Genomic DNA, 144,179 nt, shown 5'->3' with positions numbered 1-144,179 from the left:
ATGTTTTGTTCTAAAGCGATCATTAACTTATCGCTAGTTGCTATTCTCTCTAATGACTGAGTGTCAATTATGCGTGCCCTATTGAAAAATCCACCAGACCGGTTTGGTGTGTCCTAGTGTTTTCTGACGTAAACATCAGACCGGCCTGGTGTGTTCTGGTGCGCACATCAGACCAGCCTAACGTGTTCTGTTGTCCCCACCAGAACACGTTAGGCTGGTTTGGTGTGCCCATCACATCATCCTATTGTGGTCTGATGTGCACATCAAAACACACCAGGCTGGTCTGATGTGCACAACACAGCACACCAGAATGGCTTGATGTGCACACTACGCCACACCAGACGGATCTAATGTCCACACCAAGGCACACTAAACTGGCCTGACATGCACACCAGGGTGCCTCTGGTGAGCACACATTACAGATATATGTATGGTGTTGAATGAAAACATGTTTTCTTGTAAAATTATATAAGATGTACAGAGCTCAAACACCACATTTGATTTTATAAGGTGCTTAATTGAAGGGGCAATGCAACGATTCACTTCAAATAATATGTACTTTGCATAAGCATGTTGGCACAGTGTAACAAACGTTTACCTATATGCAATAGCCTGATGGAAAGAATACAGGTTTGCCTCGTCAATAATCGTCAGCAGCTTGTCATCAACGAAAACTTGAAAATATTTCAGTCGGCATTTGACATCATCAGAGGCCGTAAACATGGGTTTCGCAGGCTCCAGAAAACACCGGTCTTCTTTTCCTCAGTCAAAAACTTGCGTCGGTGACTTTTGCTTCTTCCTTGACGTTGACAGAAGTGGACAGGCGGGCGTTCTGCCTTCAGTTCCGTTATCGCTTGGAAGTTCTGTTGTTAGGCCCTTCGTTGGCAAGTTCTCCTCGTCACTGTCACTCACTTCACTATCACTAGGTCCCGCATCAGACACTGTTCCACTTTCTGGAATCAAAACCACACAGGGACGATCGCGACAGAGTGTCTGGTAGAAAGATCCCGACGGAATTTCCTTCAGGCAGCAGTAGAATACGAAGCCTAAAAGAAAAGAGCACCACGTCAACTTCTACCAGAAAACAGGGATGTACTAAACCACGCCAAACAGGAAGCTTTCTCCCGACAATTAAAGCCGATTCCTCGTGCACAGGTATGTAAAATTCAGAGTGAACGCCCGCCCCTAAAGGAAACTACTGAAACACTGCCAAATCTAAGCACGGAACGGAACACCACAGATATCACAGAGCTACTATGCGACTCCTCTCTTAAGACAGTTTCACATGCAGCGACTGTGCGAAAAAAAAAAAAAAAAAATCGGTGCGACACTTGACGCAGCGAGTGCGATCGCAATGTTTGGTTTCACATGCTCCAACAACCGCGCGCGATTTCTGTCGGAGCGGCTGGCGCTTCAGACACGGACGCGACGCGTTTCACTTTGTCTAAAATACAACAAAAACGTCTTAATAAGCATACATGTTTTAGGAATGCAATGTGTAACCAGAAATTTATAATAACGAAGCATTAAATCAGAAGCTTTTATGTGCCTACATTAATTTTCGCGGATGAAAGCTGGCTAATGAACGGCTGATTGACGAGAAAGCCATCGCAACGGCTCTGCGGCAAAATACCAACTTGGTGGAAACCAGTTGCAGAGCCGCTGCGACAGTGCGACTGCGATTTTAATCGCACATATACTAGAAATCGCACCGATTTCGGGCGAGAATCAGAGCATGTGAAAGAGCCTTCGCATATCTATTATGTACTTTTTTTTCCCCCAACCTTCATACGTTTCAGGGTAAAATACGTCAGCGCTATGGAATCCAGAACTTGTAAAAATTCAAAATTAGCATATTTCAGAGCAAAGTACTGCTTACCTTTGTAACAGCAGGTCGAAGTGCGTAGCACGGCGTGGACGATACGCATCTTGGGCGCCGCCATGCACATCGCACTTCGCAGCCGACGGAGCGACGGAGTATCTGGAAACCCCTCGCGGCGAAAAGTCGAGACCGCGAAACCGAAACCAGAAAATGTATTTCCTAAGATACGTTAAACATTTTGCATGAGTATTGCTTTGGGTCCCAAAAACACAATTTTTATATTGAATGTGTCCTAAAAATACACAAACATTTTTTAAAGTACCTAAAAGGGTTCATAAAAATAAAAACGAAAGGAAAACTTAAGTGTTGCTAGAAGTGCTAGGAATCGTCGGCGGCGTCTGTGCACACTGGGCAATTTGCCCCGCCAGCGAGCTGCTGAGCGCGAAGGAAAAAACGGTCGTGGGAGAAAAGGTAAGTATTAAGGATATTTCTTTGTTTCTTTTTGTGCTTGCGGCATTACCATGTGGGGATTTCGCATTATTAGGTCTGCTGAGACACTTGTAGCTTTATTTTCAGTGAACGATTCGAGCCTGAATGTATAGCTTTACAGAAGAAACATTTCCGGGCGGCTATCAGTTCGAAAGTCTTTGTTACCCAGCATTGCTAGCCGGCAAGCATATTCTAGAGTTGTCATTTGGACAACAGTTTGAGTTGTCTTCACCACTTGTGGGGTCTCTCTGTAATAATCGCCGCGCGATCGTCATGTGCTTCGCTCGTCTCCCAGGGAGTGACACAATACAACGAGAAGATTGCGAATCGGTTTACTATACTTCCCAGTTGTCCGTCTTCGAGAGCCGGCACTGCGGCCCGCCGAGCCGGGTTGTCGCCCGTCATTCAGAGCTCGCAGTCGCTGTCCGTGTCCAGGCCTGCGGATCGTCCTCCCCACGCCAGCGCTGCGTAGGCAAGCTGTTCCGGGCTATCAGAGCCAGAGTCTCGCTGCGGAACCACTCCGGGATCGTCATGGCCTAGGTCGGTGTGGCCAGGGCTCGCCGTTTCCGCCGGTCCTGATCTGAACCTCGCTGGCGGAACGCTCCAGGAGTCGCCATGAGCCAGACCAGCCAGAACGGCTCCATCGTTCCTGCGCGGCCCCAGCCTGGTGCGGCACGCTCTTCCTGTTTCCTCGCGCTCGCCCCCGGCTAGAAAATGTGAGTAATTAGAAACATACTCTGCGTGCTAGAGAACAGTATGCACGTTACACTGGCTGTACCGTGATATGCAAGCCTGGTGTGAAAAGGTGACAGGCAACAAGGTGCACATTTGAGAAGGATATTTACGCTTCACTTGAGCTTTTTCTAAAGAAAAACTTACGCATCCTGTTTTCTGCATGCTGTCACATTTGTTACCAGATTCAGCGTTAAATTTTGTTGCCGAAACAAACAAAGCTTTATGTGCTGCGAAAATTTACTATTTGAGAACTCGCAGGTTTGGAAGGTTTTGGTTACGACCACGCGTGTGCCGAACGGCTATGCGCACATACAACTACGACTGCCGGGACGGGCCTTTCGCTTCTTGAAGGCCTGATCGCCTGATTCTGGACGTCGCAGCGAAGCGACAATCGGCCCAATTGTTCCTATTGTATTTCCCTATGTGGTGTCTATAGTCTGTTGCAACCTAAGAACGAAGGGCGAGGGTAAGGCGGGCCGGGGAGGAGGAAGCAGGTGGAATGCTAAAGAGAGAAGGAGGTTTTCCCCTCTCTTCTCCAGCGTTCCGTCTGCTTCCTCCTCCCCGACCCGTCTTACCCTCGCCCTTCGTTCTTAGGTTGCGACGGACTATAGTGACTCGTAGAACAACTTGTATAAAATTGTTATTTTGCTGAGTAGTCTGCAAAACAAGTTCGTCAGACCACTTTCCAAGCCTGCACATCTATTTTCGTTCACTTCAACAGCAACAATTACTGTAGAATTTACTTACCTGATGCATCACACTGCAGTGATCCACTTCTGTTGCCGTGTCACTTCCGAAGATCTCGAGGGGAAGCGGTATAGTTTGACGCTTGAGTCGCCTTCGTGACTGTGACAGTCTTTCACGCAGCAGTAGCGACATTTATTTTTTGGGGGAACCCTATCGAACCCCAGCGGGTTCCTGTGGCATCTCACTTACTCCTATAGGAGTAGGCAAGATGCTACAGAAACCCGCTGGGTTCATGGAGACGTGAAGCCGGGAGTTACTTTTAAGAAGAACGGTTCCCAAAAAGGCTGACGCCGATCCAAAATGCCACATTCACACTTGGTTTCTAAATGCACCCGCCTGCAGTCCTTGCGATCCGGGCTGTCCTGGCCTACCCAGTCTTTTATTTTGCAGCCGCTAGATGGCGCAATACGTAGTGACAAATTGCATTGCCGGTTAATATTTGGGTCACTTGAAGTGAGGGGAGAGGGTGGAGTGGAATGGGGGGAGAAATTTGTATTATCGAGATTCTGCTGAGTCGTTGCCCAAGACGCCTCCGACTGTACGTTGCACAAATCTTAATTTGTTTTTCATCTGTATAAAAGCAGATATTAATTTACTGACAGGATGACAGTGCTGGTGGGCCCAAATCTAATTATGTATTTGCAATCTGGACTGCTGATAATGTAGTTGCAGGTAGTGAAAATCTCAATTTAGTGGAGCAAGTCAATTGATTGTTCAGGAGAGGCTCTGCCCAGTACTGTTATTCACATGCTTCAGGCCCTTCTACCGTTAAGAAAATAGTGTTTCACCTTCTTTGCACACAGGAGCAGAGGGATCAAAAGTCGCTTTTTTAGGGGCAGGACAACACTGTCATACTACTATAGCCAGACTTTTAACTCAACAAAGGTTGATGACAGAACAGGAAGACATCATTTCATGACTTCTTTATGCAGCGTAGCACGATACAGTCATTGCTTACCTGACAGGCGAGTAGTTGTAATAATGAGAGTTGGTAAGGTTGCCAGTATCTTACATTAATAAATACTATCTTAAATGCGTGATTTCAAAAGGTAGTGTTCATTTATTTAGTGCATAAAGCAGCCTGGCTGTGGCAACATCATAAGCAACAATACCACCTTAATGGTAGTGACCACAGCCCTTGTGTCACCTTACTAAAAGTACCGCAAGAAAGAGCTGACGTTACCTCTACAGGTTTGCATCGTCATAAATCAAGTTAAAGCGATTTGCTAATGGTCTGAAAATCCTAAAACAAGTGAAAATGATTTACTGGTGGAGTGAAATTACGAAACATTTTGAGGGCATGCATTGCTGAAATCTCACCTTATTAGCAACTGTAGCATACATTTTGTTTGGAAATATGCATGCTTCCTGCTATTACTACAACAAAGAAATGGGGTTCAATGTTTTGACTAACATAGGGCTATGGGCTAGATTGACGTTGTGAAGGAGTATTGTGCTTTATTTATACTGCATTGCACGTCATTTTGAATATGTTGTGCGGCTATCTTTTTCTTTATTACAGCTACAGTATGTCCTAGCGTATAAACAAATCAAGATTTTGGTGTTAACTCGTCGCTCTAACCTTTAATTTGCTATCCTAGGTGCTGCAGTGGCTGCTCCACTTGGTGAGGCCGTGGCCTCCTCTTGGCCACCTCTCTTTGCTGTCCAAGATGGTGAGGTACGTATCTGGGCCTACAAGACATTTTGTCTATTGTTTTCACTTCATTGACTTGTTCAGGACAACAGACTAATGGCAGAAAAAACAAGGACACAAACAGGCAGGCACACAAAAAGGCAAACACAGGTACTGACTTAAAGGTGCACTAAAGATGTTTCTCAGATTGTCTGTTCTTGGTGATAACTCATTCGACAGTCTCTAAGCATCCTAAATATCCAAAAAAATTATGCTCGTTCCATTCCTATTTTCCTTCTAAAAATAAAAATAAAAGAACATACTTGAGTCTTGCCGTAGGACGAGCAGGTGAACTATCTTTGAAAAAGTGTACATGCAGATGACAGTGACATCAGTGCTATCTGATAGTTGTGTCCCACAAATTACAGTTTAGCAGTGCCAATAATACCTATCTAGAGGTTAGCTGATACATCAACCGTGGCAATATTTGATTTACTTTATGTCCTTCCTTCATTGTTAACTTTTTCCCATCTCACTGAGGTATATCATAAAGAGCAGGGGAGACAATGGCCAAACCTGTCTGAGATATCTTTTTATTGCTGCTGGTCTTGTAGTTTCGGCTTCCCATGTTATAATCACCCCTATTCTCCGTATAAACCCATTCTAGAAACTTAACCGTGGTTCCCTCTAGCCCATATCCCTTCAATTGGTTCCAGAGTTTTTCCTGATTCACATTGCCATATGCCCCTTTGATGTTTAAAAATGCTACCCATAATGGCCTTTGACTTGTCATTGCTATCTCTATGCACTGAGTGATTATGCATACATTTTCATCCAGTCGTCTACCTTTCCTGAAACCATTTAAGCTCCCCCAGAATCTGTTTTCTCTTTGCCCATTCTTCCATTCTTCTTTTTACAATTTGCATAGCTAATCTGTATATTTCTGAAGTTACTGTGATTGGTCGGTATGATTTGACACTGTCTTTTTCTCCCTTGCCCTTATATAATAATCTCATCCTGCTCAATTTCCAGTCCACTGGGTACCTCCCTCCCATAAGTATCTGGTCAATCACCTGCCTTAGTTTCAATTTGCTTGTTTTGCCTAGAACTTTTATCAATCTCATTGGTATGCCGTCTGGACCTGTTTCAGTGGCAGCCAGAACCTTTCCTTCTACTTTTTTCCCATTCCTCTGTGGTCCTTTCCTCTTCCTCACTATGATCCTCCGCGTGTGTTGTGTAGACGCTACCATTCCCTACGACCTGATTTGATTCTAACTCCGAAAATACTGCTTCGATTGTATGTCTAATGTATTCTCCTGCCTCATCCCCTTCTACCTTTGTCCCTTCCTGTGTTGTTAGTGCCTGCTGGTACGCCTCGGTCATTTCCCCCTGTGCACTGATGTGTTCCCAGAATCTTTTTGCCGCATTCCTATCCTTTTGGCTTATCTCATTCATCCACTGGACCCCTGCTCTCCCAATTCTGGCCTGTATTAATGCTAATGTCTCCTGCTTTCTTTCCTGAAATTCCTCCCATTTTGTCGCTACTTCGGCTAGTGTGGCCCCCTTTTTCTTTGCCCATCTGTGTTCTTTAGATGCCGCTTGGCGTCTCGATATTGCTGCCTTAACCTCTTTATCCCACCACCTTTTGGGCTTGCGTTTTAGTTTTCTTCATCCTTGTTTGATTCAATATTTCTCAAACTCTCTTTTGAAAACACTTAGTCTTCATATGTCCATTCTCTTTCCGGTCGCTTGGATACAATGTTCTCGATCTGCTTAGACGCCTCTTGTAACTGTTTAACATTTAAGTTATTCCCACCCTCTTGTTTTTGATTTTGCATTTCTGGTTTTATTGTGCCAAATCTGATTTTGATTCTCTTATGATCGCTCCCCAGACCTTAGACCTACATACCTCCTAATCTGTTGTATATTTTACGCGACATTAAACAGTAGTCAATAGTCGAGTGCGAGTTCTTTCTTTCCCGTGCTATTTTTCCATCACATTTCACCTGCGCGTTAACCCATTAACATTAACCCATTAACCTTTGCAGAACGCCTCTAACATCCTCCCTGTTGTATCTGTATGTCCATCAAAGTCTTCCAAATATGCATTCACGTCCCCCAAGATAAATATTTCCTTGCTAATGCCAATTTCCCTAACGTCTCCTGATATACATGTCAAGTGTTCTGCATTTTCCTCACCTGCATCACCGCCTGTTTTTAGATAAACAAAACCCAGGGTTGTGTCCAAACGCCCAATATTGCCTTACCCACATGTGTTCCCTGCAGCCCTCCCGTTCCCTTTCCCATTTCTGAACCTTAACTAACACCCCTAATCCCCCTCCCTTGTGTTCCCCATTGGCCCGGTTGCATCCCATCCAATGATATCCCGGTATGTATGGTGGTTCTTCCATACCCTTCAGATATGTTTCTGCTAATCCATACACTGCAAAGTTGTCGCTTTCTAATCGCTCCTCAATCTCCTCCCACTTTATTCTGTTCCTGCCCTCCTGCATGTTTATGAACGCTGTTTCTTTTTCCTAGTCCTGCAAGGCTTCCTCTCACCCTCCCAAACCCTCCCCCCTGTATCTACATTTTGGCCCTCATTTACACCGGCGCCCTCAGGGCTCCGGGGCTCCGCAAAAAATGTATGATGTGGCATCCAATCCTATCGCCTACCGTGCTCCCAGTGGTTCCACTGTAGTGGATGCCCATTGTAAAAGGGTTGGAGCGAGCTTCGTGCACCGCCCTGTTTACTCTCATTACTCCATACTCAAATCGTCGGCTCAACCCCCTTATCACCCGGTTAGTTTCCACCACCCTCTTCTCTATCTGCAAAGACTGTCCCCAGACCTCTGGGACGGTGCATATTTGCACATGCACAGTCTCAGAGACGTCCCTCAGCTTACGTAACCCCAACTCTGTCTGCCTGGCGAGGTTCTGGCTCCTTCCCTTTAACACATCATTTAGTCCTGCGTGTACAAACACTAGGTTCTCTCCTTCCCTGTTTTTCCACACCTCCACCTTCGCTTTGGCCATAGCATCTACCATTCACTTTCCTGACTGAGCCATACGGTTACCCTCCCATCCCCTTTCACCCTGTCCAGCAGCCCCTCCTTAACCCTTGTTATGTTTGAGTCTTTTACCACCAGCACCCTCTTCACCCCCTCCAGCTCTCTGTGCTTTTTGTGCCTCAAATTCTGCTGCCTTTCTCAAGCCCTGCTGTACTGCAGTACTATACAGCTGTGCAGGCTCCTTTCCTACAGAGTCAATCACCTCGTCACTATTTAACTGGCCCCCTTTGTCTGCCCCCCCCCCCCCCCTCGCCGTCTTCTCTGCCACCTCACCCTTTTTCTTATTAACTACTCCTGTCAGTTGCTGCACCATCTCCTCATACTTCTTCTTATGCTCTTCCAACTCCGCCTTCCACTCTTCCCCTAAGCTCCCCTACCTGTCGCTCAACCTCGGCTCTCTGTTCCTGTTATCGTCTGAGCTCTCCCGCCACGCTCCCTACCTTACTTTCCCATTCCCTGGTCATCTCCTCCACATCCGCTTCGGCCCTCTTATTCATATCTCCGACCTGCGCCTCGAGCTGAACCCGCTTCTCCCGCTCTACCCGTATCTCCCACTTCGACTCCTGAACCGTATCCGCCCATTCCCTTCCTATTCTCCCAAAACCAAGGTCTACCTTCTCGCAACTCCGACAGGTAAAGTTGCTCTCTTCGGCTTCTGTTACAGTTTTGAGCTCCAACTCCATCATGCAGCACCAACCGCCACACTCTTCAGATTCTACATCGGGTCCCCCTTTTACATTAGCCCGCGCATTTTTCTTCCTTCGCATATTCACCATTGCCTACGGACACACAGCGCGACCCCACGAAAAATATCGCACCAAAACCAAAAAAGCCTGGGTAACGTCTCTGTCCACAAAACCAACTAGCCCGCCAAAAGTTTCAAACGTACAGGTGGTTTGGTCTTGTGACCCTACGTAAAAAGCCTGCTGTAACCCAACTATGCTATCGCTACTTTAAAAACTGCTTTCTGCTACCTCATAAAACCACCAGAGTTAGAGCAAAAATGCTTTACAGCAGGGTGGTAAACCTGGAGGATCAACCCCAATGGGGTGTGCCCGCGCAACACCACCAATGAAGCAGATCCAACAAGCAAGCCTATCCTATCGCTACTTTAAAAAGTGCTTTCTAGTACCCATAAACACACGCGCAACTAAACTAAATACACCAAATATTGCTTAGCTTCGCAGGAGCTCTGGAAAACACGTCCTCCTTGTCAGCTGATAAGCAGCTGACTGGTGAGACATATTGATGCCTATTTCGGAACACAGAAAGGGAAGGTAGTGAGCTTTGGTAATAGCACACTCATTCGTGTTTTCTTTTTCATGTCTTGTCATAAAGTGGAGCCAAAGGTTTTTTTTTTTTTTTTCACAATGCTCGGCTGCCCGAGGTTGCAAATATTTGTACAAAACATGGGAGTGCACAGCAGTATACTTCCTTCATACTTGGCAATGTCGAATTTAAAAATTGTCAAATGGTTCATTAAAGTCAAGCTTTCATTAAACAATTTTTTTATATCATTATTAGTATTTGATGTGTACAGCAATAATGGACCTCCTTTCTTAATGCATATTCCAAAGCTGAAATTACTTCTCTTAAAGGGGCGCTCGGGAGCTTTCTAAGACGGCCTATTTATAGCCGTAACACATTCTTTGTGCTCTAAGCATTCCAAATATTTAAGTTTAAATCATGTGCAGCTTAGTTCACTAATAAAAATGTGATAAAAGATAGTGAATCTCAGACATACAAATGGCGGCACTGAACCCGGCCGAATGTAGGTGAGGAACGAACGGGGCTCATCAGACAATCACAAGCGATAGCTTCACGTCCGGACAAGCAGCCAACCAGCCCTGCTCGTCTGCACAAGAGGCCCTCGCTTGCAATTGACTGACAAGTGTCTTTCGCCGTTCCACCCTATTCGCCTTGGTTCGGTTCAACCGCATTCGCTATCTTTGATCACATTTTTTCATAAAGAAATAGGCCACACATGATTGTACGTTTTGGACTTGTGGAATGTTAGAGCACATAGGTTGAGTTAGGAACATAAATAGGCCATCCTGGAATACTAGAGAGTGCCCCTTTAATTTATTTAATTTTTTTTATATATATATACAGTTCAGCATTTCAGTGAAACAAAGCAGGAACATGATTGCAGACGAAAGTGGAGAGTCCATTTGTGTTGCCTGTATTTCTCCACTTTTTGTGCATTTTCTTGACAGTGTTACTCACTGCAGATTCATCTTGGACCGGGCATCAAAATGCGAGAGGCAGCATTTACACACGCTGTGGAAAAGGCTGCCACTCCTGGCCGCTCTCTCAGAATGGTCAGCCAATCACTGTGGGAGCCTGCGGAGCTCTTGGACAAGGGTGTGTCAGGGCAAGCCTGCAGGCGTCTCCTCTAGGAGGGTGTGGTGGGAAAACAGCCCCTACCACACCAGGTGGGTATTTCTTATCAACCTGGAAGGGCACAGCACCTGTTGTGGCTGCTGTGCTTAGCTCTAAACAAAAAAAAAAACAAAAAACAAATTTGGTTATGGGAATATTTATACAGCGTGTAGTTTTGGTCTGCCATTAAAGTTGCGACGAGTCATACGCTGTAGATGAGCAGCGTGTGACTCGTCGCAACTTTAATGGCAGACATAATGTTTGTATAGTGTGAGTTATGATTTACTATGATTTGAGATTTTTATGAACCTATTGTTGATTTTGCCTTGTGCAGCACACATGTACATTGAGAGGCACTAAGAGGTCAGACAAGGTGAATGTGGACAGAGAAGGAGAAATGCCACTTGGGGTGCAGTGCTTTCTTTGCTCACTGGGAGCGAGGCCACGATGTTCGATCTGCAGTCAAACCTGATATTATCGAACCCGGTTAATTTAAGGGCACATGGTGAGGTAAAAATGAAAAAAAAAAAAATCGATTTGTTTTTTTTCGCAATTTGAAAAGTTTAGCTCTTTCTGCACATTTTCCATTGTCCCAGTGTTTTTGGAAAGCTATATTTCGGGCTGAAAATCACTTCCGAAAGCAAGTAGCAGGTGACTACGCCTCCTTTTGGGATACACTCCCTGTTCATCGATGAATTCTCCAACAAAAAAAAATCAACACAAGACCTAACAGTAACAGATAATCTAAAAAAATTATTTTGAAACTATTGCATAGCTTTTTTTCAACCAAGACAATCACGAGACGCTGTGCACGTTTTTCCCAGGTGTGTAACGTATGTACATTCAAGTGTTTGTGTTTTCGTAACGACAAAATGGCGCCATTGAATGCTGTTCTTTTATTCAATGGTGGCAGCATTGCACAAGCCAATGTTTTGAAGTTTTGTGGATGGAACCCTGTTTGGAAAGCCATCAAGTGGCTGAGGGAAGTTGACATCACTCTAATATACATTACGGACCAAGCGACATGGCAGGTCACAAAAGAGGCCCGGCAAGCAATGCGATAAGCCTAAAGGCGAAGATATGACTTTAGCAATGCCTTTCAAGCTGGCGGCTATTGAAAAAATGACTGTAAGGCTGTTGGTGCCAATAGAAATTCGTTATTCACCAGTTTTTTTACTTTAAACTCAATTATCTCAAAACAGTGTTTTTTGGTACATAGGTACCATTTTTTGGGATACGGTCCATTCGTCACATGCAAACTCGTCACAGGACGATTGGTCACAGAAAGAGTCGTCACACAGGACCATTCGTCATAGGATGACTCGTCACGCGGCCGACCGGTCGCACAACAGTTCGTCCCCCCAAAAATGTATTGTTCAGTTTGGTTCGGGCGGACAAAGTGGCTAACCTCATATTTTAGTATGTCTTAGGCTTCTGAAAGGCGAAGAATTTGTAACAAACGTTTCAGCTTCTGGTTCGGTCCCAAACATTGAATGTTGGTTCGGCATGACAAAGTGGGTCACCTCTTATCTTAACATGTCTTTCGCTTCTCAAAGTCAAAGAATTTATAACAGACGTTTTAGCTACTGGGTCCGTCCCGAACGGTGAATGCGAAGGTCATATAAGAGCGACTATTTTTGAACTGAGACTACATTCAAAATAATGGAGGTGATCGCAACAGAGAGAGGTAGAGCCATGATGCTGCACGAGGGGTACTCGTACACATTCAGCAGAAAGAATTCCGATATTTATTGGTTTTGTCAAATAGGTGTATGCAAGGCAAAACTACTGATTTGGCTGCCAGTCGGATTATTACTCGTTCAAGCCAGCAACTGAGATCAACCTGCTGAAGACCCGTAATATTAAGAGAGGAAAAGCTGATGAGTATTTGAGATTAGTTTTTCTAACCATTGGTTTACGTGACAGTAGAAAATCGTGAAACTCTTCATCAGGGAACGTGGGCAGACTCGATCGATGTGACCAGTTGGCCGCATGACGAGTCATCCTGTGACGAATGTTCCTATGTGACGAATCGTCCTGTGACGAGTGCGCATGTGATGAATCGTCCTCATCCCCCATTTTTTCCTTAACCTGACATTATAGAGGGTTGATTTTTTATTCCTACCACATACATGGATGTTCAAAAATACTGAACTAAAATTAAAAATGTGCACCTAGCAGTTCTTGAGTTATAAAGTTTTTAATAGATGAAAAAAAACTAAAATTTCAGTACTAAAATAAAAAAATTATTTAAAAAAACTTATTTTAGATTGGTTCAAATAATTCTAGTTCAGTGGATAAAACACAATGTTTCGAACAAAATGATATATGCATGACAGAAATACTCCTAATAGTCACTCAACATGGCCTCAAATGCATGGGGAGTATAGGACTTACCTTGTGCCCTTAAACTATTTGTAAATGGACCGGTAGCTGCAATACAAATGCATAGCGAAAAATGCAATTACATCGAACGAAAATTGCAGCGTCTCCCCATGGACCGATCTGCCAAGAGCGCTGTTTAGCTCTGCAAGCTGGCTTTCCCCTGCTTGAGAATCATCCTTGGGGGAGAGCCAGCTTGCAGAGAAAGCTGGCTTTTTTTCTTTTGAACAGCCGTGTCGGCCGCCCAGGAGTAAAAAAAAGTCTTGTGGGGGGAGAGGGTGAGCCGGTAAACGAAGAAGCGGCCACTATATAACTGCAGTCGGCGTCCCTCATGATGTACAGATGCCCCTTCGAGCGTGGACAACTTTTCAAAATGTGGCGTGCTTGTTCGTTGTCAAATTCATTAAAACGTCTATAGAGAATTGCCCGCTATATCAAAGGGGTAGACGGTTTTTTGAGAGTTTGATATAGTCAGGTTTGACTGTATTATGTTGCCCACAGGTAGGCGAAATCAGATAGAACGTGGGAGGCCGGGCCGAGTGATAAATTGACTGATTATCAGGCTCGACACGACATAACCTCTTGTTCACTGTTGTAGTTGTGATTTTATTATTTTAAGGTTTTTTTTATGAATAACTGCTCGTGTATTTCTTTTTATGCACTGCAGGTTTTATCACGCAATACCGACTTGCCGAAGCCATCATCTTAGCCATCCAGATGTGCTGGCAAAAGTGGCATGGAAGAAAAGAGCCATGGACAGCCCAGTCTGCATGAGAATGTTTGCGAGTGGTGCATGTTGGGAAAAAAATAAAATAGTAAGTTCCATTCTCTTTGTAGTTTTGTTTCATGGCAGAATGAACACCTAAACCTGCAAAAAATTAGCAGTCTTTTTGCACAATTTGCTAGCTGTTGTCATCAGCAGTCCTTTCTGCATCTAAATTATATCGTGCATGCATGACCAGGTCACCCCAGAAGATACTAGGTCGGCCGGATCACATCAGAACACGCCAAGACACTAGAACACGTCAAGACACTAGAACACGTCAGGATACTAGAACACGTCAGCACACTAGAACACACCAGGGCACCAGAACACGCCAAGACCCGTGTCTGAATTTCCGCTCTGATGTAAACGTCAGAAACACACCAGACCCGGGCTGGTGGATTTTTCAATAGGGTGTTTTCGCATACTACATACATCCACCGGCACGGTTAAATAAACTAAAATTACGCCGGATTCAATGGAACACGACGGAATGGTGACCAGTGCATGCGTGCCCCTAAGTACGACAAATCTAGATTAATATTCCTATTGAGGTTCAAAAATTGTTAAACGAACGCTTACTGAACAAAGAAATAAAACAGAGCTAGCTGGAACCCAAGTACTGCTTTATTAATTCTACGTAAAAACATCTAGACGACAATCGCTCTAGGCCCTGTTTTATTTCTAACTTTTTTTTTCCACCCAGGAAATTTCTATCAGCTACTTCAGTGGTTCTGAAACATCGATGTTTCGCGTACCCCTTGTGGATCGACGGAGGGAAACAGTAAAGTATTAAGTCTAATAATGATTTAATAAATGGATATAACTTAGGGCTAGTGTGAAGTAGACGTCTCTTATTGGCAGACACACTAGGAAACTCGGCCGAAAACTGAAACATTTTTTCTCGATCTGAGAAAATATAACTTTTATTTCTAGGCTTTCCTAATGAGTCGGGGCTTTGCGGACTCCTAGAATGCCTTCGCGGACCGCAAAGTGTCCGCGGTTTCAATTTGAGAACCATTGAGCTCCTTTCTAAAACGTAGAAGTGCATGTTGACAAAGTCATGCTTAAGAATGCTTATCTTGAGGTAGGAGACATTTCCAGTGGTTAAAATGCATATTTATGACCGGCAGAGGAAGTCCTCATACTATAAAATATCTACTAAATGCCTCACGGAGGGAAGCGGGGGGAAGGGGGGGGGGGGGGGGGGGGAGGGTGCAGTGAAAGGGTTCTTAACCCTTTCACTGCATTTTTTTAAAGTTTACAGTGACACAACGATTGTAGAATTCACTAAATGGAAAGTAGAGTCACGCTAACAACCTTGATAGTGCCTTTGCTAGCATTGCTGATATTAAATTTATTTTGGAATAGCTGTGCCATAGAGACTCCTTAAAGCGTGTTATTTTAACTTGGATATTGATCTTGAAATTTCTCATTTTCACTAGTCCTACTGCAGTCGACTTTCTCATTCCTAGATAATTCCATAACAATTGCCCTCGTACCTCATGGTACACAATATTCTGTTAACATTCTTAACACAAAATGCGCATCCAAACTTTGTTAGCTCTTCAATTTAAAAAAAAAAAAAAAATATTTGTTACCTAAATTTAGAATTTTCGCCTATACTGATAATTAATTAATTCCTGCAACTTGCAAATGGGAAGGCTGTCGCCGTGAGAACACGCGCCGAGTTAGGAAGAAACGCTAGAACAGCTGAAAGAAGGCCAAGGTCTTGTGGTGCGTTATAGGTCTTTCGTTATACGGTGAAACCGGAATTCGCCATTAAGCTTCCGGAAAACGAGCGCAATTACAAGGTGATTAAGCGCGTCGCCTGTGTTACCTCTTTATGAGCAATGCAGCTCTTCCCGTTAAGAGCAGTTGGTACAATTGTGAGAAAACATATAGAAAGGTGACTAGAAATTTGTGAAGGCTTGTTGCTGAGACAGAATGAAATAATTAAAACAATTAAACATCTAATAAATCTTTCGCCGCGACCAAAAATGGTAGCAAGGTGGTATTCCATTAACTAACCATTGATCAGTGTTGCTTGACCAGTGGATGGTGCAGTTAAGTAGTTGAGGCTTTACTTTATTAATAATAGGACATTTTAAACTTAATAATGCGACAATGTGGATATTTGAATTGGGGCTAAGCGCCATGGAACCCAACGTTTAAAGCCCGGACATATTTTTTTCTAAGAATCTTAATGATCACGCCTTTGTCGCAGAAAAGAAAATTGACAGCTGCTCCAAAACTAACATTAAAACAGATTTATGGCAATAAAATAAATAATTGATTGTTTCCACGTCACACCATTCAGCCTAAATTCGTTACCGCAGGTGTAACGTGGTAATTTACGGTGTTCTTTTTATAATAAATTGAATACAATTAGTTACAAAACTCAAACACACAAAAGTCTTAAAATTGGTTGATTTAACACCTTATTAAAGTTACAAAATTATAGGTTTAAAATAAATAAAAATTTCTTCCTGCTTTTTTTTTTTTTTATTATGTACGAAAAATGGGAACCCCATATATTTCTTCCACGCCCATGCTCGTTTTATACATAGAGAAAACATAATTCTTCTCGCTCTACATGTATTTGAGGTTTTAAATTTCACGATGTTAAATTTTCAAACTTAACATCGTTATCATTTTTACGATGTTAAAATATAAAATATAGATACCATTCCTAACTGTGGGTACTGCTTAACGAAAACGTCACAGTTTATTTGGTGTTAATTTTTTTTTAATCTGCATTAACCTCTCGTATTTATTGGAAAATAGGTTGACCTCTTTATTAGCAATGCTGGTGCGAGTATTACTCTGCAACACTCCAGAAGAGGCAATCATTTCAGTTCACGGAAGATGCCCGGAGTATGACGACCCACCGATAACGTCGGAACGGAAATATAAAATCTGTGTGGATAGTTTTTTGTTTCTTTTATTTTTAATTCAAACTGCCTCCGCTACGAGACTCGTCTGCTTCATTCGTAATCCTTAATGATTGGTCTCCGTCTGCTTCACGGGAAATTGGACACACAAGCGTGTTCATAAAAAGGCCGACTTCTTTCCCATAAATAAAGCAGATAAAAAAAATCACGTTTCAGCCATTTGACAACGATGATTGTCTGAACGACTATAATAACACATCAGAGCGCTCTCTACGTCTGTCCTCCCGCTGATAACCTCGGAGAGCGGTGACGTAGATGTCAGTGGTGGGAGTCTGTCATCTAAATGTGGCAATAAACAGTGCATTTCACATTCCTGAGTCTTTCATCGCAGAATTAAGTTTTAGGCCTCAAATACACTTCTCGTGAAGTTATTCGTCAACTTCCTCCGAGGGTTCAACGGACTGTCTCTCAGAGTTATCGGGGAGAAAGCAGACGGATAGCCATGTTTTCAAGTGGATGGCAGCATCTCTCATTTGGCTTCCGACCGCTTAAAGTTTTCCTCTAGCCAATTTCGCACTCTAAAATAAAAGCCTACGAGATCACATTCCTGTGAAATACAGACACAGCCAATCAGAGCGAAAAAATGATGGAGGCTAGAAAACAACGCAGCCCATAATACGAATTGGTCTGTGAATACGGTGTACGAGGTGACAATAAACAAGTGAAATGTCATGCTCGCTGTCTCAGTATACATATTATTTTTCTATCTAAACGTATTCTGAGTTTAATGACTGGCTGGGATCCTTCAATTGCCTACCGCGATTGGCTGCCTCCTTCCACGGCAGAGACGTGAACTCACATAGTATTTCTAGAGAGTGCCTGAGGCGCCACACCGCTGTTATTTTACTTTAACATACATAGAGCCTCTAATATAGAAAATTCAAGGTGTTTATCGCTATTTGTTATGTGATCAAGCTCTCAAAGGTACATTAAGACACAACCACCTATGTGTATCCGTTCAAACTTACTACCTGACTTCTAGTGAACTGTTTTGTCAAAATATGTGGTCTAGTAAGATTAGTGTATGTCTTTGTTGTTACGAAGCGAATATCTTAATTTTGTACGTTCTTTCACGCATGCCTAGAATTTTAGGTCCACGACTAAAGTGCATATGTGACCCGTTCAGGCAATTCACTTTTGTAAGGAACCCCAAACCTGAGTATGTCTTCCTAATTGGCCATCATTGCTCATCGATACTACATCCCGTTCGGTGTGTACCCCTGTCATATCTCCTTTCTTCGTTCCAGAATGTCGTGTTCATCAACCTTATTATTTACCAAGTAGATTGTACTATTTTCAGTTTATGGCAATACACAGGGATTCACGCATATTGTTTACGCCGTTCATTATACAGTCAGGGGCTTGAAAAGACTCCAACGGTGAACAATAAAACGAACGCTCATTACTTAAAATATACAGAACTATAGTCACCACTTAAGAGACGCAGGATTCGAATTATTATGTTCCCACTTTTTGTCTCGCGCTTTGTTCCTTGGAACTCTTTTTGACAAAAGCCACAATCTAACTGGTGGCTGAGCGACGATAAGATGTGTGACTCTCCTCACCCAGCGTTGTCTAAAGTTCTCAGCCACTGTACGGCGGGCAAGTGTTGCAACATTGGTGCATCGCGATGCGGCGAGGAGCAGGCCAAACAAAGACCAACATAAAGAACGCGCAGGAAACACGTGTTGACGAGGAAGCCAAGTGCCCGCCGTCATTGGTTGAGGCCAGGCGAAAACAGAAACACGTGTGTGCGTGTAAGTGAGGAACAAAAAAAACACGAGGTGCGCAAGGATCAGGTCAAGCACGTTGTGTATAAGCATCTTGGTGAATTTGAACGTATCACTCGAGGAAATTTTCAGAAAACATCCGGGAGCTGCATAAGCCACGCTAGTATAAATTGTTTAAAAAGTGCTACAGTTAAGGAAGTTTCTAAATTACAAATGCGCAAACGACAAGGACATAACAAAGAATGAACAGGATAAGCGCTCACTAACAACTGATTGTTTATTGCATGATAAGAGAAAGACGAAAATGAGAGGAGAAATACAAAATTAAATGCCAATTGTATTCGCACGTAAAATGTTTAAAAATTATTTGATAAAAAACTAACAAAATTAAATTGAAGAAAGTTACGGATAGAAAATTTTTCTTTTCGATCCGTCTCCTTTTTTAATTTAATTCACTCTTTGTTCTGTCCTTGTCCTTGGCGCCTTTGTAATTAATATGTTTAAGCAACTAGCCCAAGAGTTAATTTTAATTAAGGAGGTAGTGTGTACAAGAAAAAGCCACGAGTGTCAAAATATCGGGTGTTTCAGCGATGGCTTTCAATTATAACAACAACAAAAAACAAAAAAAAACACAGAGGAAATAGGATGGCTGAGGAAATAAAAAAAAAATGAAAGACGTTTACAACGCCCTGTAATCCCGAATTAGAGCGCAACTCTTGAAAAGGAGGAGGGGAAGGTACGGGGAGGAGGCTATGCCTCTCCTCCTCTCCTGTACACCTCAAATTTAGCGGAACAAATTCCCCTGCTAAATTTAGCGGAAACGTTTCCCCGCTACATTGAGCGGAAAAACTTTCCCGCCAAATTTAGCGAAATATTTTCCCCACTAAATTTAGCGGGGAAATTTTTTCCGCTAGATTTGGCGGGGAAAATTTTCTGCTAAATTTGGCGGGGAAATTTTTTCCGCTAGATTTGGCGGGGAAAATTTTCTGCTAAATTTGGCGGGGAAATTTTTTGGCTAAATTTAGCGGGAAAATTTACTCATAATGCACCGCACCGTTACGCGGACGGCGACGCCGCTCAAGCCGGAAAAAGGCGCCTAAGAGCAGCGCTCTAAAAAAAAAAAACTGTTTTTCGGAAACAGACTGCCAGCAAGGGCGGACGCCAAAGAATGCAACAAACATACTAATCAGATAAGTGATAAAGTACATTTCGCTAATTATATCTTAATTACTGAAAATAAGCATATATGTTTTAAATGAGTTTGCTAGGCATCATTGAAAACCATTATATAAACTCATTTTAGGCAATTTTAAAGCAGGGGCAGCATTTTACGGCGTTCCGAGAAAGCGTTATATTTTGACGCGATTTTAGGTTTCGATTTCCTATCCGAACGCATCTTCGCGGAAGTGACACTGCTCCCCGGTGGCCGAGTCGCGAAGCCACCTCCTAGCCTCCGTCGTAGGATGGAGGGAAATATGGCGCACGTGTGTTGCACTTGCGCATCTCGGCGGCCATTGAAGAGCACGACTGCTGGCGCAAAGAATGAAGGCCCGTTCACACACTAGCCACCAACCGAGTACGACCGAGAGAGACCAGACCTGTTTTTACGCCTCTTGCGACGTCTTAGGACCGGATGCACTGCTGCGGAGCTGTCCCTAAGACCTCGCAAGAGGCTTAAAGACCGGTCTTCTCTCTCCCCGTTATACTCGGTTGCAACTGTATACAGACGGCGCTTTAAAAACCGAAACCTAGAAAACTGTCAAAATTAAGCGTTTCTTCAAAACGCTGTAAAACGCCCCCCCCCCCCCTCCTCCCCTCCCCGACTATACCTTTTTAATGTTAGTTGATGTAGTCGTTTTCAATTACGCTTAAGATTTTTCCCGTTGGAACCATGCATGTTTATTTTCGCTACATAAAAAGGCTCATTGGTTAACTATAATTAATAAATTCGCGAATCAGTATGTTTTTTTTTTGTTTTTTTTTCGCGATTCCGCCGTGGCTGGCAGCTTGTTTCAGCAAAGACTTATTCCCGCTACTCAACCACACTGTTTTTAGAAGTTTATTAAAGGGGAACGCCGCCGATTTTTCGATAGCCTTCGATTTGGTAGAAAATTAGCAGACCGCGTCAGTAACCCTTCCTCAAGTGACAGCCAAAATATTTTATAAATATACAACTTTTGCGTGAAGTTATTGAATTTTCAAGTTACGCCGGCCGCAAGGGTTCCAAGAGGCGACATTCTATTGGCAACAATGAAAACTCCCTACTTTTTCCCCACCCGTGTACGCCGCGTCTCCGGCGGGCAGGCGGACGAGCGACCCGGCGTAGCCGCCAAGCGGCTTTCCGGGGGCCAGCGATCGAGATTATTTTTTAACGACTTCAAGGTTGAAAGTTATTTTGCAATGGGTAGCAATTTGTTCCCCGCGGTAGGAACAGTGCTGGGGAAACGATTCGTTTTTACCCTTGCTTTCTTGAGGGAAAAATATTGCGCTCCCCGGCAGGCAACGGAGGCAAGCCACGCCAGGGCGCTTTTGCGCGAGCTGTGTGCCGAGATATATAGTGTCATATGAAACATTCTCACTTATTCTCGGAAATCTTTAGAGCCGCGCGCTGGGAGTTGAGTATCCTTCAGCAGTTGGAACAACCTCAAGAGCCGCCTGTGATCACTACAACGTGGGCCCAAAGACGAGCTCTAATAATATCGATAAAAATAGTGCACATCGTAGCACTATAGTCGACATTATCGCAGTAACATTTGTTGTTCACAACTGCTTCAGTGTTTTTTGTTTATTTTTCATAAATGCTGCATCCGTTTTCGACATCTAACCTAGCTCTGGCTACTCTCGGAGTTCCATTTACCGACCGATATGTTGAAGACGGGAAATAAAACATCTAAACTAAGTTCAAGTATGAGTTTAGACATGACTTTTGACACATTGCTATTCGTGTCTGGTATTACTGAGGTTTAAAGACCAGGTGTGGAGCTCCATTAATAGTCGATAGAGCTGTTGCCTCTTCGGCAAATGGTTGGCGCGCAATATTCTCCCCAAGAAAAGGCCGGAAAAACTGTTTATTATATTGAGGACAAAAGTGATATGGGGTTGAAAAGATTTTAAAACCATAAAAATATTAATGTCGTTGAAGGGAGGCTTGTACCTTTAAAGCTGTGAAACCTTAAAAACCAAAATTTAATTTTAAAAATCTTATATGAATTTATTTTATTTCCCTGTGCACTCGAAATGAGCGTGTGAGCGCGTCGCATTCTACTCGGAGAGTAAAAAAAAAAAAAGAAATATGGGTGCCAATTTTTTGGGGGGTAACTTTTGTTAACTTATTTTTAATTAAAACTTTTATAATGCATTTTTGTGCTTTACGCACTACTGTTTCTTCGCGCAAACATTTTATATTTAAAGATGAATACTGTATTTGTCTATTTTATACGCCTTTCATTGCACCTTGATGTTTGGCTTGGAGATTACGGAGTTCTTTTAATATTCATTTTAAAACAATCTCGGTGGACAGTAACCTGCCATCTGGCGTACACGAAGGGCGTTCATTCCACTCTATGCATTTCATTGTTTACGAGAATCATAGTCTACATGTGTTGGGTCACATCCTAGCACGCTCATGTTCGTCGCTTTGAAAGGCGAGCAACGTACGCGCCTCACGCACGTACGCTGAGAATGGCACCGAACAGAGAAGCGCTTTTCGGGTATGGTCTATAGATATTTTGCTAAATTACTTAAGTACCGTGGAGCATATGCACGCTACAAGAGCAGTTACACGTGCTGGCGTCTGCAACAGTAATTTTCTGAACAAAATCTAAAACAAGGGGCACGTTTCATAAAGCAAGACGAGCGCGTGGGGCACCTGTACCAACATTCCGAGCATTCTCTGTGGTGCTCGGGTAATTTGTAAAAAACGTATCACGTGACTCTTTGACCAATCTTCGCCAGCGTAACTGCCAGCTTCTGATAAAAGGAGAACGAATTTGCTAGCGATTTTACGAAACATGCGAGCCGCGACTTGAGCGCACTAAGTTGCAAAAACGTTTTTTTTCAAAATCTCAGTTGCTTTTGTCTATTTCCTGTTTTTGCTTTCTATTAGCATGTAGCTCAAGCTTATACTTTGTGCAACGAGAGATTATTATCAACTTCAGATAGCTCGAACGCCACTGTTTTCTCGCTGTTTGACGTATCGGAGAAAGACGTGCGCGAGCCTACCGGATTGCCGGCCGCGCGCCTCGCTGCCCGCCGGTGACATCACGTTTGAATGGCGGGGAAAACTGAGAAAAAAAAATAGTTTGAACGATGCATTGGTTTTTCGGCAGCGGACAAAGTAGGAATTTGTTAAATAACTAGAGTGAATCTGGAGAAATCAGATAGCATTTTGGAATCAGGAAGCCATACGTTTCAGGTGATGCCTGTGCCCCTTACAAAAAATTTAACCAATTTCTACAGAATTTCTAGACATAATTATGGCTAGAGAGCATAGATTTGCTAAAGAGAATGTATCCACTTTTTTAACCATTCTCTACAGATTATTGGCCGCTGCTTCCTACAGGTTTTGTGCAGACTTCAGTGTACAGATAATGTGGCGACTCTGTACAGCAAACATACAGACATCCTAGCAACACTCCTGTCCCATTTCTAGCGCCAATAAGAGAGTTTCTAACGAATTCCTGTAGTCAAGTGATAAACACAGGTGTCTGTTTGACCTGGCACGTGACCGCACGTTTGAACGTGCAATTCGAATGGGCAAATTATGCGCTAGCCCTAAATGGGCATCGTGTGGTTGGTTGGTCGGTTGGTTATCTTAAACTTATTTAAGACGTTCCGAAACTCATAAACCTATTTATAACATGGAGGAAACACGTAGAACAAATGTGCTCGCGTAGGTGCTTGCAAATGGACAGGAAACAGACACAATAGATTGTTTTCAATTCTCTTTGAAGTTTATTACCTTTCCTGTAGACAAGTACAAATGTGCCAGCGATCTGTGAAATGTTAGAGGCATTCTAAGCTTTTATACAACTGAGAAGATTGCAAAGCAATCAAGAATCGATGTAATTATATACTATAAAGGTAGACTTTCGTGGAAATTATTCTCCGGTCTTCCGCGAGAATAGACACTGCAAAATTTTAATAGATAATCTGGAGAACAGTATGCGTAGAAGAACGGTCAATGGTTGCCAAGAAGTAGGTTGCAGTGCACTTACCATAATAATAGCGGACTTGAAAGATGTAATCCGTGATATTTGTCGACACGGTCAAGGCAGGACAACCACACAAACACAAACGAGAAGGAACGGCTCCTTGGAAGTTTCAACACGATGCGGCGCACAAGCTGTCATTTGCCGAACCCAACCAAACCGCAAGAATTCCTGACTTCTTTGAAGAATCGCTTGTTGCCGATATGCGCGAAGGACTTTTCGAACGCTGATAGCTTTGCTGCACATCCAATACGTTGTCGAGAAACATCCAAATAAGACCGCAGGGTTATGCGACAGATCGAAGCAGGTAGGACGAGCGAATTTCGAACTGCAACTGACAACAAGCAGACAAAGAAAAAAGCGGCCGGCCAGGCGCGCCCTTCCAAATCTTGAAGCTTATCAGCGTGTAGCGCGCGCGCTGCTGCGGGTCACGTGACAGAGGTGACAAGAGAGGAGGGAGTGCGCGGTGGAGGGCCAAGACACCGGGACAATGGGGACAGCACCGAACCCTCTCCCCAGGCATTCCAGTGAGACGTGTTTTTGTAGCCTCGAAAAGCATACGCGCGCGCATTTTAGCGCGCTTGAACGCTGGAAATGGCGGCGGGGCGGCCAGAAGCTCGGCTTGCGCCCGAGCGAAGGAAGTACTCAGCGCGAGCTCGCAGTTTGAGTGCTGCAACGGCGGGCGTGCTCTCGCAATGTTCGATGTTGTTGCAGCCGCGGGTTCGCGCGCTACCTTCGCTGCGTCTTGAATTAAAGTGAAACGGAGTCTAGAAGTACATTCTTTCACGTGGTCACGTCTTCTGTAAACGTCGCGCGTTTACGTAAAAAAAAAGAAAGAAAAGTGTTAGTTTTAGTTGCATTATAAGTGAGCATGAGCCCAAATAAAATATAAATATAATTACTTGCATTACGCAGACGATCTGAAATCGATTAACCGGCGCTCCTAGCCTTCCGGAAACATTGGCTGCCACGGCTGAAACAGGCGTGCCCATGCCGGGGATCTGTACCTTCAATATCAAACGGGCTCCGCAGAGCCGTTTGATTAAACCGGTACACTTTGCCGGTCACCGGTCACCCGTCTGTGCAACATGGTCACCGGTTTGAACAAACGTGCGACAACTTTGCCCAAACGAGTCGCCCATTCGCCCAGACGAGCGACCCGTTTGCCAAAGGAGTGACCTGGGGTGCTATTCTCTTCGCAAACGGGAACCTTTCGAGTTGTGACGTATCGAGAAAGATGGGGCGGAGCCTCAAACTAGAATGATTCTTGTTTGAGGCTCCGCCCCAACGTTCGGGTTCACGCACGCGATCAGCTAGAATCTGACGATGCCCTACGTCGCGGTGACGTGTCCACCCAGTTGGGGCGAAGAAATCCCTGCATTTCCCCCTGTTCTTTTTGTTATCTTCTTCCTTTCTTCCAGGACTTAGAACGAGCGAATAACGGAGAAAAGGCTACCTTCCGGAAAATGGAAGGAAACAGAGAAAAATAATATTATCCATTTATAAAATACGAAAGATTATTTCAATAATTATGACGTAAAGTAAATTTAGCTAAGATATCTCAGCTTGTTTTCTCGAAGTCTTTCGCTACGGTCTTTGAAAACAAACATGGCGAAAACCGCGGTAACGACCTTGTGGTGTTTGTGTCTCGCTTGCGTCGTTGCTTTCCCTGCTTCTGCACGATACGGATGGCATTACGAGAAAAAAAAATATTACGTGAAGGTGCGCTGCGACACCGATCATCCTTTGTGAAGCCGCCGTGAACATAAACTGCTAATGAAATTTCTTGTTTGCCAGTGAAGGAGACTTCAAATGGATACAGAGCTGACGACGACTCTGTGGTAGTATATGGCAAGTCATGAGAACGACGCAGAGTGCAACGGTTGTGAGCATTGTGTGGATGATGCAGGAAAGTTTCTTCGGGCAGTTTTAATAATGCTTTGCTCCTTTGCTCACTGCAGTGATTATGCCGGTATAGTCTCCATAAGCCATGCCCTTCTCTTTCGGCGCTGAAGAAATGCACGCGACGGCATAATCTCGGGCAGTCTTTTTTACTTATTTTTATTTGCAGAAAAGCTCGTGCAAAAAAAAAAGAACGGCTTTTACGTTTTTACACGTCCCTACATAGGTACCGCTTTCCCATTGGCTTCATTGCGCGTGACGATTCAATGCCATTTGCCATGGAAACGTTCGTGAAACTAGAAAGCCTATGTTTGCCGCTAACAGTCATTTTTCGAGTTCGGGTTGTGACGACAAAATGACGTAAGAACAAGAATGCACTGGACTATTTTCATTGTTTTAACTCGACAACCGCACCCTTGGCGAGTTAAACTCGAAAGAACATGGCCGTGATGCTCGTCGGGTCGACCGCGGCTGGGGTTTGACATGCGATCGGTCACTTGATCAACGCGCACACGAATACTTTCGTGCTGTTGGATGAGCCCATTCGGCGGCAGGACCGGGTCGAAGAGCACAGTGAGCTGGCGTTTAACGTCTCCGATGTAACGCTTGGCGAGATGCAAGACTTGGCTTCTATTTGTGCCGGTGTTATGAAGCTTGAAAGTGGTGGTGTTGTTGTGGCTCGTACGGTAGCGTTGCTGAGATTATGAAGATGGTAATAGACCTTTATTCAGCGTTGCCGTGCATTAAGATTCAAAACCTCACCTTGACACAAAGCGAACCACGTTTCCGTGAGCACGGAGGCAGCAGCCAAAGGTCTGAGAAAGAATTTTGCCGCCGCCACGACCGCCAGCGATCGCCCCAACGGCAAGAAAACAAACGACAAGCTCATTGAGGTTTGTGTAGTGCTGACTACTGATTCATCGGACGACAAAGGTGAATGATGTAAAACGCAACGTAAGTTTGCCAGCGTTTTGCAAAACGAATTCGTTTCGTTGAAAATTTAATTTGTGGAATTCGTTAACGCCTTGAAAGTTTGACGGGGACTGCATTGTGAACGCAGGCTTCACACAAGTGTTTTCTACAGTGTGTGCTTTGGCTGCATGCATATAAAGACGAAAACACTGCCTATATGGTGCATAAAATAAAATAAATTTCGTTTATCTTGGTAATGTTGACTATATATTGAGTGCTGTTGATAGTAGTGGCGTAGCCAGGAACTTGTAAGGGGGTGAGGGTGGAGCGGGGTTGAGGTGGCTGGGATGTTTATGACTTGGGGTGCGGGGGGGATGGTGTCGGAATTTGTGTGTATATTCTAGGGCCCGCCGGATTTGGGGGGGGAAGGAGCGAAGCCCCATAACCCCCCCCCCCTCGCCCCCCCCCTCTCCCTCTGGCTTTGCCACATAAGGGGAGCATCCTACATTCACAGGCTGCTATAAGCATGTGCATAGCCACTGAGCTCGTACCACAATGGCAAGATAGTTGCTGACATTCTTCACGTTAAGTAGCAGTTCTTTCTTTAGTACATATGCTCGCTTTTCCTTCACACATCTACACTGCCTCCGCTTGTCGTTTATGCTTGATGGTGATAAGCCAACAGTGCGTATTTGCTCTGCATCACAGGCAAATTTCAAAAATCCAGCTCACACTACTCTTTAATTTCAATGAGTTACTGACACTTTTAAAACGACAATCTATTTAATTGCTATAATAACCTTTACATTTAACACACGCGTGTTGAATGTAGGACAATTCTATTTTTATTGTTTTTCTTGGTCACAAAGATGACAACCATCCATAAGACACTGGCTAAATTTCTCGTCTACAGGGGGTAACAATGTTACCATACTCTGTCAGACTAAACTGCTGCTGTCTAGACAAGTAACGATTCATTTTAGGACAGGCCTGTTCGTAGTTTATTGCAGGGCATCGAAAAGTGTTCTTATGACTTTCCGATGACTGACTTGCAATTCCAGCAGCTTGGCGTGAAAAGGTAAACTATCTAATTGATACAACAAAATGCCATGAGCAACCCATCCAGATTTTATTGCGTGATTGACAGTAGCTGCAGACCACAACAAATTGTCAACTAAAGACATAGGTACTAAGCGTGCACTAACTTCAAAGCGGTAGAAACCCTGAAGTTTAAACGTCAACTTACCACCATGTTGTTAATGGCAAAATGGTGTTTGCGGCAAAGTGTTGGAGTCCTTCAGAATGGTGACGGTCTCCTTCAGACCGATGATGACGGTGACGAAGGTTTAGTTAGAGTCTAAGTTTAGTCAACGCACCCGACGACGTCGGTGTGCTTGTCATGGTGGCGACGAAAGCCTTCTTTCGCACATGCCTCTGCTGCCTCGGTCCGGGGTTTTGTCGACCCAACCATCTCTTCCCAGCCGGTTGACAGCGATACTCACGACGGCCGTCACGGCTCTGATCACCATCCACTGGGCATTAGCTATGTGATCATCGGGGGCAACCGCGCCCTTGTAGTTCCCCGTTGCGAAAAATCTCAGTGCGATTCAATTAGTAGCTGCTGCTCGACGGTCATCATCTCTCATCGTCGCCGTCTCTGGTTGTCACACTGCGATCACACGGTGCTTTTCGACAAGCGGTATTGTCGTCAGAAACAGTCGTCGTGCATCGCGAAGGCAACCGGGTGCTCGCGGAAAACCCGTCATTGTACGCGTTGGTCGAGCCATCGTTGAGCAACAAGCATCGCCGCCATTTTCTACGCTCTAGAATCCTGCCCAAAGCTTGTTCCGCTTCGTGCATTAGAAAGAGAGGTTAAAAGCACGAGCGCATCACCCCGAACGATCTTCCACGAACGTTGGCTTCCACTGCGCAAGCGCGCCTGCTCGACAGGGACATTGAAAGCCCGGAGCACGTTCTTGTAGCTCCTACACCCGCACTAGCTCGCACTCATAGTGAAACAGAGAGTAGGGTGTGTCGATAATACCGCAGTTAATCTAGTGACGCGACTTCCGCTATGTGCTACGTAGGTCGGACGTGGTCTACGTCACTTTGTCGTCACGGTCCGAACTCGAAGAACGACAGTTACGGCAAACGGTTGCTTTCGTGTTTCGCGAACGTTCCCATGGGAACCGCGTGGAATTATCACACGGGCTGTGGCCAATAGGAGCGCGCGGTTCGTAGGGGGGAGGAGTTTTCGAGAAACACGAACGTGACCGTTTGTGACCAGAATAGCACCCCTGTTTGTCCAAATAGGTGAACATTATGGCTCATACGGGGGACCCCTTTGAGCCACACGGGCGACCCCTTTGACAAACTGGTGACCGTTATGGTTAAACTGTTACCGGTATGGACCCGTTTATTCTCATATAGGTGCCAAATGTTTTTTTTTCTTTTTTCAGTAGGGTACTATACACACGAAAACTGCTTATGACTCATATCAACGATTTTGTCATGTTTTCAGTGTGTATGGTCTATCAAGTCAGGTCTGTAGAAAATCTAGGAATATGGCGACGCAAAGTCTAACGAGCGTTGGCGACAGACAGTTGGCAGGATTTCTGACGACTGTGCTCTGTAGACTCCTGTTGACAGGAAATCTGTAGAAACCTTGTAGAAAAATGGCGATAAGATAGGAAGTGGACAGGTGTGTTAAAAAATCGTTAAGATGTCTACAGACTGGCTCAGATTTTTTTGTAAGGGTGAATCAGGCAGCTCTAAAAATCGGCGGAGTTCCGCTTGAAAACCTTCGCTGAAATACCCAGTATTTTACTGCAATTTATTGTCAGTGACAAGTTTAGAATTGAGTGGAGGCTCCGCCCCACAGACGTAATGCGTCCGCTGCAAGTGCCCCCGCTGTCGAAATGTAGCGCGTCGCCTTCTCCGCGTCATGGGCGACTTGGTGAGGGGCGTCGGCAACGTCAGTGCAGGCACGAGGGGAGGGAGTGATGCTCTTGTTTTCTTAAACGAGACAGCAACGTCGCAAAGCGGCTAAGGTACCTGCGTTATGTCGTACGAGGAGAGGTGCTGGAAGATTTTCTACCTCATATTGTCGAATGTGACGGAGGACACCTTCGTGTGTGACGATGGCAGGACGAGACAATTTCTGCTTGCCCGACGTATCATCCGACCGATCACAACGACCAGACCCGACAAGGGCGCCATCTTCACGGATATATAAATATAACTTTGAAGGCCTCATACCAATGACATCGTTCATTTATTAAAGCGAGCAGGAAAGCAGACGGAGCCATGGTGAAGCAGCACGGTGGTGGTGAAATTCGAGTATTTCACGCAGCGTATAGCATTGATAGTGGTGACCGTCGCGAAGAGACGCGTACACCACGAGGATTTTGCGAAATCCCTTGTCACATGAACGAACACTAAACGAAGGGAGGACTTAGATTGTGGAACCAGCTGAACTTACAGAAAAAATGTGAGGAGAAAAAGGAGAAAAGACCTCCGATCGCTGGATGGAGGGGAAGACATCAGTGGAGAAAAAGCTTTAGCCGTTCTCGACGGGCGAGGCTCAGGCAATTGTCCAGGCAGAAGCACATATTATAGAGAACAAAACTGTACAATTCTCATACCATCACACAAAAACTACAACGAAAACAAGCTCACATCGACACGATTTTGCAACGTGACATGTCTCACGTGTGATCACTAAGAGAATGAAGAGAAGCTATCGGCACCGCTTTGTTCGGTCTCACCGAGCAAGACTTACGGAATCATTCATGCGACGGCACTGAGTACGTCGACGGCTACTATAATTTCGATGCTGAGGCGATAGCTGCATTCTCACATCGTGACACAGAAACTGGCCCCCCCCCCCCCCCCTTACCACCACACACAGACACAAAAGCGGGTACCGGCCTAGCTCTGTGACGTCAGACCGGGCCTCATCGAGAAGCCGGTATCCCTCGGCGAAACCAACGTTGAAAACAGAGCGCACCATGTTGAAAACGATTGTTCGTCAAGCTCTGAAGTCAGTAATCCAAAGGAATGAGTGAATTCGATTGGCTGGTAAAATGAAATGAGTCCCTTTGAGCCGAATTGGCCACTGCATTCTTAACCTGTCATATACTATACGCCACAAAACAACGAAGGGCAAGGTACGAATTTGTCAGGAGACGAAAATGCTATCGGAGAATAGGGACGTTAATCAAAAGATACGGTCTGCCCATTACTTGGCGCAGTCTTCTAGGGACTCACCATTTGCTTGATATGCCGTCCATAGATTGTACTTATTGGCCCGTTGTGGGCGCTGCGAGAATTATAGCTTATGACAATTTGAGAAATGCAGACACTTTTTTAATATGTTCATGTTTCTCGAACGTGATTTCTTTTCGTCGCAACTCCTGCCAAAACTCAAAATGAAATAAATTACTGGTATCGCTGTAGTGACACAAAATTCGACCCTAGCAAAATATTACGTCCGTGGGACGCCGCATTCTCAACTAATGCCGATAATAAAAATGCGACACGCCGCGAGCCGCTGCTCCTTAGCGGGCGGCCAGCGGGTTGCCGATCGCTAAGGCAACATTGGGCCGTGACGTCAGCATCGTTCTATTTTTTTCCTCCAGTCTGGGCGTTGCGCGGAGTGCGCTTCTTTGAGCCGCTACCACCGCTACTTCGGCTTGTGATTGGCGTGTTTAGCCGTTGCTTTTATCTGTAGCCCGTGTAGCTTCGGTATAGCCTTTTGTTTATTTGCTTGTGAGAACTACAAGACTCGTTTTAGCAAGCAACTCGGTGCGCCCAAGACTGCCCAGCTGTTCCTCGAAAGATGCCGATGTGCAACTTGTAGTGCTGTGGGCTGCTGAAACAACCCGCTGCGCAACACGGAGGTGCTTTTTCAAAGGTTTCCAACGGACCGCAAATTGGAGAAGGTGTGGGCGAACGCTGTTCGACGAGTGGACTTTGGACTTCAGCTCCTACGCGCCCGAGGAAAAAAGAACGAGAAAACAGACGTGTACAGCCCAGCACACGTGTGTTCGGGCGCCGCGGCCCGCGCCGGAGAGCCTCAAAGCTTCATGTCTGGGACTGACCCGCAGCGCGAGAGCGAGAGGGCCCCCAGTACTGTACGTCACTGGTAGCGCGGCGTAGAGCAATGCCGCTCCATCCACGGAGCCCCGATGACAATTTAGGCCTAGCGACGAGTACGGAAGTCCGCGCACACGGCGACAGCCGCCGACTATGGCACCGAACCAGTTCACTTGTTTTCCAGTCGCTAGCTTTTAAGTATACAAGTGACGAGTACGGCATAGCGCGCGCACGGCGGCGGCCGCCGAGTACGGCACCGCATGAGTTGATGGGTTTTCCAGTTACTAACCTTTGAGTATACGCACTAAACCTTGCTACATATGCTGGATAACTACCACGTATACAGAATTAAAACAAAATCAGCTTACCTCCTATCTTTAGACGGCTAGCGCAACAGAGGTAGATGCCGCTCGGCCTACGTACACGTTAAACGAGAACGATCCAGACGTCACATTCACATAGCGGCTAATTTCCGGTGTTGCCGGGGCCTCGAGCGGCTAGCTCCGGTTTTGTTGGCCCCGCCCCAAACAAAACTTTGAGGCGTCGATATCTTTAAAACTACGCACAATAACGAGAAAAAAATTACACCTTGCAATTCAGGGACGCCCTGACCGCACTAAAAACAGTCATAATCCCAAAATCGAAAGTATGGACCGGAGTTGCCCTTTAACGGCCTATGGCGTGCTCTCATTGACTGCGAAACAATAAGAAGATCTGCTTGGCACTCGGCACGATATTGCTTTTCTTGAGCTCTGAGTGAATATAAACGTACAGACACGTTTAGAGGTTAATGCAACGTAAGAATGACCCAAACACAACGCGAAAGTAAGATGTATTCATTTGACGACCTGTCTGTGACATGTCCCGTCAACGGACGGAGGCTCTCACATCCGGATGCGCAGAGCTAAGGCTTTATCCACTTTAAGCGTATTGCTCTTTTTTAACTTTTTATTACCTGTATGATGTACCCATTGCATGTTTCCAACAGTTTATTAACTTGTGTTGTTTGTGTTTGAAATAATATATCCGATTTCACTACCGTTATAACACCAATGCATTCATTTTAAGCTCTCATTATTCACAACGTTTTATGCTAAAGACCTTTAAAGTTGATAATCGGTTTAATTTTATACTGGCCATGCGATAGATAACAAAACATCAACACCGAGACGACGTTAGTGTAAGAGGACCATGGGTTAATTCTCTTGGAGCAGCTGCTTGGTGCTTTCATCCTTTTTAAGAATGTAAGCAACGGAGAAATTTTTAGCCTGTTTAATCGAAGATTTAATTAACTTGTGAGCATAGTAGAAGGTCAGAATTGGGAACTCCTAAATTCTGAAGAAGCAGACTTCACAGGTCCCCTGAATTGTCACTTGGTCTAACAATGGTGGGTATATATGTATATATATATATATATATATACCTTATCTTCTGCAGAAAGTAATCTTGTTATGTTTTATTTACTAACGGGTGTGTTCACATAACGACCGTCATAGGGGTGTCATCTATTTATTGTCTCCTATGTAGTCCCTGTCAGGTTAAGAAATGCATCCTATAATCGCGCCATTACCAATGGGATTTCGGATAAAAACGCCAAAAAGAACGCAGTAGAAAAAGTCACCAAGTAACGAAGGTGAAGGAAATAAGGCGCGTCGTGCGTTTCATGAGTCGCCACTAACTGTAGCAGGTGTGGCCTGGCCGAGCATGATCATAGAACCATAAAACGAAACAGTTTTAAGAGAAGAGCCGCAATAAAAAAAGCGCGTGGCAGCTTTTCCACATTTCTTTCTCGGCTGGTGGCCACGGCAAAATGCACTCATAAAGCGATTGCTTAGTATGTTTCTTTATTGTGAGTCCCTGTTCGTAAAATAAGGACATCGTCCGAGGGTATGATGGCACAAAGCTTACAAAATACAGCCTGCCCATTTGCCTACATGTATTTCATTTTGATCCGGTCGGGGGAAAGCCGCGGGTCGTACTTGGGCCTTTAAGGAGCAGCATGAGGCTCGCGAGCCGAGGTTTGGTTACCCCTCAACTATATCATGCTTCTGGTGCCTCATTGATTACTTTCATAAATGACGAATAATGTAGCAACGGAGTGTTTTCCTCCCTTTAACTAACGTGTTCCCAATCGGACATGATAAGAAGAGAGGAAGGAGATGTGTATCTCATTCTCCAGGCAGACGGGAGAAAAGTTCCTCCCTCGACGGCACATCTTCCTTCGGTTTCGTTTTTTCGGCCACGTAGCACATGCTTTTTTAATAAACGACATCGAGCTGACTGAGCGTCAGCGGCAACGAAGGCTACTTGTAAATTCAGTCTCTCAGTTCAAACACGCAGAGCACCTCGGTTACAATGACGCTTTTACCGCTAATTTCGTCAAACGAGCGAAAAAATCTATTAGAAACAACGAAGTTCCTGAGCAGTGTCAGAGGTGCTACGTACAGTGGGTTAAAATGGCCGCCTCCTCAAATTTTCGACCAAGTAAGGGAAGTTTTCCTGCCGTGTGCCGGTATTTCTTCGGCGGTACGTTTGTGTCGGTCTCTTGTTAGCGAGTGCCGTCAGATGATAAACGTGGTTTTGTATTTTCGTGAGCCACCAACCTCGCCATGGCACTATTAGGTGTTGTTAACGAAGTCTGGATACATCATCGATGTCTCGATATCTTTCGCCTACAATTGGTGTAACATCGAGACGAAATTATATGTTATGTCGCAGGTTGACATTCTGCTTTACGTTCACGAGTTTAATAAGACCGCGTGAGGGATTATGGTGCAATCGATCGACCTGCGCATGGTCATTTTGGAACGCTGGTCTGAAAAGTAGCTCCTATCGTATAGTGAACAATGTAACTCTCGTCGGAAATGCCCTGTTGTCCCCTCCCCGAGAGCGATTGGTTTCTCGGGGAAGGCTGAACATGCTTTAAATAAGACGGAAAGGAACGACGTACGTTGTTCCTTTTCGTCTTATTTCAAGCAGAATGTCAACTGTATCGGCATTAATGGAAATCAGACAGAACGACCGGCGTGGTGCTTGGTAAATTCCTCTCTGTTATCAATCAATCAATCAATCAATCAATGTTCATTTTTCTCTTGTGCTAATTAACAGCTCGAAAGCCTACTGGGTTAAGCACACAGAGCCGGATAGTTTCAGTCTATAGTCAGCTGGTGGCCAAGCCCACAAAACCAACCTCTCACCCTTCCTGCTTTTTATTCTTTTTATTTTCGTACTTAACCGATACCAGATTTCCACATACGTTCTAAAGGACACACGCTCTGAAATACCTGGGGCTGTTGAGCCTTTTTCTTTGAGCAAAACCGCGTTCGTGCAATTTATTTTAATTAAATTGAACCCCGAATGGTTGGATCAAGCTCAAAGCGGGCTTCAATTCCTAATACGCACTTTGTAGTCCGCTCGTCGATGCCAAGTTCATTACCTCTTAACGTATAAGGCTAACCGTAAAAAGAATGTATTGACCATCGGTCAGAAAGTTTATGACTTCGGAACATCGATGTCCCTCTGTGGATTCGCCATAGCCACTCAGCACAACAACCGGCCAGTGTAATTTTTTTTATTACGTCGATGATGTATAACCATGTGCCAACACAGTTCTTCATTTGCTCAAGTTATCCCTACAATCTGTTTGTTTTTGAACGCACCACGGCGTAGCGAGCCGTCCACAAAGCCTGCCGCAAATCATGGCATTACTGTTGGTCAAAAGGAGATTTCTCTGCCCGTGAAACATATCCTCCAGCTGCTGAGTGAAAACCCCATTACGGAGGTTAATTCACGACGACCACTGCCGCCACACGCGAACAGCGCAAAAACAACAAAAAATACTAGGATAGAAAAAAAAAAAGCATCCCTCGAGCCATTTCACGACGTGCTTTGCAGAGAAGCGAGTTCATGGCTAAGGAACGTGATTGGAGCGTGTTGTTTTACTGGCTGTCGAAAATAATTACAGCCTGAACGTTTACTTTTTTTCAAAAAAATTCATCCCTTGTGCCGGTCAAGATACCGTCCGAGCAATGACAATACTGAAAAAAACAAAAACAAAAAAAAACAACCTAAGTACTGGAGACTGGTAACATTATGCATTGCTTAGAAGATCACTGAAAAAATCCGTACTTTGGAAGCGACGAGTATAAAAGGCGGAAGCCCGGTGTACACGGTCAGTGATGTGTACAGTGTGGAAGCGCTGTGTACAGACTACAGAGTCAGTGTGCATTCATGTTGATGTTTGTATGTTATGGGCATGTTCTCTTTCTATGTGAACTTTACTTTTAACGGATCCACACCGAAAGAAATCCGATCCTTTTTTAAGAGTGTAGTATCATGGCAATCAAAACAATTGCCAATCTGTAATGTAATGCAATATAATTGCCAACTGTAATGCCAATCAAAGTTTTGCAAGCGTGTTTACCTAGTGTATGTCTGTTCGAAATAAGCTTAGTAACAATCCATTATCAGTGCTCAATCATGTTATTTATGTCCATGAATTACTGTATTTGTGTTGCTAATTTTTTTATCGAATTGTTAGTGTTGATTGTGCGCCAGGCTACAATGCCATATTTTTAATCGTTGGCATGATTCATTTTTGTTATCTGTGTTTTCACCAATATACTTTTTTGATTAATTTGTGTTCTTTGCTGCCACGGCTGCTAACTGTAGGAAGGTGGCCGAGAACTTGTCATGCTGCATTTATACAGCTTTTTTCTCGGTCTCCTTCCACCACAAATGTAATTAAATAGAAATAAGATTTATTTATTTAGTATTATGATAATATATTGGAGCGCAAAGTGTATGTGTGTGTATTTGCGTATATTAAAGATGTCTCAATCGCAATAAAAGAGAAACAAATTGTGGCCGATGGATTAGATTCTTGAAAAGTAGTGAAAGCGCACAATAAAGACAAATACGAAGACGGAGAGGCAAACAGCGCTCGTCCTGTTTGCCTCTCCGTCTTCGTATTTGTATTTATTGTGCGCTGTCACCACTTTTCAACATGCATAACCAACTCGCCTGCATCGCTACGTTAGATTAGATTGTACCTAGCGGAACCTAGCCTAGCCATTTGTAATAACTCTGTTTGTTCCTGCCATCTGGTGCCTTGCAATTTAACCTTCTTTCACGCTTCGCGATATTTTTTTGACCGTACAATGAGCGAAGTAGTCTGCTTCGAATAAGATATTTTGGGAACGACTTTCGGTTTCGCGAATGGTTTCCCACCCCTCCCTGTCGTCCGGTGCTAAAAAAACAAAATGTGTCACAGAAAATTGCCAAGGTGAGGCGTTACGTGCGCGCAATGGCCGGGTTTGTGTTGTCTCTGTTTAGCATCGCAGTGTTGAGAACTAGAGGACTGAGTGACTGCGTTCACATTGCATTTTCTTACCTGCACGGTAGGACAGTTCTGGCAATAAATGTCGTTCGTGAAAAGCTCGTGTTATGTTTTCATATACTACAGCTCTCGTTCCAAAAGCACAGATTTGTTGGGTTGTTGTGTGCAAAGCGGTTGACTGTGATTCTTACCTTTCTTTCTATGCTTCGCAGTCCTGGGGGCAGCCAGTGGTGTGATATATTTGCCTGTACGAAAACTATGCTAGTTCTTTTCAGTCGAACCGCTGCAGCATCCCACGTAGAAATAGACGATACCCGTAGCATCCTGCCGTCCTCGTTAAACCTTACTGAACTCAATTCCCTTGATTCGGAGGGAGCCGCCATGTTGGTACGCAGACAAACGAGGAACTTTGCTCCACTGTTTGCAGGAACGAACGTTGCGGCGTATCTAAAGGAACATAGGCGACAGGATCGTTCCTCCCCTTACAGTATAATATATTCACTTTAAAAAAAAATAGTGTATTGGTCAAATTACAATGAGCTTACTGTATAATTCAACTTGTCCCGTTCGTGTTTGCCCCTCGTGAAAAATAGAGGCACGTTGATACTTGATTTGAAAGCCATTATATTGATCTGTCTATTGGGGTCATTTTTGAATATATAATACCCTCGTGCTTTTAGAGTGCATTCAAATACTTCTAAACACTATAGCTTATAGTAAAGGAGTTTGAAGCATACGAATATCACTTTTTTTTTACTCTCCTACATAGTTTGTTTTTATTAAATCATCTTCTTCATAGGCTACATTGTTTTGCTCAGTCGTCGAATTTAGGTATGTTATTTCTTTTTTCTATATTGTTGCTATTCAGTTTGACGGGAAAGTATAATAACGAGTTTAAAAATAGGTTTATATACAAAAATGAATCTGATGCGATATCAGATTAAAATCTCCATCACTAGAGGAATAATTGATGACAATAAAATTTATTAAGAAAAAGTACTACGTAGACTCTCACCAATTACTTCAATGTGCCCGACGTTTCGAAGCCAGCTGGGCTCCTTGTTCACGGGTGACTGTATATGGGCGCAAAGGTAGCAACCTGTCGTCGTTTTCTTCTCGTCTCTCTTAGCTTTGTTTTCTTCTTCTGTTTCTGTGTGTGGCGCATTTTAGCCCGTGTATATAGCTGCTTGGAAGCGTTCCGGTGGATCTGTTCAGGTTGTTGCTTGTATTTTGTATGTGCCAAGAGTCTATTAAGAGCCGCTTTCTCCAGTTTCTTTCTGTGTCGAGGATGGAGCTGCTGTCAAAGCCAATGGCGTGGCCTGTCTTCTGAGCATGTTCCGCCAGCGCGCTGCCTTGGATGTCATTCTTCTTTACGTCATACTTATGTCTACGCAGACGTACGGGAAAGTTCTTCGTTTCCCCCACATAAGAGGCGTCGCATTCGGCAGAAGGAATTTGGTAAATCAGGCCTTGAGCTTTTTCTTTTGGTGGACGATCCTTTGGAAGAGGAAGAAAATGGCCTAGAGTTGAGACAGGTTTATGCGTAACTGCATTGCCGTATGGTCTCACAACGCGGGCTAGGACCTCGCTCGTGCCATGGAGGTACGGGACGCATTGGCGGCTGGAGGTGTTTTTGTTCTTGGATGTAGGAGGGTAACGAAGTTGTTTGTATATTTTGTTGACAAATCTCGTAGGGTAGTTGTTTTTCTGAAGGTCTCGCTTTATAATATCGACTTCCATCTTAAGTGAGTTCTTTGTTGAGCAAACCGTGAGGGCGCGTTGAAAGAGCGCCGGCACTACAGAGGATTTGTGAGTTGTAGGGTGGGTCTGACGAAAAGCTTAGGTACCGACCGGTGTGCGTTCCTTTCCTGTATACTTGGAAGGATAAATGGTTCCCTGTTTTTTTTCCACTGGAGGTACGGGACGCATGTGCGTTCCGTACCTCCATGGCGCAAGCGAGGTCCTAGCCCGCGTTTTGAGACCATACGGCATTGCAGTTACGCATAAACCTGTCTCAACTCTAGGTCATTTTCTTCGTCTTCCAAAGCATCGTCCACCAAAAGAAAAAGCTCAAGGCCTGATTTACCAAATTCCTTGTGCCGAATGCGACGCCTCTTATGTGGGGGAAACGAAGAACTTTCCCGAACGTCTGCGTAGACATAAGTATGACATAAAGAAGAATGACATCCAAGGCAGCGCGCTGGCGGAACATGCTCAGAAGACAGGCCACGCCATTGGCTTTGACAGCAGCTCCATCCTCGACACAGAAAGAAACTGGAGAAAGCGGCTCTTAATAGACTCTTGGCACATACAAAATACAAGCAACAATCTGAACCGATCCACCGGAACGCTTCCAAGCAGCTATATACACGGGCTAAACTGCGCCACACACAGAAACAGAAGAAAACAAAGCTGAGAGAAAAAATAAGAAAACGACGACAGGTTGCTACCTTTGGGCCCATATACAGTCACCCGTGAACAAGGAGCCGAGCTGGCTTCGAAACGTCGGGCACATTGAAGAAATTGGTTAGAGTCTACGTAGTACTTTTTCTTATTACTTACCTAACCAGGCGGAGTTCCGCCAAAATATTTACATTTAAATAAAATTTATTCGAAACGTATAGGTCAGTACAAGAGAGTCGCTTCCCTCGTCAATCAAAGCTTCCCATACCAACGCGAAGATAACATAATCTTAATTCCTGCGCCATAAATAATATCACTATGACATTCATCTATATATTCCTTAGTCCAGACAACCCGGCAACTTCAATTTGTGGTGTTAAAAAATATAATGACTCGTGCAAACATACCTAGCCTCAGTCAATGCAGAAAACACACAAACAACCCCACAAACACAAAAGCACACGCAAGCGCGCAGACAAACACGCACGTACGTGAGACAAACACACGGGCGCACACATTAACAAACACAGCTGCCGTAAAGTAATGATTTAGAAAATATCTAACACCAATTGCAAGCCAATTTTCGACAGATTCTATTTTCTCACGCCAAGGGCCCAACTATGCTTCTTCATTTATGCTGCATTTAAAAGAAGTATCCGCCCCCAACAGAATTTATGTTGGGGCACGACAGTGGCGATAGTAAAAGCGGCAAACTATTTCCGCAGCCGACCTTCTGTCAGCTCAGTGCCGCGTGAGCATGACCTCTGGATGAAGTCGCGACAACAATCGGCCGCGGCCGTCGCCAGTGTTGTCGGAAGCCGAGGCCGTAACTTTGCGACATCTCCAAACACGCGGTCTCGGTAACAAGATTGGCGGTCACGAACTCGCACGGCTGCTCTGAGGGCTGCCCTTCGCGAGCGAGAACCTTTTCCGGTATGTCTGATCACCTGGAAACTGCAGTGCGGCCACGTGTTCGGGCGATTGTACTCGTTGTCGCGTGGGCATTTGCCATGCTTCCTTATTGTTTGTTTCGACGTGTCGATTGGGGAACAGCCTCGTGTACGATGTCATTTCGGTAGTGAAACATTTCGAGCGTGCTCAGAGAACCGTTACTAGGCTGCGCGTGGGCAAGAAAATTCTATACGAGATTTCCTTCCTGGCCATACGAATAAGGTGCATAGAGTTTTAAAATTTTGTTTCTCGCGTAATCTAAACAACTTCTTTTATTAAAATGCTGCCAAATTACTAGAGCAGTCCTATGCAAAATCAGTCAACTATATGCCGGGAAATAAATAGATTTCCAGTCAAACAGTCAAAAATAATAACTTCGTTTAATTTATTACAATGCTCGGCTCGAGATAGCTCCCGCTGACCCGGACACACAGTCATCGCGACTGAAGAGTTGGGATATTAGGATATTATTTGGCAAATGCGAAGCATGAGCGCCATATGTTATCTTCATGTTGTCGTTTCGTGTGATGCCTCTGCCTCTGTGCTTGTTTGCTCTTCGGTTTAAAACAGATCAAAAGTGTGCCTAATAGAATACACAAAGAATAAGAAGATTATAAAGAGCACAACGCTCCGAAGCCAAGTCAGAAGTACAGTATGTTGTCCTTTCGCAAATATCAAAGGAAGCGACTGGACTACCACTACGGCTGTCAGAATGCTATACTCTAATATGGTAAAAGAGAAATCCCCGATATAAATGTGGACGTCGATGTGAATATTCTTCTGAGTGCATTTGTTCATCTCAAGTCCATTTACATTTTGCAAACCACATCTGCAGGACAAAGAAGAAAATATAGATTAATTCAATAGACGCCTTCTGCGTACTAGCATGAGCATACACAGTGGATCTCTTCTGCGGAATATTATACTACGCGCACCTGTTCACAGCCCAATGACTCGTAATTTGTCGCGTGGCAATTAGAGCTGGAACATTATAAAACATTGTGTTGTCACCCTGAGAACCATAGCTGCCATAACTTGACAGCAAACTTTATCTCCGCAATATTATAATGCATGAAACGTAGTATTTAAGAAGTCAATGTTTAAATTTGGTACGGAAACGTTAAAGATTTGTTTAGGAGAGTGAAGCACATCTTGTTTACTCATTACCATCTTGCTCCGTTAAAACGTTACCATGCAATATAGGTAGTACGCAAAGCGCAAGTTCCTCTGCTTCTTGCAAAAGGGTTGCGATACTATCAGTACGGCGAGCTCTTATTGGCTGATTGAAAAACAAAATAGTTAGTAGGCCTGAACGCATCTACCATTGAGGTCTACCCTCTATATTTTCAATCAAAGCCCCTCAGAGCTAGGCATCATTATGACCTCTCCGTAACCCCCACGCAAGAATCAGACGACTTCCTCACTGCATTGGAATGTGATAAGAGGAGATGGGAATACACCAGAGCCGGCGCAGATGTAGAGTGTCTGGCTGCGGAACGATAGGTTTTCTGTTCGGTTCCATGTTTTAGCGCCGGACAGGGCGTCATATTGACAATAAAGTTAGACGTGCACACATTCCAAGTGGGGGAGGAGTATATCTTGGTCGAATACCCCGATTAGACCTTCAAACGAAACTGAAGAAGCCCGCGCCAAGAGGCACGAGAACACGACCTGTTTCGCCTATTATTTGAAAGGGTTCGTTCTGAAGGCCTTTAACGTGCTCATGTGATGTTTTTTATTCTTTAAAAATAGACTGTTCACCTGTGTTTTCATGTTAACGAAACCGGTTGTGCTGATATAACCTGGCATGAGGCACGCGCTGTGGACAAGTTTCTGGTTGTAGGGGGCTCCGTTATTATTCAAAATGTAACGTTATGTAGCGAAGAAAAATAACAAAGTTACGGTTTCAACATAACAATTTAGTGTTCAATACGCTACATTTACTCTACTTCGTATGTAACGTTCAATACAATATTATTTAAAATATAGTCAAATATTGCATTCAAAATATAATAATATTATAATACCAACATGGTCGATACGATATCCAATTATAGAGCACAAAAATTCACGTTTAGCAATGTTCAAACAGGCTTTATGTTATATTTGATTATGTTAATTCAACTGCTTAAGCTGCATGCTTACAGTCACTTGCGCCACCATGCCAAAGGGAAATCTATTATCCTATTTCAGTGTTTTTGTTTATGTCGTCTTGAAACTGCCGCAGGATAGCTTTCATGAGCTTGTTCTATACAAAAATAGAAAGCATTTGAAGCCCTCAAACAAATACAAGATGTAATGCAACCTGCATTTGTCGTTTTATTGGTTCAACCTGAAATTAGGGCGGTTCATGCAATGAACAAATTTATAGAAAAGCGCACGATTTTCTTCTATACTTAAAAAATGCATCATTTGCTAAAAAAGAGCCGACATTTTCAATTTGTACAAAAAATACGTTCAAGATCTGGGTGTGCTATCGACAAAAATTTGCTAAATTTGCCGGCGGACGGGATAATCACTCGCCATATTTAGCTAGCAGACGGGGGTCATGTAATTGGTGTCAATCTGTTTTATGTAGGTACGTCCCTGCGTAGCCAGACCTGTGAAACGTCTTGTACGTTAGAAAGCGGCCGTGTTCACTTTCCTGGAGATTGCTTACGTTGTAAGTCATTGCGAACATTAGCAGATATCGAGCAAGGAAGGAAACTGAGATAAAAATCAGATCTTAAAAGTGTTGTGAGTTCAAGGCCATTGAGCATGAGGTTTCACTCAGTGTTGTACACGTTCCTCAAAAAAAGGAACGAAAGGTCGTTCCTCGTTCCTTCTGATTTTTGGAACGCGTTCCCGTTACAAGTTACATCTTTGAAAGAGGAACTCGTTCCCGTTACAGTTTAAAATATGGAACGTATCGTTACATATGCGTTACATTTGTATTTTGCTAACTACTATATTTAGTTTAATCAAGCAGAGTTTTTTTTTCCCCATTAGTAGTCAACATACGAGTTTGTATGGCGTTATGGAAGGGAACAGGAGAAGAAAACAAGCGGAAGCAGGGTTTCATTTGTTAATATATTCAAGTTAAAAATCTCAGCTTTCAACCATATTCATCTTAGTAAACATATAAAATAGCGCAACAGAAAGACAAGGACAAGAAGTATACAGGACAGGCGCTATAATTGTCTGTATGCTTCTTGTCCTTGTCTTTCTGTTGCGCTATTTTATATGTTTTACTAAGATGAACCAACTAGCCCAACCAACAACGTACCTTACTAAACCATATTAATGTTTGTAGTGGACAATTCAGACGAGCCGAATGTACTTTTACCCAACATTGTACGAACGTTTTACAGCAACATCACACGTTTCAATTGAGCAAAGTCCCTTGTTCGAACTTAACAACAGTTGCTTCTCGATGTTGCTGTCCGCAAGACGAGCATGTCGAGGAAAGGGTAGGGCCTTTGGAAGGTCAGTCTTAAAAAACTACAAATATTTCTTTGTAAGGTTGGCTTTGTTGTTCATTTTGAAGTTGTGTGTGTGTGTGTGAAGGGGGGGGACAAGAGAAGAAATAATGTTTTTTTTTGTGTGTCTGTATCTTTCAAGTGAACAATAATCGGGATACAACGGTGCGTTCGATATTTGGCAGCCTGTGGTCTTGTTGTAACTGTAGGTCTCGTAATGGAAGTTCACAAGCGGCTGTAGTCGGCCTTAGATTTCTGGGAGGATTCGTGGAAGCAAAGAAAGTAGCTGAGCTTGAAACAACCCTCTTTCTATGTCTTTTCCTACGACTAAAAGCCTTGCTTTTTGTACGCAATTTCGGGCACTCAAAAACGAATCAATGTCCACCTGCTCTCCTGCACCCGAAACTGTTAGCAAGCGAGGACCCCACAAAATAATTTACAAGGATTAGTAGCCAAAAAGGTAACGAGATCCTGCACTTGGTAAAGATATTGTTTCTGTACTGTCAAAATTTCCCTGTTATAAATAAAAAAAACATTCCCCCACAAGACGAAAAAAAGGAACGCCGTTACTCTTTCCGTTCCAGTAAAAATGTAACGCGTTCTCGTTCCAGTTCCAGCGATGCAAAATGGAACGGCGGCGTTCCTTCGTTCCTCCTAAAAGGAACGCGTTCCAGGAACGCCGTTCCTTGGAACGCCGTTCCGTACAACACTGGTTTCACTTCTTCTTTGTCCCTGCGCACATCCATTTTTTTTAATTCTAGTTGTAATGACAACTGCGTTATTTACTAGATTCGTCAGTTGTTCGCGGTGGTCGGCTTCCTGTATGTTCAGCTATTGCTCACCATGGAAGCTGAAAAAAATATTTTATATTGTATAATTACAACCGAGCTGCATCAAAACAAAACAATAACTGGCAGAATGATTCAGAATCAGTGGCGATCTTATCCGTGCAAATCAGATAGCTCTCAATAATTAAAATGTGCATGCTGAGACCTTGTATTATGTAATTTAAGCATACACCAAAACAATGTATGCGAATAGAATACCCATGCCGAGGGTGGCGTCAATGACTCTGAAATGCAATAAAGATTCAAAAGAAGGCCCTGATGGCCGAGAGTCAAAATTTACAGCTTACTTTATTTCAGTTGGAAGGTCTAAACCCCGGTCGCGTGTTTCAAAATATCGGTAATTCTTATTTCGGCTTAATTTATTATGTTTATTTTGGACGCTATAGACGTGCCAAGGTACACAGCACAACACGGATGGTTCGGACAAGCGATCGCTATGTTTCCCTTTCCCTCTTTTTTAAAAATTTACACAGCTGCCTTGAAATTACTGGTGCTCTAGAAAATCCTTATTCTGGGCAGTAACTTAAGCTATGCAGTTTGGTGCCCGTCTACTTTGTGTCTGAGCAAACTGAAAAAAAAAGAAGAAAACTGAAGCACCGATATTGATTTTGGGCAAAGATGTGTTGCATTGTATACCTTCAAGTTAAGTAAATTCGAGTAAGATTGAAGTTGCATGATAAACAACATTAGATAATTAAAATGAATCAAACATCACAGGTCCGCAGACGCAGTTTAGCCTTCGCCGCATTGGTACCACAAAAAATACCTAATAATCAGGCAAGCAATTAGTCTTCCACAAGGGAACTTCTTGATTGTACGTGCTGAACAAGATACAACCAGTCGAGACAGCCGAAGCTTTCGAGCTGATGTATGATGGATGTGCCCGCCCAGCCTGATCGTGCCACTCGCTTCTTCATCGTTGCTGTTTTTTTTTTCGTTTCTTTTTTTGTTAATGTGTGGCTGGAAATTATTGTGTGAATTACCAGAAGTGTAACAAACGTAATTCATTAGTCTGAGAAGTAAAGCGCATAAAACATAAAACAAAAACTAAAAATCTTTTCTCCAGTGAAATTATTTCCATACCACGACTTTGTGTTGGTACGTTTTTCAACAGAAACCACGTGCGTTAGGACGAACTATAGATTTTGTTACGTTAAATTGACGCTGCATTATATAAGAAAATGTCAGGATTATATACCTTCCTAAAGGACAAAGTTGGGAATTGTACCACTCGGCATGAAGTTCAATTAATCATTTGAAGGAAAGTATCTCATTTTACACTGAATCAAACTTCGATTTTCGCCTACAACTTTAAGCTTCCGTCTCATTTCTCGTCCACTTTTATTTTAAGGTTTAATTTCAATAACATTTCTTTCTACTACCCACTGAGCAAATTTGTAGTTAAGATTCCGGAAAAAAAAAAAAGGAGAGTTTAGCTAGGGACAGAGAATTAAGGTGAACTCGTTCTGATACGTCAAAGGACTTGTTGACAGAACGAGGTTCATCTTAATTTCATCACCGGAATATGACCTTCATAGGAAAAACGCCTAATGCGATAGACTACATGGAAGTATCGTAGAAAGACAACCGCCTTCTTATTTCTACTATTCTTGATAGCTTTTTATATCTCGAAGTGCAACTCAACTGTCAAAGACACTTTCCGGGAATATATTACGGTCTTTGGATGGGTCTGTAGGTAACCCGACATAAAATTGCAGGTACAACGAAGTAATAAAGTAGAAGGTTTGTTGGTCCTTTATTTTTGGTGCTGAAAGGAACGCCGTACAAGTAACGACGTTACTGGTAACGTATTACATTTTTCAGTAATTGACTAACGTACTCGTTAGACTATTAGATAACAAACCAGTAAAATATTTTCTTTAGTATTTCAAGGTGCCGTGTATAAAAATATGTTCATCGTTAATCTTCATTAATAATTTTGTTGCTTAAGCTTAAAAATAAATTAATTTGCATGCTGTTAATTGCGCAAAAATATTTTGTTCTATTTCGTTTTTAATTATTTTATTGGGAAAACTAAGTTGATCCAATCAGAATTTAAGCATGCACACAGAGGCACACGCACACGCACAGGCACACACACGCACACACACACACACACACACACACACACACACACACACACACACACACATACGTGTATATATGTGTGTGTTACATAATAATATTATAAAGACTAAAATCGCTATGTAACAGCTCAATCATTGTCGTAGTCCATATCCACGGCTTATCGGTGCCGAATAATAAATCTAAACAAAATACTAACGTTCAATTGTTTTTGGAAGTAAAGGGAACGGCACTTAATTACATTTCTGGGAACGGCAACAAATATCAGTAAACCGTTAACTTCCTACAACCTCAAGAGTAACGATATTTTATAACCTACTTATTCTTAGCGAGTTTTTGTGGATGGTTTTCGCCCTCCCGTAACGCTCTCCGCGACCCGCTGCGATACCCGGGACTCTGCAGCCAAGGACACCGGCGCGCAGGCGCAGTAGCGGCTTCTTCGTTGCGGAGGGCTCAGCGGAGGGGGAAACGCGGCCACCGAAAACTCCCTATGCTTGGTAACGCCCACAACTGTCCTTGTAAGCATACGTAAACACCCTCACCCTACGCAAATATTGCAGCGGCTTCAGGCGAGTTTTCGAAGCACTCCTCATTATTATTAACTTAACTAAAGTTATGACCAGCTCGTCGTTATTTTAATTTTTGGGTGCCCGACAACTTAACACAACTCCGGCCGCCACGGTGCGCGTCAGCTACTCCGCCCAGAAATGATACTCTAAAGAGACTTTTTCTTTATACTTTTTATGGTGGATAGATGTTATCTGCTAGAATTTAAAGCACTGACTAGGTGGTGTGAGTCACAGCCCTAATAAAAGAGTTCAGCTCTATGAATCCATATAACTGTCCATCCATCCATTGCGAGATAACTAGGACCGTAATGATAGCTCAAGGGTTCGTGGCCACAATTTCAGAAAGGCCATCGATATTTCCGACAAACATTTCTCCGGGTTATGTTTGTCACCTGGGAATAGACGCATTGTCCTGCTACAATTTTATATTTGCTTGTTTACCATTTTAAATTTAATTCTTCGATCGTTGAAACACTGGCACCATGAGTTGTTCTCAAGTGCTTGCTTTGCAGAGAAATAGCACGGCTAAAAATTGCTCGGAAAAAAAAAAATTAAGAAAACTCTCTCTCTCTCTCTCTCTCAGAAAAAAAAAAAAAAGACGATGACTAGTGTACTTAAATTACGAACATCCAGCAAATGCAAATAAAACAGTCAAGCGTGCAATCCTTTTAGGACGCAGCTCTAAGGCGCCTGTTCCCGGATTGAGCGGCGTCGGCGTCGGCGTAACCGCCCGTTCCATTATGGGAAAATGTTCCGCTAAATTAAGCGGAAAATTTTTTCCTCTAAATTTAGGCGGGGAAATGTTCATTCTAAATTTAGCGGGGAAACCTAACCCTCTAGGTTTAGCGGGAAAAGTATCGCGAAATGTAGTGGGTTAAGTTTCCCTTCTAAATTTAGCGGGGAAATTGACGTCATGTGACATCAAGACCAATTCAATTTCCCCGCAAGATTTAGCGGGAAAATTTTCACTAAATTTCACGCTACATTTAACCGGAACATTTTCGTTAATTTCCCGATGAATTTCGCGGGAATATTTCCCCACTAAATTTAGCTGGAAATTTACCGAAAATTTCCTGCTAAATGGGAGGGCAGCTGACAAGAAGGAGGGGAGGGTACAGAGGGGAGTTTACAATTACAGATAATTGTAAACGTCTTTAATATTTTTATATCATTTGTGAAATAATTTGTGGAGAACTTGAAGTTTAGATATAATTTTCTCAGAGTGCCATAAGATAAACATAAAAAATGTTGTTGTTGTACTGCTACTTTTTATACTACAGTATAACTGTTTAGAGAGAATGAAGAAACCTGAAATTATCCTGAGACAAAGACGTACTGAAATGTTTTCTCGTTATTTTCACACCATGTTTTGGCATATTAACTTTAAGGCACGCGATGTTTATAAGCACTCTGTCAGTAGATGCACCAAGCAGAGATGTATATTTCTCACAAACATTTCTTAAAACCAGTTTCAAGCAGACAAGATACGATGGATACAGAAGACGGGCTTATAGGTCACTAACCGATTGTACTTCAGCGAACGCCATACGTCTGCATTGAGATAGACGTGGTCAGGTATGTGTATAGTCACTAAAGCTCCCTCGCCCCGCGCATCTACTACTGGCAAACAAATGAAGATTTAGGTAACGTACTTGTCATTTTGACAGCCTCCAAATCTTTCGTAATGGGCTATATTAACACATGCTAAAGGTGCATTGATATAAACGTGGATGACTCTCCACGCTAGAAAATATAATCTTAATGAAAGGTACGAGCTTAATAAGTAATATTAAATGACGACTCCGGACTCTTAGATTTTTGTCAAATGTAATTTGACGCCTTCGATACTTTCCGAAATTAGACGGGAAGACCTTTGTCCCTTAGTTTTTTTGTGTGTGTGTGTTGTTGTTTTTTTTTTTTTGTCCTCGAAAAAGTAACACAGCGCGCCTTGTCGCGCCTCCAACTCTTCCGTATTTGAAATGAATCGCAGTGCTCCAAGAGCCCTACGGATGCAACGCACATGGCAACCACAGCACGACCGACGAAATTTGCACAAAGCCATTCATTGTGTATATAACAACAAGGCATCATTCACATGTCAATGCCAAGCAGTGCATAAACGTTTCCATGGCAGAAGCCCGTCTACACTACTTGCGCTTGCGGCAGTGTCGTCATCGACGGAAAATTCCAGATGGGCGTCGAAACCTCCCGCCCTCAGGCGCAAGACCTTCACTAAAACTTAGCCTGTCTTCTGGACACGGGCTTTCATTCATATCCTTCCTACCTATCAGCAGTTTCCACTAACTGTCACAATGTCAGAGATCAGGAGTGTGAAAGCGAGTTGCCGACTCACGAATCACAATACCCACGACCAACGCTGGTCCGATGCGAGGCGGCCATAACGCTCATCGCCACTAAAGAAAAAACGAAAAAAGACCAGTGTCCTTTAGAAGTTGCTGGTGCGCAACTCGGGGAACCAAACACTTTCAGTCTAACCTTGGTTCTTCCGCGAGGCTCCACTGCCCTCGAAAATACGAAATTAGACAGCCGTCCACGGGTGTGTGGAGAGACGCACGCGCCGCCGCGTCGCATTGCTGCCCTCCGGTGTCGTCATCTTCTGGCGTCCTCCTCTCGGTGCTAGCGAGCACGAGAGAAGGCCCGGCGGAAGAGCGAAAGTGTTGCCTGCGAAAGCGAAAGCGGCTCGGGCGAGGGTCCTGGCTGCGGAAGGCCGGCGACGGGCGAGGGCGGATCGACGCGAATCGAGCTGCGCGTGGAGGTGTGTTCCACTGCCGATCCCAGTGAGAAATGGGTCAATGAAAACCTCTTTCCTCTCCTGGGCTTGAGCGATGTTGCGTTCGGAACACTGGGCCAGTAGATCCATGACACATTTGGAAGGACACCAGAAGACAACTGTTGTGTGCCCATGCTTAAATACACCGACGACGCTTTCCAAGACCAGTGCGCCTCCAGAAACGAGCAGGACCCGCCCCGTTGGAAGGAGTCACCGGAGCCAACGCGGAAACCATCATGCTGCCAGAAATGTCATTCATCCTGCTCTTCTTCTTCGCATCTGTGTTTTGGCTGCTGGATCAGCCGATCCTCACCTCTGCGATGGGTGAGCCCTCTCGCATGTCCAGAACACGGAGCTCGTATTTGTCACGAAGCTTCTTAACCATTGACTGTACGTTCTCTATCTAGTGACTCCTTTTTCAAGGTCTTTTTTTTTGGGGGGGGGGGGGGGGGGGGGGGGGAAATAATGTATAGGACACAGTTTGTAGACACAGAATTTTCTTAATCTGATAGAATCTGCAGAAACGATATATTTTACTTGCCCGCGTCACGAGTTTCAAGTTTTCAGCCTGATTCTTCATCCAAGGTCAACAGGGCATTTAACCTTCTAAAGAATGATCCATATTTCCAGTTTTATCCCCTTCTTGAGGCAAATTTCATGTAAAGCCGTCTTCTCGAGGTTGGGTTTCCGACGAATTTGACAATCTGCGCGTAAAGCACGAGGCAGTTATTTAGTTGTTTTATTTATTTACGTCACATCAATAGATTATTAAGATTAATCATCCGAATCTTCTATTAATACTACACTACGTGCAACGCTATTCGCATCCTCTGCATCTTTCGGTCTCTGGGGAGGAGGTTTAGAGTAGCGGCGCTTGCTTGGCGCTGCTCTTATTTCGTCCAAAAGTGTACAGCGGCGCGAGCGCTCCGTCTACCAGCGCGTTGGGGGAATCCCATTTGCATCGACCTAACGGATGGGCTCCGGAGGTGTGTACGCGATTGCGATGCCAAGAGCGCAATTTGTTTCCCTCGAGAAGTAGGGCAAACGCATTCGTCTCGCCGCCATAACAATGCGCACGTGCTCTTTGTTATGCTCCTTTGGCACCATCGAAATTTTCCATGGTGCTTGGACGCAAAAAAAACGAAATGCGAGACAAGCTTTGAACATGATGGACGGTCCGTTCCGGCAGTTCTTTCACGTCAGGTAAACCAGCGACTAGGAGAATGCATTGCGCGTTTCCCTCAGCCTTGCTTTGCGGTCGTTCAGAAGCTTTTGGTAGGTTTACTAGTGTAACTAGTTTTGCTCTTTCTTCGTCAATGTTGTTCACTTCCGGGATAGACACACCAACCGGGAGTAAAACGGATGTGCGCTATATGACTTCAGAATTTCAGAAAGGGTTAAACGTGATTTTTTTTCCCATTTTGGACTGTGGAGAAGCGTGGCACAGGAAAAGAATCCGGTCGTTTTATGAATCGTTTAAATATATTAATTCCTATGTGACTTGATCACACACCCTTCTAATTGTCCAACAAATATTAATTTGATTTGATCTGAGTTCTTAGAATCGTCGTAAACAAAATTACCTGATTTGAATGAATGAGGCTCGGGAGAACCATTCGCCTGTTTTCATCGTCGCTTTTCGTGTTACGTATTTAGGCTTATTTGATTTCCCTATTTTGACGCAAATGTATGCGTTTTTCTGCGGCTGAACAAAAATTTTTGAACTATATTATTGTAAGAAAGAAAACATTTAGTAATGCAATGAAAATTCCATCGCTCAAAATATTTTTCTTCAATATCCCCCTTCCCTGAAAGGTCACCGGTGCACCTTCGATAAAATGTATCTGCTAAAGAAAAGGAGCTTTTGACAGTTTTGGTTTAAACTAGATTTGAAGTTACGGAAAATAATTACAGACATCAGCAACATACGTGGGAGACTGGTTTAATAGAGATATAAAAAATATCGACCGGGTGAAAGGCGACACACACCGCGCTCCCAAAGATTTCAGAAAGTTCCTTTAGGTACTGCATGTAAACATTAGGTACTGTAAGCAAAGCTTATCTCCAATCACATGAGAGGTGTATCTTGCCTCCGCCAAGAAATTTAATCCCCGGCAGAGCATCACGCTCACCTGGGGTTGCACTGAATGCGTTGCCGATTTGAATTTCCCTCAAGAGTGCTGACTTCTAGAGGGCTGTACACATTATGTATATTTCAATTTTCTATTTTTCATTCATAAGCAGTGTTGGAGGTAAAGCGTTAGTATTTTTCTAGTAACGTGGTAACGTACTCGTTACTTCTTCAAAACCGTGATGGGTAACTACTTATGTTACTTATTTCGAGTAACGTGTAACCTAGTTACGTTGCTTGTTACATATCCCCTCCCAGGACTTATAAAAATTATACTTCAAACTTTTGTTGTGTTTCTGGCGCCAAGTTATAAATGTTTGTGTGGTTTGCGCTTTTTTTTTTGCGTTTCATCTCGTCAGTATTTGGGTGGAACCGTGAAAGACATAACGTAATTCTGTTTCGTTTCTAGATGGAAATGCAGTGATTCTTGAAGTATAGCGCTTATGCACATCTCTGATGTCATAGAGGAAAACGTGTTAATTCTTAATTTTAAGAATTAACACAAAAGTAACGTGCGCTACGTTTTTAACGGTAACGTTAACGCGTTCGTATTATTTTGAGGCAACTTAGGTCGGTAACGCGTTCCTTTTCATTTACAGGTAACGAGGAACTTATTTCGTTACTTTGTGTTTTCGGTAACGCCTACAACACTGGTCATAAGTCGTAACGTGCCAACTCTACTAAGTTGTATGCTTCTCTCTACATAGACCGTTTAAAATTTAAAAAGATAAATAAAAAGAATGTGCGGCTGTTTAATTTTGAATGGTATGAGACAATGAATTGAACAAAGGAAAAAATGAGGTTCAAGTTAAGTAATAAGGTAAGCTAGCTGGCGTAGGTTGATAATGCATATCCAGAATTGAGAAAATATAAGCTTAAAACGGACATGCACTGATGTCTCGAACACAACCTGACAAATATTAAGAGACAACGGACGCTTTTTCCTTTGTTATCTCTCACTTTTTGTCCTGATCACTTTTTGACGTAAAACTTTAGTAAAGATCAGAACCAACAAGCACAACTTTAGGTCTTAATATAGAAGGAGGCGAAGAAGCTCATTCAGCTGCATATAGGTGTAGGTTATTAAAATAGATTTTTGTTAATATCTTACGTGTTAAATTCTGTCATTCTCAGCCTTTATTCATTTACAGTATCAATTTCTAAAGGTTCATTTCTTTTTTTTTAATGATTTTTATGCCATATTTATAGGGTCGTCGAGCTGCGATCCTATCCGCCGGCTTCAGTTTTGATGTTTACTAAAAGAAAGAGAAATACAAACCTGACGCATCAAGGCTCCCACAGTGGTCATTTTAAATACGCGTTTTATTTTTTAAACAAGGAGTCATTTGATTATTAATATGTCTTAGTGCCAACGTTATTAGAGCTGTCGATATCAGCGATTGGAATGCGTTTTCGCAACTGAAGTAGGTGGATTGTTAAGCTGTTGTTTCTTCTCTTTAAAGTAATCAGTTGATGGCCTTTTTTATTGCCTAAATTATTGTCTTTTTATCCCAAACAGTAAAGAGGTAAAATTTTCAGTCCACATTTATGTTTCAAAAATACTCTTTTAACTACTTACTCATAAGAAGGTGACCTAAAAAGGTGGCTCCATTTTTGTCAGTCAGGCAGGGTTTGCCACAAAAAAAGGCTTTCTAATTAGTTCGTTACTATGATAGAAAAATTGTGAGTTAATTGCATGGGTTCATATCGTTTTGAATAATCGTTCTGTCCCAACGTCCCCGAGACAGGTATCATATTAACATGCATAATAGTAACAAACATAGACAATTATAACTCCAAAAGAAACATTCTTAAATGTCTCAGGCTGGCAGCCAGCTAACAAGTATATCAAAATGTGAACCGTCAGTCGAAACGCACCCAAGGATACTTATTTTTTGATACAATAAAAAAAAAACCTCGTGTATTAAAAGTGATCACTGTGAGACCTCAGCACTAATTTAAAAAAAAAAGAAAGCTTAATAACAAAATACAGAAGTGCGAGCCCGGGGCCTTGCATTTTAACCCACTGCTACTGCGTTTGCTATGGGTAAGTACCTTCCAGACTCAGAACTCTGATTTGAGGTGGTGATCCTCCGGACTATATACGATGAGGGCAAGATAGATATTCTAATCGAGATTTATCACACACACACAAAAAAACCTACAGTTCCCGCTACCAGACACATGTTTACCAAGAAAGTCAGGCTAGACGATGGGCTTGTTTTTGCGAAAATAAAGAAGAGAATGCTTTCCTCAATCGAAGTTACAAATGAAAACAACCATTTTTCTATGATTTAACAGAGAATACAGGTGTTTTTAAGTAAGCGTAAAAGACGTCCCCGCGGATGAGTGAACATGTGACTGGACAAAATAGGAAATTAGATCTCCGTTTTTTTCGTTTTCTTTTTTTTTTTGTTTTTGTTTTGCTAATGCAGTTATTGTAATGACTTTCAAGATCGTTGTTGTCACTATTTCTCGAAAACCGCTTAATGCTTTATGTAACCATCAAAAATATTTTGCTTTATTTTTACCTTCTGAATGGGGCTAGTCTATGTTCTTATATTTTCGCAAAGGAAATACTATACGTAGACCTGCTTTCATGGTGAAGTGTCGCAGCGTGCAAAGCTTATTTCTACGATATATTTCAAATACTTTAAATTTATCTGGCCAACCCGGTATAGCAGGCGGTCATTGCAAGGACATTTCCAACTTTCTTGGACATCTGCGCCTCGGCGCAGGCACTAAATTGAGATTTTCAACTGAACAACAACAAACATTGCAACGTTCCCCAAGAATATTATAGATGACAGTTTAACAAAATTAATAGGCAGTAATTAAACTTTAGGAAACGGATAGTTTTTATATTCCACAACTCTAAGATTTTTGTTTTTCATTGAATTCTATGGGTGACGTTCACAAAAATGTCAATTTAAGTCTTTGTTTACAGAATATTCTAAATGTTCCCGAGGACTGCAATTGTCTAGGTATCATAATACGTATACCAAAAAGAACTTCAATATATAATTAAAAACGTTTCATTGCAGGACATGTCCCAGAAAGTTGGACATAAATGCCATTTGATTTTCATTATTTTATTTATTCACATCGCCAACGACTTGCAACGTTGTTAGAACGCTACAGAAAGCTGTTATTAATTCGGTATTTCCCCACGTGCATTTGAGGCAGAGCACATGAGCAACGACTTAAAATGTCAATGTGGCAAAAGTGTTTCATAGATGCCGCTGTGCAGCGCTGTTCTATTGTGCTGTATTTCTAATGTGTTTGTTTGCCTCCAAGAGATCGCGCGTCTATTACAAGTACTGGTGTTTCAATGTGCAGTGCCTCATGAACATTTGTTCCAGATGACATAGTTTTTTGCAGCGGAAGCGACGCTGTTGTTGTAGTACGAAAATTCCTAAATGCGTCTTTCAATTAATGTTTCCGAATTCCGCTGCGGATTCAACACTATTTAAATTAATGGGAACCATTATAACTAAAGTTCTAAAATAAGAATAAATGTTTTTTGTTGTTTTTGGTGTGCGCAAGTTTTCAACCATCTTAATTATACTTTTTTTATTTTTCATTCACAGAGCTCTTCAAACTTAAACACGCTACTCGGATACCCAAATATTGATAACCTGCCTGCTACTGAAACTAAATTAATTATTGCATGCAGAATGGAATGTCTAACCCAGGAGAGGTTTTAATAGGAAAGTGAAAACTTTACCACATATTTCGATGGGTAAACGAAAAAACTCCATGAACATTGTCAAAAACAAAACATATCGTGCAGGGTTGAGTTTGAGGACCACTGCATTTGTCGCAGAAGGCTGGTCTGCACCGCAAATTTGTGAATTTCTCCTAGGAGCGTAAACCAATGTCGAATGAATAAAGTATGCATTCGCATCATGCTCAATATGTTATTGCAGAACCACATCGCACCTGCGGAGTTCGCACGGCAAGGCGGGCCAGGGTGGTTGGAGGTCAAACGGCATACGATGGAGAATTCCCCTGGCTGGTAGGTCATAGTTCTACCTAATTAAATTAGATCTTCTTGATAAAGTTAGAAAATATGTTTACACCTGAACAGTGCACAGTCCCAATGATGTCTCATGGAACCCCAGCACACTGTGTATTTTTTCAAACAAATATTTTTACCCTTTAATAATGCCGAGATAAATGTTTCGAAAGCAGTTCTAAGACATAAAGCTTCACAGGCCCTTATATAACAGCTGCATTTCCTCTAAGCTTCGTGAATATTTGGAATCATATTGTTCAAAATACGCTCAAATAAATAGCTTGACGGTTTTATTCATACTTTCTTTTTTAACAGGTGTCCATCCAATTTGTACCATCCTTGGGCGAGAACAAATGCGGTGGCACTATACTAAACGAGAGATGGATTCTCACAGCGGCTCATTGCTTTTACGGGTAGGTGCAGACAGTTTAATTGCTGCAGCTTTGTTATCTTCTATAAAAAGTCAGCCAAATACTGGGGCCCTAACACAAAGTCTCATCATGTTTCAGACGACAATACAAAATTTTAAAACAAACGTTTTTATTAATTGCAGGCCTTTGCCTCGATTTCCCATATAATAATATACTAAATATTGCACAAAAACACGTTTTACGAAAGTTGGCACTTCACACCATTTATATCTGGAACACTTACGGCAATTTACCCTATAACTAGGAGGTATGTTCATGCCTAGTTCAGCTGGTAAATTGAGATATCGGGTTTGGAAACTTAAATGATCATGATTCATTTAGTGCATGTCACTTTAGCTTCACCGACGAAAAAATAGAAGGCTCATTATCGATGACAAAAGCAGTCAGCGAATACTAGAGTTGTTTTTACTTCAGGCACACAAGAAAACATTTCTCGCGCACAAAAACACTTTTAATGCAATGTACCTGTACGCTAGATATTATTTGAAGTTTGAGCGCCAAATTTGCAAAGGCTAATAAACCAAGCAATCCTTCCCGTGCCTCCAGGTACAAGAAATCCAACTTTGTGGTAAAGGTGGCTGAATACAACCTGCGCCAGAAGGAGCATCGTATGCCACCGACAACTATTCCGATTGACAAGCTGGTGCTGCACCCTGATTACCGCAAGGTGAAGAAGTATGACAACGACATCGCACTGGTGCGGCTGAGCCGGGCTATCCGCTACAGCGCCTACGCACAGCCAGCATGCCTCCCAGGGCTCACACTAGCCGACACAACCGGCATCAACGTGACCGTGGTAGGATGGGGACAAGTGGCCGAAGATCTAACAAGAACTCCAGGTGTGTAAGATTATTCTTGTTTTTATATAAACATTAACTGTTTATTAAACCGATAATATCCATGTAAGTTTTTTACAGGATCTCTGGAGACCTACTTCTTTATTTTGAGTCGTCGCTAAATTTTTTGTTAGAAATCAAAATCAACTTGTGTTTTATGTGCTTCCATGTTTAATGCCAGTGCCCCAAAAAAATTATACAGTTCTGCACATATGCAAGATAAATAGTTTGGTCGACATTAGGCGAATACCAATGACGGTGACGTTGGATTTGTCTTGCTTGATTGCAATGAGATGTTGATGGGATCAGCAACAACACAAAACATCTCGTTTATTTGAAAACGCTGCAAATGCTACCTATATTTTCGTGCGGAACATAAAAACACTTCCCTATCAGACGTGCACGAGCCTGGTATTGTGTACAAACACTACACCAAACCTACGTTTCAAAATGAATATAACCGGCTAATTTTCCGTGTGAACAATGTCGAGAAGCTTTTAATGTCAAAAGATATATATTTTATAGTATAAAAAGAAAAACTGAATGGGTGAGGGGTCTTACCTACCGAGAGTTCCGTTGCGTACTTGTACGCATGGCAAATATAGGGCGACCGCGTGTCAAATATAGTATCATTGCATTCTTTCCACTAAGCAAGCTAATATACTACCGGTTTTTATGGAGGTAACAAACAATAGAAAAAGTTTACTAGGAACAGTCCCAAGTTTCACAGTAGATAGTGGATTTGTTGAATTACTTTTTTACACATTCTATAAAAGAGAAGGGATATGGACTCTACTTGCACCTCTCCTCCTCAGCTCGTTATTGAAAGGGGAAGGAAAGACGAAGAAAACCAAATGATGCTTCAACAACAGCGCACGCGCATGGTTTCCAACTGCTTCTTGATTTTGAATCTCGGATTTGCTGACTGCGTAGATTCAAAGAGACTAAGCCTCGGCCTTTTCTTTTCTGCTTTTTCTTGATTTTTTTTTTGGTTACAAAAAAGCAGTTTTTCAACATGTGCTTTTTTAATATACGAATCCCAGCGAAAGCAACTTCTAACCCACATGTTTCAATTAAAAAAATTATGAGAGTTATATCAGCGCAAAAATAAGTAAAGAAAATAATTTATTGTTCTGTCAAAGCATGTCAGATACCAAAACTCTATCTCAGGAGTTGTGTGCAGCAACGGCAAAGGCAAATGCGTGGGCACGTGGCTTTCAGGTGTGCTTTGGTTTCGCGAGTGCTCGTGAAAGGAAAGCAAATATGAAAGCCAGGCCCTCGCGCCTGTGCTTCTGCCTCTGTTGCATGCAACTCACGAGATGCAGTACAGCATTAATTTTCTATGAAACGATGGTCCTTGTGTCTCTCGAAATTAAAGTAGAATGCTTCAGAATGAAACTGTAGCGCAAGCAAAATACTTAACAGGACCCTGCAATGACTTTTTGCTGTGTCTTTTTTCTTTTTTTAATTTGCACCGAACCTGAGCGCACGGTACGTAGTAACTTAGTAAACTTTTTTCTTTCGTCGAAAATCGCTTTATTTTCAAATAAGTAAGCTTTTAGCAATCTTCTCTTTTTTTAAAGCACACCATAAAAATTGTTATTCGCAAGTGGTAATGAGTTCCGTGAATGCACTCATTGCCTACGAACGCGAATGAATCCAAATATTCGTTGACGGATTGACTGTTGAAACACATACGTCCGAGTGACGCAGCGCTCGTGTTTTATGCGTGAGCTGGAGTAGGCTGACATGCTTGGGCACCGAGGATCCACCGCAGTGAAAAGTCGTAGAGTTTTTAAAAGAAAGAGGGTACGAAATAGTCCGCAATATTTTCAAATCTGCTTACCAAAAATTGACTTTCTACCATCTTTTTTGGACCCACTAAACTGTATGCGATTAGTGAAATACCAATCTAAAATCAGTTATTCCAGCCCAAAATCCATTTCAAAGGGGTCAGAAATGACGTTTGGGCTGGCATAAGTCATTTTGAATGGGGAGTTCACCAATCGCACATTGTTTAGTGGACGAGAAAAAAGAGGGTAGTAAATAAAAAAACCTACATTTCGGTAAGAAACTTGGCAAATAGAGATTTATTTCGTACTTCCTTTTCTGCGAAAGCACTCGCATTTTGACTGTGAGACACCTGCAGTACTCAAAGCACGTAAGCCGGCCCCAGCTCCCGTATTGGGCAGAAGCACTGCGTCACTCGGACACATGCCCTTGTAAACAATCAATCCATCTCACGAATATTTGGATCCGCGTTCGCGGTAAATGAGTGCATTAAGGGTACTTATCATCCCTGGCCAATGATAAGTTCCATGGTATGCTTAAAAAGCACGGTGAAAGCTTGGAATCCTCGCATCTGGTGCTCAAGCACGACACGACCACGTGATCTCTCATTTCGGTTTTGAGTTGAGGAGAAAAGCTGAGGGTTAAGAACTTGAGAAATCATTTCTTGATTCCTGGAAGTTTTATAGACCTTTGCAAAACTCACCTTCTGTGCGTTTCCATTTTTGTCTGCTGGCCTCTGGAACGCTAAGCATATGATGTAGCTCTATTGCGCGGTATATCAGAGGCTCCGCATGCGTCGATATCTAAGTGACTCGGCATTTTTCCCCCGGGTTATAAGTGATGGAAATGTCTATAATTCTATAGAATCACATTCCTAACTTCTTGCCGACAGATGATTGAATGAAATCTCAATTTATTCAAAGTACTAAATTTCTCAACTTTGTTGTGCATCCAAATATCAAAGTAACCGTCTGAACTAGAAACATCTCGTCGTATGGGTACATTAAAGTAACCACTATTTTTTCTATTTTTCGTTTTTCATGCTAGAAAAACGAGCATGTTAACGGCTTCTCTACAGACTGACTACTTTATTGAACAAAAGTAGGGTTCACATTGTTCATTGCACTCGTATGAACCTAAAGTTTCGTTGCATTCTGCGTTCAGAGTGTTGTGTGACGGATGACTGAAGCATTATGACCAACATTTCTTAAACGTGATATGCACTTTCTATAACAGAGGTACCCCGGAAAGCAACCCTCACCGTTTTCGACAATCAAATTTGCAACACATGGCTTTCAAACCATTCTATGCGGGTTCTGGATAACCACATGTGTGCCGGCATTGAGCAGGGAGGAAGAGATGCCTGTCATGTAAGTTGAACTCAGCTATCTCAAAGAAAATTCTGAGTAATAATCCGATTGTCGTAGCTAGTAACTAACAAGACCGCAATTAGATGAGTTAACAAATGTAATATTCAAAACTTTTTTGATTTGCTTCACTTGAGGCTTGCGCATCAGACCTGTTTGTCCCACGTTTGGCGTTGTTAGTCGCCTGAGAGATTGGGGTCACGGTATTATGACACCGAAAAATATATATTACCAAGCTTAGTTCGTCCAGAAATCTGTTATTGCAATACTGATTGCAGTTTTATTATAATGCCTATATACTAGGTCACATGTCACATGCTTGGCACAGATTTTGTTGATATTATATCAACAGTATAATCGTTTCTTAGTCGGTCCTAAATTATCCGATGCAATTCGATAACTTTCTTTGGCTCATCTTGTTTCCGATTTATATAGGAGAAATCTGGCCCAGAAATATTAAAGCATTTTTATAAAAATTGTTTCCAAAAGGCAGCTGCTAAATTAACTTAATATTTTACATGCAGGCTGTACTATTTAAGATTTTGCTAAACAAGGCGCTACAGAAGCGTAAATCCCAGGTATAGTGTGCTACGGCGAATCCCACGTTCATTGCGACTACCTAACCTATCACCTTGAGATTGACAATGAACTGAAGGCGCTGAGTTGCCTTGAGGGCAACATACGCAAACTTCCGATGAGCGTATTAAAAGAATTTATGATGTTTCTCGTGCCGTCAAATCATAACAATAATGAGAAAACCCGAAAATTTAATCGAGCTAACCGATTATGGTTGTATCTGGACTAGAAACTGTACGTTTCTAGTCTAGAAACGCTAGAAACCGATCGCTATAAGCAGTACATAGTTATATGTGGTATTGTTGTAAGGGAATTGATATATTACCTTGTCGTAAATTACAATGCATAGTCGTTTGTTTCGTGGAAGGATATTTGTGGCATAATAATATTGAAACAGGTTATATGTTTTACCTACTCTAATTTCTTTTCTAAATAATTTGAATATATTAAACAAAGAAAGAATAATCCACAGAAAATTTTCACAATTTAAGAGCAATTCACAGAAGATAAGAACTTACCATTTAGGTTGGCAGAAGGAATAGCCTGCTGCCTGCTTACAGAACACTGTATTCAATACTGGTTCCTGAATACTCAGTAACCGGAACCTAACCTCGTGATATACTCGTACTTTGATAGCCATCCAAAAGAAATGTCAGTGTAGTAAATACTAAATTATGTTTGGCACATTTTTTTTGTAAAATGTTACTATTGTAGAAAAAATGTGTGAATGCAGACGTTATTTTTTTTTTTGTTTCATATGAAAGAAAATGTAATAACATGACGTTAACGTAGAATTGCAAGCACATAAAACCTTGAAAAATAAAATGCCTTGTATTTTCGAATACGTACAAATGCCTGTGCTTGGGTTCATGAATTTATTTCATCGTAAAGCATTTAAAACCATGTACTAAAAATCCTAATTTTAGAAGTTATAAATCTTCTGAAGTTATAAATCTTCTAAAATGACAACTATGGGAACAAAAAACTAGCTATTTCTTTGTTTTATGTAATCGAATGGTAACCTTGGCTACCATAGCACTATAGTTTGATGTTTTTGTCATGTTATATACTTCTGAAAAATTTGAGATATATCGCCACATCCCTAGTCACGGTAATTTATTTGTTATTTTTATTTTGCAATTAATTTAAGGTTACCTTATATTCTTAGAGATGCACCGTTTAGCGCTGATTAGTATAAAAATAGAATAAACATAATTATTCCTTCATGTCACTACAGCCAAAAGGTGTAACACACCTTTAGGGTATAGGGGTGTCCTAAAGCTTTCGTTTTACAATTTACAACATAGGTATTGCACTTTGAATAAAGACGATGTTTCTATATAATTTAAATCAACACCCATGTATAGAGGAGTTGCCGCAACCAAATTTATTTAGCTGTAAGCTCTTCTGAGCAGAGCCCACAGAGTTAAGTTTCTAAACTGTGCGGCCCTGTTAGTGCATCAGGCCAGATGAGTTACGCTCAAGCGTCTTCTCGATGTCTACTTGCACAACGACAGGGGAAGAAAGTGACGGACCTTCAATTGTGTTGTTTTGACTGAGGTATGTCATAGCCCGAAGCCACGACATAAGCATGTGCACATAGTGTGCACAGTAGTTTTGTGTATAGAACCTCTGTAAGATTTCAAATCCCGCCATATTTTATTTTAACCTGTGCTTACGCTGCTAGGGAATTTCACAAAGAGTTATCTAGGAAACTGTAGTTAGCGTTAGCTGATTTAGAAAATTAATCGCCAAATATCCGTTTTAGGGAGACTCCGGCGGACCCTTGCTTGCTGTCAATGAGAGGCGATACGTCGTCGTCGGCGTGGTGGCAGCGGGTGACGGATGTGCCCAACCTCGCTCGCCCGGCATCTACACCAGAGTGACGGCCTTCCTGCCCTGGATCATGGACCACATCACCGAAGACGACAACCAGGCTTACGTTGCAAAATTCTGAAATACCGTCTCGTGCTCCATGTGTTTTAACTGAGTGACAGTTTTTGTTGTCTACAGGTTCATGCTTAACATTACTCAGCAGACAAGTAGCAAGTAACTTAAGATATCCATTTTCTCTTCAAATAGACTGATCTCACTAAGCATTCCACGCACGCGTGACGCCGCCATAACTGCAGTTCATAGGAGGCAGGTGCCAGTTTACGAGACAGCTCGTGCCGCCTCGTGCTCTGCTCGCAAAGACCCCCAACCGTGTTGTATCGAGTAAATTCCCTTGATAAAATTCATGCTTAAAAGTACCGCCAACCATTGTTATGAAAACGCTCAAGACACGCGCCACGAGCGGGTGCTCCGCCGCCATTTCATTCCAAGTGCCGCTCATTTCAGTGCTGTGCAGTCATTTTCTTTCCAGGGCCATTCAAGACACGGGCCTTTCGCACTGGCGCATTTGAGGCTACTCGCAAGGCAAACGCAAACACATCGAAGGGCTTTAGTCGTGCGTGTAGGAAGATTACGGTTCCCTCGTTGCGTGGCAGCAGCAGCGGTGGCCTAATGAAATTGACTTCGAGATCTGTCTCTTGGCGATTGAATTAAGGAATGCTAGTCATCCTTTATTTTTATATAATGGGGTTCTTTCTTATTGTTGTTGTTTTCAACTTTTGTGGAATATACACGAATTCATCTGAAAAAACAAGCTTTGAAAAGCTCAAGATTCATGCACTGCAACATAAGCAGAGTCGCAGGCCTTAATGGGAAAATTTTAAAGCGCAATATCGGCTATACCTTTAACGAATATATGCACGTCAAAAGCAAACTAGAGAAGTATTAATACTAATTCACTTTTAAAACATTCATCACAATAGAAGAGTATTGGCGTCTAGGTACTGATTCCAGACTTTACCTTCTCGCCTTACTGGCAGTAGAGCCATATTCGTTAGTGTTGCTTGCTTGCTCGCGTTTAATTTATATTCACCCGTCATGTGCGTAGAAATTCACTGTGATAACTGAAGATATTTTTGTTAGAAATACTAGTCGAATGTTTAAACTATCATCATTCTTCAGATATTGCGTTCTCTGAATATAAAATAATTGTTCTATAGATTGGACGAAAACATCCCTCAGGTAGTTTCGGAAATGACGTACCTAAAATCTGTGGGACCAACCAGCACAAATGCATTGTAGAATATCAGTGGGTGTTTCAGCACATTGAGTATGGTTTCATCTGTAAATACCACGAACCATAATGGCAGTATTTATTTATGTATTTTTCATGTGCCATTGCAATGTATATGTATACATACATATTTATATGCAGGGGACAAAAACAGGACTTCAATATCCTGCTGTAATTAATAATGTTTCGAGAATAAACTCATTCTGATAACTTTTTTGAAGCATGGAACTATGGATAAAATATTTTCCGTTATCACCCGCAGTCTGCAATCGTTCATATTCATGCACGCATAATGTGAAAAAAAAGTCTTGTGTCAGAAGTATTTTCCAATATTAAATATTTTATTCCAGGCTTTTTTTAAGCCCCCAAATGACCGCCCTAAAATTGATTTTCTTCTCGCGTAGTATTGTTATGTACATTTTTGCATCTATAAAATATTGTATAATATTACAATATAATAAAGTGGTCGGATCAGATCAGAATTCTCAACTTTCACTTGTCAAAATGTTTTAAATCCTTTTTTGTAGAATCTCTGAGTACTAGCATAGTGATCTCTATATTTTGACTGCAAAGAAAACACTTCATAACTATAAACGTTCGCCGATTGCAGTGGAGACTCAATTGTGCAATGCTGTACATACTGTTACAATTTTTAAGTTTTTATTTGATTGTTATTAAACTGTTATCGGTAATAAATGTTTAAAATGACTGAATCGTATTTGTTGTATGACTTAATATATAGTGTTGGATGTGTGTAAACGCGTAACATATTCATCAATGTCGGGGTCAGACAAGCAAAGACCTTGACATTAATTGTTTAAAACTATATTTTTATTCGGTAACTTATTGATTTACGACTTTTTAATTAGCTTGTAGAACAAGCCTAAAATGATGCTTTATACTATTATACATCTATGAAAAAGGGGAAGTGTGTTAGAGCATATATAAAGCCTAAATAAACGCAGATAATTATATATTTTACGAAAAAACATGTAAGCAAAACAAAAGTTCAACAATTTTTTATAATAAAACCAGTGTCTTTGTTTGGTTTCTGTGGCATTAACGCATATGCTTTTAAGAATGTCTAAAACTACCGTATTTTCTGGAGTATAGTCCGCGGAGTATACATGTTTAAACGTTAGAAATTGAGCCGATGCGGACTATCTACAGGTGCGGACTATGCAATGATTTGTTCTCTAGATCGTTTGCTGTGACAAGTCCTGAAGGATTTTACGAGTAACGGACTATATTAATGTTGATTTATTTGCGAAAGCTTCTTTGCGAGCTAATACAGTAGGCATTTGTCAAGGTGTGCAGTGTAGGATACTTTTTTACGTTAGGACTAGGCACTATGTGCGGACAATGCACGGGGAGGAAATTATCTACCGGGTGAGGACGATCTAAGCAAATACTTTTACTTTTGACCCCAAATTTGCCCCTGCGCACTATGCACCAAATGAGGACTGAAGTCCGGAAGATAAGGTAGTAGAAATAAAATTATACGGGAACTTACGAACTGGTATTTGTGACAATAAAAGCAGAAAACAAACATTGGCCGTCTTCTAAATCAAAGGTGAATGCATATTTTATTAACTTTATAATTAACGGATCTTACAGCTTCATACTACAGTTACTAGCTTAAGATAGAATTAGTAAACAAACGGGCTCGTTTATGCTGCATATGTTTGATAGACCGGAGGCGTCGGATAAAAAAAGGGACAATCACGAAACTTTCCAATAATCTTCAGATGTTTTGTGCTCGTCCTCGCTTCCCTGCGGCGTCTGCGGCTATTCTATAATGTTTTACTGGTTGTTGGTCATTGTTTCTACGAAGACGTATTTTTAAATAATTATTTCCTCTTGCAGTAAATTACTAAATAATTCATTCTTTTATCAAACCTTAAAGTTTCCGTTGCTCTTTTTTTTACATGTATACGAAAACAATACATCTCATTTCTTGTTTAGTATTTGATATATGACTTCCTTCTCAGTACAGTAACTTGCTACAGAATAAAAAAACTCGATAAATTAATATGGCCTTCTGATGCGCTTAATTACATCTTCACTTATTCGTGAATTTATTTAACTTTAATTCATATCGATCGCTGTGGAATTCTAACGACGAAAAAGTCTTCTCTTAGACTATAAGGTTGGTTCTCAACATGAACTGAGACGGTCCCCCCTCAATCGCTTACATAAGTGTTCGCACTACCATATTGAATAAAAGTAAAAGCCTGCGCTTTAGATTTATTTTATATTATAACGCTCCGCAAAAGTAATTTTATGAACGTTCTCCTCAAGCTACCTGAGAGCTTATTTGGGTGGACACTGAATCGCCAGAGGAGGGCCTCTGCGCTATAGGGGGCACAAACCGGATAATTCAGGAATCAAGCAACAGTCGGAGACACCTTTATGCGGTAATAAAGAAACAGCTAAGAGAAGAAACATCGCACCCCAATTATTTATAAAATAGAACATTATTAAATAGTTTCGTCTTTGATTTCTTTCTAGCGGCGAATTGTTAAAGTCTACGTTGGAGCCGTTAGCATATTTAGTGAATTAGGACGGTCGCTATCAAAAATACTACCTGCTAACGTGTCCACAGTCTAAACGTGAAAAGGACAGAAAACAAGACGTAAGTTATATCTAGCCTTATAATTTTGAGGTGTATGACCTTAAAAAGTACGTTTACCTTATAGCAGACCCGAGTAGTGTCCGTGCGAGTCTTGACACCGGGCATCAAGAGTCGGTGAAAGATCCGCAGGTGAAGGGGATTGGTCTTTGAAACGTCTTTAACACCAAAAACAAAGTTCACGCTTTCAGCAAGCCCATAAAAAAATATGCGTTTGCTTGCGTCCACAATTCATTATTCGGTTCGTTGTTGAAATGGCGCCCGTCATGTCTACCTGCTGCCTCGCTGTCACCAGAGGTGCTGAAAGATACCTTAAAACGCTTAACTAATAATTAACGACAAAAGACATTTGAACCATAAACGTTGTGCCTACAGTAACAATCTCTGGAATAAAATAGGCCTGAATTAGACGTAACCTTCACGCACACAAGTGCTGTCCCGTCTGAAGGGGACGAAAAAACCTAAACGGCGGGCAAAGCAAGATCGAAAGAAACTGTGCTATCACCCCTTACCGTTGAAGTATTGCGGCTAAAGAACCCTTGAAACGTGTAATTTAAAACATTTTTTAGATTAATAAATAAGAACCGATTTTTCTCTCTCACGTATGACATCGTGTCGCGTAGTCAGATCAACGAGTTACAGGGGCTTAGAGCGATAAACTGGCATCCCGATTACCAGGCAAAAGTGACCCCCCTTGGCTGCCGCCATGTTGTACAATTTTGACCACTAGACACGTGACCGCACTAAATCCCGAGACTTTTAAGCAAAACTGAACCAAGATTTTTATTGCGATCACTGTAAAAAACATGATAAACTATTTTCTCGGTACTTTTAGCCCCAGAGATCAGTCTCTAGCTCCAATAAAAACCTAAAATACAGCACTCCGGCTGACGGCATATAGTGGAGGCATTGCGAAGCTGCCCGAGGTTTTGTCTTAAAAGCCTATTTTGAACTTAAAACAAACGAAACATAAGTTATCTCGTCGGTACTGTTATTAAAGATCCATACGCAAATATTTGTGCGCGGTACCTTGTTAAAACCTAGACGTAAAACTACAAGGTCGCGTGTCTAGTGGTAAAAAATGTGCAACATGGCGGCGGCCGATTGGGGGTCACTTTAAGCTGCCAGCTTATCCCCCTAAGACCCGCTACCTCGTTGAGCCCAATGCACTATTTCGGTTCCGCTTTGGCTACATTGATGACTAGGACAAGATAGCAAAACAGATGTCGACACTCGTCTTAAGAGTACGCCAAGCGTTCAAAAGGTCGTTACACATTTTTCAGCCATTCAAAAAGAGCGTCCACAGCTGGCTTCCACAACAGCGTTTGCGAGCATTGCGTCCGAGTCCGATTACCTGGAGCATATAAATATAATTGGACCGTTAATTTGCATGGCCGATATGTCATTGCGTACTGTTTGATGGAATAGATATATCCCTTTAACCTGATATAGGCCTCATTTATTCATTTTGGTGGCAAGATGTCAAAATGGAGTAATTATGGCCGGGGAATCATTCATTTCAGCAACCTGGTACTACTAAATCGCTAGTAGTAACAGCGATTTAGTAGTAACAGCGATTTAGAAGTTTTTGCGGTTTAGCTAAATCTTACAAAATGGTGAGCACGCGTTTCACGTAAGACGTTTACTTTCTTGAAAACTTCCCAAGACTAGCGCCATTCTTATACAAAATTGAGATTCGACGCATGTAAAGTAACTGGTACGGGACTCAGCAAAGTCTTTTCATTACATGCATGGCAAGACAAAAAACTAATTGGTTTAAAATTTTTACAACATAGATTCGAATCGGCGCTGGGAATAAATTTTCAAGTTGAAATTAAAATGCTTTGAAAGCTGCAGTTCCGTAAGCCTATGTTTATTTCGTAGTCCTTTGACCGTTCTGCAGAGAGCTGATTCTTCGGCGTCCTTTTTGGGTAATCTAATCTTCAGAAGAACAGCCATCTCTGCTCAAAACAATTCTATTAACATTACTTCCTGCGGTTACCGTGTGCGACCGTCAAGATAACCCACGCAATTAATCATAAACTTATGCATTCGCCTTCTTTTTTTTTCAATTTACACAATGTGCCGCGTTCATTCATTGTAGTCTCTACGCAGCAATACAAAGGGTGCATTTGACAGTCACCTACGGCAGAATGGAAGCATCCGAACCCCCATAAAAGACACGAAGGTCTCGCTAGTCGTTGGTGTTCGCGACCTCAATCCTTATCTAACGCGAGAATAACAGATTCGGAATGCATTCTCCTGGCCTTCGAGCCTTACCTCACGCCGAGGGTCCTTGAACTAGTTGTCGCAGAAGCGCCAGGAAAAGCAGAACAAACACAAGAGCAAGAGCAATACGCAAACAAGCGGAAGCCGCACGCACCACTTCGGCGTAACTAGTACTCGGTGTAGAAATTGAAATGCTCATGGGAAAATCGACAGAAGTCCATCTTGGTCATCACATCGCATGAATAAGAACTTCAGAGCTAGCTTTAAGCCGCGCCCGTAGCGATGTCAAGGAGCGACATTTTGGTTTTACATTGCGTTGTCGAAGGTGTAATTATCAAGCGAAGATCAATAACTCATAGTGAGAGATTTACACGAGATGCAAGTTACAAGAACAGAAAAAGGATTTCACTTTTTTTTCTTTACTCCAGGCAAATAGGCTGCCACACTTTCTGTGCCACTGATGATCGTCAACACAGCTCGAGCTCTCTTGGCGAGACGTCGTTTTCGAGGAGACGTTTTGGCCGCATAGTTATGCATACTTTTATATGGTGCCTGAAGGAACTGATAGTCAGAACCTCGCTCAGGGCACGTCGTTAACTTTTATGGCCCATTGTTTTACCTTCCTTTTCTTAACCTATATAAAGTTATTAGAATACACCGTCATGCATACAATGCAGATGCACATAGACGTAAAACGGCTCAATCAAATTAAATTCTACAACGGCTGAAGAAAAAAAAATTATCAGACGAAGCCGGGGTTCGACTCTGACTCTGAAACTTCGACAGTACGCAAGAATACAAAAAGAAAACGTATTTTGTGTAGTTGCATAGTATTTTATAGAAATATATGACTGCACATTTCGGCTTTAGTCAGAGACTGCCTGGGTGGCCATGTCTCCTTACGATTCCAGAGTGTTAATTGTTTAATCAGTAGGATAACATTGTCGTGGATGGAAAAAGGCTCGACGAGCGTAAACCGAAAATAATTAGGTTTAATCGTGAAACTTGTGCCAGAAACAAAAAAAAAAAAAAAATGAGTGTCGAAACAGCAGCAGCGAACATCGCGGAGTCAGGCGTGAGGGCTGGCTAAAGCGAAAGTGCGAGAGAGAGTGCCTCGTCGTCGGAAGAGTCTGAGTTAGGGTGTAAGACAGGTGGGGAAACGAGAGCCAAATGAGCGACCGGATTGTGTCCCCCTTGGTTTTCTCTTTTACTGTGACGCCATCTATGTGGAGCACCGCGAACTCTCACTCAGGGTGGGCGACCGGTGGCGACCGGCTAAACTGACGGAGATGGTTTCTCGTGGATTTTCAATGCAAGACTGTCATGCTCTCGGTTTAGTTTTCGCACTCTCCCATAGAGTTTCATGCAAATCCGATTCCAATTTTTATCCTCTCGCCGCAGCGCTATCTGTCGCAAATCGGGAATCCCCGCAAGCAGTCGAGTACACAATCCGCTCAAGGCGCTGCGGTGGGCTTCTATGGGCCGTTTCCCCACCTGTCTATCTTACACCCTGGTCTGAGTGATTCGGCACGACTGCACAAGGCTCCTAATCTGCGACACTTGGCATCTAGAATATTCGACATAGAATGTTCGCGAATGAGCAAGGACGAGACTGACTCGCCAAGGCGGGTTGGCCTCTTTAACTTTTACTTCCGGGGTAACAGTAAACTCAAATTTTTTAGATGTACGAAGAAGGCGGCCTTATTTAGAGCGCATATCAATATATGTTCATCGTTTGCAACCTAACCTCAACATATCAAATTAAAACGGAGTTAAGTTAGTTCCTCCATGCCAAAGACAAAGCCTAGTAAGCAGAGTGTATCACCCATGTATTCATTTTTGCATAATATTCCCCTCGCTCATCTCTTTGACTTCAACAACAAGTTTTTGCCCCATAAAGACAGTAATGCCAAGGAGCCCGCGCTCTCACTACGCTCAATGGACTCACAAATATACAGGGTGTTTTTTCTTTTTTTTTTTCTTTTACACATTTGTTAAAAAAAATAAAAAAACGTGAAAGCTACACTAATGCGGTTTGTGCAGATGGGTTATACGGCCAGGCGGACATAGTGTAGGTGGCTAATTTTTGCGATAAGTCGGCTAATTAATTAAAATTCGTTAATTAACTTTTTAATCAGTAAAACTAGACATATATTACCAATTAGAAACTTGCTGAGCATCATCCGAAACCACTAAATGAACTATTTTTGGAAGGATAGAACGCCGGCAGCAGCATTTTACGGCGTTCTGTAAAAACTCTCCATTCGGACGCGTTTCCAGATTTCGGTTTCTTATCGGAGCGCAACACCGCGCCCGCGGTCCTGCTCCCCAGTGGCTCAGACGCGCAACACATGTGCGCCCTACCTCCCTCCATTCTACAAGGGAGGCAAGGGGTGGTTCGCGCCGCGACCACCGGGGAGCAGGACCGCGGGCATAAAGATGCGCACCGGTAAAAAACCGAAATCTAGAAACGCGTCCAAATGAAGCGTTTTAACAGAACGCTGAGAAATGCTGCCACTGCGTTATACCCTTCTAAAAATAGTTGATTTAGTGGTTTTCGATGGTTATCAGCAAGTTTCTAATTGGGACTACATGTCTATTTTCACTAACTAAAAAGTTAATTAACGAATTTTAAGTAATTAGCCGACTTATTGCAAAGATTATACACCCACATAATGCCCGCCTGGCCTTGTAACCCATCTGCGCAAACTGCATTAGTGTAGCTTTCACGTTTGTTTGTTTGTTTTTTTTTCAAGAAATGTGTCAGATTAAAAAAAAAAAACACCCTGTATATAAGTAGGTGGATGTGTTCGACTCAGCCCTTTTAACCGGGCAGCGGCTTGAACTGCCGATTGACTTCGTGGTGACAACCCCGATTTACGTGCCGGCCGTCCGGTCTCTTTAATTCCAAATTATAAGTAAAGCAATTAGGCTGAAAGGATTATCTTGAATCATTGAATTTTAGTTCATAAGCCCTTATCCGGTGCAGACCGGCAATTTTATTATCTAAGCGGCGAAATCGACAACAAACTGTCCGCATATTTTTTGGCAACGATACTGAATCTTGGCCAGGTTGTGTCGGGGATGCCCCTAAACTTGCCTAATATTAAGTGTTACCTGCGTTCCTTTCCGACGTGATTATGTTGGGTGTAAGTGCGTAGCACGCAATCGAAGAAAACTGACAAAGCAGATGAGGCCTGGAGGATCAATCACTTCCGTCGACTATCCACAATTTGAACTCTCGCCGCTGTTTCCGGAGAGCGCACGCATGCGCAGAGCTCTTCCTGGAGAAGGTCCATTTTCTTCCTTTTCGCCAACACTACCTAGACATTAAAGAGGCACTAAAGTGGATTTTTATATCGTTTCACTTATGATCTAATCTCAGTCTATGTTTCCTAAGCATCTTAAAAAAAGTGCAATCTTGTGTGACCTTTTTTCGTATTAAAAACGCAACAAACCTACCGGCACTTCCCCTTTACTGAGATTTATCTCAGAAAATGGGCGTGCCGAATGTTTATTGGTATTTTTTTATAAAAATAAAGGTTATGCGTAATTGTATTTTTAATTATGAAAGCATACAAAAAAAATATTACGCACATAAAGCTCGACATTCTTTTCTGCTTTTTTATAGGATGAGGTGCTGCGTACAGTCTTCATCGAAACTTTAATATAAGGAGTTAATCACCTCACAAGGACTCCAGGGAACTCTTGTCCGTGTCAATCAGCGGTTTATTTCTTGATGAAGAAGGCATTTTTACTGAAGTCATGCTGGAATTTCTGTGTCCGTATAATCCGCAGTCTCCCCAGCTCTTTCCGCACCCGCTTTTCTCCACTCAGCTCTCTGTTTTTCTTTTTTTCTTTCTTTCTGTATGAAATTTGTGCAACACGTGAAAACACGTCAGCACTCACCTCATGCGCTTCCCTAGGCCACACCTCCCCACCGAATTATCGGTGAACAGAGTACAGCTGTTGTTTTCTTACCATCCTTTCTCACACCCAGTAGTCTAACGAGAAAGTTTCAGAAATGAAAAGGGCTCGCGTCTTCCTTGATTTTCATACTATCTTAATGTCAAACTTGACTGCGATAAATCGCCCTTTTATGTCGCAGTTGAGGACGAAAATAAAATCGCATACGCCGGTGCAGCAGCAGACTGAACAAGTATACTTCGTCTGTAGTTTTTTTAGTACTAAATTATAGAAATTACTCGTTCGATGTAACCACCCAAAATATTTATTGCTGCTCTAATTATATAAGTCGATGAAAAAAAAATATATATATATTGTTTTAAATTAACAAAATCCAATTTTCAATCTGTGCGTAGACACAGTTCACTAACATGAAGGGAAAAAAGAGGTGAGCCGAAAGAATAAATATTTCTTTTATTTACTCCTAATACTCGAGGCTATCAAAGCGTACATTGTGTTTTAATTAAACATGTATTTCTTTGGTTTTTCTGCCTCCTGAATTGGACCAAAAAGTAATTTTAACATACAAAAGAGCTCTTCCAGCGCCCTTTCTACTTGATGCAGGGATGAAGGCTTGACGAAATATATACTGTGTTGCCATAGAACATCCGCACAAACTTCGTTTTTTTTTGTCGGTTGGAGTTCCAGAATTACGGGACATCCTGGATTGTTCATTCGCCTGTTCCACAGGAGAAATTAGCGACACAAAACACAATACCATAGGTTTCTGCCCACACTGATGTGATACAAAGTATTGCGTGTGCACGCTCTTAAGCTACAGGGATGGGAAATTTTTAGTCGACAATGTAATTACCATCTTCCAAGCATAAATTAAATGGACAACTTGTGTAACTAGCGGTCGTTTCTTAGGTGGCTGAGTATCCAGGGCATGTAGGAAGCGATCCTGGTGTAGAGACCGGGCAGCAGAGGACGACCGCATCCTATGCCCCCAGAGACCACGCCAATCACAACGTACTTCTTGCCCTCGCGCACCATCAGTGGGCCACCAGAATCTCCCTGCAGAAAAAAAAAAAAAGAAACAAACCTGCGCCTTAAAATTCTGCATCCCAGGTTCTCAAGAAAGGCTTTCATGCATTACCCGGAGACGCTCGAGGAGCTCGGTAACAGCAGAATATTTACTAAAAGCCACGGACAATGATGTGATGGTTTGTGGTTAGGCATATCGTTTGTCATAATGTACTCAACTCGACAACGTAACTTTTGACCGGTTCATGACCCATATTCTATGTAACATGTATATTACACCACTGAATTGTTGAGCGGACTTTTGTCTCGCAGCCGGCAGGAAAGCACCTGTTATCGCCGACAAGACTATTGTTCGGCCAAGAACTAACAAACTAAAATGTAAGAGAAGACATATGACAAAAAGAGATACAAATGGCTGCAAGCTGCATGTACCGAACTGGGTATGGCAAAGAAATGTGAAAGGGATATTTTAAGTATCGTAAACATCGCGCAACATCAACAATTAATTCAAAATTAACTGCAGTGGTGTTAAAATTACAATCTGTTTCACTTCGTAATGCTACATGGTCAAAAACAAGTTTCAAAAAATTGCGGAAGAGGAGGATTCGCCCATTCCATCACCGGAAGATGCACGCACACATACCTTACTCTAGAGGTCTTAAAGAATCTGTGCAACGATTTTACCGTTCAAAAATTTTTCATCTTCTGTTCCGTACCTTGTCACAAAGGACGCAAAAACACAGCTTCCTTCACAATGTTGCGATTCCGCCGCGTAATGGCTAGGCACAAAATAGACTATTTCCCGATCTGCAGCCACGAACGCCGGCCATGAGAACCACGTGGCATGACGTCAAATGGGGACTTGTAAAAAAAAAGCGAGTTATGCAATTACCTGCTCAATAAAAGGTGTTTTTTGTTCTATAGATCTTGACGTTCCAACAAAAATATAAATGCGTCAAAAACCTCTTATCATCTGCATAGTGTTATTATAATGTACGGTAGAGGTTCAACTGGCGCTTGTGTATATGCGACTTCCGTGGCGCAAATTGAAGCAGACAGCAACCAGTTTACTTTTGCGGTGCTCCTGTGCATTCCCATGAGAAAACGCGAGTTCATCTTGTCTCTTCGCCCGAAAATAACACGGAGCACTTCGGTTATTTGAGTCGTACCTGATAGTATGTACCTTGATTAATATTGTAAAAGTGTAATTGTTTTAGTTACCGCATTTTTCTTCATCAACCAACGATGTTTAACTTTGCTACATTTCAGTCCCAAACGTGTGTTTCGCAACAGGTGTGTAAAACAAGCGATGATTTAAAGCAAAATTACAATCGAAAGGAGTATAGAGTGTGTTCAAGGCTTGCCAGCATTCCGGTGATGCTTATATATTGAAAATATGTCAGCCCTGTCACTATGTGAAAATGACCTCGTTGTGCATGAGCGGATAAAAACATTCAAAACGTAGAGAATGAAGTACATGGGGGCTATAAAAAGTGTCTCTTTGTATCGTTTCGTCTGCCGGGCAGCTTTTATCAGGAACTTGTTCTCAAAGATTTCCAGCTTGCGGGTGTTATTTTGAACGTAGATGTAACATCTACGCTCAGAGCAGAAAAAATTAAGCGATACTACTTATTTAAAGTTGAATATATTGTGTGGCTTCAACTTATTTTGATCGTACATGCACGAGTAGTTACTGATCCAGTGTTACTGCGTAGCTCTTGCTCTTTCCCTTTGTTTTCCAAATGTCCTTCGTTTGGCACGTGCCTCATGCTGAAAAGCGCGTGTTCGCGCTAACAGTGTCCGACAGTGCACATAAATACCCGCACGAAGCCGTTTCAGCACCGTTTTTAATAAGATGAATTTGAAAGAAAAACGCCGTAACTGAGCAATTATTTTGTCGTCCTGACTGAGAAATTTTCCAAGCTACCTGGTACGTACTAATTATCTGGGACATTTTCTCTTATGATCTAGCGCAGGGAGAAAATGCACTCACTTTTTTCATAGAAATGCATTACCGGAAGTCAATTTTGGACTGGTTGCTGTCTGCTGAATTTGCGTCGGCACACTAGCGAATCCCTGGCATACATTATAATAACTCTATGATCATTTGCAAACCTTTTATTATGGATGGAAGGGTGGATGAATCCGGCTGAGCGCTTTGGATCGGGCTGTAGCTTACGCCGCCTAGCCATTTTGTTTTACCACTTAAGCTTAAAATATTTAAATGTGAAAACTATATTCACTCCGCACTGCAAAGAAAGTGAGGCTATAAAACCCTCTTGCTATCAATGCCATTAGTTAATAAGAAAATACCTAGTTTTCTCTCGCTTTCGGCCACCATTCCACTTAATCTTTCCTTGGTAAACTCTACTGTCTTGATATCCACTTTTCCTTCGCTGTCTCTAAAACCCAATGACTTCATTAAATTAATTTTGTCTTCGGTAGGAATAGGTTGAAGCCCTTTACAGTAGAGTATCAAGTGCTCAGCCGTCTCGTCCTCCTCTCCACAAGCAGTATCCATTCCCTGGTACTTCGCTCTGTGTGTTCTGGTTCGCAGAACACCCGTACTCACCTCAAACTACAATGAGCTTCCCCAAGAATTGTCATAAATGCTTTCTTTTGCAATAAATGTTTTCTTTATTCTATAGCTTTCCAGAGCCGTCTTTGTCCGCATTCCCTCTAGCCACCGATCTCTTTCGGTGTCCTTAACTTTCTTCTTAACTTATACCTTCTCTTCCGTAACGCCACTATAGCCCAAAAACTTTCCTCTTAATTTCCTAGTGCACTGTCTCCACTTTGTGTCTATACTCCTCATCTATAAATAGATGAAAACCTCTCATGCCCATTGGTCCCCATCCACTCGCCTGAGCCGATCCTCAAATTCTATCTTGCTCACCGCTTCCCTGCTCTCAAATGAGGCCCATTCCATGTCTCCTTGTACTCCCTGGTTTGGCGCTTTGCAATGTGGCCCCAAAGCCAGCCTACCAACTCCGGAGGTTTGGTGGCGCCATCTATCCGAGGTCAATAAAACCGTCAGCTCTATCTGCTACCGCGAGGAGCCGCTAGAAGCCTATATAGAAGCCGAACAGGGACGGACGGACCCGGACGAGCACGTTGGCACTTTTCTCCTTTCGCCATGTTAATCGTACTGCACAGACCGCTCAAGCACACGGTCACGTGGTAGTGAGCAGGTGAATTCTTGCTGCTCACTGATGGCGCTAGAGAGAGAACTTCAGCGGAACACCGCGCTTCCTCCTTTTACGTCACAGCGCACGTGTCTCGGAAGGTGATGAAGGAGTTCTGAGGTGCCAAAAAAACTCAATCTTCGCCCTTTTTTAATTAAAAACTAAAACATGCAGGCAAAACCAATTTTTAGAGCACACCTGTCAGGCGCCCGATTCCGGGTGTCACGGCGTCATCGTCGGCGTCGGCGTAACCGCGCTAAATTTAGAGGGGAAAATTGACGTCACATGACTTAAACACAAAGTCGATTCTCTGCTAAATTTGGGGGAAAATTCAGTTTCTCCACTAGATTTAGTGGGGAACTTCGGTTCCTCCATTAGATTTAGCGGAAAATTCAGGTCAGGCGACCTTAATACCAATTCAATTCTTCGCTAAATTTAGCTGGGAATCGAATTGGTGTTGGTGTCTCGTGACATAAATTTTCCCGCGAGATCCAGCGGAGAACCATAATTTGTTTATGGGTGACGTGCCAAGTAATCTGATGTCTTTTTTCCCGCTAACTTTAGCGGGGAAACTGAATTGGTGTTGAGGTCACGTGACGCCGATTTCCCCGCTAAATTTAGCGGGAGGAGGAGGGGTGGACGGAAAGGAGGAGGGGGAAGAGTAGGACGAGGAGGAGGAAAGGAGGTGAATAACCTCTCCTTCTTACCCTTCCCTCTTCCTCAAGAGCTGCGCTCTAGTTTGGGATTATACAGATTTGCAAACGTCTTTCAGTTTTTGTTCTTTACTTCAGAAGAGTCGAGACACCAACTCCCACAGTTATTTAAGGAAAGCGCTGAAATTTAAAGGAGCTGTGCACAAATTTCAGTGCTTTGCTAAATAATTGTGGGAGTTGGTGTCTCGTCCCTCCAGAAGTAAAGAACAAAAACCGCTTTTGCATGCATGCCCTAGTTGGTAAATTAAAAAAAAAAAAAAAAAAAACGATTGAGGATTTTGGCATTTCCCAACACCTTCACCATCTTCTGAGTCACTCCCGCTGTGACGTCAAACGGGAATGAGCGGGGTTCCGGTGAAGATTCCTCTCTTGCGCCATCAGTAAGCAGCGAGAACTCACCCGCTCGCGAACAACGTGACCACGTGCTAGCTCAGCGCGGTGAACATGGCGAAAGGAGGAAGGTGCCAACGTGCACGTCTGCGTCCGGCCGTGGACGTGCACGTGCAGCTCCTCGCGGTATCAGATAGAGCTGCCGGGTTCGTTAACCTCGGATAGATGGCGTCACTGAACCTCTGTATAATTAAAGTTTTGTCGATGATACCAAGCTTTTGGAGCATTCATATCTATGTTGGAATGACAAGCTTTATAGAGAGATTACCTTTTATTGAGCAAGTACTCGCACAACTTGCTATCTTATTACAAGTCCCCCTTTGACGTCACGCCGCGTGGTTCTCATGGCCGCCGATCGCGGCTGCAGATCGAGAAATTTCTAATTATTGCCTCGCGGTTACGTTGCAGAATCACAACGTCTTGAAGGAAGGAGATCTGTTTTCTGTCCTTTTGATAAGGTGAACATTGTCAAAAGTAGAACGTGCAAACCTTTTCAGCGTTAAAATCGTTCCACAGCTCCTTTAAGGAAAGCACTAAACACCGCGCGGTAATTCCGAATTTCAACCCGATTTTTTTTTAGAGCGCAGCTCTAAGGCTGAATTCCATGGAGTGATTTATGCGACGAATAGCTGAAGAACGTCGCCCGACGGCACGGTCGACTTACACGCGACGTAGCAGCCACTGTGTTGATTCCACGCGCAAAGCAAATGCCGCCGGGCGAAATTCCTCGATTTTTCGCAGCATATTCGTCCCCTGGAGTTCAGCCTTCGCGCCCGTTTCCGAATTCACCGGCGTCGCCATCGGCGTCGCCATCGGCGTCGCCATCGGCGTCGCCGTCGGCGTAAACGCGCGCGTTGCATTATGGGATGTTTCCCCGCTAAAGTTAGCGGGGAAATGTTCCCCCTAAGTTTAGGAGGGGAATTTTCCCCGCTAAAATTAGCGGGGAATTTGACGTGACTTGACCTCAACACCAATTCAGTTTTTCCAATAAATTTCGCGGGGAAAATGAACTCACGACTTCGTGTCACGTCACCCATGAACAAATTCAGCGGCAAAAGGAGAGGAGAAGGTTACGAGGAACAGGAGGAGAGGAGGAGGTGAGAGGGGGAAAAGGAGGAGGGGAGAAGGAATGAAGGAGGAGCATACTCTCCCCTCCTTCTCCTCAATAGCTGAGCTCTAGATTCGCGTTACAGAGATTTTTAAACATTTTTATTCCTTTTCATACGGGTTACCGGATAAAATTCGTAGTAGTAGTAGTTAGTCGAGGGTAGCGAAAAGCCGGAACATGTTGGCCACTTTTTTGGTGGGGGCGAGTTAGTTCCGGGGAAGGGAAGGGGATGAAAGAAGAGATCAGAAAAAAGTTAAAGAAAGAAGAGAGGTAAAGAAAAAGAACGGATTGAAAAGAAAACAGAGAAAATAATGGGATGAAAAGTGATCAAAAGGGAAAAGGAAGAAAGAATAAAAAAAAGGAACGATTGGTCAGCAGTTCTTGTGACTCGATTGTTGATGTGTTGCCATCGCCCAGTGTATGCCAGACACCGGGGTTAGAGGCGGTCAAATAAACTGGTGTCCTCCAAGAACTTGAGAAGTGCGGCGAATGTTCTTGAGACATCGCGCGCAGAACCTGGGGGAAAAAGAGTGTCCTGTATTGTAGCACTTGCTACGCCTTGTTGCCGCAGGCCGTCGAGAAACGATTTTCTTTTGTCCGCTAGAGTAGGGCAGGTCCAGAGGAGATGGACCTGGTCCTCGAGAACATCACAGGATGGACAGTTTGGGTTTATTGTTGGGTCCATACGGTGTAGGGCTTTTGCAGTAAAGGCACAACCAGTGCGAAGTCTGTGCAGTAGAGAAGCGGAGGCTTGGGACAGCTTTGGAGGCACGCGTGCGGGTGGCTTCCAGGTAAAGACGCGCGTGTCCGGATGTAGTTTCTCTCTTTCTTTGTGAATATAATAAGTCTGAACTCGTAAATCTTTGGTATAACAAGTGTTGGTACATTAATGTTGTCAGCTGCATTAGCGAGACGATCGACTGTTTCATTGCCCGAGCTACCGACGTGCGATGGCAGCCATTGGTATGTTATTTGCCATCCTTTAGACTCTAAGTTTCTTGTCATGTGTCCAATGTATCTGGCATATTGTGGGGCGTCTTCAAGGCTATTGAGAAGTTGTAAAGCGATTCTGGAATCTGTGAGGAAAACTGCCATTTTACTGTGAGGGATAATGTCGAGGATGTCAAGGCCTAGCCAAAGCCCGGCGTGTTCGGCAGTGGTAGATGTAGTGTGGAAGCTCTGTTTCCTTCATTTGGCCATTTTTAGTTCCGGTATAAAAACTGCTTCAGTGGATGATTAGCGGCTATGAAGTACGGAGCCGTCGGTATATACCTGCATCCATTTTAGGAAATCTACCTCGATCCGGTATTCTGCGAGGGTCCGAGCGACAACTTGGGCTGTGAAGCGCTTGCTTCTGAGTTCCAGAATAGATTCACTGATGTTCAGCGGCGAGGCATAAGGTGGTGGTGCCGGGGAGATAGAATTTAAGGTGCCCACAATTCCTTCGAAGTGTCTAGCGAGAGATCCGTGGTGAGATTGAGGGCCCTGTTGACCGGCAGGATGTTTGCCTTGTGATGTAGCGAACTGTCAGCTCTCTGCCGTGGTTGTCGACAAGGTTAATTCTCGTTTCAATCAGCGTTGGAATTTTCGGGGAGTATCTCGGTAAACCCAGACAGAAGCGAACTGCAATCCTTTGCAGGGCCTGAATGGCTGCAGACTTCGCATTGCTCACATGAATCAGCTGCAAGGCGTATAATAGTCTCGAGAGAATGAGGCCCCTGTATATATGTAGCATCATGACCTGAGACATTCCCCACCTGCTGCCCATGATCATTCGAATGGCGTTAAAATAACAGCGAAATCTCATCAGCGTTGTCTTGACTGCAGGCTTCCAGGAGATGCGGTCATCTAGAAGAAACCCCAGATAGGAGTACGTCCGGACACGTGCTACGTCTGTTCCGTTAGTTGTGTATATTCTGTTGATCGATGCTCTAGCCGTTAGGTGACGTTCAAGGGCAGCTGTTTTTGGAGGCGGAGAGCGTAAGGCCTAGACTAGAGATTTCATCTACAATTACAGTCAATCCGTCCTGAAGGGCTTGTTGCATCTTGCTATATATCTTAGTCGGGGCGGTAGTCCAGAGGGCCACGTCGTCAGCGTATACTGCGATGTTAATGACTGGTCCCGTGGACTTCATACGTCGAAGAGCCTCTGGCAGGGCTGCCATAGCAGCGTTAAATGAGAGAGGGCTTATAACACTGCCCTGGGGAAAGCCTTGGGTTACCGTACGTTGAGAACTTCAAATTCCATCTAGGCGTACGTGCATAGACCTTCGTGTAAGAAAGGCGCGTACGAATTCCAGAGCTCGGCCTGCAACGCTGAGACTTGTAAGCTGACTAATAATGGGTTCGTTTGAAATTGCATTGAATGCTTTCTTAATACGGATAAATGTACTGGACATATGTTGTGCAAACCATGGGGTTCCCTATATCCATATCCAGACTTAGCTTCAAAACAGGCCGTTGGAGTCGTCGCGACCAATGGCGGTGGCTACCCGGATACGAGGAACCGAGGCTGTATTCCCCGAAAGGGACGGCTTTTCTCCGCCCACGTAAGGTGAATGTGTCGCCGGCACACCCTTGGGAGTGATTATGGACGCGTCCCGTTTTCGAGTAAACTTCTACTGGCCTACCCGGGCGCGTCCATTTCCCCTAGGCTACATGAACCAACCACAACCTGTAGCCGGGGCTCTTGGCTAGGGTGAGCTACGCTCGACCGAGCATTCATCGTTGTTTTACTGCTCCCCCTTTTTCGTGATCTTGCCAGTTATGGCAGTACGGACCGCCTCTCCAGGCGATACTGTCAAATAAGGCAGCGCCGACCTTTTTCCTCTCTTATGTACCGCCTATCGGCAAAGCGTGTGGCGAAAGCCAAATACACGTTCTAAGGTATCCCTGTGTTTTGTGTGGTCTCCCGTCCAACAGAGCCTCACGCAGTCAACGGACGGACCCGGCCGTAGCCACCAGAGCAGCGGACTAAGGGGTGGGTGTTACCTCACACCGATCACCAAGGTGAGTCGAAACCCACATTTTGCAACAGGCGAGTTACGGAGTGGGTTTTTGCCTCACTGAGGACTTTGGGGAAAAATAGAATCCCAGAATCTGAGTGAGCGAACACATTAGGAAAGTTTAAATAAATCGATGCTTGAGTGTAAATAATATAACCCCGCACGCAACTTGCAGGTGGCACCAATATAGAAAAGATTTGCCTTGCAACGATTCCAAAAATCACTTTTAATGTTTCATATAGCTATAGGTGTTAGCTATAGAGGGCAACTTTTATGAGGTCATTTATAATGGCTAGCTTTATAATCGGTTGACTTTCAAATGTTCTTCAAAGTTGCAAAAGCAACTTTAAAGGAGCTCTGCAACGATTTTAGCGTTGAAAGAATTTGCATGTTCTACTTTTGACATTGTTTATATTGTCACAAATGACAGTAAACACACCTCCCTCCTTAGAAATGCTGCGATTCTGTCGCATAATCGCGAGTCAAAAATTAGAATATTTCCCGATCTGCAGCCGCGAGCGGCGGCCATGAGAACCACGTGGCAGGACGTCAATTGGGGTCGTGTATAAAGATATCAAGTGAAGCGAATACCTGACCGATAAAAGGTAACTTTTCTGAAAATCTCGTCGTTCCAACATAAATATAAATGCTTCAAAAACCTGATATATATCATCGACAAAACTTCTACTACACGGAGTTGTAGTGGCGTCATCTATCCTAGGTCTGCAAAGCCGTCAGCTCTATCTGCTACCGCGAACAGCCGCCAAAAGCCGGAGGGAGAGGGGGACGAGCCGGACGGGGTATGGACGGACACAGCTGAGAGTTTCCTCCTTTCACCACATTGTTCGCGCTGCGCCCGCCAGCACGTGGTCACACGGTCGCGAGCGGACGAGTTCTCGCCGCTCACTGATGGCTCTAGAGAGAGAGCTTCACCGAAACCCCGCACGACCCCCTTTGACGTCACAGCACACGTGACTCGGAAGATGGTGAAGGAGTTGAGAGCTGCCGAAAGATTCAACCTTTGTCTATTTTTAAAATAAAAAAACTAGGACATGCAGGCAAAAGCGGTTTTTTGTTCTTTACTTTAGAAAGGTCAAGAAACCAAGTTCAAAATTATTTAAGCAAAACACTGAAATTGTTGCACAGCTCCTTTAAGTGTTCTCACCAACCCTGACAATCAGTGGGGTTCATCATTTAGTTACTTTCTGCTAGTATTGTTTATGTCAATAAGGGTTGACCTTTGTCTACTGATTTGTCTTTTTTCATTATTGTTCCAGGTAAAAAAAACGACTCAGGCTTCAGCGAATTAGAGGCCGCTAAAACTAATAGATCAGATTGGCAGCGGCCTCTATCGCCAAAGTCGTATCATGCATGAAATGCACTATTTAAGGTGCGATAGTTTAAAATTATGTATGAAACATTAAATGTTCTTTCATGGAGTGCAAAAACATCATTTTTATAAAATTTAATATTACATTAATCAAGGAAACTTAATTGGTTTATAGGTCTCTTGACGTCAAGGCACGTGACATCAAGCTTCTCGCTAAATATAACAGGCAAAGTGCATTGATGCATAGATCGTGTGGCGTCAGGTCACGTGACATCAGTTTTCCCTTTAAATTTAGCGGGGGAACTAAACTGGTGTGATTATAATGCAATTCAATGCAAAGGTGCATGCGAGCTGGACTAGAATGACGAAAATAATTCCTGGAGAGGGGAACAAGTGAGACAAAGGACAAACATTATCTCCAAACACAGCTAGGTGACTGGTGCACGACCGCTGTGTTTGGAGATTTGTGTTTGTCCTTTGTCCCACTTGTTAGCCTTCTCCGGGGATTATTTTCGTCATTCTAGTCAAGCTAGCCTGCACATTTGCATTTAATTGCATTATAATCATAACTTTAAATTGCAAGGTTCACCCTTGTTAGTGTTAGACTGGTGGCAGCTCATAAAACCCGTTTGCTCTGCTGACGTCTAACCCCTGGTTAGCTCAGTTGGTAGAGTGCTCCACCTGTAACGGAGAGGTCCCGGGTTCGACACCCGGACCAGGCGGATTTTGTCGGTCGCGCTCCAGTCACCTAGCTGTGTTTGGAGATTTGTGTTTGTCCCTTGCCCCTCTTGTTCCCCTTCTCCAGGGATTATTTTATTCGTCGTAAATTGGTGTACAGATCACGTGACATGACTTTTTCAGCTAATTTTAGAGGGGAAATTCAGTGGATCTATCGGTCACGTGACGTCAGGGGACGCGACGTGAATTTTTCCGCTAAAACCAGCGGGAACCTGACGGTATTACTGGTAAAACCGTTTTTGTTTTGTATTGACCCGCCCTAAATTCGTATCAGATACTGGTAAAACCAGCAAAACAGCCCTAAACGCATATCAAACTAAATTGCTTATACTGTTTTAAATACCTGAGAGGATCCAAATTACTCGGAAAATTTGTTATCTTTAAAAAAAAGGAAGACAAAATAATTAACCGAGAGACATCAATGAACATGTAAATAAAGAGTAAAATAAGTAGAAAGCTGCATTTTAGGTATATCACATCATTTTGAATACACAAAATACAGGGGTTCACTCAGCGCAACCTGCTCTTTGAGCAGTTAAAATGTATCAATTTGATTGAAGTTAATGGAACTGTGGATGTAGCGGATCCCTGCAGCGAAGATGCTGGAGAGTGCGCTGTTATGGACCCGAGCTCGACTCCACCTGCACTGGTCGTTCTCAGTGCCGGTCTCCCTATGAAGCGGCTATTTTAACTCTAAGTCTGACGACTCCCACATTGGTGGCCCGGACGCAATTTCACCCACCCACGTAGATCGTCAAGCAACGTGCAAGCTCACGGTGGCCAGACTGCAAAACTTGGGGTCGTCTCCGTCAAGCTTCCACCTTTTTGCTTAGCGAATGGCGCCATGGGGTTTGCACATGCCGAGTCCATTTTCGCTGCACGAGGCATATTGTCACGAATGACGAGGTAACGAAAGGAATAACTGAGGAAACCGAAACGTTTAATGGGGCGAACTTGTGCCCAAAACAAAACTGAAACAAAAGATAACAAACAACAGAACGTCGCGGGCGTCGAACTCGGTGTAACAGCAGGATCGAACGCTGGGCGACACTGACTGCGCCACGGTACGCGGAGCCCCTTATGTACATGCGGGGGATTCTTGAACAGTCGGCGTAGAAGGTTGAGCGCGTAGAACATTTTCACCCCGAACAAGCAACATGATTCTCGAATTTACCAGAGGACGAAATTGCAAGAATAAATAAAAGACACGTCGCTTCGAGGAATCGAGCCCCGGCTCTTTTCGTGGGAGGCAAGCACGATAACCGTTAGGGCACGGCCGCGTTGCCTACTTGGTTAGCTGCGCGCGCGGAATATCATCACAAGCAACGAAGCATTATGACGCCGTTAGGGCCCTCTGCCCCACTTAAGTAACCCCTGACGCGCTGTATGACAAGCTCAAGCAGGAGCTCATCAAACGTATGACGTCCACACACAAAAAAAGCGCCGCCTTCGGCAACTCTTCGTTTAGAAAGAACTTGGAGATCGCAAGCCGCCTCAACTGCGTCGACGCAGGAGACATGATCGTGACGGCAAACATCGATGACTGCATTCTTCGAAAGTTATTTCTACAACACCTCCCATCAAACGCCCGCATGATTTTGACCACCTCATTCGGTGTCCCATTTCACGCGATGGTAAAACTTGCAGACCAGATTTTGAGAATGCATCATTTACACTTGAAACGCCGACTGTGGTCACCACGATGCCGACAAGTCAAGATTCCCAGCCGCGTCAACCTCAATCCGAAGTAGACAGGCGACCCCAGCTATTTACCGAGCGCTTCCCACCGCTAAGCTCGCGTCACCAAATTCACAGATATCCATCACGACAACGCAGTCGGTCCAGCGAACGCCACAGGTCTCCATGCATACAACACCCCCGAGAACACGGCGACCCAATGTGCTGGTGCCACGCTGAATTGTGTCCACGAACTCGCAATTGCTGTCGCCAACGAGGAAGAGGAGCTTAGAGCGATAAACTGCTATCCCTCACTCGGCTGCTCCCATGTCATACAATTTTGACAACTAGACATATGACCTAACAGATCCTAAGGCTACTACGCATGCTGAGCCAAGATTATTATTGCAATCGCTTTAAAAGAACATGATAAACTATTTTTTCAATACAGTTATCCCCAGAGGTCAGTGTCAAGCTCTACTAAAAACCGAAAATACAGCACAGCTGCTAACGGCACCTAGCGGAGGCATTACGAAGCTGCCCGAGTGTTTGTCGTAAAATTCCATTTTGGATTTAAAACAAAAGTTACATAACTTATCTCGTCCGTACTGTTATTAAAGATAAATAACCATTTTTTGTGAGTGGTACTTCGTTAAAATCTAGACGTTAAACTATAAGGTCAGATGTCTAGTGGTCAAAATGTGCAACATGGCGGCTGCCGATTGGGAGTCACTTTCAGCTGCCAGTTTATCGCTATAAGGCCCTCTATCTCGTTGGCTGTCACCCTTGTTCTCTCGCGAGAAGAGACACTCCGTATCCTACCACTCAAGGCGGCCAGAGCGTCATACGTTATTTTTTCTCTTGAATTGTAAAACTAGGTTGAGGTTTTTAATTAACAAAAGAGCCGAACTTAGTGCATTACCTGCCAACAGTAAAGACTCAAGACAAACCATAGAGACATTTCCCTGGAGTGGCAAAGGGAACTCCCGTTCTCACATTAGGCGAAAGTTATGAAAAGTTAGTAATACGACTACGCTGTACTTCCCCCGAGTGTTCATAGTTCCTAAAGTCAGGCACTATAGATTTGGAGTGCACTCCTTAGGTCACTTCCATCGTCTCATCGACACGCGTAAACGGCGTCTACTCGACTTCAACACACACCTCACTGTGTGTGGAGTTCCCTCTAAACTAGCTATCGTCGGTTCGACACTTTTTCGCTCTAAACCAAAATCATCGTTTGAAAAATAATGCTGCTCATTTTCGGGTTTAACACAGCCTCGCAGTACCGAATGCCCGATCGGGCATGATATCCTTTATCAGAACCGCACAACTGGACCTTCTGTGTACGCACGACCTCGCCGAATGCCTCCAGAGAAACTTTTTGCAACAAAAAAAAAATTGCGGTGGGTTAGCTCGGCTACGCCAGGATATACGTGGCGTGAGCTTGTGCGCACAAAATGAGAAGCGCTATCAAGCGGCTTCGGTGCAGCGTCAGACTTGGCTACTGCGCAACGGTGGCGCACAGCTGGACACGCGGCGGCGTCAGTGCGTCTGCCGCGGCTATGACGTCACGCAGAACGGCGAGGCGCGCGCGCGGCAGTGGCGTAGCGCGCGGCGGCGGCGGCTCCGGCGCGCCAGCTGTGCGCTGTGTGACGTCACTGCTCCTCGAGCATGCGCAGCATGGAGCACGGCTCATTATGTGAGCCACGCGAAACTGCTCAACCTCGGCCAGTGTAGCTCACGCTACAAAACAAGAGTGTCAACGCAAGCTTGACCTCGATTTCGTTCGTCCATCTTCCAGCTGTTGGACCTCTCCACTTTATATGGTTCCCAAGAGTAACGGTGACTGGCACCTGTGCGGGGACTATTGGACACTCTACAGGAGCACAACTCCCGATCATACCCATTCCAGCATTTGAAATATTCCGCAGCCAACCTTCATGGGAAAGAGGTATTTTCAAAAAGTGATCTTATTCGTGCGTTTTACCAAATCCTGACGTCACTCGACGAGATCCCCAAAACTACCATCATGACGCATCTAGATTTTTTTTTTAATTTGTTCGCATGCACTTTGAACTCTGCAATGCGGCTCAAACATTCCAACCCCTCATCGACCAAGTGCTTTGTGGTTTGGACATTTCTTTTGCCTGCTTAGTTAATATCCTAATTGCCATCGAATCAGACAGTGAATATAAACGACATCTACATCAGCTTTTTGAATGCCTTTACGCTCACGGTATTATCGTTAGCGCCAGCAAATGCGAATTAAGTGTTCAAAAATGATAAACTTCCTTTGACACCATGTAGACCACATTTATGTTACGCCTCTCCCATCTAAAGTGAGTGCGGTTAGAAATTTTCCACCGCTTACAAACTTGCGAAAATTATTGGAATTCTTGGGCCTCCTGAACTTTTGGAGACGCTTCATTCCCCACTGCACTTACTAGCTACAACCTTTAAACGACATCCTTGTTGGTCACCGACGCGCGTCATCTGATATTTCTTAGTCAAACGCTGCAACGGCTGCCTTCCAACAGACAAGGAGGCGATAGCCGTCGCCATCCTCTTAGTCCATCCGAAACCAGACGCCCCCACGAACCTCATGTTGAATGCTTCGGGAACAGCGGACGGCGCTGTACTTCAACAACACGTGATGAGTCAGTGGCGTCCACTCGGATTCATTTACAACAAACTGACAACAACAGAGACAAAGTATAGTACCTTCGGAAGAGAGCTCCTTGCAATTTACTTGGCCTTAAAACATTTCAGACATTTCCTCGATTGACGTAACCTCCACATTCGCTCTGGGTACTAGTGGATGTGAATACACACATATAAAACTTCGCCATTTAGCCTTCATTTCAAAATTTACGTCCGATACCAGACATGTTCAAGGAAAGCCAACTTTGTTGCACCCACTATGTCACCAGCAGACGTTGCTAGCCTACGAATACCACCAAGTCATCAGGGCGATTTTACTGCCATGGCCAATGCACAGCAGCAAAACACAGGGCTGACGCAACTTCGGCTGTCTTCATCTATAAGATTCCAGGTGATACCCTTACCATCCTCAACTCAGACTTTAATTTTTGACACATTCACAGGTCTTTCCATCCCATATGTCCCCCTTGACTTCCGAAGGCCAGTCTTCGGAGATTGTCACCTGTTTTTTCAACCCGGGATACGGCCTACACAAAATCTGGTCGCATCCCGCTTTGTTTGGACAAGATTGAATGCGGATGTGCGAGCCTGAGCACGTTTCTGTCACAAATACCAGCGAGAGAAAAAATTCAACGACTCACCAAAACCTTCTTGTCAACATTTCCTCTACCAGGTAGGCGCTTTGATCATATCCACATCAATCTGGATGAAGTCCTTCCACAACCTAACGCTAATAAATGTTTTCTTATCTGTGTAGACCGCTTTACGCGCTGGCCTGAGTCTATATTCATATCTGACATTCCCGCATCTACTCGGGCTCAAGTTATTATGACCGGATGAGTAGCACGGTTTGGTGTCTATCAATCATCGCCGCAGTTCGTGGAAGTTAATTTCAGTCGAAGCTTTTTGCCGACCTCACACACGTCTCTTTGAAAGCGCTCGAATACGCGCCACATCATATCACACTCAAGCAAAGGGGATGACAGTTCGATGGCACCGCCACCTGAAGACCGCGCTCCAAGCCCATCAAACATCTCGGTGCAGTGAAGGACTTCCCGTTCTAGTTCTTCGTGTTGGGTCCTCTTTGGAAGGAGATCTGGGCTGCTCATTAGCGGAGCTGGTGTACGGGACAACATTTAGTCCTCCAGGGCAATTTATGCAAGCGACATCTACAGGGTCCGATTGAGAAAAGTAAACCCTACGTTTCGGCCCGGATAAGAAAACTACGCATCGCAGAACCCTGAACCTCCGCCAGAATGTAACCCTAGAGGTCCAAGCAAGATGCCAAAGTTTCAGAAAATGAGCTTACCTGGATCAAAAGATAAAAGAAAAAAAAAACGAGAAATTTCTACGGGGAGGCTCCGACCACAGAGAGACACAGACGGAGGCCGTTTGCTTTGCGTTGCATCGCATAGGTAGCGCCACCACTTATGCGGGTTGGCGGGTAATCACGGGCGTCTGCCGGGCTTGGCGGCAAATTCGGAATTGTTCTCTATCATTTTTGAAGCTTCACTTACGCACTGCTTTTCACTGCAACGGAAATAAAAATTACACGCTCTAATTTGTGATACTTCGGTGCATATGCTCAGGCATAACATTTCTTCATGCTAATTATTTTAGCAGATGTCGTCTGCTTTGCTTTTCGCAAACTCGAACGCCGTGGTGCACCTATTCTTCCCGTTCGGTGGCACCTTCGACACTTGGTGCTGCAGATTATGGGATGTTCGGTATGGAAGTGGTAGCTTCCTCTAGTGGCCAAGTCTGCTCACTGTCAGTAAACCGTTTATAACCTAATTAATTTTTTAAAGTTACAATATTTGGGCTCCGCCGTCATAGGAGCCTCTTTCGGTTGCACGCGAACTTCAGCTGGCCCAATATATTTTCCTTTTTTTTTAAATTCTGTACCGTTTTTCATGTTTGCGTACTTGATTCTTTTTTCTTTTTTTCTGTTTTTTTTTTGTGGGCAATGAAAACTAAAAAAGGGAGAGGCAGAAGATGCCAAGTCAGCGACTTTGTGACCCGGTTTACGCATTATGTCAAGTCTCGAACACGTTCAAATTTATTATTGTTAATATTATTAAAGGAATTCAGTACTTTTGGTTTGCTGGGAGTTAGATTCAGTGCTGGACAATTAAGTTGCCCCGTCAAAGAACCAGGATCACCATTTGCATGATCCGGAGACACCAGATGAGAGAGACTCAGCAGCCGACAACCGTAATTGGCAGCCCTAAAAAGGGCAATTTGTCAGAGGTAAACGAAATAAAAACGGGAAAAGACCGCGCACATCGCGGAAGCTATTCTTACTTCCAGATGAAAGTATCTGGAGTGCGTCTGGGGCAGGCACTGGAAGGCAACACCGTAGTCCTATTACGGTTCTGCCTCAATGTGACTTCCCAACTGCCAGGTGCAACGTCCAAGTCTCGCCTCGTATTCGGCAAACATCGCAGCTCTCATTTCGTCCGTAAGGAGCAGAAACGCAGCCTAAATGCGTTGCTTGAGGATGTCGAGGGTGGGGATTCGGCCGGTGTAGACCTGTGACTTGATGAACCTCCATACAAAAAAATCACTGATTGTTAGGCCAGGGGATCGCGGTGGCCATGGCATGCTGGGCCAGCCTCTTCCCATTCAGCGTCCAGGAAAGGTGTGACTTAACCATTTCCTGACGAAGGTCCACCAGTGTGGGGGCGCTCCATCTTGCATGAATACGGAAACTTGTCGTTTCATGTGGAGGGCCTCGAGCTCGGGAAGAAATTCCACCTTCAAGGTGCGCAGATAACTTCTGCCCGTCACAGACTCATGGAAAAAAAAAGGACCAACAATACCCTCCCTCAAGATCCCGCACCAGACAGTTACATTGGGAGAGTACTGAGACTTCTCCATTGTCCAGTGTGGTGGCCGTTGCTCCAGTGCCGGCAGTTCTGAGCGTTGACTTTTCCGTCGAGGTGGAAGACGGCCTCCTCCGAGAACAGAAAGAAGTACAGATGGGAGGTGTTGGCTGCGATCCTTAGGATGTCTTCGCGGCAAAAATCGAGCCGTCCTTCATAGTCTTCAGGCTTCAGCTCGTGGAGAACGTGAACCTTCTAGGCATGCAAGTTGTGTCGGCGAAGAATCCGGCGTACAGTGTAATCTGAAACTCCAAAAAAATTCGCCGCTCTCTTCGTGGACAGGTGCGGGTCCGCTTCGAAAGCACCCATGATCCAGTACGCGAGCTGCTCTTTCTCTGGCGTGCTGGCGAAGACGTGCTTCTTGTACGCGACGCTGCCCACTGCGCCAAAACGCTGGATTCACTTCCAGATGATTGTCTTTGACGGCGGCCTAGAACAGTGCACTCGACGGTATCGGCGGCGAGCTTCCTTAAAGCTTCTGCGCTTTAAATACCAAACCACGACGTCTGCGCGTTGCTTTTGATTTAATTGCCTCATCAGGCAGGAAAGTGCAGCAAAACACGGTAGAGATTAAAAGTAATCAACGGGGGAACCGGTGTTCGGGTTTGCGAAGAGCAAAGTAGACGACATCTGCTAAAATAATTAGCATGAAGAAATGTTATGCCTGAGGAAATGCACCGAAGTATCACGAATGAGAGCGTGTAATATTTATTTTCGTTGCAGTGAAAAGCATGTGCGTAAGGGAAACTTCAGTAATAATAAAGAACAATTCCGAATTTGCCGCCTAGCCCGGCAGATGCCCGTGATAACCCGCCAACCCGCATAGGTGGTGGCGCCACCTATGCGATGCAACGCAAAGCAGACGGCCTCCGTCTACGTCTTTCCGTGGTCGGAGCCTCCCCGTAGAGATTTCTCGTTTTTTTATTTTATCTTTTGATCCAGGCAAGCTCGTTTTCCGAAACTTTGGCATCTTGCTTGGACCGCTAGGGTTACATTCTGGCGAAGTTTGAGCGTTATGCGATGCGTAGTTTTTTTACGCGGGCCAAAAAGTAGGGTTTACTTTTCTCGATCGGACCCTGTACATTCTCAACAAATGATATTACGAATCATTTACCTAGCCTACGCAAAACAATGCAATTACAACAACCAGTTGAGCCACGAGCCCCATCACAACAAAGTGAATTTATCAACAAAAACCTACAAACGTCCACACACGTTTTTTTTTTCCAAAAAAAAAAAGGATCACTTTGATTCACAATTCAACGGTCCCTACGAAGTAATTCGTCTAAACACGAAAACCTTTAAATTGAAAATTTATGGACAACAGGTGGTTATAAGCGCACATCGCCTGAAACATGCACTCATCGATATGACTTGGACTGCATGTTCTGCCAGGATTGTAAAGCATGTGGAGTGGGCAACCCAATCAATGCTTATGAGAGTTCTCCACATATTACTCGCCCAGGTCATTTTGTGATGGTGAATTCCGCTCGCAGATCTCGAACTCCCTAAAAGCGCTCAATTCGGAGAGCGCCTATTCCGCTCGTTGATCGTGCGAGTTGGTCATCTTCCCTTCGTAGATCTCTGGCAACGCTTGCCCAGTGGAGCGCCCCAAATTGTGCCACAACCGCTCCGTGGAATTCTGAAGATCTTAGCGGAAGTTGACAAAAGCGCATACGCCATTTCCTTGAACTCGGCAGTGCGCATGCGCGGCGTGGTTTGCGAGGTCGCCGGACCGGTCGGGCCGTCGAGTTCGTCTGTTCTGGTGCGTCGGTTGTTTAGGCAGGATAGTGACGTCTCGAACGCTTCTACCTCGCGTGAATAAGGGATTCAAAGCCGGGACTGAAGCGTGGTAAATTGTAGGTGCTGACATCTGCGATCGTGAGAGGAAGAACGAGAAAAAGAATGACAGAAAAATTGGAGGCAAACGCAAGGTTAGGTTTTTTCATTTAGCAGACAATGATTGTTTACCTTTTTACACTGCATGCAGCCGGCGTTTTCTCGTGCAATAAAGCAAGAACAGATACGCAAACGACCGTGCAAGTAATGACTTGTTATTTCTTGGTGTATAGTAAAGTCTTACCAGCAATCTGAACCCCACCAGTGGTGATCACTGTGCGTTCCCCGCCGTTTCAAGGCGGCGGAAAGGTATGTGTCGGTGGCGAATGAGGATGTCTTCCTCGTTATTTTTGACACGGGCTCCATGGTACGGACATTTTCGCCCGGCCTGTGTCATGTGGTATTTCTGTAGCTAAACAGTGACAGTTCTGACTGGTCGTTGGAAAGCTCAATCGGCTGAGGCGTTGGTCGGCTTGTCAAGTCCGAGCAGCGGCCATTTTGAATGGCCGACTGTCTTAAGCGAATCGGTGGGTCCCTCTAAAAATGGGAGTTCATCTTCCGCTCGTCGATTCGGGGCGGGTCCGACGGAGCGGACGTTTGCTTCCTTCGCGGATTTCGGAAAGCGCTCCGGATCTACCTTGGAATTCGCCATATAAAAGTTGAGCCTGTAGGGGATCCCTATTGCGAAGATGCTGAAGAATCCGAGGTGACGGACACGAGCCGGCTCTGTTTGCACTGGTCGTTCTCAATGCCGGTCTTTGTATAAAGCGGATATTTTAATTTCAAGTCTGGAAACTCGGATACGGGTATTGAAAATTGCTATACAAGTACATTTTGTCTCGGTGTCAAAAATGGTTACATCGACGTATACTGTACTTAAAAAAAGTAAGAGAAAAAATGTATCAATCTACTTGCCGAATAAAAAAAAAAGACGAGATTTTGAAATGTTTTAGCAACCATTGCCTAGATAAACTCGGGTTTTCACTTCCTAACGGATGTGAGATAAACTTTTTGAGCCCCAAAATATGAAAGGTAGTACTCTGAAAAGCAGTCTCATGCAGTGTCAATTTACAGCGAAGACTTCTCCAGTGAGCCACAGTTCTATGTGAGGTCGTACGGCTTTCTTAAGCCATGGTCCTAACTTAAATGCCGCTAGGTTAGCGTGATCGTTCCCTTATGTAGCGGTGACGCTACTGTTTCTTTTTGCTAATGCCTTGCTTTGCTTATATATAGGGTGCTTCATCGAAGATTTTGAAAGCTTCGAAAGAAAAGAAACTTCTTTGTAACAAAATGCCGGCTACCGCGGACCTAAGAAATTTCAAAAGAAAATTAATCGTTTGAATAATTCACTAATTTTTACTTCATAACGTTTTAATATGTTATCGTAAACATACATCTAATATAGATTTAATGGGCACCATTGAAAACCATTAAATCAGTCAAATGTAGCAGGATTCCAGGTGCGTGCTTCGTTGTTCTGGGTCAAAACAATTTACCCAACATTGAAGCGATCCGAGAGTTTTTTCGTTTCTTATCATGCGACTTTTTTCACCGCCAACCATGCGCCTGGAGCACACGTGGTAACTTTAGTGCACCACCGCGCTTGCCATGCACTACGATCGAGTCGCAATAAAATAACTAATTTTTTTCGTTTTTCATGAAGCTCTGCAGCAACAAAAGGAACCAGTCCTGCCAACTCACCAAATAATGATCCCGCACTCAGAATTAAGAAAACAAACGCTAAAACTCTAAATTTCATGTGTGGGAAGAATGACATTTTAATACCTTTTATTGTCTGTCAAAACTTACCCATAAAAAGAAGCTCTCCCTGGTGACTGAGACTTTCTCCATGCACAGAGAAATATCGATTGCTTCGTTTTGATATTACTTTGGATCCAGGTTGCTTCCATACCCTCGTACGAGCACGTCGATTATTTCAATCTGCTGTACAACATTTAGTGGCAGTTCAAGGCTTTGCTAACCATAGTACAACGATTTTTAGAAACATCTTTTTTTATAGTATAGTAAAATTTTACTGTCTGACGTTGAACTTACAGTATCATCTCAAAGTTTAGAATCGTATAGCCGTCTTTTTCACATTTGGGCATATTTCACTAGGTAAATCTTACTTTGAAGGCCTAAAAAATGCCCGCAGACGGCAACGCACAAATTCGATAAAGCATGTTCCAAAGTTCGCCGCCGTCAGAGTCCAGTGGCGTCGACTGCTGCTCAAACTGACCCGCAAGTTTTATAGCGTAAGGAATGAAACCATGAAATAAAGTTTCCCCGTAACTTAAGTTATTTATGAATCTTACATAAAATTTATCAAAGATTTCACACAGCCAGAAAATACACTAGCATTAATCAAAAGCCGATAAATAATCCGCCAACCGGAAAATGGTCATTTCTCCCGCTAGACACCACTATAATAACCGCAACACTTAGTGGGATCGAAACACGCGGCACACTCTGAAATTACAACCTGAGGCGTGCAGATTTCTCATCGTTTTTGTTAATTTTTTTTTATTCGCGTGGCTTTCCATCACGCTTCAATTTGTAAAATCATTTTGGAATCTAAAATTTAACCGCACAACATTGATTTTTTGTTCGCTGCGGCTGCCCAACACCTTTCACTGAATCACCTTTTATGTTCGCATTTACCGACTCTCCATGTGCTCTTCGAAGGAGTACCTGCATCTTCATTTCCGATGTAAAAAGATTATTGTTTTAATAGATTTAAGGTTCTGTACCGTGCAGGCGTCTTTCTTGCCTTCCTTGTGTCCGGCACAAAGCTGCTCCCTGGCTACGCGGATGGACTTGTCTGCCTCGCTGTACAATCCGTTGCACTGGATGTTGCTCATGATCCTCACGTCCACTTTCTGCAGCACGTCCGTCATGTACGAACTGAGCCTATCGTCTCCAAACGAATCTGAAATGAAAACCAACCCCGGAATTTCAGTTTTATTAGCGGTATCATCAACACACTTAAAGACTTTTGTCAAAGGGTAACCATAAAAACGAGCGCAAGTCTCAAGGGTGCGCAAATACTATATCATTTAGTTAACCGTTATTTCATATATCCTCGAAGCCCTATATCCGTCTTTAACTATATATATATAACATAGTTCGCGGATTACCCTTCATTGTAATAAAAGCTTGCTTTGTTGAACATAAAAGCGTAAGATTTCTCACCAGCTTTAACAAAACACGCGTTAAAAAGATTAATCGATGCAAAAATATCAAACGATCACTGTAGAAATTTTCGTAACGTGTATATAATAGCTAATTTTATGGTTTCTGCAAGTGTCCTATTACCTTCATTATGGGAATCCTAAATATTCGTTATTTGTGATGCAATAAAAGTAGTGATAAAGCCCACTTAGTTCGACGTCAGGCTGACTGCAACACACTTATTCTTTTCCCCTTTAATTTTTCAATTCGCACAGAACGATAGTAAAAATAATAGTTGTCTTATGTAAGATATGAGGAAGTTTCAACAACGTTTTTTCTTTCATCAAGCCCATAGATCTAAAAGCAAGCAGGGCAAACAAACTGTTCTAGACAAACTCTCTCATTAAAACAAAAACACGAACATATATATTAGTTGATGGTTAGCAGAGTTTGGATTCATACGCCGCCTTACTACAGAGTAAAGTATAACCTCAGCAACGTTATTGCCTCTATTTTCATTAAAACAAAACATCCATGCGGTCATTTTGCGTACTGGCTATGTTGGCCGAAGGAATAAGATTTTGAATTTTATAAGTGTTACCAAGCGCGTTTAAGCTCAACCAATATTTTTGATGCGTTTATTGCAATGCTGTTCCAGTGTCTCACTAAAGTACGTAAAAAATAGCATGCCAAAACTTAAGAGGATCTAGGCTAGAAGGAAGGCGAATGTTGTTTATGTTGTACGGGGGTAGGTGGGAAACAAGGGGGAATAACGAGCTTGGTGTCATAACGAAACAAAAATTATACTTAGTTTGCTTAATGTTTTTCGACAAATGTAAAATATTGTTCTTAATTGCCTCCATTTTAAGCCCTCGACAACAACAAAAGTTTTGGAACAAGCCGGCGTAGAGCGCATCAAGTGCGGTCGCAGGAAGATGAAGAACTTAGCCCATTCAAATGGCGCCACCCTTTTATGCAGAGAGCTACCAAGAGGGTCTTCGCACAGTGACCGGGTGCGAATTGCGGAGACTAACGCGTCTAAGCGAAAACAAACAACTGGAGGTGTCGCGGACTTTTATCGAACCTCAGCTTTTAAGTTGAGTCCCCAAATGTTTTCGGCAAAGTTCGACACATCGTAACACGTTACCAAGCTTTTGGGAAATACTTTTTCCCCTCGATATAAATGTTTTGTGTTAAAAAATGTAGTGATGAGATTGCCAAACATATCTAGATGTACTTTTTGACCTGTACATGAACACTTGTTCTGCATTGATTCCACCATTTAGGCGCTACGATATTTTACACAAACATATTTGTTTCGAAATGTATATTTACCTCTCTCTTTCTCTCTCTCTCTCTCTCTCTCTCTCTCTATATATATATATATATATATAGCACACCCGACCGGACATTGGGAGGCCCAGAGTTCTAATCCTGGCTCCGCCATTTTTTGGGTTTCGGCGGGTTCCTGAAAACTTGGATTCTTTAATTCATTGGATTAAGTACGGTTCATTCACCTGCACGATTTCGTATATATATATATATATATATATATATGGTGTCTTTTTTTATTCTTACACATTTGTTTAAAAAAAAACGTGAAAGCTACACTAATGCGGTTTGTGCAGGTGGGTTATAACTTATACGGCCAGGCGGACATTATGTGGGTGGCTAATTTTTGCGATAAGTCGGCTAATTAATTAAAATTTGTTAATCAACTCTTTTTATTAGTGGAAATAGACATATGATTTCAATTAGAAACTTGTAGAGCATCATCGAAAACCACTAAATCAACGATTTTTGGAAAGATATAACGCCGGGGAAGCATTTTACAGCGTTCTGTAAAAACGCTCCATTTGGACGCGTTTCTAGATTTCGGTTTCTTATCGGAGCGCATCACCGCGCCCGCGGTCCTGCTCCCCAGTGGCTGAGACGCGCAACACACGTGCGCCGTACTTCCCTCCATTCTACGAGGGAAGCGAGGAGGTGGCTTCGCGTCGCGACCACCGCGGAGCAGGATCGCGGGCGCGAAGATGCGCTCCGATAAGAAACCGAAATCTGGAAATGCGTCCAAATAGAGCGTTTTTACAGAACGCCCTAAAATGCTGCCCTGGCGTTATATCCTGCTAAAAATAGTTAATTAAAAGTTTTTCGATGATGCTCAGCAATTTTCTAATTGAAGCCATATGTTTATTTTAAGTAATTAAAAAGTTAATTAACGAATTTTAATTAATTAGCCGACTTATCGCATAGATTAGCCACCCACATAATGTCCGCCTGGCCGTATAACCTACCTGCACAAACTGCATTATTGTAGCTTTCACGTTTTTTTTTAAACAAATGTGTAAGAATAAAAAAAACACCCTGTATATATATATATATATATATATATATATATATATATATATATATATATATATAAACCAACGTTACTAAAACACTCAGTTGGGAAACTCGCCGTCAAAGCTTGGGCCGCTGGCGTCCACCGAGACCGAGCTAAATGCGACAACAGCGCCACTCTTTGTCACTTGTCTGTACTGTGGTCACTTTGAGCTTTTTGAAAGCCTGTTTTTGCGTAAAAACAAACGGAAAAGACTTTTTGTATGAAATTTATTGGAGTTTAGTACAAAAAAAGGGGCGCATTATGTTTTTAAAATATTTAGTTTGCAGGGTTTCGCGACACAATTAATATTGTTTTTATACAACCATGCCTCAGCGGCCTTTTCAGGTGGCGCGTCTCGACCTAGGTGCATTTTAACTTTGGTAGGTCGACGCACTGCGTCCGCCGGGGAGACGGGGGTGGCACCCTTGCAACCTCTTCCACTGTATCTGTTCTTAAAGCCAAATTAGAAGTCACGTGCAGTTCCTCGAGGGGCCGCTGCGGGAGAAATGTGGAGTTGTGTTCGTCATTAGCTCGGTGCTCGGAGACAGATTGGGGCCACTTTTTCAAAGCTCTCTCTATGGGAGTTTCCCAACTGAGTGTTTTAGTAACGTTGATATAAACGAACATGTGCAGATGAATGAACCGTACTTAATCCAATGAATCAAAGAATCAAAGTTTTCAGGAACCCGCCGAAAGCCAAAAAACGGCGGAGCCAGGATTTGAACTCTGTGCCTCCCAATGTCCGGTATGGTGTGCTAACCTCTACACCATTTCACCTTGGCTTTCTGGCGTTTCCTACCTGTCTTATTAATGAACAAGAAACGAAATGTATCCAATCGGAGGTGTTCTGGAAACACACGCCGCCGCGTGGAACGCGGTACGACGCTCAGTATATTTATATATACTGGGCGTATATATATATAAATATATACATAAAAGTAGATGCCACCGAAGGGTCAAACAAACTTGGACGATTTAATTGAACATGTATAATTCATACATAAACCGCGACGTTTCGAAGGGGGACCCTTCTTCCTTCCCCCTTCGAAACGTCGCGGTTTATGTATGAATTATACATGTTCAATTAAATCGTCCAAGTTTGTTTGACCCTTCGGTGGCATCTACTTTTATAAAAATACGCCTACAGCCTACTTAGCCCCAAGATGTCAATATATATATATATATATATATATATATATATATATATAGGTGAGGCGGTGTAGTTTGAGCAAAATGGACCGGGAAAATGTAATGAGGCAGAGATCCGTACTTGCAGGGATGCTATGCTAGGAGTTTATTGTATGTATTACGACAGTTTCGCCGAGCGGCTCGGCTTCATCAGGAGTATGGCATGTATGCTCTCTCCTGACGAAGCCGAGCCTCTCGGCGAAACTGTCGTAATATTACCAATTTATATATATATATATATGACGTAATATTTCGAATTTATATGTGGAGCGTAAACAATCAGCTAATATAAACTCCAATCCAGCTAAACTGCCGCTTACCTTGATTTCAAATAAAATAGAAGTCTTTGTAATTTAAGCGTTACGATAAATGAACCAATGACGACTAGGCCACTGTTATAAAGTCGAAGAAGCGATCGAAATGTTCTGTTCACCTTGGTGGCAAGAGGGAAATTTATTTTATTGATATATTGTGAAAGCGAGAAAAACACTTGACAACTTCACCCTAGAACACAAATTCATTACGGAAAGACGATTGGTGGCCGTTGCTTTCGCTAAAAATGTTTCTACTTTGCTTCAAACTTTCTTTAGATTTACTAAGTAACACACATTAAATTCGAATAATTCTCAAGAGCTGTAATTATCGTATAATGCACGGCACTTATTCCAGGCTACGCAAGCCTACACTTTAAAGCAGTGTATTACTTAGGAAGGTTAAGACATTTAAAAAAAGCATATTCAAGAGCACTTTCGGGCAGTTACTGCTTCTCAGTAGCCACACCAACAGATATATGTGACAATAATCAGAAACGACAAATATAGCCCAGGGTTATCGCCGGTCCCATAATATTGAGACATAAACGGAAGCGAACCGGCAACTGCGTAGCAAAACGAGGTCTGGAAAACAGTTCAACTGAAGTTGGGAACGTGTTACATCCTAAAGAAGAAAAAAAATCGCCCCCATGTTATGCTCCATATGCTTGTATTTGTTACATGAAAACTGACGAAAATATATTTCTGATCTACGAGTCGCTCGATATTTGACAAGATCCACAAGAAATTACACCTTTGCACTCTTTCTCAATTATTCAAAGCCTGATTTTATTTGAATTCAGCCAAACATGTCGGGGGATCTTCAATTGTTCTTACTGATGTAATAGTTCTGTGTTTGTTTGTTTGTGTTTTAACAAAAGTGGCTTTTAGGAAAGTAGAACGAGACTATTTTACTCGAAGTGCCTTCTTCTGGCACTCCGAGTTTCTTTGAGATGAAGTGTGTCAAATACTCAGTTCGACGTTTTCTTATGTTTTGCGCTCGTTTCAAGACTATTGGCTTTACTGAAACGGCTAATGTATTTGTACACTACAGGGAATATCACGGGCCATTTTTACCAATAAAGCACTGATTTTGTAGTTTTGTAGTTATTTTCGTGTAAAATAGCCAACTTGCTTTTTAAAGCAGTTTTGCCTCAAATTTGAATTACGGTAGCAAGCGAACCGTTAAATATAATGAGATAACACAAGTATTCGTTGCATAGCTATGGTTGTAAGCTGTCTAGGGATGTGACCTTTGTGCGAATGTCAATGTGAAGGAAAAAATACATGTAGCTCCCAACTTGTGGCAATTATAATTTTTTAGATATTTGAAGCCGATTTGTTATTTTTTTTAACACATTTTCTTCTTTTCTCTAACTTTTTTACATCATAGCCCATAAGTTTCTATAAATACTGGATGTAAGACTTCGATGTAAATGTATTGGTTATATTTTGAATACAACCAGTTGAATAGGCCAATTTTAAGCCTGTCACTCAATCATTGCTTGAACTATGCTGATTTTACCGCAATGGTACTGGCGGCCTCAAGAATTAACATGTTGTTGGAAGCTACTTTACCATAATTTATTTGCTACTGTATGCTAATTGCAACTCCTGGAATATCCTCGGGGATGCTAGAAGTGAGTGCTAGAATAAAACAGTCATGTTAACCATATGCCCTCTGCTGCCTGAAAGCAGGGTGAGCCAGATATCAAGTGTCAAGCTCTGGCAGGCGAGTCAGTGTTCTTGAAGATCAAATCGCTGGCGGAGATTGCGATTAACTAGACTTGCATATACTACCTATATTATATACAAATGCCCGGTTGCTTAAATAAAAAAAAAACACTTAAGTATTGCTACAAAAGCCACCAATAAAAGAAACTATAAACAATATTTATTGCAATTTTATTGTGCCTTTAACTTTTATGGCTAGAGGAAGCTTTTGGCCAACCCCTAAAATATGAAACACGAAGAAGAGCAGGAAGGTAAAATTTACTTCCAAAATGGACCTAAGATACTTTTACAGTTACTCTTATGAAAAGGTACCTAGGTACTCGCTTAAAATGTACCTAGGTACAGATAGAGTTACTTCAAAGATACTTTATTTATTTTCCCCAAATTTGTCAGAGTATATTGGAAGTAAAGCATTTTATAATAAAGATACATACAAAAAGAAGTTCGATAAATGTGCTTTATTGGTGTCAATGCTATGTCCACATCGGAGTTGAGTCCTCACGTGCCTTATCCCCACGCTCCAATCAGTTCACCGAGGTCACAGCTTCCATTGTTTACCCTGTCACACCGAAACCGCCGAAACTCGCTTATTGACGTTCTTGCGCCCAGAGCCGGTGCTGACGTCGACGGGCCCAGAAAAGGTCGGCCGCATGAAGAAACGCATAAATCGAGTGCTTATGCACCTAAACTTCGCGCCGTCGAGCGAAAAACTTCAAGTTTCCTCGTTTTCTTTTTTCTTTTGTTAGTCGGAAGAAAATAAGCTGTTTTATTTCCTTTTGGAACTTTTTTCAGTTTTTATGACTGCCAAATTGAAGTCCTATTTATTAATGGAAACTGCATTATATACGCGATGTTACATTACTTTACGATTGTAATTATAATTTACTTTCAATTATAATTTTATTGGTCTTTATTGCAGAAGAGAGCCACTACCACGACAAGATACAGGTAACAGAAACTGCGCACATCTTTCAAGTTATCTCCTCCCTTGTATAGCTGTCAGAGGAGCTTCAGACACGCAATGAAGTCGATTTCGGATTGAGATGAAGGAAACCGGCCGCTATTTTCCCCACGCGAAATTCAGAAGCGATTCGATAAATTTGTTTTACTAAAACGGCATCGGTAACCCACCGTTCGCTTAAATGATAAACCGCCATTCGCTAAAGTGTCGTTCAATGAAACATCATGGGAGCGGCTTCGTTCGATAAAACGTCGTTCGATCAAGTCAGTAGGGAATTTTCGTAGATCGTTTCGCCGTCCCGCAAGGCCCTGCGCAACCCGCTACGATAGCGGGAACTCCGCAGTCAAGGCTATCGGCGCGCAGGCGCAGTAGCAACTTCTTCGTTGCGGAAGGCTTAGCGGATGGGGCAGCGCGGTCTACGAAAACTCCCTAGTGACTCCCAGGTCGTACCCAACTCAACGTTAATCACGGCACATGGTCAGTTCATGATTTACAGTTTCTACCATTTTGTCGGAGTGAGTAGAAAAGTACCTGTAAAAAGGAACTTCACTTAGTTACAAGTTACTGGAAAATGTACCTAAAATACAGATACAGATAACAAAAAATGAAAGTACCTAGATTTGTACCTCAGGTGCGACAAAAGTACCTAGATATCGATTTCCAGTTACTTGTACTTCGGTACTTAAAGGGAAGATGTGGCACTTCTGCATTTGAGAAAAAAACACTCTTATTGCGTTCACTTGGCCTTTAAAATAACAGGTATCTCAATTATATTTCAATGCGACGCGCCGGAGAGCCATAAGAGCAATTTCATAATAGGGCTGAAGCCCCGCCTCCCTAGCCTTGGGCAGCCAAAAGATCCGTCGACGACGTAACGTACAGCGACTCCCTTTCGCGTTTCCTCGCGTTTAACAATACTTGCGCAGCAAATGGTTTGGGTATTAGGGTTCACGGGGTAAAAATACATCAGAATTAACTTCTAACCCATTTTTTTCAAGAACCTCCGTAGCTTCTCTTTAACAACCTTGAGCAAGAGCGAAGCTGGTAGAAATAACGTGGAGTTTCCGATAAACCTTAGAGCGGCAGCCGAGGTTTCACCAAGAGACTTGCCTATCTTGTCGTAATTTGATAATAAAGGTAAACAAATCAGAAATTAAATATATATTGCTCTAAATTTCTTAGAATCTGACCGGAGTCGGCAAATTTCATTGGCAAGAACATTTTGCTTGCATTTAAGAGCCACGTAGAGCTATGCCTTTCTTTGAATAAAGTAATCTTCAAAGTGAAAAGATAGAAGAAAGCTGTACTTCTTCCGTCAAAGGAAATATCAACGTTCATCTTGTAAGCTGCACCTTGTTGTTCATTAAAGTGACGCAAACTCCGGTCGCTTTTGATTAGCGCAAAAGGAGCGATATGATTGACAGATAGTTCGCCATCCGATAAGCTTTGTTGACTTTGTGGATCCGATTGAGGCTGTGTACCGGTGCACCGTTCCCAACCACCCTTCTCTCACCATAGACCGCAAGCTTGACACTCCTCAGTGCAAAAAACTTGTAATGTTCCGCTGAGTCACGGTTGTCTAGAGGAGACAAACTGCGCCGACCTTCGACATTGTCATGCCGATCTCATAGACGCGCAAAACCATATTTGCGCGGAGCTGACAGAAACCGACAAAGACCACTTTCTCGGCATGCAAACAGCATACCAAAGAGGAGCTATTTTTCGGCTGATATCACTTTTTAGTTCGTCTATCTGATCTCTTACTTGTCCCCTTTCTGTATTCGTTTATCCCTTGATTTTATTATTGCTCTCTTGTTCTTCTTCCTTAGTTGCGTTCCCTATAAATGAAAATACATGCAGGGCGTTTTTTTGTCCGGGATATTTTTTAGCCATTAAATTTTACGAAATCCTCAAGAATAAAACAATAAAAAATCAAAAATCAAGAAAGAGAGACAGAGAGAGAGAATAAAGAAGCAAAAAGATCGCATTTTGTCAAGGAATAACACATGGGTTTGAACTTGGAAATAAGTGGTTACTCGCATTGTGTACACGTTTGTTACAATCATGGCAGCAGTTTTCAGCGTAAAAAGGAAGTACTGTGCCGACTACTTTGAGAGGCACAAGCGAGTGATACAACGCAACCGATATTTCTTGTCCGTCACCGTGACCTCAATGTTTATGTATTAACGAAAGCCTGCCACCGTCCAAAGCTGTTACAGTGCTCTTTACAGACATGCACTGCCAGAACTGTTTTCGAGCCACCGGTGAGCAACTTTGAGCATGTAAGGTGAATGCCCCATCATCAAGCTCTCTGGCAAGCTTCATTGAAGAACATTATGTAGTAGATGACATTAGCGAAGAAATATCTGCTGCAGGGTTCGAGACAACGCCTTTGTACATGCCGTCTGTGGTATACCCGAAGAGCCCTCACTCTTACGCTGCAAGAAAACAGCGGGAAATTGAAGGGTCGTTCAGACGATCGGTAAGTAAAAAGTTGGCTACAGCATCTAGACTCGCCACGAGTGAATCAAGTGTTTGCCCTGAACCCTCATGCCTCGACCTTGACGAGTGGTAGGCGAACCGCTGAGAAGCCTCTGTCAAGGCACCACCCTATCAAAAGAGATGTCAGGTGCTTACGTTTGTGCCTGCAAATGCAACTGTTAACGAGATCGCACATTTAATCCTTGGAGCATCGAGCTATATTCTAAAAACATCTGACTTTTAAGAACGTCTGGTGCCATACCAAGTCATTAGATAAGCTAGCACATCAACCCGTCATCCAGGCGGTTTTACACCGACGATGATATCGACTGTTCCCAGCAGAGCCACAACAAGAAGGACGCTGTATATATTATTATGAAAGATAGGGCACAACCAGTCGTCGTCAAACATCACATGACGAGGTATAACCGAGAAGCCTACCAGCTGTTCAAGAAAACAAACCTAGGCTACAAATTTTGTCTGACCAAGTCTTATTCGCTGTGATCAAAATAGGTTCAGCTAAACCTTAATGCATCTGTGTGTTCATCCGTGTGCTACACACCTTTTGATATATGCTTATCTACCCTCAGCAACGCATTGGGAGGAAATCATTACAGCGGAGGAGGTTGTCGATTTGTGCCTTTACCCGGACTCTACGCCCGATTATTTACGAGGCGATTGCAGGGGAGCCCTAGCATCGATAGATTTCTCTCACAAGCGTTACCATTGCTTCCATGTGAGGAAGTTACATTTTGCACGTGGGTAAACGGTAATTTAGTGAACAAGACTGCAGACCCGTATGTCTTTTTGAAAGAGGTGGAAAAGTGGGCCCCAATTTTTTCCCCTTACGATTGCATCCGTGGAAGTCAACGCTAAGCTGATCGGACCGAGAAGAGCAATGTGGCCACAAGACAGCGGATGTTTTATTTCCGTAAACCTAGACTCTGATTCTCTCACATGAAATAACAAAGCACCACATAGAGGTCTGAAGCACAAGCATTAGACCTCTGTTTTCACATGTGTTGCGTCGAACCCTTAAAGATCCCACATGCTTTGGTGTCATGTGTAAAGACTTCTACCATGACACTCTCCACGCGCTACTCGCTCCGAAATATATTGAGGACTGGTTGGAGAAGTATACTCCAGTTTATGCGTCACTAACGTATATGCCTGACGGAGCGCCTGCTAATTTTAAAAATATACATGGATGTTTTCATGTCGACTAAGGCACTAATTTATAATCGAATATTTAATTTTGATTAAACAAATGTTGGGCAGTATTCTTGAAATTAAAAACAACATAAAAGGCAGACTTCGCGAATTTTTTTTTGTTTTCTTAGTTTTTGGCCATTGAAGCAGCCGACGCGAAGACTGTGGTTTCTTCAGCCTGACGGAGATGGCATGTTTAACCACTCGCTATTTTGTCACTTCTCAAACTATATCAATAGGACTCTTTGGTGACAGTTTCAAAATAATTTCACAGCTGTATCGAGAAAATAAATTACTTTGGAATAATTAAAAAAGATGTCGAACTTTGTTTCTGTGATCAGTTTGGCAAAACTTAGTAAGTTTTACGCGTTACCAGTTTCAGATATTTTAAGAAACTTTATATCATAAGAAAGGCTAAACTAAGTTCTTTTCATTCATTGTAAATCCAATATAGTATGTACAATAAAAACATTTGTTACGTCCAATTTAATTATTCAATGCTAAAAATCCCGTGAATTCGAAATCAATTTTAACCAAAAAAAAGAAACATTTTTCACTTTCTTGAATTTTTAATAGTAGTAAGGTATGATGCTGGATTATTACAAAAAATATATATAAATAGAAAATGCAGTATATTTTTTGCATGTCCGCAATGAAAGCTTGAATCTCGTAAAATGTGCTTTGTGAATGTTCCTTCGCATGGGTGCTGTTATGGCCAATGCTGTGGCATGGATATGATTAATTACCTTATATAATTACTCGCTTTAACATGTAGAGTATAAATCAGGAAAATTCCGTATAATCCCGAGTAAAAAATGCGGTATTCGTAAGTTTTCTCGCTCTATACCTAAATAGTGTAGCGCGAGCGAGCACGCACATACAATACACGCACATGTGTGTGCATGTACTGTGCTAACTTCTAACTTTCCCTCACATCTCTGTCAAAGGCCACAGGAAAAAGACCTCGACATTTGAAGATGTTCAGGATTTGTTTCAGCATAGTTTATGGCACATTTCCTTCGAAGAAGACACAACGTCCCCTCAGTTTTTTTATTCCCTGCTCTAGGGCAGAGATGGTATGAGTTAAGTAGACACCTAGTGCATCAAGCCACAAACCTTGCGCCGGTGTATCCAGCAGGCTTCAAAGGTATCTTTGCGTGTAGACCATCTCAAAGGCACGTCGAAAATAGAACGCTACCCCCACCCCCCCCCCCTGTTTAACTTTATAGCCCTTCAATCTAAAACGAAAGCTCTATTTTGAAAGCATTTCCTGAAGCTACAAAGCACACTGGACAGGTCAAGAAAACTCAGAAGATAAATGAAAATCTGGACGAAATATGACCCATTTGGAGGACATTTAATTAAAAAAATACGTGTCTTTTGCTCTAGCCTATTATACGTCAGACACTACGAACTGCTCAAAAATATCCCGAATACAAAAACTCCGTGCGGCTTTTCGTTGGAGGAAAAGAAGACTACGTCACGCAGCGGTTCATATGACAAGATCCATTAGTGAAGCCTACAAAAAATTCAAAGCGGCCTATCCCGAATCAGAAAAAGGCCTAACAAAACAAAACGAAAAGCTCCCCTCCAAAGGGGAGCTTTTCAAACAGGTCAGTGCCACCTGCCACTGCAATGGGTGCGGCCATCTCGGTCACAACGGCGAACCTCACGATGGAGACAATCGAGGAAAAAGCGCTAAGGTCTTTCCCCAACAGCCCCAAAGTATTCATGCGCTATGTAGATGATTGTTTCTGCATTCTCAAGGAACGGGACGTGATTAATTTTTTGGCACACCTCAACTCTATCGAGCCGGCCATTAAATTTACCGTGGAATATGAGACGTATGGCACCTTGCCGTTCCTTGATGTGCTGGTAAACCGACGAGGACAAGATCTGACATTTGCGATGTACCGAAAACCAACACACACCGGACTCTACCTCGATTTTGACTCCAACCATCCAACGAGTCATAAGGCCTCAGTGGTTTCGACCCTGCTCCGTAGGGCAACGACTATCTGCTCGTCGGAAACCGATAGAAAGAAGGAGAAGACGACCATAATTGAAGACCTAAAGAAACATGGCTACTCTAGTAGCTTTATTGAGCGCATCTCCCGACGCCAAGGTTTCGCCAGACAAAACCAGATGCCAGTAGAAGAACGACGGCCCCATCGAGTCGCGCGCATAAGCGTTCCCTACCTAAAGGGAACCAGCGAAGCGCTCGCACGAGTACTGGGAAAGGAAGGAATTCTGGTGGCCCACAAGCCCATGTTCACACTGGGAAGGTATACGCCAAGACCGAAAGACCGTCTACCAAAGAAAAAAGCACTGGGCGCGGTTTACACCATTCCTTGCGCAGAGTGCCCCGCAACCTACATCGGCGAGACGAAGAACTTTCCCGAGCGTATCCGCCAACACAAGAACGACGTGAGGAAGTTTGACAGTGAGCGCGGCGCCATCGCCGGACATTGCGATACCCTAGACCATCGCATTGACTTCGCGAACGCGCACGTGGTAAACACAGAGCCCAATTTTCGAAGAAGACTTTTCTTAGAATTGTGGCAAATCCAGCACACGCCAGGAAACCTAAACAGGTCGCTCTACGCTCTGCTGTCTGTGTACGCGCATGGCCTCCGTGACCTGACGGAAAAGCTGAAGAGATGACCATCTTCATAACTACAAGTTATTTTACAATTTTTTCAATTTGCTAACTTCTCCTTTTTAATTTTTCCTTTCCTCTTTCTTTCTTTTCTTTTTCTTTTTTGAAGACGATGAGGTTGGGAGCTGCTGCTGTGTCCGCGTGCCTTCAGTCACCCCTGATGAAGAAACCGTGTTGGTTTTGAAACGTCGGGTTGCTTTTCAATTTTTGGTTGGAGATATATTTTCAAACTTTAACTCTCACCCAACCAGGCAGATATATGTCGATTATGTTTACTTTCAAAATATTACTGCCTTCGACCTAAATGGGGTAGAAAAAACGCCCACTTCAATAGAATGTATCTGCGTGCACTGGTGCGGTGCCAACTTCCCTCTCCCTCACATATCTGTCAAATGCCACTGGGTAAGAGACCACGGCATCTCAAGATGTTCAGGATTTGTAATTTCTCCGTAAGAATCCTTCAGAAAACTGCTTCCTGTTAACATGGGAATCCAGTTCAAAAATAAAATGTCTGTCTTTAGAAATTAGGCATTGAATCTGAACATGAGATAGAGTTTGCATAGAGGGAGCCTGGTTCGGAGGGATAAAGAAAATATTTGGAGTTAACAGCTTTAATTAGGGAGCTCAAAAAGCGGACGACACAATGCATACACCAATCGTACATCAGACGCGCTCAACGAAATGCCTTATGCCACGAAAACGCGAATGTACAGCCAAGTACCATGATCTTACACATCGATTTTACCGAAAAGTGAACTGTTGTTATATAATGCGCCGTGTGAAGTTGCCACTGAATGAACAAGATGGTGACGATCATCACTAACGTAGCCACGACTACAAAGGAAACGCTAAAGTTTGGAGTGGTGAGTGATGAGTTAAGGAGCTGCTCCATGTGTTTTCTGAAGGAATTTGTATTTCTGATTCGGCTCTAAGCTAGTTCAAGCATCATTTCTAGTTATACGAATTCGAGAAGAAGGCAAATGTCACCAAGTGGATCTACTCTGCGTCAGGGCACGGAAAAATTTATTGCGAAGGAATGTGCGGTGTTCTCAAGCATCCAACATCAATGCATAATTTAAAAAAAAGGGAAGTTGATTTTTATATTCGACATGCGCACTCTTGTTGAAAAGCCGAGCCATAAAATATTGGGATAGTGCTTTTTTGAAAAGCTGAGCCATAAAATCAAGGGGATAGTGCGTGTTTTAGTCGCCCGAGAGGAGATTTCTGTTTTCAGGAGTCGAAGACGGGTTGTGAGAAGGTTAGGGTGTCAAGGGGCATTCGGTCTCTCACGTGTGGAGGAAAGCAAAGGACCGAGGGGACAATATCGTCATATCAGATAGAGTCTGTAAAACTCCAGAGTAGCAGGACACACATGCTGGGATCATGAACCGGACAAACAAGCATGTTTCAACACAGAATTCAGATTTCACCTTTTCTGTGGGCTCTCGGCAGTGAGACGGCTGCGTTCAAGTCTTTAACAGGAAATTGGCTGAATTCTGACCTGTGCAAACCTTCACGCAAAATCGCAGCGAACTAATATCTAAAAACGTGCTTCCTTTCAATAATCTCCTGTCAAGAGTTTTGCTTTTCTGACTGTTTTTTCACTCACCTTTTCGTGTTAGAGAGATGCGCCAGTCCAGTGCTGTTCTCTTCCATGTGCTGTCTATAAAAAACGCACTTGAACAGGAACTTAGATTGAGTCCTGAGAACTCGAACGCGGACATGTTTCGTGTCGATGAAACCACAGTGCGTGCTTTGAAAGCATTCCTGCACAGTTGTACGATTATGTTGTATATCTACGAAACCGCTAAGCTTCTCAATTTACTTGTCGAAGATTCACCTGCTTTATTTTGTGCAGGACAAGTTTAACGCTATTATTTGTTAACCTCAATCAATTAAGTCTGCCATAATTTCTTCCAACCTGTGACGTCTTCAACTTGACTCTGTATAGAGTTTCGCTAAAAAATTATTTATATATATATATATATATATAGTCTTCCTGACGAAGGCCGGACTCCGGCCGAAATGCCGAAGATTAAATCGTCTGTTGTTGCTGTTTTCACTAAGGGTTCTGTTCTTCTCCTATACCCACGCCTTCGGCCCCCCGCCACCATGCCCGTTATATATATATATATATATATTAACCTTTTTGAGCTTTTTGTGTTTATTAGGCGTGCGCGAAATATCAGATAACCAGATTTGATGCGCGTTTTGTACACAGAATAAGTAATACTGCTCCTATGTTGTAGCAACGAGTCGAGCATACGTTCGTAACATCGAGCTTGGCAACTAAATGGATCTATATGTAAATAAAATTCAGCACCTTGATCGTCTAAACGAGAGTCCTCATAGTACAATCACTTATTTAGTAATAGTAAGTTTTGGGAACTTTCGTAAAGTGTGACTTACAAAAATATTTGTGTTACCTGTTATAGTTGGGTTTTACCTTCACTGTTCCCTGCAGGATTACGTTTGATTTTGCCCTTTGATACGTCCTTTTATTTGTCGAGCATTTTATGCTTGCTTTTGTTTTTGCGTTTTTAAATATAGTATTAAAACAACATCATATAAAAATATTCTATTTAATACGCATTATTCCGGTCTTATTTATGATGACGTTTGATGGTAAGTATTACTATTAGGTCATTAATTATACAGATGCAACAACATTGACCATAATAAAACCCATGCGAAAGAGCATTCAAGACGCACGTTTTACGAGATTCAAACTATAATTGCGGGCATACCAACAATATACTACACTTTTATATATATTTTATAATAAACCAGTATCATACCTTACAACTACTAAAAGTTAAGGAAATTAAAATACGAATACAAAATCCATTTTTGAGAAATCGATTCTGTATACGCAATTTTTTTAAACATTGCTTAATTAAAATGTATTCAGCAAATGTTTTCTCTTACATACAATGTTGAATTTATAATGAATAAAAATAACTACGTTTTCGTTTTTTATATTATGAAGTTTATTGAAATATTTTAAATAGGTAACGCGAAAAACATTGCCCAATGGTGCCTAAAATGATCAAAAAGGCACAGCTTGACTTTCTATATTACAATGTATAAAAAATATAGTTAGATAGCACAATGGAAACTACTTTCAAATTGCCACCAAAGAGTCCGAGTGCTATAGTTTAAGTTACAAAATAGCGAGTGGTCAAACAGGTCATCTACGATACGCTGAAGAAATGTCAGTTTTCGCCTCGACCGCTTGAAAGGCCAATACTTTGAAGACAAAAAATGCGCCAAGCTTTCCGTTTACGCTGTGTATCACTCTAAGAATGGTGGAAAAACATATATTTTTATCAAACCTAAATATTCGACCCTAAAACCGCTCCTAAGTTGAGATAAAACCACTCGGATGGAGTTAGGGAAGGGGAGGGGCATTCTGAAGCATCAAACTCTGGTGCACAACCTCCGTAGGACTGAAGATGCGGCCATGAGGACATCAGTTGACTTTGTCAAGAAAGTGGGAAAGAGAGTGAAAAACGTGACTCTCCTGAATATAAATAAAACGGACGTGAGTTATTTTCAAGAAGCAAATAGAGCCGAATGGGGATCCGTACAGGCTCAAAAAGACCTCACAAGTGTGGCGACTTGAAAACAGAGAAGTACGAGTTCGGCGAACTGCACAATCGGTAATGTGTTGTCTATGTGGCGTCTCGCAACTTAAGGAGCGCAAATACGTAATTTTGTAAACTATCTACACAAACTACACACTTTTTCGTTAAAGCCTCTGCATGAAAACACGGGGGAGTGTTATGGATAATTATGCATGTTTATGTATACGTATTTTTTAACGCGGATGCATTACCCGTTAAATAAAGTATTTTTACGATGTGGTACCAGGTAATGTGTCTGAATTTTGTCAGCCAAAATAAATCTAGAAATGCAAAAAACAAAACGCAGGCGAGCTTCTTACGCCTCAGGGTTACTACGGATGACAACTAAGTCTGATTGATGTAAGCTTATAAACAAATTAAAATATGTTCTACATAATTAAAGCAGCTCAGGTTGGGGAAAAAAAGAAAAACTTCGTGCTTTTATAACTGGAAAACATAATTGTCACACCACCCCACATATTTTCACACTTCTGTGTATCACAGAATATAGGTACGGAGGTGGCTTCCTGAATGATTTCCTGGTGTTTAGTTCCAAATTTCACTTTTCTCACGACAAACTGTGCTCCAGTATTGTTAAGATTTCCAGTGTCGCCTGTCAGAGCCTGGAACGTAAAGTCAGACTCGCCTCGCTCCCCTCATTGTACCGTCCCTCAGATTTTGCAGGAGTTTGCTATGAGCAAATATAACAGAAAAATAATCATGGCAAAGTAGTACCGAAAACGTCTGTTATTTTTTGGGCCCCCCAGGTGCATTGTGGTGAAGTCAGCTTAGTTCAACCAGTGTTTGAGTGACAGGCCTAAAATTGGTTTATTTAACTGGCTGTCTCCTAAATAAAACAAAACTATTATATCAGTATTTCTAGATCTTAAAATCTGTCAAATAAAAAATATTAAAAATTGCTTTTAAAAAAAGACGATTTTGAATATGTTAAATGTTGTCATTTACTTAATTTGCACTTGTTTCGTGTCATTATATTTAACAGTTCGCTTACTGGAGCTATTCAAATTGGAGGCAGAATTGCTCCAGACAGAAAGTTCGCTATTTTGCACGAAAATAGTTATGAAACCTAGGAATCACTATTTTATTGTTAAAAATTGTCCGCTACATACATCGCAGCGTAAAAATATATCAGTTGCTTGTTTAAAGCCAATAGCAATGAAACAACGAGTAAATTTGAAAAACAAAAACATAAAATTGAGTTTGAGCCGCATTTTATATTCTGGCATTTCGGATTTGTCTGTCTACGAAATTGTTTTGTTTTCTTGTTTTTAAGTGTAGTTTTCTTCGTTGGTGGAATAAAACTACCACATAATTCTTTTTCAGACAAGTATAAAAATTGTCCCGACCTGTTTGGTCAAATTCAAATAAAACCACTCAAACGTGTTTACTGACTATTCAGTCACCAAGCGATGGCCGGACCGGCCGTCAATACATACCCAGGTTCTCCTGCTAATTTCTGTGGTCACTGCCATGTTAGTAAATAATTTAAGGAGACAGCTCCATTCTACAAACCAGGTGCTACCTTCATATTAGCTTTTATTTACAGACCAGACGTGTAACTATTATAGCTATGAATCACGCTAGTATAAATTACAATCGGCAATGTGTGAAGAAACCTAGCGACGAGCGTATGCGCGCTGTCTCTTTTTTTTTTGTCGATGCGGTATTGAATGCGTAGTTCGTGATTTGCCAGCGTCCTCCTTCCAATACAGACAGGTGAACCCAATCCGAGCTGGGTAACTTTAACGTATATGTTTGTTCGGCGCGACACCAGCACAGTGTGACTGACGCCTCACAACCACGAGACATATTTGAACTATCCAAGCCTAGTTTCGCGAATCTGGCACGCCGTGTGAGGAAGAGAAGAAAATAATATAACGAAAACACAGTGTATGCTGCGGTTATCAGTGGTAGCTATTCCGTTCTTGGAATATGTGCTTTAGGTCATTTACTGTTAGCAGAAACGTTCGTACTTTACCCTTTTGCACAGAAAACTAGTATATCGGACAGGTTTTGCACCCATACGCGCATCTAGGCTGGGAACTCTTGAAGCAGAACAGAAACGTCCCTAGATTGAGCGGGTGTCAGATCTCTCATAAACCACAACCAGTAGCACGCACCGCACGAATATCCGACAGGGTTGTCCAGGACTGTTCTCCGTAATTTGGTTGTCTCCACGGCGAAATGAATGAGGTCGCGCAGGTCCCACCACCTCCACCTCGCAGCTCGTTTTTTTTCCGGCTTTCCGCTGACGCATTCTCGTTGATTCTTTCTACTCACGTGGAGAACATTCAAGAGTTATATAGCGGCGGCGCCCAAGGAGAGGGGGGAAGGGGGCGATAGAGCTTCTCGCCAGAGACGACATGGTTGTGCGAGGGGCGGCACGTGACTATACTCTAACTCACTACGATTGCGCGCAGTACTGTCAAAGCCATGGATGAGAAAAAGCGGAAAACCGCTTTTGTTCGAATTGTGTGCGACGCCCTAATCTACTCTAAAGTGGCGTACGGGACACATAAAATAATGTCTAGTCAAAAAGGGAGTTCTTTCTCTCTTCTCCAACTGCTTGGGTCACGCCTTTCCCCTGCACCTTGCATAAGGGCTATCACATGCCTTTTTCCTCCGTTACTTTGGTCGTCTTGAAGGCATCCTCGCGTTGCTGTTTTTCAAGTTAACAGTGAAACGAAAACAGATGGCGCCTTCATGCTCTTGGTGGAGCTACGTTTGCGAAGCGGTTGCGGATACGGTTCATGAGCAAACCAGTTCAGACACACCGAGACGTGGTTGGCGGTTTCTCGGCGATCAGGTGTGATAATTTGAGACTTACGTTTGGCAACCTTGTTTTACACTCCAAAATCCACTTTCATCTTATAAAATTAAAAGCGCTAGCAAAGACGAGGACAAAAAAGAAGGCGAACAGGACGAGCGCTTGTCCTGTTCGCCTTCCTTTTTGTCCTCGTCTTTGTTAGCGCTTTTCATTTTATAAGTCACGAACCAACTCGCCAGCTTCGCCACTTTAGTTCAGTTCACTTTCATAAACGATCCAAACAATCCAAAACGAAAAGAGATGGCGCGATCATACTCGCGGTGGAGCTACGTTTGCGAAGCGGTTGCGGATGCGGTTCACGGGCTAACCTTTGACCTTGTTTTCGGATAGAGGGCCAGTTTCCCTACCTCGTCGTTCGAGTTTATTATTTTCTGAGTTCTGAGTGGCACTGGTAGACCGTGCTGTGGGGAATGCGTTCGGTGGTAGACTGTACTGGCTTCGTTGGCGGCGGACTCTCCACTGGTCACTCACACGTCGATCGAGTATGTTTGTTTGACATTAAGCTCAAATAAGCGCCGTATGGATTATCTCTGCATCGAGAGGAACATGCACTTTATTTCGTAAGTACACTCTAAGAAAAAATGGAGGAAAAAGGCAGCAACGGCGCGTCTTCCCCCTTCTACTGACGCGCCCCCAAGCGGACACGACAAAAAGGGAGGAACGAAATGTTTTTTCTCCTTCTCCAGGAAGCCGGGAGAAAGCTTTCGCCCTCCGGACTCATCTTCTTTCGGTTCTGTTTTTCGAGCACGTCGCGCACGTTGTTTAATAAATGCTGTTGAGTTCATTGAGCTTCAACGGCAGCGAAGGCCACCTGTAATGCCGTCTTCAAGTCCAAACGTGCAAAATATTTCGGTTTTATTGACGTTTTAATCACTAACTTTATCAAAGGAGCAAACAAAGCCGCTAGAGACAGCGAAGTTCCGAAGCTGTGCCAGTAGCGCTACGTACACTGGGTAAGATGGCCGTCTCCGGATTACGGGAACCCCGCGGAACCACAATGGCACAATGATAGAATTACGCGAAACTGTGTCGACGTTTTCGACGTTATGGAAATCGCAGGAACTGCGTCCAAGACAGGCAGGTTTTGCTGCCGGCTGCCTGGGTGCCTTCCGTGCTGAGTTCGTTTCTATTTTCCGATGCCGAGTGCAACCGCGGTTCAACGTGGTTCTGTATTTGTGCGTGTCAGCAACATAGCAGCAACATCGTGATGGCAGTGTTGTTGGTTGTGAACAGAAGACTGGAATTATCGCCGATGTGACCGTGTGTGCGCGTATCAGTGGTGTAACAACAAGATGAGATGACGTAAACTGTCGGGCATTGATGCCTCTGGTCGGGCCGTGATCGCAGGGGGCGGGGTGTCGCAAGTTGACATGCCGCTTTACATTAAAACGTTTAATACCACTTGAAGGATTAGGTGCAATCGATCGACGTGCGGATAGTCATGTTGGAACGCTGGTCTGAACAGTAAGCTCCTATCGTACAGTGGCCAATGTGACTGTCGGAATTGTCTCGTCCCCGAGAGCGATTGCGCTCTGGGGAAAGGACTGAACAGTACGAAACCGTGACGGAAAGTACGTATATTTACAGTGTGCAATTTTAACATTAAAAACTAATAGTAGGTAAACTCGGAAAAAAGAAAAAGCTACCCTTTATTTTGCTGCTTAAATATACTACGGTTCCTGGAGAAACTTCCCTCCAAGTGGCGCGCTGGGATGCGTGCTAGACGTTTTCGAGCTCGCCACGGCGTAGCTCCGTACACTTAACCCCTGCCGCGATTCGCGCTTTGACTGCATTCAAGTTGATCGAAAACATATTTCTCTGCCCGTGAAGTATCACTTCCAGCTGGGTGAATATCCGCTCTACAGAGATGAACTCCAGAAGGCAATTGCAGCCGTGCGCGAACAGCACAAATAGAAAAATAAACACTACAATAGAAATACAGGCTAAAACGTGCCGTGCGGGGAAACAAGCGCATGGCTTCGAACCGCATTGGAGCGGCTTAATATATTGCCTTTCAAATAATTACGGCAGGATCGAGTGTTTACTTTTTAAAAAGAGATTCATCCCCTGAGCCATTAAAAATACTCTCAGAGGAATGACATTGCTGGGAAAAATCAACATGCTCGGAATATTTTTTATTGCTTAGGCAGTCACCTAGAAATTCCGTACGTTCAAACCGACCAGCATAAAAAACGGAAACGCAGAGCTGTCTGCCAGTGTATTGATGTTCATATGTGCCATGTATATGTATGTGCTCAATGTATGTTCCTGCTTGTAGTACGCGTGTCTCCATGTGTGTATAGTAAATCTTCCTTAAGATCCTGAACCGCAATGGTAGCCTGAGAAAATAAAACGAAATTGTAAAAAATGAATTGGGCAGTATCTAGCACCACGTCCGAGCTACTTGCAATTACGCTGCTTGACCCTGCCATCTGGTGGCAAGTGATTTAACCTTGTTTCACGCTACGCGATAAACAGCGGCTTCGAGTTTGTTCTTTTGAGAGCGGCTTTTGGTTTCGCGAATTAGTTTGCCATTCCTCCGTGATGTGCGGTTGACTAAGGAATTTTGACTCGAGAAACAGCAAAGGTAAGACGTAAAGTGCGCGAAGTAACCGGGTGTTGGTTCTCTCCGCTTAATATCCGTTTAACATCGTTTAACATCGTAATAACTGCTTTCGAAACGGAAGTTTCTGAACCTGCAGGGGGAATCTGGCTTCGGAAACAAACACAATTCGCGGAAAGTTCGTTTTACGCTTTTATTTGCTGCTCCTTTCATCCCGCACAAGAAACGTAGCGTTTTCGTTAAGCCTTATTGAGCTCGATTTGCTCGATTCAAGGCCGCCATAATGAGATGCATGCGACGGAGAAACTATTTGCTCCTCTGCTTCAGGGACGAGTTTCTCCCTTTCTAAAGAAACATAGGTTACGAGAACGTTCCTTCCCTTAAAGGGTTAATCCACCGTTTTTTTCATTGTCTCCGATTTGCTTGAAATTTTGCTAAACTAACCAACAAACATTGCTAAAATAGTATCCCAAATATTAGGTCAAAATATTGTTTTTTCGCGAAGTTATTGAATTTACAGTTTTGGTCTTCACCATGTTTTTCAAACTGAAAGTATCTACTGGCAACAACAACAAAGTGACGTCAGTGGAAGGCAGGGGTTAACTTTTTCGACTACAGAAGTTGTTCCTAACGGATTTGAAGCAGTTTCTTGGTGTCAAATGAGTGCTTTGGAAGCTCGCTCCCGTATCCGCGCTCCAGCACGGAACAAATGATTGGCATATTCTATTTTTAGACTACTTGCTCGACTGGCAAGCCTGCCTGCCACTGACGTCACGGCACTGAAAAGTGCGCGAATATTTGAATATTCGTTTTTGCACCATTTTCATTTGCCGATTTCACAATACCTATTATGAATTTCGCGATGCTAAATAGCATACCGGAAAGGCTAAAGGCCGGGGAGTCAGAAAATATAGTTAGTTGAGGTAGCTCAAAAAATCGGTGGAGTACCCCTTTAAGGAGGACTATCGATACCCTTTTTTCTAAGAGCGTATTTTCCATTCATTCCTTTTGGTAGATGTAAACGTGACAAATCGAGCTAGCGCAGGTGCTTTCACAGCCCCGCGGTAGCGTGTTGACTAATTAGGCTAACTACGTCTCTCGGAATTCGCGGTGGTGATGCATGGTGTCGAAAGCTTTCAGTAGTTCACGTGAATATGAGCGAAATATTTCAATCCATTTGCGACCAAAGAAACGCAGAAACAGTCACTTGAACCTTTGTTCTACGTCACGACGAGAAGCCGTGAGGTGGCGCCACTCCTTTTGGAGGATAATAGTTAAGTATTTGGCGCAGGGGAGCGCTGAAATTCTCTTCTTGTCGTCGCCTCTCTCTCGCGATCCCGTGTCTCTTTGTGTTCAAAAAACGCCGAATTTCGTCGGAAAGGAATATTAACAGCTACTGCCGCAAAAACATATAAAAAAAAGATGTATCTCGGTATTGGTTCACATTGGGAGTGAAATTTCACCAGCGACCTGTAGACCACTTCGAGTACCAAGTAAAAACGCAGCTACCACCAATGGCTACTCTAAGAAGCTTTCACGTGACCCCTGAGGTGCAGCGAGCTATTCCGGGAAGTTATCTTTTTCGGTCAACCCAAAATACAAAGCTGAAAAAAAAAAAACATGGCGCCAGTGCGACAGGCCGTGATACCGTGGTTTGTGCGTGCAGGTCGACGTCGCTGTATTGGAAGCCGTTGCAACGAGATAAAGAGCTTTATTTATACATATAGAGACTCTTCATGTGAATTTTGTTTTAGGAAAGGGGGGGAAAGGGCGTCATAGAAGTTTTGCAAGTTAATGAAAACTGTCCACCTGCGTTTCGATATCAGCGTTCTTTCCTCGATTTGGCCAGGGCCTAGTGAAAAAAAAAAAAAAAAAAACTTCCCTTATAAACTTGATTGCGTGTTTACCCGGTTTGTTTGCTCTGCGTGAATAAGCTTGGAAATGTCAAATTGTGTCTTCTTATTGTGAACACCTAACTTGCTTGGTCGCAAAACATTTTGTTTCCCTAGAAAAGGCAGCGAGGTGGCGTTAGACCTCCGTTGACTGCAAAATACACGCGAATCTTGTCGCTTATTGCGAAGTCGAATTTGGGGGTTTCACGTGTCAGACTAAAGGTCCGTTCACTGACCTGCCGCTCCTTACGACTGACTGCATTAAAACCTCTTAAATTTTTTTACGAAGAAAGAACACGCCTGGTCACTCTATGCAGTCACCGTGGAACTGCGTTTCACTAGAGCGACCGTTTTGCGGTATCTGCGGGGTGCGGGTACGCACTACTTATGACATATTGTCGGTCATAGCACTGAAAAAAGTTTTCAAGCCAAGAAAGAAAGAATGATACGCTAAAAAAAGGAAATATACGAGACTGTCAAGTGTGTTCTCTCGTCGGAAGATATTTAAAGAGGTTTCAATACACACGCTCCTAAAAAGTCGCAAGTGCGTGATCGGGCCTTTACAATGGGCATCTGGCACGCACCAGCAAAGGTCGGGGGTTTAATTTCAGCCACCTGGAGACTTTTAAGGTGCTACCAGAAAAAAAAAAAAGAACTGTTAAGGGGTCTTCAAACCAATACCGAAAGCGGGGAGCGTGCACTTTTAACGGATAGTGTACATGCCTCGTGCGAAACGTCAAATGGCACCGTACCAGCCACCATTGCTTCGTGCATTGTTCCAAGCCTTGTCGAAAAAAACAAATTCGATAATCTGAAATGTAGGCTACAAAAGTTATCGGCACAAGAGAACGATACGGAGCAATGGCGTCTGATATCACGTCAATGCAAGCCATGTATTCCCGACGCGTTCCCCCTCGTCCCGTTTATTTGACGGGTCGAAGCGGAAAACATCTCCCCATTTCCCTGGCCCCGGTTGTGGCCAGGAAAGTGTAGAGGAGTAGGCAAAAGCAAGGAAGAAAGAGGCAAAGAGGCGCAATATGTGTGTAGGCGTTGTAAAAGAGGGGGAGGGGGGGACGAGAGGGCCATGGAATTGTGTATGCGCACCGGGCGCTTTGGTCACTGTCTCTCGGGAAGGGGGGGAGAGTTGTGGGGAGAAAAGTGGTACGCGAAGGAGCAGGTGGATAGAGACATTCTCATTGGACGGCCATGAGTGCCATCTTTCTGACGACTGACTCGACGTCACACGCATGCCTCTCTCCCCGTTACCGAAACTTCTTCTTTTTGTAAGTTTTCACAAAATATTAAAACAAATATATATAAATTTTAAAATCGCATGCACGACGCGTGATGCGCAGGCGTAAAAGTTAAACTTCCTTCACATTCTCCAGAACGTCAAGAATGGGCCCCCAATCAGGTGGGCACATTATCGCGACGTACACCGATTTCGGTATAAAAACACTTTCTATAAAAAATTAAAAAAAGGGTTTGGAGGGGGTGTGAGTAAACATTAGCGTACCGCAGAGACATTCTGTTTTGTCACATTGCATGCAGGCCCAAGAGCATGAACCAATCAACAAGGATATTACCATGTGTTTTCTACAGGGAGCAACCTAATGCCGCGTGGTGTTAAAGCGAATTCTTTCTTAGAATTTCGTCGGAGAAAATCCCCCCAAAAAATGAGAGGACCCTAGCAGGCAAAATATTTGTGTTCCGAGGTTTCAGACGTCCTGCTCAGAAATCAGGGAACACGCCATGGTACAAAATTATTCTTCTGATCGAGCTAAGTTTCTACTAAAAACGATTTTCTTTGTAATCTGAAAAGAAAAAAATTATGAAGGCATGAATGACCATCCTTTTAACCCTACACGAAACGTCCTGTTCTGGGCCTGCATAAACATATAACGGTACACCGGTTCGGGAAAAACAATTTCAATTGTAGCACGTGATAAACGTTTGAGCGCTACAATTGACACACATTCCAGAGAGAAACGGACCGATAAAAAACGACACGCGCCTACCACTTCACACAGAAAACTACCAATTCTGCACTGTTACCGAAAATGCAAAGAAACAATACAAAATAAATTTCCTCTGGCAGTCTTGTTTGGATGACACCGCGAAGAAAAGGATAACTTTGGTCCCTAAGAAAACCGGAAACTATTTGCTTGATGAAAGCATGTGCTAATGACAGCCCTCTTTTACTAACGCGCCGAAACAAAGTGTCGCGACATACACTTTCCGATCTCGACCGTCAGGTAAACACAGCCAACATACTATGTAGGTTTTCTAAGTTTCCTCAAGCGCATGACAAAACATGACGAACTTCCCAAAATTAAGCGAGTGAAACAATATCACAAACCGTGGCGCGCGTAAAGATAAACATCTCCTACCCTCCCTTTTACCAGCCTTCTCATGCGTTTATTTAACTTGTGTCGGCCAGAAGACAATATACTTTTTGTAAGGCTCTAGTACAACACCCAAATGCTTGGGCGGCATGGACATAAAATTTATATTCTGAAAACGTCGGGTTTCGTGGCCCATGTTCCATGCAAAGGTAAAAAACACATCTGCCAGCTAACAGCCGCTCCCGTCAGCTCACAAAAGCATTTTACCTCCCGTGCAGCTTCGTCAAAACTACTCTTATCTTTACAAAATGTAACAACATCGTCTGCTTACGTACGACAGTAGCTTGACCTCTATATCACGAAGGAAAACCGCACTAATCATACTATTTTGCATTACGTTTCTACAAAACGGCTCTAAACAAATACTAAATAACAACGGTGATGAAGGGCATCCTTGTTTAACTTCTGAGTTAACAATAATACGGGTGGTTGACTTACCGGTAATTATAAGCTGTGTAGTGCTCCCGGTATATGTCATTTCATCGAAACTGATTCCAATTTCACTTACTCGCTCATGCTATAATATTTTGAAAATTACCTGATGCTGCATGAAGTTCAAGGCGTTCTTCATATCAATATTGAGCATGGCATCCTGAGCTAGGTTCTCATCGCCGAGTTCTAGTATATTCCTCGCAACGTATACATTTCTTAAAATGGACCTTCCTTTAGAACCACCTGTCTGATACTCTCCTACAATTTCACTAATGACAATTTGTAATCGGCGGACATAAACTCCCATTAGTACTTTATATTTGACATTATCAAGTGATAGTTTCCTCCAATTTCTAATACTTTAACATATTCTTCGTCCTCCTAGGGGATAAGTACTGTATGTGTATTCAGAAATGATCGTGGTAATTGCTTCGTCTCGTATGCGCCATCCATTACTGCGTGAAGGTGCCACGAGGTGACATGTTTGTATTTCTTATAAATGGCTCCATCAAGCCAATTAAAACATAAGATTTTTCTTACCACCAGTTTATTTTTTTTGTTATTTTCTTTTTTTAGCCGCGTTTATCGGCTATTCCAGCCGCTCCTTTATCTGATAGCTTAGCCGTGGCATCACCCACAACATAATCAACAAGATGTTTGTTACTGCTCTGATTTTGCACGCAGTCTGGTTGCAATAATACTTAGTAAATATTTTTTATGACTTCGGGGTGACTGCTCAGCAATCCACCAAGTTAAATATCTACAATTCGTTTCGTTTTTTTGTTTTTTTTTTTTTTCATATTTTGCTATGGTGCTTAATGCCCGTTCGGTTGGTTCATCACCAACAACGTATTAGTCAGCGCGAGCACGTATCACCGTTCCTTTAAAGCGGTACGGAAACAAAATGGCGTTAGCCATGAGCTGTCTGCCTCTTGCTTCAAAGTCGGCCAGCAAGAAGCGGATTGCGTACCGCGCTCCTGACGCCAATAGTTCCTGCGCGGCCAAGGGTACTGTAAATGCGAGCGTTGCCGCTTGGTGGCGTGAACGTGTGACAATCTGGCCTAGCGGTAGTATCCGAGGTCTGTACGCGCTATGGCCAACACATAGTTTGCTCGTAATGTCATTCGCGTCAGTGCCGGTACTTATGTGCCACGAGTGTTCGGCTCACCGTGTTTCACCGTGTTTTAGTTTCACACCGCAGAGTAGCTCGAGGGACTCAGTCAGTATAAATTACCGTCAGTACCCAGCAATGGCGACACCTGCAACCTATGTATAGTATACTATATATGATATTCACTGGGCGCCATATTTGAGCGCGCTATTCACAGCGCATAAGGGGGGAGTAAATGGACGGGGCAGGGAGAGTGGTATGGTTGGCGCACAGAGTTCTTACAATAAACGCTAGAGGTTCAGGTGGCGCTATTATGCTGTTGCGTTTTGAAGCAGACAGCAAACAGTCTAAATGTTACTCCCGGTAATGGATTCCTATAGGAAAACGCAAACGCAGTATCTGTTCGCGCTCGATTATAAGAGCAAATTTTGCTTAGTGTTGTGACATAATAAAAAGTTTAGAACGTTTTACAATCGGATGTCCAAAAATATGTGTCAGTTAGAGCGTTTTTTCTTTAGAATTCATGGCGTTGGACACTGCGCTAAAATAGCCCAAAGCTCGAAACAACATATCATACAGGGAGGCAATTCAGCTGATTTTCCACCATACAAACACATTTCCAGTAATTGTGCGTGTTCTAAAAAAAAAACGCCTGCATACGTATTCTAACCCAATCATAATTAATAAAGATGTTACATTTATGTGAAACACTCCGATTCCACGAGCATTTAAAAGGCCTTCAGACCCAAGGCCTTTAGAGCATCTTCGAAAAAGCGGCTTCAGAGTGGCACGCGCAGAGTCGGGTTCGCGAGCTAATTTGCCAACCGCCCAAAGTCCTTTCATATAAATGCTCATAGCCCAATCTGACTAAGCGCTCCACCTATGCGTGACGCCGCCATAACTGTATCTCATAAAAGGCAGACACCAGTCCACGAGACAGCTCGTGCCGCTTAGTGCTCTGCTCGCGGAGACCCTCAGCGGGGTTATCGTTCGTGCAGAGAGACTACAATTCCCACGATGCATTGCGGCCGCGGTGGCCTAATTAAACAAGCTGTGATACCTTTCTATTGAAATGCCTGTAAGCAGGATGTAATATTCTCCTAACTCACGAGCATGCAAGTAACAGAATATCAGCGTCTGAAACATGCCGCCGCTTCGACAACCCCTCACATAGTCGCCTTCTGCCGAGTAGACAAGCGGGGATGTTCATCGACGGGATAGATCAATGTCGCCAAGCGAATGGTGCAGGCCCGCGCATTCTGGAAGTGGTACCTCCGCCATATTACTTGTAGTCATGGCTTTCCGGCTTCACGGCTGTATAGGCATGTGCGCGTACATGATCGTATGCTTCATCGTTTGGGACGCCCTGACATCTGTTTGGATTCTCCCGCATGACTGTACTTGATGAAATTAAGTTGTTTGTGATACCCTGTCAGCAAGCACATAAACGCTATTCCAGTGGTCTTATCGCTTTAGAATCGCTTTGTCGTCTGCCTCCTCATCGTCTTCTTCGTCTTCGTGAACGCGTGAACACAATGTATCTGCGCGGTGGTACCACTGCGGCCACGGGAAAAACAAAGACGTCACTACTCGAACACCCCGGCTGCTCGGGCGTCTCAATAAACTTCTAAACAAGTGAACGTCTATATAGTTCAATGCAAAGAACACAAAAAATTCGACGGATCATCGACTTGGTGTAGCACCTCAAAACAGCATCAAATCTGTGGGTGAAAAACTGAGCTTTGTACTGCTCAGTCGTGCGCAAAACGTCTATTCGACATTGAAGAAAAAAAAGCTAAATCGACTCTTTCAGGGGAGAGATAGTTCTTTAACCGTCGTTGTATGCTCGTTGACAGCCTGTGCGATAGGGTACAACTACGGCGAGAAACCTGCACACAAAGAAAAAACTACGTACAGAAAGGCCATGCCTGACGCGCCGCAAAAGCTCGCATCTGTGCTGAAAGAAGCAACCATGCCAGATACCTGAAAACTGGGTGGAGATGAGTTTTTGTGTACAGTTTATATTATGTTTGTTGTTTTCTTTGCAAAAGCTTCGAACGCTAAGAGTTGCCCGATGGTGAAAGCTTTTGTTCTGCGGTCTCGATTGGTGTTAATGCAGAATGGAAGAGTAACGCTAGCCAATATCAAGTATTGGCATAATAGACCACCACAAGATAGGTGAGATTCGTTTGATGCATTTGGCGGTAAGTGTTGCTTCTAAATTGCATAATCCGATGTTTTTCACGTTTTTTGAGAAAACAAAAGAAATGAAGATTGCTTTTGAAAAAGCCGTTTTATTTAGAGTGATGCATGTTCGTAATTGCTGTTTTTTTTTTAGTGATTATCTTGATTTTTTTTAGCACAATTATGGTTGAAAAATGTCGTCGCAATTAAAGTTATAACAACCGAAATACACCAAGCAAAAAGTGCATTAAAAACCGCCTTCGCAAAGCAGTGCAGATACACCAACGGATAGACCGCTACGGAGCGAGTGTTCAGGGAGATTCCAACGTACGGAACACTTCGGACGCCCTACTATGTCTCGTGCCCTGTAATCTTACACTGTTTAACTAACGCGCTATTGGGTGCATATACATTGCGAAGCAAATCTCGAAGCAAAGTGAAAAACGCTCTTTTCTTCTGCCGCTCGGTCCGGACCTTTTTACTTTTCTTAGACTCTCTTTTCGGGGGCGGCTTTCTTAGGTAAAGACATAAGATCTGATGTATTTTTGCTTGGTGCTGTTATTGTAGAACACTGGAACACAACAGGTGAAGACACCCATTGAAATCCGTGAGTAAACACCCGATTGAAAGTCTCGTGCTAACCCGAAAATTTCGAATTACGTGCTAACCCGAAAATTTTCTGCTGACGTGTAGGAATGCGAAAGCAACCTACACTAAGCGCGTTCCTACAAGCCGAGCGCCACGCATTCCAATCGTACACGGCGCTCCGGCGGTGACATCACACTCCCCCAATGCGGAGGCGCGGCGGAACCCGCCGGCTTCATGACGGATTCCGTGACGAAGCATCCGCATTGCTGTGCTTTTTTTGTGTGTTTTAATTCTGAGGCACGTCCGCTTTGACATTGAGCGCCTCCGCAGGCTTCCGTGACAAAGCATCTGCGTTGCTTTGCTTTTCTTTGGGTTTTACTTCTGAGGCGCATGCTTGATGACGTATTGGTGTGACCATCTTTCGGGCACAACGCCGCCGCTTTTTCGCGTAAGAGGACGAGTCAGGCTTTCGCCTTAAAAGGGACGGAAGCACGTCGCTATCGTTTTACCTAGCATCTTGTGTACATGGCTCGCATTGACGTCACATCAGGCGCCATTGCTCCGGACCATGCTCCGGTGCCCGTACCTCCTGCTGCATACATTTGGCACCATCGAATTTATTTTTCTCGGCAAGCCTTGCCCAGAAGAACTAATATTATGTTGCGATTTGCATGCTGCAGAAGATACGGGCACAAGAATGGTTCGGAGCAATGGCGGCTGGTACGGTGCCTTATGACGTCACGTGAAGGCAAACGAAGTCGCGCTCCTTGAAGTGCATGCCGTACACAACGGCCCATGTTGATGGTCCATGCTTTCTTAAATCTATCTCGACGTCTTCGGGGAGTGAAAGCTGATACCGGCTGTTTTTCGGGGGTTTCATTGCGGCACTGAACTGTAGGTCAGCATGATCGCAAACCCTACGGTCGTGAGGAAACGGGCGCGTGGAAGAGAGGCGGATGTCAGATCGCGAAATGGAGTCCTTCTCCTGACGTCGCGGTACACGCCGTCCCCTCCTCTCTCCCGGCGCTGAACACATCGCATTTATCTTAGTTTCAACACACCCGTTCTGACCCCAAACAACATTGAACTTTCTTTAGAACTACCGTACGTAGACGGAGAGACCGTAATTGTACCAGCATATTTGGGAAGCCCTGGAAAATTCGAATCCTAGATGAACATGCCTGCAATTTGGAACGCAAAATTCATCCAGCAAAATCTTTTATGTCTATTTTTCTAGAGTTCGGCTCACATGTGGTGAAAAGAAAAAACCGCGACCGTGCATTTCCTATGTCGCATACCGAAGGTTCGTCGCCTGCACACTGCGTATCCACAAGCTTGCTCTCAGCTGGTCATGGTTCTTTTATTTCGTTAAAAATATTACTTATCTGGATTATCCTACCCATCGCCAGCGTCTACACTGGACTACTCAGCTTTTTTTGTGTTCAGCAAGCAACCCGGGAGCGAGCTAGCAAAGCAGTGCGCAGACGACGAACAGTCTAATATAGGACATAGCAAATGCTCCCGCCGTTTTTGCTTTATTTTTAAAATATCACCTCTTCCGAGTTAACCTTTAAAAAAATAAAGTAACGCGAAACGTCTTCCGGAACCACGTTTGGGTGCCCAATTTTAGCTACGTATGTTTGGAACTCGAATTTACCATCTAGAGTACAACGTGCTGGCGCTTATGACCGCTTCCAGTGCTTCCTCTAGCAATATCCACTCTGGACGGCGTTGACATTAGAAGGCTGACTTTACAACAACTAAATGGCTGGAGACAACTCCTCATTGACGAAGGAATTGTCTTACGCCTCAAAACGCACCAAAGCTCTGCTGGAAAGCGGCCTTGCAGAGTGTCGAGTTTTGGTTGGAATATACTTTCCCACTGAGTTCGCAAAATGAAGATGTTACACTCAGGTCGGACAGGCAGGACGCATCTTGCCTCTCTGAGGGTTATGTGAGCCACTTAGTGCGTAATTGCTTTCTTTCTACAACACGGGCGTAGTTTAGAAGCGTCCACCGACAAACAGGCCAAGACTGCTGAGATCACGATCGCTCGCTGTGTAAAAGCGCGACAACGTTAACCGCTGTGATATCGTTAAAGAAGGTCGTACACCGGATGCCATCGCATCTTCTTCAAAAGTGACGGTAGCCTCTCGCAGTAGATGAATAATAAATAGAAGATTATTGCGATGCATCTCCCCATCGACAGATCATATACATTTACTCTACATGGCCTCTAACTACAGCGCCGTGCCGCGGCATCTTTAAAACTATGACCTCCAATCGGAATGCCATCTGCGCGTTTGGGCAAGTAGAGTTTCCGATTTCGAGAAAACTTGATTTAGAGCTGCAATTTCACAACGAGAGAATGCTTCATGTGAAATATTCTTTAGTGAACATCTGATGGCAACGTATTCAGTTAAGGGAGACCCAAAACGCGAATTTGTAAGAAAAAAGGGCATGACCCTTCGTGTTCTGGTGAACCGCAACTTCGTCCTTTGCGTATATAGGATAATGATGCTTTTGCCTAATTTTTTTTTGCAGGTTCACAATATTTCAATGTTATCTCACCCAAGTCTCATTAATTATCTCTACAATTTGTTTAATCATTATAAAAGATGAGGAAAACGAAACCCTGAAATTACCAACTCTGACGGCAACTATGTCGGACTAGGGAAATAGGAGGATAGTACAGCGAAGCCGTAGACGCAGCTATTTGTGCTGGAGAAAGGCAGTGGCGCCATCTGGAGGATGCTCGGGAAAGTGGAAACGTGTAATTGACTGACCAGCCGCAGCGTTTCTGCTGCTTTCTGTTGTATACAATTTATATGTTTTGTTCGTTTCTACCTTTTCATGCTATTGCAGCGAAAAACTTAAAACACTGAAAAATGTCTATCTTATCGAAACTGCACTCGCTGAATTTGGGCGCAGTCCAAGTTGATAAGGAAACATATTTTCGTTAAAAAAAAAAATCAGAAATATTATTTTTTTATTTGATGTTCTTCAGTGGCGTCGCCAAGAATTTTTCTCGGGGGCAGATGTGGCTGGGATATCGATAACGCTGAGAGCGCGGGGGGGGGGGGGGGGGGGGGGGGGGGGCTTTTACACTGCTTTACTTGGCTGCATCCCTGATTAACCAGTGAAGCTTAGAACGCCGTTGATAAAAAAAAGTCGTCGGATCCAAAAAAAAAAAACAACACGGCACGTAGCAAGAATTGCCCGTAAATTTTCAGCCAACCGTGATCTGTTTTTTCGCTGCGTTGAGCAACCAAAATACAGGGCTTAGCTCTTAAACTTTCACGCACTGAATGAAATGGCCTTTCCAACACGGACTGCTCAGTGTCATTAAAGCGCGCGGTACACCTCGTGTCTCCGTGCATGCGGCTTCCCCAAGGCAGCCGGCGGTCGTGCGCAATCCAGGAAGAGCGGAAACCCCGTTCAGCTGCTCGCCGGGAATCCCCCCCGGGCTCGGCGTGTGTCGGTTGCTCACCGAGGCGCAGTTCCCGGACGTATCCCCAGCCGGCGACGGTGCCGTTCTTGCCGGCCGCGTAGAGCCTCTTGTCCCCCGGAGACGGCAGACAGGCCGGCACGGCGTACGAGCTCAGCGGGACCTCTGAGGCCAGCTTGACCAACCCGATGTCGTTGCTGAGCCTCTTGGGAGAACCGAACCGAGGATGCACCAGGAACCGCTCGGCCACCAGGTCCTGGGACGTGTGGCCCAGCTCCGCCTGGTACAGGTTGTACTCGCCCACGCGAATACGGAGGCTTCGTAGCGACGCCCTTCGAAAGTTTCGGGGGACGGGGACAGCGAGGACCGTCGTCATGGTGAGAAGGAGCGTGCTCAAGAACCGGCTCTGTATAGTCTGTTGCAACAAACGATCAGCAGCCTATGCTCCGCATCCGCCACGAGCATTCTACCTTTCATAACACGTCGCCACACGCGATACTAAACACGCCAAAAGGCAAGGAGCACGTGTTGAAAGCGGACCATCTATTGCTGATCTTACGTTGCAGCAGACTGTAGATGCTTCAAATTTTGATAATTATGTATTTATTTCGAAGAAGACAGATACCCAGTTACTATAGTCGCTGACATGATGAGAATTGCAGGGTGCTTTTCTTCAGTTGTCCATCCTCCAGCGCTAACTTCCAACCAACGATATTCCTTCAGCGTCTCGTGAGCTTCGAGCGGGCACGCGCAGCCAGAGCACAACGGAAGGTAGGAACGCGGTTGGGAGGCCGACCATCCAAAAGAGGAGCTCTGCCGTTTTCATCCTGTCATTCACTATAAGCCTAATGATGTTTATGCTTAAACAGTTTCGCGCTGGGCGGTCGGACCACGCAAGCCATACGAGATGATGATGGTGATGCCAAAATTCAGAATTCTACAGTTAAGACTCCATCACAACACACAAACACACACATATATATATATATATATATATATATATATATATGTGTGTGTGTGTGTGTGTGTGTGTGTGTGTGTTGTGATGGAGTCTTAACTTGAATTTTGAATTTGAATATTTGAAAAAAATTCGAATATATATATATATATATATATATATATATAGGTTTTCATAAATGCCATTGCGAGAGATACACAGCATGATGTACACTGAAAGGAGCAGCAAGAGCTTCGACCATAGACGGGACTTGTTTGGTTGACCCTTATTCGCTTCAAATTCAATCAAGGAAGCTTTGATCGATAATTTTACCAGGAAGTTGTTTAGGTATAAATAACGCTTTTATTTTGCCCAACTACTCGGTATTCACTTTAACTTTCAGTATTGATGTCCTCATAAGGTGAATGAAAAAGTAAACTTATTTGATCTTTCCATGGAATTTTCAAAGAAGTTCGACATCCAAAATGCTTTGCTCCCCCGCAAAGACTGGCATTAATGGAGCTTAAAATATTTTCTCTTAGATTATTTTAATTGTTCCGACTAAAGAAGAACTGATCAGGGCTTGAATGTACACCGATCGGCATTTCCAAGTGTAGAAGCTACTAGTTTGTTTTATATTTTTATTGTACAATTTTAGTAGGAGTGTTACGGTATTTATAAAAACAAACAGCATTTATGACGCCACAACGGTTTTTTTTTTTGTCTCGTTATGTAGTAATTTTTTGTTTTTGCTGCTGATCTATAGATTCAACACCTCGTTCTTGGCTATTGCACCTGCCAGACGTTTGCATGTAGCACTAAATGACCCAGTATGCTGCCTTCCTTTACTTAACCATCACACAACAATCTTCACTTGCGAGGTAGCATAGAGGCAAAATAAATACATTTTGTTGGATCGAAGGTAATTGCTTGCATTATTAAACATTTTATTGTCTTCTGTACTGTACGGCCTCGATTTTTTTAATTCTTTTATATGTGCAAACAACGTTGGAACATTGGTGTCTTAGGTTAATTTCCTGACCTTCAACGCACAGAGGCTTCACCAACTGATCAAAATTTATGTGTTCCGTTTTACTGAGAGTTATTTGTGTTAAGCCAATTATTTTTTTTACAATAACTTGTTTAGACGTGTTTTGTTCTAAAAAGTCATTTTGAATGTAACCAGAAAGATCACGTAGCTTCGTCTATCATCCTCAGCGTAGTGGGACATGCAACAGATTCCAGTCAGTTTGTTGTTTACCGTGCCATGACCGTGAATATTCTAAAAGTTTTAAATACAGTGCGTGATTTTGCTGTGGCAACACTAAAGCTGTAATTTCGATTTGTATTCAGTAGTAAGTTGTTAACCCAACACCATAAGTGTTGGGCTCACACTTGTTAACATAAGTGTTGGGTTAACAAGGTTCGCAGAAAAAAAAAAGAGTCTGTCAATCACTTTTTATGCATATGTTTACCTTTGCAGGCAGTGAGCAGCAGTGACAATCCAACGTTTTGCCACGATTGTCCCTCCGCACTCGTGTTGGCCGTTAATCCTCAGAGACACCTATGGTTTTATTGAAAAATATATATCAGTAAAATTTAGCTTGGAAGGAATGACATACTTCTATAACCTAATATATCACTTTAGCTGTACCGTCTTTTTGTTAGAATCAGTAGTGTATTCTGTATTTCTGTGATTTAAACTCAAATATATATATATATATATATATATATATATATATATATATATATATATATATATATATATATACCGGGTGTTTCTGTGAAGACTTTCAAAAATCCTAAAACTTAAAGCGTAAAAAAAATGAAGAAAACTTTCTTTGGGAACAAACTACCAGCCACGGCGGGCGTCAGGAATTGCCAAAAACATAGTAATTAGCCAACTAATTAATAAGATTTTGTTAATTAACTTTTTAATTAGTGGAAATAGACATATGGTTCTAATTAGAAAGTTGCTGAGCGTTATCGAAAACCACTAAATCAGTCATTTTCAGAAAGACTTTAAGCGCGTGAGAAGCGTAGTATTGTACTAAAGTTACCACTCGTGGAGCAGGTGCAAGGCTGGGGCGAGATAAGAGATGGAAAAATCGCGCGGGCGCCTTATCGCAACCGCTAGCTTTGTACCTGCTCAAAGAGCGGTAACTTTAGTGCACTACTACGCTTCTCGCGCGCTCAAAGTCTTTCTGAAAATGACTGATTTAGTGATTTTTGATAACGCTCAGCAACTTTCTAATTAGAACCATATGTCTATTTCCACTAATTAAAAAGTTAATTAACAAATTCTAATTAATTAGTTGGCTAATTACTATGTTTTTGGCAATTCCTGACGTCCGCCGTGGCTGGTAGTTTGTTCCCGAAGAAAGTTTTTTCTTTTTTTTTTGACGCTTTAATTTTTAGGATTTTTGAAAGTCTTCGCAGAAACACCCGGTATATATATATATATATATATATATATATATATATATATATTTCTAAGGGCGAGCGTTACTCGAGTACGGTATTCGCCACCTGTATTTATCATGCTCGGCTGACATTAGATAACAGAGAATTGCCGACTCCGTAAGTTAACTAACATATGCTGGTTAAACTTAATGGGAAAAAGCTTTATTTCTTGGTTTTATTGGACATGTTACAGCTGCAGTTCTGACGGCCCTTGCGATTACAAGCTAAACAAATTTCAAGTTTTCAAAATCCCAAATTTATTCGAGATTTTCATCAATCCGCTTTTGCGTTTTTGTCACTTGATTTAAAAACTGAATGCAGAAAGAACGACGGAAGTCCTGTCCATTACACAGCGTACTTCATACTTCTATGCAATATTGTAGACAATTTTTTTATTGTTTGTTTTTTTTTGGTCGTCCAGTTTTGGAATCAGGTAACACAAACGCAGAACAAAAATATATGCCGTTGGAATTTTGAAAACGACTTGATTTAGATTCACCTTTAACCGCAACTTCCGTAATCACTGCAGCGGTAACACGACCGGTCAGACCAACAACTGAAACATTCGTTAATAGGTTTTGATTGAGTACCCAACTCACCGAGGTCGTTATTCTCTCTTCTAACGTCTGCCGGGTGTGATAGATACGTATTGAATACGGTACTCGTGTAACTCTAAACCTTTTTCGTCTAGATTTCTGCCAATTTAAATCAAACACCCTGCATATTTCTTTACTTTAATATTCACAAATTTTGTAATACTTATTTGTTATGTAATGAATAAAAACACAGCCACATTATAGGCTGTTCCTCGCTTCCTGGATATTCTTCCAGAATCAATTATGGTTATTCTGGTTTACTGCAATCAGTTACGTAATTTTTTACTTCTTTAGACTGACAGCTAAGCGAGTACTCAGTAAAGTGCCTAATAGTTTCCCGGGTTTAAAAAAAATTACAATTATATCTTTTTTGCAGAACATGTTTTTCTTTTTGACGCCTAGAGCAAATTTCAACACGGTATTGTCGTAGCTAAATGGTTGAAACTAATGATAAACAAAAAGGTTCTTTCCCTACTCGTAAACTGTAAAGCAATTTTTGCTTTCAGAAAGGATGGTTTGTTCTGAAATCTAGACTGTTGTAAATATGGACACTTTTTACATGAAAACAGAAAGGCCTGGAAATAAATTTGACACTGAAAATGTACAAATGAAAATTCATATCTGGTAAGTCGTACATTTTTCATCCACACCATTTAAGAATCAGTTATATGGCAATTACTATACAATAAATTAACACCACCCCTCGAGCAGACTGCACTAAACTTATGACGCAGTTATTAGAAATTCTCACCTCGTTTCCTTCAAAAGCATTTCTACCAACCCGTTCCAGAAAAACGGCATGAACACTCACGATCCAAGGGAACTCGCCATCGTAGGCGTCATGACCTCCAACGATGCGGCCGGAGCGCACTTGCTGTTTGCCGCAAAGGCATCCTTCCCCGAGCACTGCAGCGAGACGGCAGCCGTCAAGGCGAGCAGATAGGCGCCACCTTCAAACAGTCTCTCTGCAGCGGCGTGTATTTTTATTATTTTTTTCCCGTTCTTACGGTAATCTTTAAGCCCGGCGAGGTGATGTTACGGTGAACATGTTTTTTTTGTTTTTTTCCTTTCTTTTTCGTGCTTTCCCTTGCCTCACGTGTACACGATGGGCGGGCAAGCCCATTCCCAAAACTCCCTCCGCCTCGGTTTTAGTGCTCGGCGCGATTGCTTATCCTATGCCGGGACTGTGCCACACGCTTTGCATCGCGTGGACTCGTTCAGGCTACTACTCTGCCTAAGTGAAAAAAGATGTTCGTTTCTTGTTGTCGTTTTTCTCTTAAATTCGTTTTGAGTGCAGCGTAACGGTATTTTTCTTTCTTTCTAGGGCAGGCGCAACTGGAGTAACTTTTGGGCACGGACTTTGCCAGTCGCAGTCGCTTTTCTTTAAAAAGAAACTATTTGTACGATTTTACGTTGTTTCAGATATGTATCAACCGCATTTCCAGTATAGCATAGTGCATACATTACTTTTTGCAGGTTCCGATTTGAATATTCCCAATTTACAAATTTTGTAGCAAACTAGGGGACATTGGCGTATTATGGTACATGTTCCAAGGACACAGTTGATGACAAGTTAAGAAAGTATGGCCGCGAATGAAATTTATTATGGTATAGTCCCTTTTTTTTTCTATCTACCGCCTTCGAAGAATATCTGCACTCAAAGCCGCGGGAGTCTTCGCGATGGACGTTCACTTACCAACGCCCTCGAAACTCAGCACCGAAGCGGACAGCCAAACAGCCACCAAGGCACCACAAGGATGACGACGAGCCGTTTTCCGCATACCTAGAGACGTTTTTCACCAAATCTCTGCGAGTGCCCAACACACGCCGATTCCCGTGGTCGTTTTCTTCTGCGGATTAGAAGCAGGCCCCTACGGCGATAAGCAGAAAAATTGACGCGCCGTGTGCACAGAGTCCACAACACGGCTGTCGCAGGGGCGCACGAGTGAACCCGCGCATGCAAAGCCAAACGAGAGAAAGTTGCGCGGAGCGAACAACAGCGGGGAAAACGTAGCGTTTATAGCGTGTGCCTAGGGGGCGAGTGCACGGCGGATGGGAATGTGGGTTAGCGGCAGCCATCCTCGCTTCACTTAACGGACGATGATTTGTCCTCGATTCCCCGTGGGTTTGGCGAGAAGTCGTGCTCCATGGCTGTGAAGGGCGGGAGCGAACGGGCGGATCCGTGTATTAAACACAATATGCACGAGATTCGGCAATCGTAAGTGTCGAAGGGGCCAGCAGCTCGAGGATGCGCCGAGGAATAGGTCTGTAGCTCTCAAGTTTTGCGCAGCGTCTCCAGCGAGCAAAATAAAATACTTCTCAGTCGCGTTTCGCTTGTTCGTCATCAGGCTTTTTCACGTCGCTCAGCAACGCTAAACTGATATAACTTTACCGGTGGAAATAAACTTGCGAAAGAAAATAACAAGAACAAAAATTCTTCAAGGTAAAGCATTCTTATAGTTTTGAATGGACACTATAAGCGCGAGCTGCATTTTGTTTGTTTATTTAAACTTCCTTGGTACCTTCAGAGGATTTTTTTCTGCATGTCGACGGATACTGACACCCGCTTGTAAGCGACGGGGGTTCGTGCATCAGCGAACGCTGCAGCGACGCTTTATGCTCCTCGCATGCATTACATGGTCGCGCCTTACAAACGCGTACACGCCCCGTGGATGAAAAAAAAACAGACATATATGTGACAGACAGTGCTGCGAGCAGTAGCCAGTTTGTACATGCTTCACTCTGCGAAGATGAGGGTACTCCGCGAGTGCTTTAGTTTGAGAGTATAAAAACACGACGGACAAGGGCCGACGACCGCTCTCCTTCATTTAGACATAACACATATGGTTTCTAAGTAGAGTGTTTTTTTCTCTTTAAATCAATGAGAGTGAACGTTGCTTCTAACTGCAAGAGAGTGGTCGTCTGCTCCTTTTCTTTTAATTTTCACTGTTCCACTCGCTTGCAAATACGGCGCTTACTTCTGGATACTAACGTAACACACTATAAGCGTTCGAACTCTTCTAAGTTGGCAAAAAGTCGTAGATAATTTCTTCCTCTTAAAAGATATCTATGACGATTGCATTCCGTGCTTTCCCTGAATACTCGACGTATCTAACCTATCAGTCGATTGCACTATAAACTAATTGATTAGGCGCAATAAATGTTCACGGCATTAAAGGACGCAAAAGTGCTTTCAGCGTGCCAGAAAAAGAAATGTGACACGTGAAGCCCTTTTTAATGCATGCCTGACTGATATTCTGCTTCCCCTTCCAGAATGAGGAAGTTTGCACTTGCCCTTAGCAGTTTTGAAGTAATCAAGCACATTACGAATTAGGGATTTCGATCTCTTCGACTCATCCGTGCTTAACTCCTATAAGCTATGCAGTTTTAGAATCAGCAAATTAATTTTATCACAAGTATAAATTAATATACTACCTCTGGTACACACTGAATTTTTTTTTTAAATAAAAACTAAATGATATTTTTGTAAGTGTTTCTCATAAAGCTATTGACTTCCGAAAAAAAAAAAAGTTTTAGTTTTTATGTTTTTAAAAAAGTTCGTATATAAACCTCTAGTTTTCTTTTTCGCTCAATTCAAAATTACGCTCTCATTATTTCACGGGAACTTTTGTGGAGACCGTTCACTGGTAGGCGCCACATTTAAATTCTATCTCCGACAATGCCCTTTGAACAAGTTCAAAGGGAAAATTTAAGCTCGCTGTACGCTTTTGATTTCTTGATTTATACATTCCCACAAGGATACCAATGCGTACGCTATACACCAACGAAAAGCTCTGACGTAGCACTGCAGCAGCGGCTCTGCTGTAGCTTGGCCCGTGAAGTAAAAACCTGACGTAACGAACGTGCTGGAGACGCCGGATATTCCGAGATCATCGCGCTCTCCGATGGTTGCGTACGAGCGCTCGCTGGAATCGGCCTTTGGGAACGAAAAATATAGCCACTCGTTCAAAATACAAAGGAGCGATTGTCATTAGCAGATTTCGTTGAATATGTTTAACTAATTTGTGAACGCGAGCGGCATATTCGTCTTCTACGAGCTGCCACCCTTGTCTGCTGGGCTGTGGACCGCCTTCTGACGATGCTCTGTTGCTCTGTTTTACGGTATATCAGACGCTGCGCATGCGCTCAGAGCTCAGTGACTCAGCATTTTTTGCCGGGTGATAGGCGAGGCAAAGTTCTATAGCAGGGGTGGCCAAACCGCGGCTCTTTGCTGGTCCAAGTGCGGCCCGCAGATCCCTCGTAAGGGGACACCCCCCCCCCCCCCCCCCCCCCCCATTCGCCCCTTTCTGCGTTTCCCCAGAAAAAAAAAGAAGAAAAGATTTCAGAAGAAAGCACACTGCAGCTTGCAGTTTGACAGCCTTGTACTCCCATACGTACAGTCGTACCAGCCTTGTGCCCCCATACGCACAGTCAGACTCTGAACCAAAGTTAAGTTTGCCCCCCCCCCCCCCTCCCTCCCCTCACGTGGGTTTTAGAAGTTCCGTGGTTTGGTTTGCGGCTCTTAGGCCAGGCCAGCCTGGCCACCCCTGGTCTATAGTCTCTATACCGTCATGCGAAAAAAAAAAGAAAATGTTTGATATGGGAAATCATAAACTTTTCCGGAGGGAGGGGGAGGGGGGCACACTTCGCTATTCTTTATTTCACTTGATATCCGAGCGCTGCCAGTGTCACCATCCCGTAAAACCAATCGAGCATAGTGAAAAGTGCATCGTCACGGTACTCGTCTTTTTTGTGCGTTTGCTACCACAGCCGTATATGTATAGAGTTTTGCTATTCGTTGGGAAGTATAGGAGACAAATAAGGAGGCGACGTTGGCCGAAGCGGGCTGGGCGTGTTCCAGGGCGTCTTCACAAATTTGAATGTGGCCAACCAGAAGCCGGAAATAATACCCTGGCGGTGGTCGCGAGAAACAAACTTGATAAGTGGGTCGGAGTAACTCTTGGTGACTAAAGATATGGTGCACGTGATGTTTCAATCATGGTCACCCAAAATCTTGTGGAACCGTGCGACTATCAAAACAAACGATCGACGTAATCCGTACGCCAAGCGCCGAGAGCCGGGAATCTGCCGTCCGAGCGGTCACACTCTGTCCGAGCAAAACAGAGTTTCTTACATCTTTCTGCATGATCGTGATCGAAACATCACGTGCACCTTATTTTCAACCATGACGGGTTACTACACTTCACTCTTACGTGCTTTTTAAAACCATATACCAACATATACCTTTGACCAAACCAGCTTCTTGCTACCACCGCTAGGGGATTCTTTTAGGCTTCTGGTTGCCCAAGGGAGCATGTAAAGCCCACTTTCTGCGTTTGGTTCAAGCCGTGGCTCTGCCCGCGCCTCCCATTGACCAAACTCTCTGTATACACTGCTCTGACTAAAGCCAATTAAGCACAGTGAATGCGCCGCCATCCCTCGCTTTGTTCTATGCGTGATCGGCTTAGCTCGCGATGGGAAACCCCACAAAGACGACGGACGAGCGCTATGACGATGCACTTTTCATCACCGCTTGATTGGCTTTATTGGATCCTACCATTTGATACAATCTGACCTAAAGTAAAACAGAGAATACCGTATAAAGTCTTCGATCCGGTCGTCATTACCGAGAAAGCAGCGCGTTTCACGAGCAACATCGGCATCGAGCAATGTGCGGGTGAGTTGTAATCAACGTTCCTAAAACCCTCCGTTGGGAAATTCAGCCTTGAAACCTAGGCCGCTGGCGTCCACCGAGACCGAGCTAAATATGATAACAGCGCCACCCTTTAGCGACGAGTTGAAATATGAAAGTTGCTTTACATAGCTACTGCGCGATGGCACTCCAAAATGGCGTTAACGGCGCTTGCCCTACTCGACGTGAAGCCGTGCAGTCCCCGAAGTGGACGCTGCGGGAAAAATGGAGACGTTGCGATCGCCATTATAGGTCGGTTCTCTAGTACGGATCGGAGCCACTTTTTTAAAGCAGGCTCAATGGCAGTTTCCCAACTAAGTGGTTCTAGTAACGTTGGTTGTAATCAAAAATCAGTTGGGAGCCTTTTGTTTAACAGATGGAGCGACGTGTGTGTCATGTCCTATACGTTACTTCGAGGGCGTCTTGCCAAAAATTGACACGAGCGCCGCTTGCGTTGTTGTACCTTCGTGGCATGCCTGATAGACACCATTCAATCCAGTGTTGACAGCAACGCGTTACAAGTAACGGCGTTACCGGTAACGCGTTACCTTCTTTTGGTAACGTAGTAACGTACCCGTTACATTTTCAAAACAGTAATGGGTAACGTACTTACGTTTCTTATTTCGAGTAACTTGTAACGTACTTACGTTTCTTATTTGGAATAACGGGTAACGTAGTTAGTTACTTGTTACATAGTCTTCCCAAGAAATAAAAAAAATTACACTTCAATTTTTTGTACGTATTTTTAGGGTCCAAGCCATGTCAATTTTTTATGCTTTGTCGGCTTCCTTCGTGCTTTTTTTTTATAAGTACTTAAGGGAAACCGCAAAAAAATACAAGATAATTATGTTCAGTTTCTAGATGGACATAGTATATCTTGAAATATGGCACTTATGCATACCTCTAATGCCGAAACAGTAAAACATGTTGATTCATAATTAAAAAAGTAACGAAGTAAAACCCTTTACTGTTTGTAGATAACGGTAACGGTAACGCCTTCCTTTTATTTTAAGGTAACGTACGATGGTAACGCAGTCTTTTTATTTCAAGTAACGAGTAACGTATATCGTTAATTTTCTTCGATAGCGCCTACCACACTGATTCAATCACACGCAATCGCTCGCGAAACGAAAAAAAGAAAACATATAAGCAGCGGATTGACATAACATCCAACTTACTTTGTTTCGATGGTGTGTCCGACGAAGCCGTAAGCGTATCGAAAGGAAAATAATCATTGACTTAGTCCCGGGCAACGTGGCTAGAACCACACAGTTGGGAAACTGCAATAGAGCCTGGTCGGAAAAAGTGGCACCGATCCATACTCCTGAACCGAGCTAATGGCGATCGCAACGCCGCCATCTTTCCCGCAGCGGCCACTCGGGGAACTGCACGGCTGCTGGTATTAGTTCGGGTGTATCGCATTCGATAGCGTTCTCTGTCACTGTTCTATTTTTGCTTTAATAGGCCATTTTGGCGCCGAAACATTTACAGTGGAAGAGGTTTGACGGATGCCGACCCCCGTGGCTCAAAAGACGCGCCGTGAATTGCTTCAGGACACACGGCCAGGTCGTGCTACCTGAAATCACCGGAGCAACATACTGTATAAAAACAATATCAATTGTGCAAAAAAACTTCTAAAGATTTCACAAAACATCACGTGCCTATTATTTTGTACCAATCTGTAAAAGAAGTTCATACAAAAAGAATGTTTTTCGTTAGTTTTTACGCAAAAATATGCTTTCTGAAAGCACAAATTGACCAAAGTAAAGAAAAAAGATTGCTCCGCCATCTTGGCATCTCGAGCATGGGAGTTTCGGTGCTCTGGGAACATTGAGTGGTTCTAGCAGTAGCCATATACATAGAGTTATTATAACGTACGCTAGAGGTTCAAATGGCGCTAGTGTGCTGGCGCAAATTGAAGCCGACAGCAACCAGTCGAAAATTGACTTCCGGTAATGCATTTCTATAGACCGTTTTACTGAAAGAGGGCGAGAGAGAAGAGGTGAAAGGGCTACCGGCGCTTTCCCTCTTTCTGATTGTGTAGAAAGAGTGAAAGTCCCGGATGAGAGGCTTGGCCGGCGTTGGGTGTTCGCAGTACCCCAACTTCGTTCGCACTTTCTTTTCTGTTTTAAACTCGCAAACTTAATTAGAGTAACGGGCTTCGATGGCAACAGTCCCCCGGTCATCGGGACACCAGAAAGCGTCGAATACTCTCCGAGGACTTATGCAGCTTGCGAGGAATCCAGCAAGGCGAGAGCGGCTGCAATGTCTTGCAATGCAATGTCGGGATCATGTAGAAAGCTCCATCGCTTTCCACATGACCCCGGTTTCAGGCGGCAGTGGATTGCGTCCGTAAACCGAAAAGGCGTTTCCTCACCGCCAGCCTCTCGACTGTGCTCGGAACATTTTGTGAATGGAGCGCGCACCGAACACTGTACCGCCGATGAACATGGGGTACGCTCGCAAGGTGCGTGCGAGTTTTCTCGTGATAACTGCTGTTTGAGCTTGTGAAATTTTGTAACTGAATATATCTTAATATTGGTAATTTGCAGTGGTGACTGACTGGATTTTATCAGCTACAACACTTAGTTGAAGGCTCATTTCCGCCGCCGGGTGAGGCTGGAAATTTTTTAAATGGTAGTTCTATCGGTTTTCCTGAATCGCGATCTCCTTGCGTGATACCAGAGAGCCGACAAAAGAGCTCCTTGGAGTGGCGCTGGATTGATGTTTCCGTTGATTGGGCGATTCGAAACGCCGAATAGTCGCTGCAGGGTACGTCTTATGTGTTGCGATCTGCGTTTTCGAACCCAGTGTGAAAGTTTGTTTGTTCGAGGCATGGCATCCGTCAGTGCGACGACGGGGAGAACAGCGGCAGCGAACGTGCCAGCGATAGAAATTGGAGGTGAGTACTCAAAATATTGCATCAAATAGTAAAATAATTCGTGACTGCTTTGATACTTTCTGCGGTTTCATATAAGTACATCTAGAACGTCTTCGTCGTTCATCCACAAGGAAATATAAGAACACGGACACGGAGATAAAAGCAGCGCAGCAAAACGATCAGTAGCAGCTCCGGGAGTTTACAAAAGTTAATTGAGGTTCCCGTTTCGTGTATCGCTTGTTGATTACTAAAAATGGCTACGTTGAAATAGGCTCATTGCAAGAAAAAATTGATAAATTGTTCCCCATTTCCGGTCATGCGGAAAGCGATGGAGCTTAAAAAACATTACAGCCGCACTCGCCTTGCCGGATTTCATGCAAGCTACATATAGGTCCTCGGAAAGTATTCGACGCTTTCTGTCGTTATTCGTGCACCCTATCACCCAGCAATGGTGTCCCGATGACCGGGGGACTGTCGCCATCGAAGACCATGGCTCTAATTAAGTCTGGGAGTTTGAAACAA

The 144,179-nt window shown here is 43.2% G+C and overlaps 2 protein-coding genes across 2 annotated transcripts; one reads left to right on the top strand and one right to left on the bottom strand.

Annotated features, from left to right (window-relative positions):
• The first annotated feature begins 56,298 nt into the window (after positions 1-56,298).
• Positions 56,299-63,379, top strand: LOC8052921 (venom protease-like). The gene is made up of 5 exons (XM_029972150.3): positions 56,299-56,421; positions 56,737-56,834; positions 57,399-57,691; positions 60,716-60,849; positions 63,191-63,379. The coding sequence occupies exons 1-5, from the start codon at positions 56,299-56,301 to the stop codon at positions 63,377-63,379; spliced, it is 837 nt and encodes a 278-aa protein (XP_029828010.3).
• A 10,802-nt stretch (positions 63,380-74,181) lies between these two features.
• On the bottom strand, positions 74,182-136,207 carry LOC121046024 (serine protease 33-like). The gene is made up of 6 exons (XM_040499633.2): positions 136,176-136,207; positions 135,896-136,034; positions 133,501-133,589; positions 131,131-131,420; positions 96,645-96,823; positions 74,182-74,393 (listed from the first exon to the last, which is right to left on the bottom strand). Exons 1-6 carry the CDS (start codon positions 136,205-136,207, stop codon positions 74,229-74,231), a joined length of 894 nt encoding a protein of 297 aa, XP_040355567.2. The 3' UTR covers positions 74,182-74,228.
• Between the last annotated feature and the right edge of the window lie 7,972 nt (positions 136,208-144,179).

Source organism: Ixodes scapularis, unplaced genomic scaffold (assembly GCF_016920785.2).
Source record: "Ixodes scapularis isolate PalLabHiFi unplaced genomic scaffold, ASM1692078v2 PGA_scaffold0__279_contigs__length_252992795, whole genome shotgun sequence".
Taxonomy (NCBI): Eukaryota; Metazoa; Arthropoda; class Arachnida; order Ixodida; family Ixodidae; genus Ixodes; species Ixodes scapularis.
This window is presented reverse-complemented; position numbering and strand designations above follow the sequence as displayed.

What these genes read in the sequence shown, in the direction of transcription:
- LOC8052921 (XM_029972150.3), top strand. Translation starts at nt 56,299, where the DNA reads ATGCATTCGCATCATGCTCAATATGTTATTGCAGAACCACATCGCACC. An exon ending in GCGGCTCATTGCTTTTACGG is followed by an intron (nt 56,835 to 57,398) that starts GTAGGTGCAGAC and finishes CCGTGCCTCCAG; the next exon opens with GTACAAGAAATCCAACTTTG. An exon ending in AGATCTAACAAGAACTCCAG is followed by an intron (nt 57,692 to 60,715) that starts GTGTGTAAGATT and finishes TTTCTATAACAG; the next exon opens with AGGTACCCCGGAAAGCAACC.
- LOC121046024 (XM_040499633.2), bottom strand. Translation starts at nt 136,207, where the DNA reads ATGGGCTTGCCCGCCCATCGTGTACACGTGAG. An exon ending in ATGGCGAGTTCCCTTGGATC is followed by an intron (nt 133,590 to 135,895) that starts GTGAGTGTTCAT and finishes ATAAAACCATAG; the next exon opens with GTGTCTCTGAGGATTAACGG. An exon ending in GCTGCTCACTGCCTGCAAAG is followed by an intron (nt 131,421 to 133,500) that starts GTAAACATATGC and finishes AAACTTTCGAAG; the next exon opens with GGCGTCGCTACGAAGCCTCC.